This window comes from Lepus europaeus, unplaced genomic scaffold (genome assembly GCF_033115175.1).
Source record: "Lepus europaeus isolate LE1 unplaced genomic scaffold, mLepTim1.pri SCAFFOLD_76, whole genome shotgun sequence".
In the NCBI taxonomy this organism is placed as follows: Eukaryota; Metazoa; Chordata; class Mammalia; order Lagomorpha; family Leporidae; genus Lepus; species Lepus europaeus.
The window spans coordinates 329,639-473,817 of NW_026909594.1; positions in this window are offsets into that span (position 1 = coordinate 329,639).

Below are 144,179 nucleotides of genomic sequence, written 5' to 3' on the forward strand. Positions count from 1 at the left end.
AGCAATATTTTGGATTGAGTCAGCCAAAAAACAACCGGATATTTCCAGTTTCATCCAGTCATATCCGGAAAAAGTCGTTTGGAATTCATATGCAATGGACCGAGAAAAATCACAGTAAAAATGGTTTTGGAGAAAAGCAAAGTCTTTTCGTTCAGCAAGTGCATAAAACGTCATCTACAAACATAAATATCATGTTTGTTTGCCGCAATTCCTCTAGCTTTCTCCCTAGAAAATACGAATGTGCAGAGCTGGTGTCTCCATGATGAACCAATTAGTGTTTCAAGGGTACAAAATTAAATGTTCCCAGATAAAACATTCACAACAAAAAAGTCCGTGGATAATATCCAGAAAACAAAAACACAGATGCTTTCACAATATTTTGGAATGAGTTAGCCAAAACACAACCGGATATTTCTGGTTTCATCCAGTCATATCCGGACAAACTGGTGTGGAATTCGTATGAAATGGACTGAAGAAATCAGAGTAACAATGGTTTTGGAGAAAAGCAAGATCTTTTCGTTAGGCAAATGCATAAAATGTAATCTATACAAACAGAAATATCATGTTTGTTTGCCTCATTTCCTCTAGCTTTCTACCTAGAAAATTGAATATGTAGGGCTGGTGTAACCATGTGGAACCTATTACTGTATCTGAGCTAAAAATAAAATGTTCTCCGATAAAAAACATTCAATACAATAAAGTCCATTGATAATATCCAGAAAACACAAACACAGAGGCGGTAACAATATCTGGGATTGAGTTAGCCAAAATACAACCGGATATTTCCATTTTCATCCAGTCATATCCGGACAAACTGGTGTGGAATTCGTATGCATTAGACCGAGAAAATCACAGTACAAATGGCTTTGGAGAAAAGCAAAGTCTTTTCATAAGGCAAGCGCATAAAATGTCATCGATACAAACAGAAATATCATGTTTGTTTGCCTCAGTTCCTCTAGATTTCTCCCTAGAAAATACGAATGTGCAGAGCTGGTGTCCCCAATATGAACCAATTAGTGTTTCTACGGTACAAAATTAAATGTTACCTGCTAAAAACATTCCAAACAATAAAATCCATCATAATATCCAGAAAACACAAACACAGAGGCTTACACAGTGTTTCGGATTGCGTTAGCCAAAACACAACCGGATATTTCTGGTTTCATCCAGTGATATCTGGACAAAGTGGTATGGAATTCGTTTGCATTGGACCGAGAAAATCACAGTAAAAATGGTTTTGGAGAAAAGCAAATTCTTTTCGATAGGCAAGTGCATAAAATTACATGTATACAAACAGAAATATCATGTTTGTTTGCCACAGTTCATCCAGCTTTCTCCCTAGAAAATACGAATGTGTAGAGCTGGTGTCTCCATGTGGAACCAATTAGTGTTTCCAAGCACAAAATTAAATGTTCCCTGAAAAAAAACATTGAAAAATATAACGTCCATGGATAATATCATTAATACACAAACACAGAGGCTGTAGCAATATTTCGGATTCAGTTAGCCAAAACACAACCATATATTTCTGGTTTCATCCAGTCATATCCGGACAAACTGGTGTGGAATTCGTATGCAATGGACCGAGAAAATCACAGTAAAAATGGTTTTGGAGAAAAGCAAAGTCTTTTCATTACGCAAGTAGATAAAATATCATCGATACAAACAGAAATATCATGTTTGTTTGGTGCAGTTCCTCTAGCTTTCTCCCTAGAAAATACAAATACGTAGAGCTGCTGTCTCCATGTGGAACCAACTAGAGATTCCAAGCACAAAATTAAATGTTCCCTGATAAAAAACATTCAAAACAATAAATCCGTGGATAACATCAGGAATACACAAACACAGAGGCTGTCGCAATACCTGGGATTGAGTTAGCCAAAACAAAACCGAATATTTCCTGTTTCATGCAGTCATATCTGGAAAAACTGCTGTGGAATTCGTATGCAATGGACCGAGAAAATCACAGTAAAAATGGTTTTGGAGAAAAGCAAAGTCTTTTCGTTAGACAAGTGCATAAAATGTCATCTATACAAACAGAAATATCATGTTTGTTTGCCGCAGTTCCTCTAGCTTTCTCCTTAGAAAATACAAATGTGTAGAGCAGGTGTTCCCATTATGATCCAATTAGTGTTTCAACAGTACAAAATTTAATGTTCCCTGATAAAAATATTCAAAACAATAAAGTCTGTGGATAATATCAGGAATAAACTAACACAGAGGCTGTAGCAATACCTGGGATTGGGTTAGCCAAAACAAAACCGGATATTTCCGGTTTCATCCAGTCATATCCGGACAAACTGGTGTGGAATTCGTAAGCAATGGACGAAGAAAATCACAGTAAAAATGGTTTTGGAGAAAAGTAAAGTCTTTTCGTTAGGCAAGTGCATCAAATGTCATCGATACATACAGAAATATCATGTTTGTTTGCCACAGTTCCTCTAGCTTTCTCCCTGGAAAATATGAATGTGTGGAGCTGGTGTCTCCATGTGGAATGAATTAGTGTTTCTGAGCATAAAAAAAAAGTTCCCCGAAAAAAAATTTTCAAAAAATAAAGTCCGTGGATAATATCAGGAATACACAAACACAGAGGCATTAGCAATATCTGGGATTGAGTTAGCCAAAACAAAACCGGGTATTTCTGGTTTCATCCAGTCATATCCGGACAAATTGGTGTAGAATTCGTACGCAATGGAACGAGTAAATCACAGTAATAATGGTTTTGGAGAAAAGCAAAGTTTTTTCGTTAGGAAAGTGCATAAAATGTCATCAATACAAACAGAAATATCATGTTTGTTTGCCGCAGTTCCTCTAGCATTCTCCCTAGAAAATACGAATTTGTAGAGCTGGTGTCCCCTGACGAACCAATTACTTTTTCCAAGCAGAAAATTAAATGTTCCCTGATAAAAAATTCAAAAAAATAAAGTCCATGGATAATGTCAGGAATACACAAACAGAGGCTGTGGAATATTTCGGGTTGAGTTAGCCAAAACACAACCGGATATTTCCAGTTTCATCCAGTCATATCCGGATAAACTGGTGTGGAATTCGTTTGCAATGGACCGAGAAAATCACAGTAAAAATGGTTTTGGAGAAAAGCAAAGTCTTTTCTTTAGGCAAGTTCATAAAATGTCATCTAGACAAACAGAAATATCATGTATGTTTTTCGCAGTTCCTCTAGCATTCTCCCTAGAAAATACGAATGTGTGGAACTGGTGTCTCCATGTGGAACCACCTAGTATTTTCAACCACAAAATTAAATATTCCCTTATAAAAACATTCAAAAAAATAAAGTCCGTGGATAATATCAGGAATACACATACACAGAGGATGTAGCAATATTTCAGATTGATTTAGCCAAAACAGAACCGGGTGTTTCCGGTTTCATCAAGTCATATCCACACAAACTGGTGTGGAATTCATATGAAATGCACCGAGGAAATCACATAAAAAATGCTTTGGGAGAAAACCTAAGTCTTTTCGTTAGGCAAGTGCATAAAATGTCATCTATACATAAAGAAATATCATGTTTCTTTGCGGCAGTTCCTCTAGCTTTTTCCCTAGAAAATACAAATGTGTAGAGCTGGTGTCTCCATGTAGAAACAATTAGTGTATCACAGCACAAAATTAAATGTTTCCTGATAATAAACACTCAAAACAATAAAGTCTGTGGATAATATCAGGAATAAACAAATACATAGGCTGTAGCAATATCTGGGATTGAGTTAGTAAAAAAAAACCTGATATTTCCGGATTCATCCAGTCACATCTGGACAAACTGGTGTGGAATTCGTATGCAATGAACCGAGAAAATCACAGTACAAATGGTTTGGAAGAAAAACAGTATTTTTGTTAGGCAAGTGCATAAAATGTCATCTGTAGAAACAGAAATATCATGTTTGTTTGCCGCAGTTCCTCTAGCTTTCTCCTTAGAAAATACGAATGTGTAGAGCTGGTGTCTCCATGTGGAACCAATTACCTATCCAAGCTCAAAATAAAATGTTCCGCGATAAAATAACATTTAAAACAATAAAGTCCATTGATAATATCCAGAAATCTCAAACACAGAGGCTGTAGCAATATCTTTGATTTTGTTAACAAAAAAAAAAAAAGGATATTTATGGTTTCATCTAGTCATATCCAGACAAACTGGTGTGGGATTCCTATGCAATGGACTGAGAAAATCACAGTACAAATGGTTTTGGAGAAAAGCAAAGTCTTTTCATTAGGCAAGTGCATAAAATGTCATCTATACAAACAGAAATACCATGTTTGTTTGCCGCAGTTCCTCTAGCTTTCTCCCTAGAAAATACGAATGTGTAGAGCTGGTGTCCCCATGATGAACCATTAGTGCTTCAACAGTACAAAATGAAATGTTCCCTGATAAAAACATTCAAAACAATAAAGTCCATCGATAATATCCAGAAAACAAAACACAGAGGCTTTCACAATATTTCAGATTGTGTTAGCCAAAGCACAATCGGATATTTTCGGTTTCATCCAGTCATATCCGACAAACTACTGTGGGATTCCTAGGCAATGGAACGAGAGAATCACAGTAAAAATAGTTTTGGAGAAAAGCAAAGTCTTTTCGTTAGGCAAGTGCATAAAATGTCATCTATACAAACAGAATTATGAGTTTTGTTTGCCACAGTTCCTCGAGCTTTCTCCCTAGGAAATATGAATGTGGAGAGACGGTGTCTCATGTGGAAACAATTAGTGTTTCACAGCACAAAATTAAATATTCCCTAATTAAAAATATTCAAAACAATAAAATCTGTGGATAATATCAGGAATACACAAACACAGAGTCTGTAGCAATATCTAGGATTGAGTTAGCCAAAACAAAACTGAATAATTCCGCTTTCATCCAGTCATATCCGGTAAACTGGTGTGGAATTCATATGCAATGGACCGAGAAAATCACAGTAAAAATGATTTTGGAGAAAAGCAAAATCTTTTCATTAGGAAGTGCATAAAATGTCATCTATACAAACAGAAATATCATGTTTGTTTGCCGCAGTTCCTCTACCTTTCGTCCTGAAAATACGAATGTGTAGAGCTGGTGTCCCCATGATGAACCAATTAGTGCTTCTACGGTACAAAAATAAATGTTCCCTGATAAAAATACTCAAATCAATAAAGTCCATCGATAATATCCAGAAATCATAAACACAGAGGCATTCACAATATTTCGGATTGAGTTATCCAAACACAACCGGATATTTCTGGTTTCATCCAGTCATATCCATACAAACTGGTGTGGAATTCGTATGCAATGGACCGAGAAAATCACAGTAAAAATGGTTTTGGAGAAAAGAAAAGTCTTTTAACTAGGCAAATAGATAAAATGTCATCTATACAAACAGAAATATCATGTTTGTTAGCCGCAGTTCCTCTAGCTTTCTCCCTAGAAAATACGAATGTGTAGAGCTGGTGTCTATAAGTGGAACCAAAACTGTATCCAAGCTCAAAATAAATTATTCCCCGATAAAAAACATTCAAAACAATAAAGTCCATTGATAATATCCAGAAAAAAAAAAAAACACAGATGCTTTCACAATATTTGGGATTGAGTTAGCCCAAACAAACCGGATATTTCTGGTTTCATCCAGTCATATCCGGACAAACGGGTGTGGAATTCGTTTGCAGTGGGCCGAGAAAAATCACAGTTAAAATGGTGTTTGAGAAAAGCAAAGTCATTTCGTTAGGCAAGTACATAAAATGTCCTCTAGCCAAACAGAAATATCATGTTTGTTTGCCGCAGTTACTCCAGCTTTCTCCCTAGAAAATATGAATGTGTAGAGCTGGTGTTCCCATTATGAAGCAATTCGTGTTTCAATGGTACAATATTAAATGTTCCCTGACAAACATAAAAAAAAATAAGTCCATCGATAATATCCAGAAAACACAATCACAGAGGGTGTTGCAATATTTCGGATTGAGTTAGCCAAAACACAACCAGATATTTCTGGTTTCATCCAGTCATATCCAGACAAACTGGTGTGGAATTCGTATGCAATAGACTGAGAAAATCACAGTAAAAATGGTTTTGGAGAAAAGCAAAGTCTTTTTGTTAGGCAAGTTTATAAAATGTCATCTATACAAACAGAAATATCATGTTTGTTTGCCGCAGTTCCTCTAGCTTTCTCCCTAGAAAATACGAATGCGTAGAGCTGGTGTCTCCATGTGGAACCTTTTAGTGTTTCAACGGTAGAAATTTAAATATTTCCTGATAAAAAACATTCAAAAAAATAAAGTCTGTGGATAATATCAGGAATACACAAACACAGAGGCAGTAGCAAAATCTGGGATTGAGTTAGCCTAAACACAGCCAGATATTTCTCTTTTCATCCAGTCATATCCAGACAAACTGGTGTGGAATTCGCATGTAATGGACCGAGAAAATCACAGTACGAATTGTTTTGGAGAAAAGCAAAGTCTTTTTATTAGGTAAGTAGATAAAATATCATCGATACAAACAGAAATATCATGTTTGTTTGCTGCAGCTCCTCTAGCTTTCTCCGTAGAACATACGAATGTGTAGAGCTGGTGTCCCCATGTGGAATCAATTAATGTTTCCAAGTACAAAATTAAATGTTCCCTGAAAAAGAAACATTCAAAAAATTAAAGTCCATGGATAATATCAGGAATACACAAACACAGATGCTTTCACAATATTTCGGATTGAGTTATCCAAAACACACCCAGATATTTCTGGTTTCATCCAGTCATAGCTGGACAAAGTGGTGTGGAATTCGTACGCAACGGACCGAGAAAATCACAGTAAAATTGGTTTTGGAGAAAAGCAAATTCTTTTCATTAGGCAGGTAGATAAAATGTCATCTATACAAACAGAAATATCATGTTTGTTTGTCGTAGTTCCTCTAGCTTTCTCCCTAGAAAATTCGAATATGTAGAGCTGGTGTCTATAAGTGGAACCAAAACTGTATCCAAGCTCAAAATAAATTATTCCCCGATAAAAAACATTCAAAACAATAAAGTCCATTGATAATATCCAGAAAAAACAAACACAGATGCTTTCACAATATTTGGGATTGAGTTAGCCCAAACAAAACCGGATAGTTCTGGTTTATCCAGTCATATCCGGACAAACGGGTGTGGAATTCATATGCAATGGGCCGAGAAAATCACAGTTAAAATGGTGTTTGAGAAAAGCAAAGTCTTTTCGTTAGGCAAGTACATAAAATGTCATCTATAGAAACAGAAATATCATGTTTGTTTGCCGCAGTTCCTCCAGCTTTCTCCCTAGAAAATATGAATATGTAGAGCTGGTGTTCCCATTATGAAGCAATTCGTGTTTCAATGGTACAAAATTAAATGTTCCCTGACAAACATAAAAAAAGATAAGTCCATCGATAATATCCAGAAAACACAAACTCAGAGGGTGTTGCAATATTTCGGATTGAGTTAGCCAAAACACAACCAGATATTTCTGGTTTCATCCAGTCATATCCGGACAAACTGGTGTGGAATTCGTATGCAATAGACTGAGAAAATCACAGTAAAAATGGTTTTGGAGAAAAGCAAAGTCTTTTTGTTAGGCAAGTTTATAAAATGTCATCTATACAAACAGAAATATCATGTTTGTTTGCCGCAGTTCCTCTAGCTTTCTCCCTAGAAAATGCGAATGCGTAGAGCTGGTGTCTCCATGTGGAACCTTTTAGTGTTTCAACGGTAGAAATTTAAATATTTCCTGATAAAAAACATTCAAAAAAATAAAGTCTGTGGATAATAACAGGAATACACAAACACAGAGGCAGTAGCAAAATCTGGGATTGAGTTAGCCTAAACACAGCCAGATATTTCTCTTTTCTTCCAGTCATATCCAGACAAACTGGTGTGGAATTCGCATGTAATGGTTCGAGAAAATCACAGTACAAATCGTTTTGGAGAAAAGCAAAGTCTTTTCATTAGGTAAGTAGATAAAATATCATCGATACAAACAGAAATATCATGTTTGTTTGCCGCAGTTCCTCTAGCTTTCTCCGTAGAAAATACCAATGTGTAGAGCTGGTGTCCCCATGTGGAAACAATTAATGTTTCCAAGTACAAAATTAAATGTTCCCTGAAAAAGAAACATTCAAAAAATTAAAGTCCATGGATAATATCAGGAATACACAAACACAGATGCTTTCACAATATTTCGGATTGAGTTATCCAAAACACACCCAGATATTTCTGGTTTCATCCAGTCATAGCCGGACAAAGTGGTGTGGAATTCGTACGCAATGGACCGAGAAAATCACAGTAAAAATGGTTTTGGAGAAAAGCAAATTCTTTTCATTAGGCAGGTAGATAAAATGTCATCTATACAAACAGAAATATCATGTTTGTTTGTCGTAGTTTCTCTAGCTTTCTCCCTGGAAAATACGAATATGTAGAGCTTCTGTCTCAATGTGTAAACAATTAGTGTTTCCAAAACAATAAAAATGTTCCCCGAAAAAAAAATTCCAAAAAATAAAGTCCGTGGTTAATATGAGCAATACACACACGCAGAGGCTGTAGCAATATCTGGGATTGAGTTAGGAAAAACATAATGGATATTTCCGTATTCATCCAGTCATATCCAGAAAAGCTGGTGTGGAATTCATATTCAATGGACCGATTAAATAACATTAAACATTGTTTTGGAGTCAAGGAAAGTCTTTTTTTAGGAAAGTGCATAAAACTTCATCTAGAAACCAGAAATATCATGTTTGTTTGCTGCAGTTCCTCTAGCTTTCTCTCTAGAAAATACGAATGTGTAGAGCTGGTGTCCCCATGATGAACCAATTAGTGTTTCAACGGTACAAAGTTAAATGTTCCCTGATAAAAACATTCAAAACAATAAAGTCCATCGACAATATCCAGAAAAAACAAACACAGAGGCTAACACAATATTTCGGTTTGAGTTTGCCAAAACACAACTGGATATTTCTGGTTTCATCCAGTCATATCCGGACAAAGTGGTTTAGAATTCGTATGCAAGAGACCGAGAAAATCAGAAAAAAAATGGTTTTGGAGAAAAGCAAAGTCTTTTCGTTAGGCAACTGCATAAAATGTCATCTATACAAACAGAAATATCATGTTTGTTTGCCACAGTTCTGCTAGCTTTCTCCCTAGAAAATACGAATGTGTAGAGTTGGTGTTCCCAATATGAACCAATTAGTATTTCTACGGTACAAAATTGAATATTCCCTGTTAAAAACATTAAAAACAATAAAGTCCATCATAATATCCATAAAAAACAAACATAGAGGCTTTCACAGATTTCGGATTGAGTTAGCCAAAACACAACCAGATATTTCTGGTTTCATCCAGTCACATCCGGACAATGTGCTGTGGCATTCGTATGGAATGGACCAAGAAAATCACAGTGAATATGATTTTGGAGAAAAGCAAAGTCTTTTCGTTACACAAGTGCATAAAATGTCATCTATACAAACAGAAATATTACGTTTGTTTGCCGCAGTTCCTCTAGCATTCTCCGTAGAAAATACGAATGTGTAGAGCTGGTGTCTCCATGTGGAACCAATTAGTGTTTCTAAGTACAAAAATAAATGTTCCCAGAAAAAAAAAACATTCAAAAAAAGAAAGTCCATGGATAATATCAGGAATACACAAACACAGAGGCTGTAGCAATACCTAGGATTGAGTTAGCCAAAATAAAACCGGTTATTTCTGGTTTCATCCAGTCATATTCGGACAAAGTGGTGTGGAATTCGTACGCAATGGAACGAGAAAATCACAGTAAAAATGGTTTTGGATAAAAGCAAAGTCTTTTCGTTAGGCAAGTGCATAAAATGTCATCAACACAAACAGAAATATCATGTGTGTTTGCCGCATTTCCCCTAGCTTTCTCCCCAGAAAATACGAATGTGTAGAGCTGGTGTCCCCATGATGAACCAATTAGTGTTTCTACGGTACTAAAATAAACGTTCCCTGATAAAAACATTCAAAACAATAAAGTCCATGGATAATATCCCGAAAACAAAAACACAGAGGCTGTAGCAATATTTCAGATTGAGTTAGCCAAAACACAACCGGATATTTCTGGTTTCATCCAGTCATATCCAGACAATGTGGTGTGGAATTCGTATGCAATGGACTGAGAAAATCACAGTAAAAATGGTTTTGGAGAAAAGCAAAGTCTTTTCGTTAGGCAAGTGCATAAAATGTCATCTATACAAACAGAAATATCATGTTTGTTTTTCACTGTTCCTCCAGCTTTCTCCCTGGAAAACACAAATGTGTAGAGCTAGTGTCTCTATTAGGACCCACTTAGTGATTCCAAGTACAAATTAAATGTTCCCTGAAAAAAGCTTTAAAAACAATGAAGTCCAGGGATAATATCAGGAATACAGAAACAGAGAGGCTGCAGCAATATCTGTGATTGAGTTAACAAAAAAAAAAAAAGAAAACGGATATTTCCGGTTTCATCCCATCATATTCGGTAAAGTGGTGTGGAATTCGTATGCAATGGACCAAGAAAATCACAGTAAAAATGGTTTTGGAGAACAGCAAATTCTTTTTGTTAGGCAAGTGCATAAAATGTCATCGATACAAACAGAAATATCATGTTTGTGTGTTGTAGTTTCTCTAGCTTTCTCCCTAGAAAATACGAATGTGTAGAGCTGGTGTCTCTATGTGGAACCAATTAGTGTTTCCAAGCAGAAAATTAAATGTTCCCTGAAAAAAAACATTCAAAACATTAAAGTCCGTGGATAATATCCAGAAAATACAAACACAGAGGCTGTAGCAATGTTCACATTGAGTTAGCCAAAACAAAACCAGATATTTCTGGTTTCATCCAATCATATCCGGACAAAGTGGTGTGGAATTCATATGAAATGGATCGAGGAATTCACAGTATAAATGGTTTTGGAGAAAAGCAAAGTCTTTTCGTTAGGCAAGTGCATAAAATGTCATCAACACAAACAGAAATATCATGTTTGTTTGCCGCAGTTCCCCTAGCTTTCTCCCCAGTAAATACGAATGTGTAGAGCTGGTGTCCCCATGATGAACCAATTAGTGTTTCAACGGTACTAAAATAAACGCTCCCTGATAAAAACATTCAAAACAATAAAGTCCATGGATAATATCCTGAAAACACAAACACATAGGCTGTAGCAATATTTCAGATTGAGTTAGCCAAAACACAACCGGATATTTCTGGTTTCACCCAGTCATATCCAGAAAATGTGGTGTGGAATTCGTATGCAATGGACCGAGAAAATCACCGTAAAAATGGTTTTGGGGAAAAGTAAAGTCTTTTCGTTAGACAAGTGCATAAAATGTCATCGATACAAACAGAAATATCATGTTTGTTTGCCGCAGTTCCTCCAGCTTTCTCCCTAGAAAATATGAATGTGTAGAGCTGGTGTCCCCATGATGAACCAATTAGTGTTTCAACGGTACAAAATTAAATGTTCCCTGAAAAAATATATTCAAAACTTTAAAGTCCATTGATAATATGCAGAAAACACAAACACAGAGGCTGTAGCAATATCTGGGATTGAGTTAGCCAAAACAAAACCGGATATTTCCGGTTTCATCCAGTCTTACCCGGAGAAACTGGTGTGGAATTTGTATGCAATTGACCGAGAAAATCACAGTACAAATGGTTTTGGAGAAAAGCAAAGATTTTTCATAAGGCAAGTAGATAAAATATCATCGATACAAACAGAAATAATAGTTTTGTTTGCCGCAGTTCCTCTAGTTTTTATCCTAGAAAATACGAATGTGTAGTGCTGATGTTCCCAATATGAACCAATTAGTGTTTCAACGGTACAAAATGAAATGTTCCCTGATAAAAACATTCAAAACAATAATTCCATCGATAATATCCACAAAACACAAACACAGAGGCTGTAGCAATATCTGGGATTTTGTTAGAGAAAACAAAACCGGGTATTTCCGGTTTCATCCAGTCATATCTAGTCAAACTGGTGTGGAATTCGTATGCAATGGACTGCGAAAATCACAGTAAAAATGCTTTTGGAGAAAAGCAAGGTCTTTTCATTAGGCTAGTTGATAAATTATCATCAATACAAACAGAAATATCATGTTTGCTTGCCGCAGTTCCTCTAGCTATCTCCCTAGAAACTACGAATGTGTAGAGCTGGTGACTGCATTTGGAACCAATTAGATTTTCCAAATAAAAAATTAAATGTTCCCTGATAAAAAACATTCAAATCAATATGTCCATGTAGAATATCTGGAAAACACAAACACAGAGGCTATAGCAATATCTGGGATTGAGTTAGCCAAAACAAAACCGCATATTTCAGGTTTCATCCAGTCATATCCGGACAAACTGTTGTGGAATTCATATGCAATGTACCGAGAAAAATCACAGTAAAAATGGTTTTGGAGAAAAGCAAAGTCTTTTTGTTAGGCAAGTGCATTAAATGTCATCTACACAAATGTAACCATCATGTTTGCCACAGTTCCTCTAGCTTTCTCCCCAGAAAATACGAATGTGTAGAGCTTGTGTCCCCATGATGAACCAAATTATGTTTCTACGGTACTACAATAAACGTTCACTGATAAAAACATTCAAAACAATAAAGTCCATGGATAAAATCCGGAAAACACAAACACAGAGGCTGTAGCAATATTTCGCATTGACTTAGCCTAAACACAACCGGATATTTCTGGTTTCATCCAGTCATATCCGGAAAACGGGAGTGGAATTCGTATGCAATGGACCGAGATAATCAGAGTGAAAATGGATTTGCAGAAAAGCAAAGTCTTTTCGTTACATAAGTGCATAAAATGTCATCTATACAAACAGAAATATCATGTTTGTTTGCCGCTGTTCCTCTAGCATTCTCCCTAGAAAATACGAATCTGTAGAGCCGGTGTCTCAATGTGGAACCAATTAGTGTTTCCAAGCACAAAATTAAATGTTCCCTGATAAAATAAATTCAAAGCAATAAAGTCCGTAGATAATATCAGGAATACACAAACACAGAGGCTGTAGCAATATCTGTGATTGGGTTAGCCAAGCCGAAACCCGATATTTCTGGTTTCATCCAGACATATATGAACAATGGTGTCGAAATCGTATGCAATAGACCGAGAAAATCACAGGAAAAATGGTTTTGGAGAAAAGCAAAGACTTTTTGTTAGGCAACTGCATAAAGTGTCATCTACACAAACATAAATATCATGTTTGTTTGCCGTAGTTCCTCTTGCTTTCTCCGTAGAAAATATTAATGTGTAGAGTTGGTGTCTCCATGTGGAACCAATTAGTGTTTCAATGGTACAAAATTAAACGTTCCCTGATAATAAACATTCAAAACAATAAAGTCTGAGGAAAAGATCAGGAATACACAAACACAGAGTATGTAGCAATATCTGGGATTGAGTTAGACAAAACACAACCGGATATTTCTGGTTTCCTCCTGTCATATCCGGACAAACTGGTGTGGAATTCGTATGCAATGGACCGAGAAAATCGCATAAAAATTTTTTTTGAAGAAAATCAAAGTCTTTCCATTAGGCAAGTAGATAATATATCATCGATACAAACAGAAATATCATGGTTGTTTGTCGAAGTTCCTCTAGCTTTCTCCCTAGCAAATAAGAATGTGTAGAGCTGGTGTCTCCATGTGGAACCAATTAGTGTTTCCAAGAACAAAACTTAATGTTCCCTGGTAAAAAAATTCAAAGCAATAAAGTCCGTGGATAATATCAGGAATGCACAAACACAGAGGCTGTAGCAATATCTGGGATTGAGTTAGCCAAAAAAAAAACCAGCTATTTTTGGTTTCTTCCAGTCATATCCGCAGAAACTGGTGTGGAATTCATATGCAATGGGCCGAGAAAATCACAGTAAAAATGGTTTGGAGAAAATCAAAGTCTTTTCGTTAGGCAAGTGCATAAAATGTGATCTATACAAACAGAAATATCATGTTTGTTTGCCGCAGTTCCTCTAGTTTCTCCCTAGAAAATACGACTGTGTAGAGCTGGTGTCCCCAGGATGAACCAATTAGAGTTTCTATAGTACAAAATGAAATGTTCCCTGATAAAAAATTTCAAAACAGTAAAGTCCATCGATAGTATCCAGATAACACATACCCAGAAACTTTCACAATATTTTGCATTGAGTTAGCCAAAACACAACCGGATATTTCTGGTTTCATCCAGTCATATGCGGAGAAAGTCATTTGGAATTCATATGCAATGGACCGAGAAAATCACTGTAAAAATTGTTTTGGAGAAAAGCAAAGTCTTTTCATTAGGCAAGTGCATAAAATGTCATTGATACAAACAGAAATATCATGTTTATTTGCCACAGTTCCTCTAGCACTCTCCATAGAAAATACAAATGTGCACAGCTGGGGTCTCCATGTGGAACCAATTACTGTATGCAAGCTCAAAATAAAATGTTCCCCAATAAAAAACATTCAAAACAATAAAGTCCATTGATAATATCCAGAAACACAAACTGAGATGCTGTAGTAATATCTGGGATTGAGTTAGCCAAAACAAAACCGGATATTTCCGGATTCATCCAGTCATACCCAGACAAACTGGTGTGGAATTCGAATGCAATGGACCGAAAAAATCACAGTAAAAATGGTTTTGGAGTAAAGCAAAGTCTTTTCGTTAGGCAAGTGCATAAAATGTCATCTATACAAACAGAAATATAATGTTTGTTTGCCGCAGTTCCTCTAGCTTTCTCCCTAGAAAGTCCGAATGTGTAGAGCTGCTGTCTCCATGTGGAACCAATTAGTGTTCCAAGCACAAAATTAAATGTTCCCTGATAAAAACATTCAAAATAATAAAGACCATCGATAATATCAAGAACAAGCAAACACAGAGACTTTCACAATATTTCGGATTGAGTTAGCCAAAACACAATCGGATATTTCTATTTTCATCCAGTCATATCCGGACAAAGTGGTGTGGAATTCGTACGCAATTGCCCGAGAAAATCACAGTACAAATGGTTTTGGAGAACAGCAAAGCCTTTTCGTTAGGCAACTGCATAAAATGTCATCGATAGAAACAGAAATATCTTGTTTGTTTGCCGCAGTTCCTCTACCTTTCTCCGCAGAAAATGCGAATATGTAGACTGGTGTCTACATGTGGAACCAATTAGTGTTTCGAAGCACAAAACTTAATAATCCCTGATAAAAAATATTCAAAACAATAAACTCCGTGGATAATATCAGGAATACAGATACACAGAGGCTTTAGCATTATCTGGGATTGAGTTAGCCAAGACAAAACCGGATATTTCCCCTTTCATCCAGTCATATCCGGACAAACTGTTGTGGACTTCCTATGCAATGGACCGAGAAAATCACAGTAAAAATGGTTTTGGAGAAAAGCAAAGTCTTTTCGTTAGGCAAGTGCACAAAATGTCATCGATACAAACAGAAATACCATGTTTGTTTGCCGCAGTTCCTCCAGCTTTCTCCCTAGAAAGTACGAATGTGTAGAGCTGCTGTCTCCATGTGGTACCATTTAGTGATTCCAAGCACAAAATTAAATGTTGCCTTATAAGAACATTAAAAACAATAAGACCATCGATAATATCCAGAACAAACAAACACAGAGGCTTTCACAATATTTTGGTGAGTTAGCCAAAACACAATCATATATTTCTATTTTCATCCAGTCATATCCGGACAATCTGGTGTGGAATTCGTATGCAACGGACCGAGATAATCACAGTAAAAATGGTTTTGGAGAAAAGCAAAGTCTTTTCGTTAGGCAAGTGCATAAAATGTCATCTGTACAAACAGAAATATCATGTTTGTTTGCCGCAGTTCCTCTAGCTTTCTCCCTAGAAAATACGAATGTGTAGAGCTGGTGTCCCCATGATGAACCAATTAGTGTTTCTACGGTACAAAATGAAATGTTCCCTGATAACAACATTCAAAACCATAAAGTCCATCGTTAATAGCCAGAAAACACAAACACAGAGGCTTTCCCAATATTTCAGATTGAGTTAGCCAAAACACAACCGGATATTTCCCCTTTCATCCAGTCATATCCGGAGAAACTGCTGTGGAATTCGTATGAAACGGACTGAGAAAATCACAGTAAAAAAGGTTTTGGAGAAAAGCAATGTCTTTTCGTTAGGCAAGTGCATAAAATGTCATCTATACAAACAAAAATATCATGTTTGTTTGCCGCAGTTCCTCTAGCTTTCTCCCTAGAAAATACGAATGTGTAGAGCTGGTGTCCCAATGATGAACCAATTAGTGTTTCTACGGTACAAAATGAAATGTTCCCTGATAACAACATTCAAAACCATAAAGTCCATCATTAATAGCCAGAAAACACAAACACAGAGGCTTTCCCAATATTTCAGATTGAGTTAGCCAAAACACAACCGGATATTTCCCCTTTCATCCAGTCATATCCGGAGAAACTGCTGTGGAATTCGTATGAAACGGACTGAGAAAATCACAGTAAAAAAGGTTTTGGAGAAAAGCAATGTCTTTTCGTTAGGCAAGTGCATAAAATGTCATCTATACAAACAAAAATATCATGTTTGTTTGCCGCAGTTCCTCTAGCTTTCTCCCTAGAAAATACGAATGTGTAGAGCTGGTGTCCCAATGATGAACCAATTAGTGTTTCAACGTTACAAAATTAAATGTTCCCTGATGAAAACTTTCAAAACAATAAAGTCCATTGATAATATCTTGGAAACACAAACACAGAATCTTTCACAATATTTCAGATTGAGTTAGCCAAAACACAAGCGGATATTTCCGGTTTTTTCCAGTCATATCCGGACAACGTGGTGTGGAATTCGTATTCAATGGACCGAGAAAATCACAGTAAAAATGGTTTTGGAAAAAGGAAAGTCTTTTCGTTAGGCATTTGCATAAAATGTCATCGATACAAACAGAAATATCATGTTTGTTTGCCGCAGTTCCTCTAGCTTTCTCCCTAGAAAATACGCATGTGTACAGCTGCTGATCCCATGATGAACTAATTAGTGTTTCAACGTTACAAAATGAAATGTTCCCTGATAACAACATTCAAAACCATAAAGTCCATCGTTAATAGCCAGAAAGACAAACCCAGAGGCTTTCACAATATTTCGCATTGAGTTAGCCAAAACACAACCGGATATATCCGGTTTCATCCAGTCATATCCGGAGAAACTGCTGTGGAATTCGTATGAAATGGACTGAGAAAATCACAGTAAAAAAGGTTTTGGAGAAAAGCAAAGTCTTTTGGTTAGGCAAGTGCATAAAATGTCATCTGTACAAACAGAAATATCATGTTTGTTTGCCGCAGTTCCTCTAGCTTTCTCCCTAGAAAATACGAATGTGTAGACCTGGTGTCCCAATGATGAACCAATTAGTGTTTCTACGGTACAAAATGAAATGTTCCCTGATAACAACATTCAAAACCATAAAGTCCATCGTTAATAGCCAGAAAACACAAACACAGAGGCTTTCCCAATATTTCAGATTGAGTTAGCCAAAACACAACCGGATATTTCCCATTTCATCCAGTCATATCCGGAGAAACTGCTGTGGAATTCGTATGAAACGGACTGAGAAAATCACAGTAAAAAAGGTTTTGGAGAAAAGCAATGTCTTTTCGTTAGGCAAGTGCATAAAATGTCATCTATACAAACAAAAATATCATGTTTGTTTGCCGCAGTTCCTCTAGCTTTCTCCCTAGAAAATACGAATGTGTAGAGCTGGTGTCCCCATGATGAACCAATTAGTGTTTCTACGGTACAAAATGAAATGTTCCCTGATAACAACATTCAAAACCATAAAGTCCATCGTTAATAGCCAGAAAACACAAACACAGAGGCTTTCCCAATATTTCAGATTGAGTTAGCCAAAACACAACCGGATATTTCCCCTTTCATCCAGTCATATCCGGAGAAACTGCTGTGGAATTCGTATGAAACGGACTGAGAAAATCACAGTAAAAAAGGTTTTGGAGAAAAGCAATGTCTTTTCGTTAGGCAAGTGCATAAAATGTCATCTATACAAACAAAAATATCATGTTTGTTTGCCGCAGTTCCTCTAGCTTTCTCCCTAGAAAATACGAATGTGTAGAGCTGGTGTCCCAATGATGAACCAATTAGTGTTTCAACGTTACAAAATTAAATGTTCCCTGATGAAAACTTTCAAAACAATAAAGTCCATTGATAATATCTTGGAAACACAAACACAGAATCTTTCACAATATTTCAGATTGAGTTAGCCAAAACACAAGCGGATATTTCCGGTTTTTTCCAGTCATATCCGGACAACGTGGTGTGGAATTCGTATTCAATGGACCGAGAAAATCACAGTAAAAATGGTTTTGGAAAAAGGAAAGTCTTTTCGTTAGGCATTTGCATAAAATGTCATCGATACAAACAGAAATATCATGTTTGTTTGCCGCAGTTCCTCTAGCTTTCTCCCTAGAAAATACGCATGTGTACAGCTGCTGATCCCATGATGAACTAATTAGTGTTTCAACGTTACAAAATGAAATGTTCCCTGATAACAACATTCAAAACCATAAAGTCCATCGTTAATAGCCAGAAAGACAAATCCAGAGGCTTTCACAATATTTCGCATTGAGTTAGCCAAAACACAACCGGATATTTCCGGTTTCATCCAGTCATATCCGGAGAAACTGCTGTGGAATTCGTATGAAATGGACTGAGAAAATCACAGTAAAAAAGGTTTTGGAGAAAAGCAAAGTCTTTTGGTTAGGCAAGTGCGTAAAATATCATTGATACAAACAGAAATATCATGTTTGTTTGCAGCAGTTCCTCTAGCTTTCTCCCTGGAAAATTCGAATATAGAGCTGGTGTCTCCATGTGGAACCAATTAGTGTTTCCAAGCACAAATTAAATGTTCCCTGATAAAAACATTCAAAACAATAAAGTCCATCGATAATATCAGGAATACACAAACACAGAGGCTGCAGCAATATCTGGGATTTAGTAGGCCAGAAAAAAAAATGGATATTTCAGGTTTCATCCAGTCATATCCGGACAAAGTAGCCTGGAATTCGTATGCAACGGACCGAGAAAATCACAGTAAAAATGGTTTTGGAGAAAAGCAAAGTCTTTTCGTTAGGCAAGTGCATAAAATGTCATCTGTACAAACAGAAATATCATGTTTGTTTGCCGCAGTTCCTCTAGCTTTCTCCCTAGAAAATACGAATGTGTAGAGCTGGTGTCCCCATGATGAACCAATTAGTGTTTCTACGGTACAAAATGAAATGTTCCCTGATAACAACATTCAAAACCATAAAGTCCATCGTTAAAATCCAGAAAATACAAACACAGAGGCTGTAGCAATATTTAGATTGAGTTAGCCAAAACACAACTGGATATTTCCGGTTTCATCCAGTCATATCTGGAGAAACTGTTGTGGAATTCGTATGCATGGTCTGAGAAAATCAGAGTAAAAATGGTTTTGGAGAAAAGCAAAGTCTTTTCGTTAGGCAAGTGCATAAAATATCATCGATACAAACAGAAATATCATGTTATTTTGCCATAGTTCCTCTAATTTTCTCCCTAGAAAATACGAATGTGTAGAGCTGGTGTCTCTATGTGAAACCAAATAGTGATTCCAACCAAAAATTAAATGTTCCCTGATAAAAAACATTCAAAAAATAAAGTCCGTGGATTATATCAGGAATACACATACACAAAGGCTGTAGCAATATCTGGGATTGAGTTAGCCAACACAAAACCGAATATTTCCGGTTTCTTCCAGTCATATCCAGAAAAAGTGGTGTGGAATTCATATGCAATGGACCGAGAAAATCTCAGTAAAAATGGTTTGGAGAAAAGCAAATTCTTTTCCTTAGGCAAGTGCATTAAAGATCAACTATACAAACAGAAATATCATGTTTCTTTGCCACAGTTCCTCTAGCTTTCTCCCTACAAAATAGGAATATGTAGAGCTGCTGTCCCCATGATGAACCAATTACTGTATAGAGAGAAAAATAAAATGTCCCCCGATAAAAAACATTCAAAACAATAAAGACCGTTGATAATATCCAGAAAACACAAACACAGAGGCTGTAGCAATATATGGGATTGAGTTAGCCAAAACAAAACTGGATATTTCTGGGTTTAGCCCGTCATATCCGGTAAAAGTACTTTGGAATTCGAATGCAATGGACCGAAAAAATCACAGTAAAAATGGTTTTGGAGAAAAGCAAAGTCTTTTCTTTAGGAAAGTGCATAAAATGTCATCTATACACACAGAAATATCATGTTTGTGTGCCGCAGTTCCTCTAGCTGTCTCCCTAAAAAATACGAATGTGTAGAGCTGGTGTAACCATGATGAACCAATTAGTGTTTCAACGGTACAAAATTAAATGTTCCCTGAAAAAAACATTCAAAACAATAAAGTCCATCGATAATATCCAGAAAACACAAACACAGGGGCTTTCAGAATATTTTGGATTCAGTTAGCGAAAGCAGAGCCGGATATTTCTGGTTTCATCCAGTCATATCCGGACAAAGTGATTTGGAAATCATATGCAATGGACCGAGAAAATCGCAGTAAAAATGGTTTTGGAGAAAAGCAATGTCTTTTTATTTGGCAAGTGCATAAAAGGTCATCTATACAAACAGAAATATCATGTTTGTTTGCAGCAGTTCCTCAAATTTTCTCCCTAGAAAATACAAAATATAGAGCTGGTGTATCCAGGTGGAACCAATTACTGTATCCAAGCTCAAAATAAAATATTCCCCGATAAAAAACATTCAAAACAATAAAGCCCATCGATAATATCCAGAAAAAACAAACTCAGAGTCTATAGCAATATCTGGGATTGACTTAGCCAAAATAAAACTGGATATTTCTGGCTTTATCCAGTCATATCCGGACAAACTGGTGTGGAATTCGTATGCAATGGACCGAGAAAATCACAGTAAAAATGGTTTTGGAGAAAAGCAAAGTCTTTTCGTTAGGCAAGTGCAGAGAATGTCATCTAGACAAACAGAAATATCATGTTTGTTTGCCGCAATTCCTCTAGCTTTCTCCCTAGAAATTACGAATGTGCAGAGCTGGTGTTTCCATGTGGAACCAATTACTGTATCCAAGCTCAAAATAAAATGTTCCCCGATAAAAATTTTCAAAATATTAAAGTCCATTGATAATATCCAGAAAACACAAACAAAGAGGCTGTAGCAATATCTGGGATTGAGATAGCCAAAACACAACCAGATATTTCTGGTTTCATCCAGCCATATCCAGACAAGGTGGTTTGGAATTCGTATGCAATAGACCGAGAAAATCACAGTAAAAATGGGTTTGGAGAAAAGCAAAGTCTCTTCTTGAGGCAAGTGCATAAAATGTCATCCATACAAACAGAAATATCATGTTAGTTTGCCGCAGTTCCTCTAGCTTTCTCCCTAGAAAATATGAATATGTAGAGCTGGTGTCCCCATGTGTAACCAATTACTGTATCCAAGCTCAAAATAAAATGTTCCCTGATAAAAAACATCCAATACAATAAAGTCCATTGATAATATCCAGAAAACAAAAACACAGAGGCTGTAGCAATATCTAGGATAGAATTAGCAAAAACAAAACCGGATATTTCCAATTTTATCAAGTCACATCCGGACAAAGTGGTGTGGAATACGTATGCAATGGAACGAGAAAATCACAGTAAAAATATTTTTGGAGAAAAGCAAAGTCTTTTCTTTAGGAAAGTGCATAAAATGTCATCTATACACACAGAAATATCATGTTTGTGTGCCGCAGTTCCTCTAGCTGTCTCCCTAAAAAATACGAATGTGTAGAGCTGGTGTAACCATGATGAACCAATTAGTGTTTCAACGGTACAAAATTAAATGTTCCCTGATAAAAACATTCAAAACAATAAAGTCCATCGATAATATCCAGAAAACACAAACACAGGGGCTTTCAGAATATTTTGGATTCAGTTAGCGAAAGCAGAGCCGGATATTTCTGGTTTCATCCAGTCATATCCGGACAAAGTGATTTGGAAATCATATGCAATGGACCGAGAAAATCGCAGTAAAAATGGTTTTGGAGAAAAGAAATGTCTTTTTATTTGGCAAGTGCATAAAATGTCATCTATACAAACAGAAATATCATGTTTGTTTGCCGCAATTCCTCTAGCTTTCTCCCTAGAAATTATGAATTTGCAGAGCTGGTGTTTCCATGTGGAACCAATTTCTGTATCCAAGCTCAAAATAAAATGTTCCCCGATAAAAATTTTCAAAATATTAAAGTCCATTGATAATATCCAGAAAACACAAACAAAGAGGCTGTAGCAATATCTGGGATTGAGATAGCCAAAACACAACCGGATATTTCTGGTTTCATCCAGCCATATCCAGACAAGGTGGATTGGAATTCGTATGCAATAGACCGAGAAAATCACAGTAAAAATGGGTTTGGAGAAAATCAAAGTCTTTTCTTGAGGCAAGTGCATAAAATGTCATCCATACAAACAGAAATATCATGTTAGTTTGCCGCAGTTCCTCTAGCTTTCTCCCTAGAAAATATGAATTCATTCTAAAACGTAAAGTCCATTGATAATATCAGGAATACACAAACACAGAGGCTGTAGCAATATCTGGGATTGAGTTAGCCAAAACAAAACTGAATACTTCCGGTTTCATCCAGTCATATCCGGACAAAGTGGTGTGGAATTCGTATGCAATGGACCGAGAAAATCAGAGTAAAAATGTTATTGGAGAAAAGACAAATCTTTTCGTTAAGCAAGTGCATAAAATGTCATCTGCACAAACATAAATATCATGTGTGTCACAGTACCTCTAGCTTTCTCCATAGAAAATACGAATGTGTAGAGCTGGTGTCCCCATGATGAACCAATTATTGTTTCTTTGGTACAAAAATAAATGTTCCCTGATAAAAATATTCAAAACAATAAAGTCCATCGATAATATCCAGAAAACACAAACACAGAGGCTTTCACAGTATTTCGGATTGAGTTAGCTAAAACACAACGGGATATTTCTGGTTTCTTCCAGTCATATCCGGACAAAGTGGTTTGGAATTCGTATGCAATGGACGGAGAAAATCATAGTAAAAAGGGTTTTGGAGAAAAGCAAAGTCTTTTCATTAGGCAAGTAGATAAAATATCATCCATAAAAACAGAAATATCATGTTTGTTTACCACAGTTCCTCTAGCTATCTCCCTAGAAATAAGGAATGTGTAGAGCAGGTGTCTCCATGTGGAAACAATTAGTTTTTCCAAGAAAAGAATTAAATGTTCCCTGATAAAAAACATTCAAAACAATAAAGTCCATGGTTAATATCCGGAAAACACACACAGAGAGTGTATAGCAAAATTTGGGATTGAATTAGCCAAAACAAAACCGGATATTTCCGGTTTCATAAAGTCATATCCGGACAAACTGGTGTGGAATTCGTATCCAATGCAATGCACCGAAAAAATTACAGCAATATCTGGGATTCAGTTAGCAAAACACAACCAGATATTTCTGGTTTCATCCAGTCATATCCGGACAAAGTGGTTTAGAATTCGTATGCAATGGACCGAGAAAATCACAGCACAAATAGTTTTGGAGAAAAGCAAGTCTTTTCGTTAGGCAAGTGCATAAAATTTCATCGATACAAACAGAAATATCATGTTTGTTTGCCGCAGTTCCTCTAGCTTTCTCCCTAGAATTTATGAATGTGTACAGCTGGTGTCTCCACGTGGAACCAATTAGTGTTTGAAAGCACAAAATTAAATGTTCCCTGAAAAAAATTATTGAAAAATATAAAGTCCACTGATAATATCAGGAATACACAAACACTGAGGCTGTAGCAATACTTCGGATTGAGTTAGCCAAAACACAACCAGATATTTCTGATTTCATCCAGTCATATCCGGACAAATGGTGTGGAATTCGTATGCAATGGACTGAGAAAATCACAGTAAAAATGGTTTTGGAGAAAAGCAAAGTGTTTTCGTCAGTCAAGTGCATAAAATGTCATCTATACAAACAGAAATATCATGTATGTTTGCCGAAGTTCCTCTAGCTTTCTCCATATAACATAAGAATGTGTAGAGCTGGTGTTCCCATGATGAACCAATTAGTGTTTCAATGGTACGAAATTAAATGTTCCCTGATAAAAAATATTCAAAACCATAAACTCCATAGATAATATCCAGAAAACACAAACACAGAGGCTTTCACAATATTTCGGATTCAGGTAGTGAAAACAAAACCGGATATTTCTGGTTTCATCCAGTCATATCCGGACAAACTGGTGTGGAATTCGTATGCAATGGACCGAAAAAATCACAGGACAAATGCTTTGGAGAAAAGCTAAGTCTTTTCATTAGGCAAGTGCATAAAATATCATCTATACAAACAGAAATATCATGTTTGTTAGCCGCAGTTACTCTAGCTTTTTCCCTAGAAAATATGAATGTGTAGGGCTGGTGTCTCCATGTGGAACGAATTAGCGTTTCCAAGCACAAAAAAAATATGTTCCCCGATAAAAATATTCAAAATAATAAAGTCTGTGGATAATATCAGGAATACACAAACACAGAGTCTGTAGCAATATCTGTGATTGAGTTATCCAAAACACAACCGGATATTTCTGGTTTCTTCCAGTTATCTGGACAAAGTGGTGTGGAATTTGTATGAAATGGACTGAGAAAATCAAAGTAAAAATGGTTTTGGAGAAAAGCAAAGTCTTTTCTTTGGCAAGTGCATAAATTGTCATCGACACAAACAGAAATATCATGTTTGTTTGCCGCAGTTCCTCTAGCTTTCTCCCTGGAAAATACAAATCTGTAGAGCTGGTGTCTCCATGTGGAACGAATTAGTGTTTCCAAGCACAAAAAAAAATGTTCCCTGAAAAAAACATTCAAAAAAATAAAGTCCGTGGATAATGTAAGGAATACACAAACACAGAGGCTGTAGCAATATCTGGGATTGAGTTAGCCAAAACACAACCAGATATTTCTGGATTCATCCAGTCATATTCGGACAAATGGTGTGGAATTCATATGCAATACACTGAGAAAATCACAGTACAAATTGGTTTGGTGAAAAGCAAAGTCTTTGCGTTAGGCGAGTGAATAAAATGTCATCTAGACAATCTGAAATATCATGTTTGTTTGCCGCAGTTCCTTGAGCTTTCTCCCTAGAAAATACAAATATGTAGAGCTGGTGTCTCCATGTGGAACCAGTTACTGTATCCAAGCTAAAAATAAAATGTTCCCCGATAAAAGACATTCAAAACAATAAAGGCTGTGGATAATATCAGGTATACACAAACCCAGAGCCTGTAGCAATATCTGGAATTGAGTTAGCCAAAACACAACTGGATATTTCTGCTTTCAGCCAGTCATTTCCAGACAAAGTGGTGTGGAATTCGTATCAATGGACCGAGAAAATCATAGTAAAAATGGTTTTGGAGAAAAGCAAAGTCTTTTCATTAGGCAAGTGCATAAAATGTCATCTACACAAACATGAATATCATGTTAGTTTGCCGCATTTCCTCTAAGTTTCTACCTAGAAAAAATGAATGTGTAGAGCTAGTGTATCCATGTGGAACAAATTAGTGTTTCCAAGCACAAGATTAAATGTTTCCTGAGAAAAGAATTTGAAAAAAAATGAAGTCCGTAGATAATCAGGAATACACAAACACAGAGGCTGTAGCAATATCTGGGATTGAGTTAGCCAAATCACAACCGGATATTTCCAGCTTCATCCAGTCATATCCAGACAAACTGGTGTGGAATGCATATGCAATGGACCGAGAAAATCACAATAAAAATGGGTTTGGAGAAAAGCAAAGTCTTTTCATTAGCCAAATATATAAAATATCATCGATACAAACAGAAATATCATGTTTGCGGTATTTCCTCTAGCTTTCTGCTTAGAAAATATGAATGTGTAGAGCTGGTGTCCCCATGGGGAACCAATTAGTGTTTCAACGGTACAAAATTAAATGTTCCCTGATAAAAACATTCAAATCAATATGTCCATGTAGAATATCTGGAAAACACAAACACAGAGGCTGTAGCAATATCTGGGATTGAGTCATCTAAAACAAAACCGGATATTTCCGGTTTCATCCAGTTATACCCGGACAAAGTGGTTTGGAATTCGTATGCAATGCACCGAGAAAATCACAGTAAAAATGGTTTTGGAGAAAAGCAAAGTCTTTTCTTGAGGCAAGTGCATAAAATGTCATCTATACAAACAGAAATATCATGTTTCTTTGCCTCAGTTCCTCTAGCTTTCTCCCTGGAAAATACGAATATGTAGAGCTGGAGTCTCCATGTGTCACTAATTACTGTATCCAAGCTCAAAATAAAACGTTCCCCGATAAAAAACATTCAAAACAATAAAGTCTGTGGATAATATCAGGAAAGTACAAACACAGAGGCTGTAGCAATATCTGGGATTGAGTTTGCCAAAACACCACCGGATATTTCTGTTTTCATCCAGTCATATCCGCACAAACTGGTTTGGAATTCTTATGCAATGGACCGAGAAAATCGCAGTTAAAAATGGTTTTGGAGAAAGCAAAGTTTTTCTTTAGGCTAGTGCATAAAATATCATCTACACAAATAGAAATATCATCTTTGTTTGCCACAGTTCCTCTAGCTTTCTCCCTAGAAAATATGAATGTGTAGACCTGGTGTCCCCATCATTAACCAATTAGTGTTTCAATGGTAGGAAATTAAATGTTTCCTGATAAAAACGTTCAAAACAATACAATCCATCGATAATATCCAGAAAACACAAACAAGAGGCTTTCACAATATTTCGGATTGAGTTAGCCAAAACGCAACTGGATATTTCAGGTTTCATCCAGTCATATCCGGACAAACTGGTGTGGAATTCATATGTAATGGACCGAGAAAATCACACTAAAAATGGTTTTGGAGAAAAGCAAAGTCTTTTTGTTAGGCAAGTGCATAAAATGTCATATATACAAAGAGAAGTATCATGTTTTTTGGCCGCAGTTTCTCTAGCTTTCTCCCTAGAAAATATGAATGTGTAGAGCTGGTGTCCCCATGATGAACCAATTAGTGTTTCAATGGTACAAAATTAAATGTTCCCTGATTAAAACATTCAAAACAATAAAGTCCATTGATAATATCCGGAAAACACAAACACAGAGGCTTTCAAAATATTTCGGATTATGTTAGCCAAAACACAACCGGATATTTCTGGTTTCATCTAGTCATATCCTGACAAACTGGTGTTGATTTCGTATGCAATGGACTAGAAAATCACAGTAAAATGGTTTTGGAGAATAGCAAAGTCTTTTCGTTACGCAAGTGCGTAAAATGTCATCTATGCAAACAGAAATATCATGTTTGTTTGCCGCACATCCTCTAGCTTTCTCCCTAGAAAATACGAATGTGTAGTGCTTGTGTCCACCTGATGAACCAATTTGTGTTTCTATGGTACAAAAATAAATGTTCTCTGATACAAATATTGAAAACAAAAAGTCCATCGATAATATCCAGAATACACAAACACAGAGGCTGCAGCAATATCTGGGATTGAATTAGCCAAAACACAACCGGATATTTCTGGTTTCATCCATTCATATCCTGACAAACTGGTGTGCAATTCATATGCAATGGACTGAGATAATCACAGTAAAAATGGTTTTGGGGGAAAGCAAAATATTTTCGTTAGGCATGTGCATAAACTGTCTTCTATACAAACAGAAATATCATGTTTGTTTGCCGCAGTTCCTCTAGCTTTCTCCCTAGAAATTTTGAATGTGTAGAGCTGGTGTCCACATGATGAACCAATTCGTGTTTCTATGGTAGAAAAATAAATATTCTCTGCCGGCGCCGCGGCTCCCTAGGCTAATCCTCCACCTTGCGGCGCCGGCACACCAGGTTCTAGTCCCGGTCGGTGCACCGGTCCTGTCCCGGTTGCCACTCTTCCAGGCCAGCTCTCTGCTGTGGCCAGGGAGTGCAGTGGAGGATGGCCCAAGTCCTTGGGCCCTGCACCCCATGGGAGAACATGAGAAGCACCTGGCATCTGCCATCGGATCGGTGCGGGCTGCCGGCCACAGCGCGCCTACCGTGGCGGCCATTGGAGGGTGAACCAACGGCAAAGGAAGACCTTTCTCTCTGTCTCTCTCTCTCACTGTCCACTCTGCCTCTCAAAATAAATAAAAAATTAAAAAAAATAAATGTTCTCTGATACAAATATTCAAAAAAATAAAGTCCATCGATAATATCCAGAAACACAAACACAGGGGCTGTAGCAAAATTTTGGATTGAGTTAGCCAAAACACAATCGGATATTTATGGTTTCATCCAGTCATATCCGGACAAACTGGTGTGGAATTCGTATGCTATGGACCGAGAAAATCACAGTAAAAATGGTTTTGGAGAAAAGCAAAGTGTTTTCGTTAGGCAACTGCATAAAATGCCATCTATACAAACGGAAATATCATGTTTGTTTGCCGCAGATCCTCTAGCATTTCCCTAGAAAATACGAATATGTAGAGTTGGTGTCCTCATCATGAAGTAATTAGTGTTTCAACGGGACAACATTAAATCTTCCCTGATAAAAAAATTCAAAAGAATAAAGTCCATCGATAATATCCAGAAAACACAAACTCAGAGACTTTGACAATATTTCGGATTGAGTTGACCGAAACACAACCAGATATTTCTGGTTTAATCCAGTTATATCCGGACAAAGTTGTGTGGAATTCGTATGCAATGGACTGAGAAAATCACAGTAAAAATGGTTTTGGAGAAAAGCAAAGTCTTTACGTTAGGCAAGTGCATAAAATGTCATCTATACAAACAGAAATATCATGTTTGTTTGCCGCAGTTCCTCTAGCTTTTTCCCTAGAAAATACGAATGTGTAGAGCTGGTGTTTCCATGATGAAGCAGTTAGTGTTTCAACGGAACAAAATGAAATGTTCCCTGATAAAAATATTCAAAACAATAAAGACCATCGATAATATCCAGTGCCTCTGCTTTCTCCCTAGAAAATACGAATGTGTAGAGCTGGTTTATTGATGTGGAACCAATTACTGTATCCAAACTCAAAAGAAAAAATTGCTCAATAAAAAACATTCAATACAATAAAGTCCATTGATAATATCCAGAAAACACAAACACAGAGGCTGTAGCAATATCTGGGATTGAGTTAGCCAAAACACAACCTGATATTTCTGGTTTCATCCAGTCATATCCGGACAAAATCATGTGTAATTCGTACGCAGTGGGCTGAGAAAATCAGAGTACAAATGGTTTTGGAGAAAAGTGATGACTTTTCATTAGGGAAGTGCATAAAATGTCATCCATACAAAGAAATATCACGTTTGTTTGCCGCATTTCTTCTAGCTTTCTCCCTAAAAAATACGAATGTGTAGAGCTGGTGTCTCCTTGTGGAAACAATTAGTGATTCAAAGCACAAAATGAAATGTTCCCTGATAAAAAAACATTCAAAACAATAAAGTCTGTGGATAATATCAGGAATACAAAAACACAGAGGCTGTAGCTATATCTGGGATTGAGTTAGCCAAAACACAAAGGGATATTTCCGGTTTCCTCCAGTCATATCCGGAGAAACTGGTGTGGAATTCGTATGCAATGGACCGAGAAAATCACAGTACAAATGGTTTTGGAGAAAAGCAAAGTCTTTTCGTTAGGCAAGTGCATAAAATGTCATCTATACAAACAGAAATATCATGTTTCTTTGACGCAGTTCCTCTAGCTTCCTCCCTAGATAATATGAATGTGTAGAGCTGGTGTTAACATGAAGAACCAATTAATGTTTCTATGGTACAAAATGAAATGTTCCCTGATAAAAACATTCAAAACAATAAAGTCCATTGATAATATCCAGAAAACCTAAACAAAGAGGCTTTCACAATGTTTCGGATTGAGTTAGCCAAAACACAACCAAATATTTCTGGTTTCATCCAGTCATATACGCACAAACTGGTGTGGAATTCGTAAGCAATGGACCAAGAAAATCACAGTGCAAATGGTTTTGGAGAAAAGCAAAGACTTTACTTTACAAGTGCATAAAATGTCATCTAGACAAACAATAATATCATGTTTGTTTGCCGCAGTTCCTCTAGCTTTCTCCCTAGAAAATACGAATGTGTAGAGCTGGTGTCTCCTTGTGGAAACAATTAGTGATTCAAAGCACAAAATGAAATGTTCCCTGATAAAAAAAACATTCAAAACAATAAAGTCTGTGGATAATATCAGGAATAAACAAACACTGAGGCTGTAGCAATATCTGGGATTGAGTTAGCCAAAACACAAACGGATATTTCTGCTTTCATCCAGTCATATCCGGAGAAACTGGTGTGGAATTCGTATGCAGTGGACAGAGAAAATCACAGTAAAAATGGTTTTGGAGAAAAGCAAAGTCTTTTCTTGAGGCAAGTGCATAATATGTCATCTATACAAGCAGAAATATCATGTTTGTTTATAATTTCCTACACGTTTCACACTAGAAAATACAAATATGTAGAGCTGGTTTCTGCATGTGGAACCAATTACTGTACCCAAGCTCAAAATAAAATGTTCCCAGATAAAAAAACTTTCAAAACAATATAGTCCATTGTTAATATCCATAAAACAGAAACATAGAGGCTGTAGCAATGCCTGGGATTGAGTTAGCCAAACAAAACCGGATATTTCCGGTTTCATACAGTCATATCCAGACAAAATCGTGTGGAATTCGTATGCAATGGATCGAGAAAATCACAGTAAAAATGGTTTTGGAGAAAAGCAAAGTCTTTTCATTAGGCAAGTGCATAAAATGTCATCTATACAAACAGAAATATCATATTTGTTTGCCGCAGTTCCTCTAGCTATCTCCCTAGAAAATATGAATGTGTAGAGCTGGTGTCCCCGTGATGAACCAATTAGTGTTTCCAAGCTCAAAATAAAATGTTCCCTGATAAAAACATTCAAAACAATAAAGTCCATCGATAATATCCAGAAAACACAAACACAGAAGCTGTAGCAATACCTGGGATTGAGTTAGCCAAAACAAAGCCGGATATTTCCGGTTTCATGCAGTCATATCCGGACAAAATGGTGTGGAATTCGTACGCAATGGATCGAGAAAATCACAATAAAAATGGTTTTGGAGAAAAGCAAAGTCTTTTCATTAGGCAAGTGCATAAAATGTCAACTATACAAACAGAAATATTATGTTTGTTTTCCGCAGTTCCTCTAGCTTTCTATCTAGAAAATACGAATACGTAGGGCTGGTGTCTTCATGTGGAACCAATTACTGTATCCAAGCTCAAAATTAAATGCTCCCTGATAAAAAAAAAAAACTTTCAAAACAATAAAGTGCATCGATAATATCCAGAAAACTCAAACACAGAAGCTGTAGCAATATCTGGATTAGTTTAATCAAAAAAAAAAAAAAACAAACGGATATTTCAGGTGTCATCCAGTCATATCCGGACAAACTGTTGTGGAATTCGGGTGCAATGAACCGAGAAATCACAGTAAAAATGGTTTTGGAGAAAAGCAATGTCTTTTCGTTAGGCAAGTGCATAAAATGAGATCTATACAAACAGAAATATCATGTTTGTTTTCCGCAGTTCCTCTAGCTTTGTCCCTAGAAATACGAATGTTTAGAGCTGGTTTACCCTTGATGGACCAATTAGTGTTTCAATGGTACAAAATGAAATGTTCCCAGATAAAAATATTCAAAACCATAAAGTCCATCGATAATATCCAGAAAACTCAAACACAGAGGCTGTAGCAATATCTGGGATTAGTTTAATCAAAAAAAAAAAAAAAACACGGATATTTCAGGTGTCATCCAGTCATATCCGGACAAACTGTTGTGGAATTCGGGTGCAATGAACCGAGAAATCACAGTAAAAATGGTTTTGGAGAAAAGCAATGTCTTTTCGTTAGGCAAGTGCATAAAATGAGATCTATACAAACAGAAATATCATGTTTGTTTTCCGCAGTTCCTCTAGCTTTGTCCCTAGAAATACGAATGTTTAGAGCTGGTTTACCCTTGATGGACCAATTAGTGTTTCAATGGTACAAAATGAAATGTTCCCAGATAAAAATATTCAAAACCATAAAGTCCATCGATAATTAATATCCAGAAAACACAAACACAGAGGCTTTCACAATATTTTGGATTGAGATAGCCAAAACACAACCGGATATTTCTGGTTTCATCCAGTCATATCTGGACAAATTCGTGTGGAATTGTATGCAATGAGCTGAGAAAATCAGAGTACAAATGGTTTTGGAGAAAAGCAAAGTCTTTTCGTTAGGCAAGTGCATAAAATGTCATCTATACAATCAGAAATATCATGATTGTTTGCCGCAGTTCCTCCTGCTTTCTACCTAGAAACTACGAATATGTAGGACGGGTGTCTATATGTGGAACCAATTACTGTATCCAAGCTCAAAATAAAATGTTCCCCGATAAAAAAACATTCAAAACAATAAAGTCCATTGATAATATCCAGAAAACACAAATACAGAGGCTGTAGCAATATCTGGGATTGAGTTAGCCAAAACACAACCATATATTTCTGGTAACATCCAGTCATATCCGGACAAAGTGGTGTGGAATTCGTATGCAATGGACTGAGAAAATCACAGTAAAAATGGTTTTGGAGAAAAGCAAAGTCTTTTCGTTAGGCAAGTAGATAAAATATCTTCGATACAAACAGAAATATCATGTTTGTTTGCCGCAGTTCCTATAGCTTTCTCCCTGGAAAATACGAATGTGTAGTGCTGGTGTTTCCATGTGGAACGAATTAGTGTTTCCAAGCACACAAAAAAAATGTTCCCCGAAAAAAAAATTCAAAAAATTAAAATCCGTGGATAATATCAGGAATACACAAAACAGATGATGTAGCAATATCTGGGATTGAGTTAGGCAAAACAAAACCGGATATTTCCGTAATCATCCAGTCATATCTGGACAAACTGGTGTGGAATTCGTATGCAATGGACCGAGAAAATCACAGTAAAAATGGTTTTGGAGACACGCAAAATCTTTTCGTTAGGCAAGTGCATAAATGTCATCTATACAAACAATAATATCATGTTTGTTTGCCGCAGTTCCTCTAGCTTTCTCCCTAGAAAATACGAATGTGTAGAGCTGGTGTCCCCATGATGAACCAATTAGTGTTTCAACGGTACAAAATTAAATGTTCCCTGATAAAAACATTCAAAACAATAAAGTCCATCGATAATATCCAGAAAACACAGACACAGAAGCTTTCACTGTATTTCGGATTGAGTTAGCCAAAACACAACCGGATATTTCTGGTTTAATCCAGTCATATCCGGACAAAGTGGTTTAGAATTCGTATGCAATGGAGCAAGAAAAGCAGAGTAATAATGGTTGTGGAGAAAAGCAAAGTCTTTTCGTTAGGCAAGTGCATAAAACGTCATCTAGACAAACAGAAATATCATGTTTGTTAGCCGCAGTTCCACTAGCTTTCTCCCTAGAAAATACGAAAGCGTAGAGCTGTTGACCCCATGATGAACCAATTAGCATTTCTACGATACAAAATTAAATATTCCCTGAAAACAACATTCAAAACAATAAAGTCCATGGATAACATCAGGAATACACAAACACAGGGGCTGTACCAATACTTCAGCTTGAGTTAGCCCAAACAAAACCAGATATTTCTGGTTTCATCCAGTCATATCCAGACAAATGGTGTGGAATTCGTATGCAATGGACCGAGAAATCACAGTAAAAATGATTTTAAGGAAAGCAAAGTCATTTCGTTAGGCAAGTGCATAAAATGTCATTGCTACAAACAGAAATATCATGTTTGTTTGCCGCAGTTCCTCTAGCTTTCTCCATAGAACATAAGAAAGTGTAGAGCTGGTGTCTCCATGTGGAACCAATTAGTGTTTCAACGGTACGAAATTAAATGTTCCCTAATAAAACACATTCAAAACAATAAAGGCTGTGGATAATATCAGGAATGCACAAACACAGAGGCTGTAGCAATATCTGGGATTGAGTTAACCAAAACAATACCGGATATTTCCGGTTTCATCCAGTCATATCCGGACAAAGTGGTGTGGAATTCATATGCAATGGACCGAGAAAATCACAGTAAAAATTGTTTTGGGGAAAAGCAAAGTCTTTTCATTAGGCAAGTACATAAAATGTCATCTATAGAAACAGAAATATCATGTTTGTTTGCCGCAATTCCTCTAGCTTTCTCCCTAGAAAATACGAATGTGTAGATTTGGTGTTCCCCTGATGAATCAATTAGTGTTTCAACGGTACAAAATTAAATGTTCCCTGAAAAAAACATTCAAAACAATAAGTTCTTTGATAATATCCAGAAAACACAAACACGGAGCCTGTAGCAATATTTGGGATTGAGTTAGCCAAAACACAACCAGATATTTCTGGTTTCATCCAGTCATATCCGGACAAATGGTGTGGAAATCGTATGCAATGGACTGAGAAAATCACAGTAAAAATGGGTTTGGAGAAAAGCAAAGCGTTTTCGTTAGGCAAGTGTATAAAATGTCATCTAGACAAACAGAAATATCATGTTTGTTTGCCGCAGTTCCTCTAGCTTTCTCCCTAGAAATACAAATCTGTAGAGCTGGTGTCCCCATGATGAACCAATTAGTGTTTCAACGGTACAAAATGAAATGTTCCCTAAAAAAAAATTCAAAACCATAAAGTCCATCGATAACATCCAGAATACACAAACACAGAGGCTTTCACAATATTTCGGATTGAGTTAGCCAAACACAACCTGATATTTCTGGTTTCATCCAGTCATATCCGGACAAAGTGATGTGGAATTCGTACGAAATGGCCTGAGAAAATCACAGTACAAATGGTTTTGGAGAAAAGCAATGTATTTTCATTAGGCAAGTGCATAAAAAGTCATCTATACAAACAGAAATATCATGTTTGTTTGTCACAGTTCCTCTAGCTTTCTCCCTAGAAAATACGAATGTGTAGAGCTGGTGTCTCCTTGTGGAAACAATTAGTGATTAAAAGCACAAAATTAAATGTTCCCTGGTAAAAAAATTTCAAAAGAATAAAATCCGTGGGTAATCACAAATACACAAACACAGAGGCTGTAGCAATATCTGGGATGGAGTTAGGCAAAACAAAACCGGTTATTTCCGGTTTTCTCCAGTCATATCCGGAGAAACTGGTGTGGAATTCATACTCAATGGAACGAGAAAATCACAATACAAATGGTGTTGGAGAAAAGCAAAGTCTTTTCATTAGGCAAGTGCATAAAATATCATCTATACAAACAGAAACATCATGTTTCTTTGCCGCAGTTCCTCTAGCTTTTTCCCTAGAAAATATGAATGTGTTGGGCTGGTGTCTCCAAGTGGAACGAATGAACGTTTCCAAGCACAAAAAAAAATGTTCCCCGAAAAAAAAATATTCAAAATAATAAAGTCTGTGGATAATATCAGGTATACACAAACACAGAGTCTGTAGCAATATCTGTGATTGAGTTATCCAAAACACAACCGGATATTTCCGGTTTCTTCCAGTCATATCTGGACAAAGTGGTGTGGAATTCGTATGCAATGGACCGAGAAAATCAGAGTAAAAATGGTATTGAAGAAAAGCCAAGTCTTTTCGTTAGGCAAGTGCATAAAATGGCATCTGCACAAACATAAATATCATGTGTGCCACAGTACCTCTAGCTTTCTCCATACAAAATACGAATGTGTAGAGCTGGTGTCCCCATGATGAACCAATTAGTGTTTCTTCAGTACAAAAATAAATGTTCCCTGATAAAAATATTCAAAACAATAAAGTCCATCGATAATATCCAGAAAACACAAACACAGAGGCTTTCACAGTATTTCGGATTGAGTTAGCTAAAACACAACGGGATATTTCTGGTTTCTTCCAGTCATATCCGGACAAAGTGGTTTGTAATTCATATGCAATGGACCGAGAAAATCACAGTAAAAAGGGTTTTGGAGGACGGCGCCGCGGCTCACTAGGCTAATCCTCCGCCTTGCGGCGCCGGCACACCGGGTTCTAGTCCCGGTTGGGGCACCGATCCTGTCCCAGTTGCCCCTCTTCCAGGCCAGCTCTCTGCTGTGGCCAGGGAGTGCAGTGGAGGATGGCCCAAGTCCTTGGGTCCTGCACCCCATGGGAGACCAGGAGAAGCACCTGGCTCCTGCCATAGGAACAGCGCGGTGCGCCGGCCGCAGCGCGCTACCACGGCGGCCATTGGAGGGTGAACCAACGGCAAAAGGAAGACCTTTCTCTCTGTCTCTCTCACTATCCACTCTGCCTGTCAAAAAAAATTTAAAAAAAAGAAGGGTTTTGGAGAAAAGCAAAGTCTTTTCATTAGGCAAGTAGATAAAATATCATCCATAAAAACAGAAATATCATGTTTGTTTACCGCAGTTCATCTTGCTATCTCCCTAGAAATGAGGAATGTGTAGAGCAGGTGTCTCCATGTGGAAACAATTAGTTTTTCCAAGAAAAGAATTAAATGTTCCCTGATAAAAAACATTGAAAAGAATAAAGTCCATGGTTAATATCCGGAAAACACACACACAGAGTCTATAGCAAAATCTGGGATTGAATTAGCCAAAACAAAACCGGATATTTCCGGTTTCATCCAGTCATATCCGGACAAAGTGGTGTGGAATTCGTATGCAATGCAATGCACCGAAAAAATCACAGCAATATCTGGGATTGAGTTAGCCAAAACACAACAGGATATTTCTGGTTTCATCCAGCCATATCCAGACAAGGTGGTTTGGAATTCGTATGCAATAGACCGAGAAAATCACAGTAAAAATGGGTTTGGAGAAAAGCAAAGTCTTTTCTTGAGGCAAGTGCATAAAATGTCATCGATACAAACAGAAATATCATGTTAGTTTGCCGCAGTTCCTCTAGCATTCTCCCTAGAAAATATGAATATATAGAGCTGGTGTCCCCATGTGTAACCAATTACTGTATCCAAGCTCAAAATAAAATGTTCCCTGATAAAAAACATCCAATACAATAAAGTCCATTGATAATATCCAGAAAACAAAAACACAGAGGCTGTAGCAATATCTAGGATAGAATTAGCAAAAACAAAACCGGATATTTCCAATTTTATCAAGTCACATCCGGACAAAGTGGTGTGGAATACGTATGCAATGGACCGAGAAAATCACAGTAAAAATGTTTTTGGAGAAAAGCAAAGTCTTTTCATTAGGAAAGTGCATAAAATGTCATCTATACACACAGAAATATCATGTTTGTGTGCCGCAGTTCCTCTAGCTGTCTCCCTAACAAATACGAATGTGTAGAGCTGGTGTAACCATGATGAACCAATTAGTGTTTCAACGGTACAAAATTAAATGTTCCCTGATAAAAACATTCAAAACAATGAAGTCCATCGATAATATCCAGAAAACACAAACACAGGGGCTTTCACAGTATTTTGGATTCAGTTAGTGAAAGCAGAGCCGGATATTTCTGGTTTCATCCAGTCATATCCGGACAAAGTGATTTGGAAATCATATGCAATGGACCGAGAAAATCACAGTAAAAATGGTTTTGGAGAAAAGCAATGTCTTTTTATTTGGCAAGTGCATAAAATGTCATCTATACAAACAGAAATATCATGTTTGTTTGCAGCAGTTCCTCAAGCTTTCTCCCTAGAAAATAAAAAATGTAGAGCTGGTGTATCCAGGTGGAACCAATTACTGTATCCAAGCTCAAAATAAAATATTCCCCGATAAAAAACATTCAAAACAATAAAGCCCATCGATAATATCCAGAAAAAACAAACTCAGAGTCTATAGCAATATCTGGGATTGACTTAGCCAAAATAAAACTGGATATTTCTGGCTTTATCCAGTCATATCCGGACAAACTGGTGTGGAATTCGTATGCAATGGACCGAGAAAATCACGGTAAAAATGGTTTTGGAGAAAAGCAAAGTCTTTTCGTTAGGCAAGTGCAGAGAATGTCATCTAGACAAACAGAAATATCATGTTTGTTTGCCGCAGTTACTCTAGCTTTCTCCTGAGAAATTACGAATGTGCAGAGCTGGTGTTTCCATGTGGAACCAATTACTGTATCCAAGCTCAAAATAAAATGTTCCCCGATAAAAAAATTTCAAAATATTAAAGTCCATTGATAATATCAGGAATACACAAACACAGAGGCTGTAGCAATATCTGGGATTGAGTTAGCCAAAACAAAACTGAATACTTCCGGTTTCATCCAGTCATATCCGGACAAAGTGGTGTGGAATTCGTATGCAATGGACCGAGAAAATCACGGTAAAAATGGATTTGGAGAAAAGCAAAGTCTTTTCGTTAGGCAAGTGCAGAGAATGTCATCTAGACAAACAGAAATATCATGTTCGTTTGCCACAGTTCCTCTAGCTTTCTCCCGAGAAATTACGAATGTGCAGAGCTGGTGTTTCCATGTGGAACCAATTACTGTATCCAAGCTCAAAATAAAATGTTCCCCGATAAAAAAATTTCAAAATATTAAAGTCCATTGATAATATCAGGAATACACAAACACAGAGGCTGTAGCAGTATCTGGGATTGAGTTAGCCAAAACAAAACTGAATACTTCCGGTTTCATCCAGTCATATGCGGACAAAGTGGTGTGGAATTCGTATGCAATGCACCGAGAAAATCAGAGTAAAAATGTTATTGGAGAAAAGAAAAATCTTTTCGTTAAGCAAGTGCATAAAATGTCATCTGCACAAACATAAATATCATGTGTGCCACAGTACCTCTAGCTTTCTCCATAGAAAATACGAATGTGTAGAGCTGGTGTCCCCATGATGAACCAATTAGTGTTTCTTCAGTACAAAAATAAATGTTCCCTGATAAAAATATTCAAAACAATAAAGTCCATCGATAATATCCAGAAAAAACAAACACAGAGGCTTTCACAGTATTTCGGATTGAGTTAGCTAAAACACAACGGGATATTTCTGGTTTCTTCCAGTCATATCCGGACAAAGTAGTTTGGAATTCGTATGCAATGGACCGAGAAAATCACAGTAAAAAGGGTTTTGGAGAAAAGCAAAGTCTTTTCATTAGGCAAGTAGATAAAATATCATCCATAAAAACAGAAATATCATGTTTATTTACCGCAGTTCCTCTAGCTATCTCCCTAGAAGTAAGGAATGTGTAGAGCAGGTGTCTCCATGTGGAAACAATTAGTTTTTCCAAGAAAAGATTTAAATGTTCCCTGAAAAAAACATTCAAAACAATAAAGTCCATGGTTAATATCCGGAAAACACACACACAGAGTCTATAGCAAAATCTGGGATTGAATTAGCCAAAACAAAACCGGATATTTCCGGTTTCATCAAGTCATATCCGGACAAACTGGTGTGGAATTCATATGCAATGCAATGCACCGAAAAAAATCACAGCAATATCTGGGATGAGTTAGCCAAAACACAACCAGATATTTCTGGTTTCATCCAGTCATATCCGGACAAAGTGGTTTAGAATTCGTATGCAATGGGCCGAGAAAATCACAGCACAAATAGTTTTGGAGAAAAGCAAATCTTTTCGTTAGGCAAGTGCATAAAATTTCATCGATACAAACAGAAATATCATGTTTGTTTGCTGCAGTTCCTCTAGCTTTCTCCCTAGAATTTACGAATGTGTACAGCTGGTGTCTCCACGTGGAACCAATTAGTGTTTCCAAGCACAAAATTAAATGTTCCCTGAAAAAAATTATTGAAAAATATAAAGTCCACTGATAATATCAGGAATACACAAACACTGAGGCTGTAGCAATACTTCGGATTGAGTTAGCCAAAACACAACCAGATATTTCTGTTTCATCCAGTCATATCCGGACAAATGGTGTGGAATTCGTATGCAATGGACTGAGAAAATCACAGTAAAAATGGTTTTGGAGAAAAGCAATGTCTTTTTATTTGGCAAGTGCATAAAATGTCATCTATACAAACAGAAATATCATGTATGTTTGCCGAAGTTCCTCTAGCTTTCTCCATATAACATACGAATGTTTAGAGCTGGTGTTCCTATGATGAACCAATTAGTGTTCAACGGTACGAAATTAAATGTTCCCTGATAAAAAATATTCAAAACCATAAACTCCATAGATAATATCCAGAAAACACAAACACAGAGGCTTTCACAATATTTCGGATTCAGTTAGTCAAAACAAAAGCGGATATTTCCGGTTTCATCCCGTCATATCCGGAAAAAGTGGTGTGGAATTCGTATGCAATGGACCGAGAAAATCACAGGACAAATGCTTTGGAGAAAAGCTAAGTCTTTTCGTTAGGTAAGTGCATAAAATATCATCTATACAAACAGAAATATCATGTTTGTTTGTCGCAGTTACTCTAGCTTTTTCCCTACAAAATATGAATGTGTAGGGCTCGTGTCTCCATGTGGAATGAATTAGTGTTTCCAAGCACAAAAAAAAAAATATGTTCCCCGAAAAAAATATTCAAAATAATAAAGTCTGTGGATAATATCAGGAATACACAAACACAGAGTCTGTAGCAATATCTGTGATTGAATTATCCAAAACACAACCGGATATTTCTGGTTTCTTCCAGTCATATCTGGACAAAGTGGTGTGGAATTTGTATGAAATGGACTGAGAATATCAAAGTAAAAATGGTTTTGGAGAAAAGCCAAGTCTTTTCTTTGGCAAGTGCATAAATTGTCATCGACACAAACAGAAATATCATGTTTGTTTGCCGCAGTTCCTCTAGCTTTCTCCCTGGAAAATACCAATCTGTAGAGCTGGTGTCTCCATGTGGAACGAATTAGTGTTTCCAAGCACAAAAAAAAAATGTTCCCTGAAAAAAACATTCAAAAAAATAAAGTCCGTGGATAATGTAAGGAATACACAAACAAAGAGGCTGTAGCAATATCTGGGATTGAGTTAGCCAAAACACAACCAGATATTTATGGATTCATCCAGTCATATCCGGACAAATGGTGTGGAATTCGTATGCAATAGACTGAGAAAATCACAGTAAAAATTGGTTTGGAGAAAAGCAAAGTCTTTGCGTTAGGCAAGTGAATAAAATGTCATCTACACAATCTGAAATATCATGTTTGTTTGCCGCAGTTCCTCGAGCTTTCTCCCTAGAAAATACAAATATGTAGAGCTGGTGTCTCCATGTGGAACCAGTTACTGTATCCAAGCTCAAAATAAAATGTTCCCCGATAAAAGACATTCAAAACAATAAAGGCTGTGGATAATATCAGGTATACACAAACCCAGAGCCTGTAACAATATCTGGAATTGAGTTAGCCAAAACACAACCGGATATTTCTGCTTTCAGCCAGTCATTTCCAGACAAAGTGGTGTGGAATTCGTATCAATGGACCGAGAAAATCATAGTAAAAATGGTTTTGGAGAAAAGCAAAGTCTTTTCATTAGGGAAGTACATAAAATGTCATCTACACAAACATGAATATCATGTTTGTTTGCCGCATTTCCTCTAAGTTTCTAACTAGAAAAAATGAATGTGTAGAGCTAGTGTATCCATGTGGAACAAATTAGTGTTTCCAAGCACAAGATTAAATGTTTCCTGATAAAAGAATTTGAAAAAAATGAAGTCCGTAGATAATCAGGAATACACAAACACAGAGGCTGTAGCAATATCTGGGATTGAGTTAGCCAAATCACAACCGGATATTTCCAGCTTCATCCAGTCATATCCAGACAAACTGGTGTGGAATGCATATGCAATGGACCGAGAAAATCACAGTAAAAATGGTTTTGGAGAAAAGCAAAGTCTTTTCATTAGGCAAATATATAAAATATCATCGATGCAAACAGAAATATCATGTTTGTTTGTGGTATTTCCTCTAGCTTTCTGCTTAGAAAATATGAATTTGTAGAGCTGGTGTCCCCATGGGGAACCAATTAGTGTTTCAACGGTACAAAATTAAATGTTCCCTGATAAAAACATTCAAAACAATAAAGTCCATCAATAATATCTAGAAAACATAAACACAGAGGCTGTAGCAATATCTGGGATTGAGTCATCTGAAACAAAACCGGATATTTCCGGTTTCATCCAGTTATACCCGGACAAAGTGGTTTGGAATTCGTATGCAATGCACCGAGAAAATCACAGTAAAAATGGTTTTGGAGAAAAGCAAAGTCTTTTCTTGAGGCAAGTGCATAAAATGTCATCTATACAAACAGAAATATCATGTTTCTTTGCCTCAGTTCCTCTAGCTTTCTCCCTGGAAAATACGAATATGTAGAGCTGGAGTCTCCATGTGTCACTAATTACTGTATCCAAGCTCAAAATAAAACGTTCCCCGATAAAAAACATTCAAAACAATAAAGTCTGTGGATAATATCAGGAAAGTACAAACACAGAGGCTGTAGCAATATCTGGGATTGAGTTTGCCAAAACACCACCGGATATTTCTGTTTTCATCCAGTCATATCCGCACAAACTGGTTTGGAATTCTTATGCAATGGACCGAGAAAATCGCAGTTAAAAATGGTTTTGGAGAAAGCAAAGTTTTTCTTTAGGCTAGTGCATAAAATATCATCTACACAAATAGAAATATCATCTTTGTTTGCCACAGTTCCTCTAGCTTTCTCCCTAGAAAATATGAATGTGTAGACCTGGTGTCCCCATCATTAACCAATTAGTGTTTCAATGGTAGGAAATTAAATGTTTCCTGATAAAAACGTTCAAAACAATACAATCCATCGATAATATCCAGAAAACACAAACAAGAGGCTTTCACAATATTTCGGATTGAGTTAGCCAAAACGCAACTGGATATTTCAGGTTTCATCCAGTCATATCCGGACAAACTGGTGTGGAATTCGTATGCAATGGACCAAGAAAATAACACTAAAAATGGTTTTGGAGAAAAGCAAAGTCTTTTTGTTAGGCAAGTGCATAAAATGTCATATATACAAAGAGAAGTATCATGTTTTTTGGCCGCAGTTTCTCTAGCTTTCTCCCTAGAAAATATGAATGTGTAGAGCTGGTGTCCCCATGATGAACCAATTAGTGTTTCAATGGTACAAAATTAAATGTTCCCTGATTAAAACATTCAAAACAATAAAGTCCATTGATAATATCCGGAAAACACAAACACAGAGGCTTTCAAAATATTTCGGATTATGTTAGCCAAAACACAACCGGATATTTCTGGTTTCATCTAGTCATATCCTGACAAACTGGTGTTGATTTCGTATGCAATGGACTAGAAAATCACAGTAAAATGGTTTTGGAGAATAGCAAAGTCTTTTCGTTACGCAAGTGCGTAAAATGTCATCTATGCAAACAGAAATATCATGTTTGTTTGCCGCACATCCTCTAGCTTTCTCCCTAGAAAATACGAATGTGTAGTGCTTGTGTCCACCTGATGAACCAATTTGTGTTTCTATGGTACAAAAATAAATGTTCTCTGATACAAATATTGAAAACAAAAAGTCCATCGATAATATCCAGAATACACAAACACAGAGGCTGCAGCAATATCTGGGATTGAATTAGCCAAAACACAACCGGATATTTCTGGTTTCATCCATTCATATCCTGACAAACTGGTGTGCAATTCATATGCAATGGACTGAGATAATCACAGTAAAAATGGTTTTGGGGGAAAGCAAAATATTTTCGTTAGGCATGTGCATAAACTGTCTTCTATACAAACAGAAATATCATGTTTGTTTGCCGCAGTTCCTCTAGCTTTCTCCCTAGAAATTTTGAATGTGTAGAGCTGGTGTCCACATGATGAACCAATTCGTGTTTCTATGGTAGAAAAATAAATATTCTCTGCCGGCGCCGCGGCTCCCTAGGCTAATCCTCCGCCTTGCGGCGCCGGCACACCAGGTTCTAGTCCCGGTCGGTGCACCGGTCCTGTCCCGGTTGCCACTCTTCCAGGCCAGCTCTCTGCTGTGGCCAGGGAGTGCAGTGGAGGATGGCCCAAGTCCTTGGGCCCTGCACCCCATGGGAGAACATGAGAAGCACCTGGCATCTGCCATCGGATCGGTGCGGGCTGCCGGCCACAGCGCGCCTACCGTGGCGGCCATTGGAGGGTGAACCAACGGCAAAGGAAGACCTTTCTCTCTGTCTCTCTCTCTCACTGTCCACTCTGCCTCTCAAAATAAATAAAAAATTAAAAAAAAAATAAATGTTCTCTGATACAAATATTCAAAACAATAAAGTCCATCGATAATATCCAGAAACACAAACACAGGGGCTGTAGCAAAATTTTGGATTGAGTTAGCCAAAACACAATCGGGTATTTATGGTTTCATCCAGTCATATCCGGACAAACTGGTGTGGAATTCGTATGCTATGGACCGAGAAAATCACAGTAAAAATGGTTTTGGAGAAAAGCAAAGTGTTTTCGTTAGGCAACTGCATAAAATGTCATCTATACAAACGGAAATATCATGTTTGTTTTCCACAGATCCTCTAGCATTTCCCTAGAAAATACGAATATGTAGAGTTGGTGTCCTCATGATGAATTAATTAGTGTTTCAACGGGAAAACATTAAATCTTCCCTGATAAAAAAATTCAAAAGAATAAAGTCCATCGATAATATCCAGAAAACACAAACTCAGAGACTTTGACAATATTTCGGATTGAGTTAACCGAAACACAACCAGATATTTCTGGTTTAATCCAGTTATATCCGGACAAAGTTGTGTGGAATTCGTATGCAATGGACTGAGAAAATCACAGTAAAAATGGTTTTGGAGAAAAGCAAAGTCTTTACGTTAGGCAAGTGCATAAAATGTCATCTATACAAACAGAAATATCATGTTTGTTTGCCGCAGTTCCTCTAGCTTTTTCCTAGAAAATACGAATGTGTAGAGCTGGTGTTTCCATGATGAAGCAATTAGTGTTTCAACGGAACAAAATGAAATGTTCCCTGATAAAAATATTCAAAACAATAAATACCATCGATAATATAGAGTGCCTCTGCTTTCTCCCTGAAAAATACGTATGTGTAGAGCTGGTTTATTGATGTGGAACCAATTACTGTATCCAAACTCAAAAGAAAAAGTTGCTCAATAAAAAATATTCAATACAATAAAGTCCATTGATAATATCCAGAAAACACAAACACAGAGGCTGTAGCAATATCTGGGATTGAGTTAGCCAAAACACAACCTGATATTTCTGGTTTCATCCAGTCATATCCGGACAAAATCATGTGTAATTCATACGCAGTGGGCTGAGAAAATCAGAGTACAAATGATTTTGGAGAAAAGTGATGACTTTTCATTAGGGAAGTGCATAAAATGTCATCCATACAAAGAAATATCACGTTTGTTTGCCGCATTTCTTCTAGCTTTCTCCCTAAAAAATACGAATGTGTAGAGCTGGTGTCTCCTTGTGGAAACAATTAGTGATACAAAGCACAAAATGAAATGTTCCCTGATAAAAAAACATTCAAAACAATAAAGTCTGTGGATAATATCAGGAATACAAAAACACAGAGGCTGTAGCAATATCTGGGATTGAGTTAGCCAAAACACAAAGGGATATTTCCGGTTTCCTCCAGTCATATCCGGAGAAACTGGTGTGGAATTCGTATGCAGTGGACCGAGAAAATCACAGTACAAATGGTTTTGGAGAAAAGCAAAGTCTTTTCGTTAGGCAAGTGCATAAAATGTCATCTATACAAACAGAAATATCATGTTTCTTTGACGCAGTTCCTCTAGCTTCCTCCCTAGATAATATGAATGTGTAGAGCTGGTGTTAACATGAAGAACCAATTAATGTTTCTATGGTACAAAATGAAATGTTCCCTGATAAAAACATTCAAAACAATAAAGTCCATTGATAATATCCAGAAAACCTAAACAAAGAGGCTTTCACAATGTTTCGGATTGAGTTAGCCAAAACACAACCAAATATTTCTGGTTTCATCCAGTCATATACGCACAAACTGGTGTGGAATTCGTAAGCAATGGACCAAGAAAATCACAGTGCAAATGGTTTTGGAGAAAAGCAAAGACTTTACTATACAAGTGCATAAAATGTCATCTATACAAACATATATCCCGTTTATTTGCTGCAGTTCCTCTAGCTTTCTCCCTAGAAAATATGAATGTGTAGAGCTGGTGTCTCCTTGTGGAAACCATTAGTGATTCCAAGCACAAAATGAAATGTTCCCTGATAAAAAAAACATTCAAAACAATAAAGTCTGTGGATAATATCAGGAATAAACAAACACTGAGGCTGTAGCAATATCTGGGATTGAGTTAGCCAAAACACAAACGGATATTTCTGCTTTCATCCAGTCATATCCAAAGAAACTGGTGTGGAATTCGTATGCAATGGACCGAGAAAATCACAGTACAAATGGTTTTGGAGAAAAGCAAAGTCTTTTCGTTAGGCAAGTGCATAAAATGCCATCTATACAAACAGAAATATCATGTTTGTTTGCCGCAGTTCCTCTAGCTTTCTCCCTAGAAATACAAATCTGTAGAGCTGGTGTCCCCATGATGAACCAATTAGTGTTTCAACGGTACAAAATGAAATGTTCCCTAATAAAAAATTCAAATCCATAAAGTCCATCGATAACATCCAGAATACACAAACACAGAGGCTTTCACAATATTTCGGATTGAGTTAGCCAAAACACAACCGGATATTTCTGGTTTCATCCAGTCATATCCGGACAAAGTGGTGTGGAATTCGTACGCAATTGCCCGAGAAAATCACAGTACAAATGGTTTTGGAGAAAAGCAATGTCTTTTCATTAGGCAAGTGCATAAAAAGTCATCTATACAAACAGAAATATCATGTTTGTTTGTCGCAGTTCCTCTAGCTTTCTCCCTAGAAAATAAGAATGTGTAGAGCTGGTGTCCCCGTGATGAACCAATTAGTGTTTCCAAGCACAAAATTAAATATTCCCTGGTAAAAAAATTTCAAAAGAATAAAGTCCGTGGGTAATATCACAAATACACAAACACAGAGGCTGTAGCAATATCCGGGATTGAGTTAGGCAAAACAAAACCGGTTATTTCCGGTTTTCTCCAGTCATATCCGGAGAAACTGGTGTGGAATTCATATGCAATGGAACGAGAAAATCACAATACAAATGGTGTTGGAGAAAAGCAAACTCTTTTGCTTAGGCAAGTGCATAAAATATCATCTATACAAACAGAAATATCATGTTTGTTTATAATTTCCTATACCTTTCACACTAGAAAATACAAATATGTAGAGCTGGTTTCTGCATGTGGAACCAATTACTGTATCCAAGCTCAAAATAAAATGTTCCCAGATAAAAAAACTTTCAAAACAATATAGTCCATTGTTAATATCCATAAAACAGAAACATAGAGGCTGTAGCAATGCCTGGGATTGAGTTAGCCAAACAAAACCGGATATTTCCGGTTTCATACAGTCATATCCAGACAAAATCGTGTGGAATTCGTATGCAATGGATCGAGAAAATCACAGTAAAAATGGTTTTGGAGAAAAGCAAAGTCTTTTCATTAGGCAAGTGCATAAAATGTCATCTATACAAACAGAAATATCATATTTGTTTGCCGCAGTTCCTCTAGCTATCTCCCTAGAAAATATGAATGTGTAGAGCTGGTGTCCCCGTGATGAAACAATTAGTGTTAACAAGCTCAAAATAAAATGTTCCCTGATAAAAACATTCAAAACAATAAAGTCCATCGATAATATCCAGAAAACACAAACACAGAAGCTGTAGCAATACCTGGGATTGAGTTAGCCAAAACAATGCCGGATATTTCCGGTTTCATACAGTCATATCCGGACAAAATGGTGTGGAATTCGTACGCAATGGATCGAGAAAATCACAGTAAAAATGGTTTTGGAGAAAAGCAAAGTCTTTTCATTAGGCAAGTGCATAAAATGTCAACTATACAAACAGAAATATTATGTTTGTTTTCCGCAGTTCCTCTAGCTTTCTATCTAGTAAATATGAATACGTAGGGCTGGTGTCTTCATGTGGAACCAATTACTGTATCCAAGCTCAAAATTAAATGCTCCCTGATAAATAATAAAACTTTCAAAACAATAAAGTGCATCGATAATATCCAGAAAACTCAAACACAGAGGCTGTAGCAATATCTGGGATTAGTTTAATCAAAAAAAAAAAACAAACGGATATTTCAGGTGTCATCCAGTCATATACGGACAAACTGTTGTGGAATTCGGGTGCAATGAACCGAGAAATCACAGTAAAAATGGTTTTGGAGAAAAGCAATGTCTTTTCGTTAGGCAAGTGCATAAAATGAGATCTATACAAACAGAAATATCATGTTTGTTTTCCGCAGTTCCTCTAGCTTTGTCCCTAGAAATACGAATGTTTAGAGCTGGATTCCCCTTGATGGACCAATTAGTGTTTCAACGGTACAAAATGAAATGTTCCCAGATAAAAATATTCAAAACCATAAAGTACATCGATAATATCCAGAAAACACAAACACAGAGGCTTTCACAATATTTTGGATTGAGATAGCCAAAACACAACCGGATATTTCTGGTTTCATCCAGTCATATCTGGACAAATTCGTGTGGAATTGTATTCAATGAGCTGAGAAAATCAGAGTACAAATGGTTTTGGAGAAAAGCAAAGTCTTTTCGTTAGGCAAGTGCATAAAATGTCATCTATACAATCAGAAATATCATGATTGTTTGCCGCAGTTCCTCCTGCTTTCTACCTAGAAACTATGAATATGTAGGACGGGTGTCTATATGTGGAACCAATTACTGTATCCAAGCTCAAAATAAAATGTTCCCCGATAAAAAACATTCAAAACAATAAAGTCCATTGATAATATCCAGAAAACACAAACACAGAGGCTGTAGCAATATCTGGGATTGAGTTAGCCAAAACACAACCATATATTTCTGGTATCATCCAGTCATATCCGGACAAAGTGGTGTGGAATTCGTATGCAATGGACTGAGAAAATCACAGTAAAAATGGTTTTGGAGAAAAGCAAAGTCTTTTCGTTAGGCAGGTAGATAAAATATCTTCGATACAAACAGAAATATCATGTTTGTTTGCCGCAGTTCCTATAGCTTTCTCCCTGGAAAATACGAATGTGTAGTGCTGGTGTTTCCATGTGGAACGAATTAGTGTTTCCAAGCACACAAAAAAAATGTTCCCCGAAAAAAAAATTCAAAAAATTAAAATCCGTGGATAATATCAGGAATACACAAAACAGATGATGTAGCAATATCTGGGATTGAGTTAGGCAAAAAAAAAACCGGATATTTCCGTAATCATCCAGTCATATCTGGACAAACTGGTGTGGAATTCGTATGCAATGGACCGAGAAAATCACAGTAAAAATGGTTTTGGAGACACGCAAAATCTTTTCGTTAGGCAAGTGCATAAATGTCATCTATACAAACAATAATATCATGTTTGTTTGCTGCAGTTCCTCTAGCTTTCTCCCTAGAAAATACAAATGTGTAGAGCTGGTGTCCCCATGATGAACCAATTAGTGTTTCAACGGTACAAAATTAAATATTCCCTGATAAAAACATTCAAAACAATAAAGTCCATCGATAATATCCAGAAAACACAGACACAGAAGCTTTCACTGTATTTCAGATTGAGTTAGCCAAAACACAACCGGATATTTCTGGTTTAATCCCGCCATATCCGGACAAAGTGGTTTAGAATTCGTATGCAATGGAGCAAGAAAAGCAGAGTAATAATGGTTGTGGAGAAAAGCGAAGTGTTTTCGTTAGGCAAGTGCATAAAACGTCATCTAGACAAACAGAAATATCATGTTTGTTATTCGCAGTTCCACTAGCTTTCTCCCTAGAAAATACGAAAGCGTAGAGCTGGTGTCCCCATGATGAACCAATTAGCATTTCTACGGTACAAAATCAAATATTCCCTGAAAAAAAACATTCAAAACAATAAAGTCCATGGATAACATCAGGAATACACAAACACAGGGGCTGTACCAATACTTCAGCTTGAGTTAGCCCAAACAAAACCAGATATTTCTGGTTTCATCCAGTCATATCCAGACAAATGGTGTGGAATTCGTATGCAATGGACCGAGAAAATCACAGCACAAATAGTTTTGGAGAAAAGCAAAGTCATTTCGTTAGGCAAGTGCATAAAATGTCATTGCTACAAACAGAAATATCATGTTTGTTTGTCGCAGTTCCTCTAGCTTTCTCCATAGAACATAAGAAAGTGTAGAGCTGGTGTCTCCACGTGGAACCAATTAGTGTCTCAACGGTACGAAATTAAATGTTCCCTGATAAAACACATTCAAAACAATAAAGGCTGTGGATAATATCAGGAATGCACAAACACAGGGTCTGTAGCAATATTTCAAATTGAGTTATCCAAAACACAACCAGATATTTCAGGTTTCATCCAGTCATATCCGGACAAAGTGGTGTGGAATTCGTATGCAATGTATCGAGAAAATCACAGTAAAAATGGTTTTGGGGAAAAGCAAAGTCTTTTCATTGGGCAAGTACATAAAATGTCATCTATAGAAACAGAAATATCATGTTTGTTTGCCGCAATTCCTCTAGCTTTCTGCCTAGAAAATACGAATGTGTAGAGTTGGTGTTCCCCTGATGAATCAATTAGTGTTTCAACGGTACAAAATTAAACGTTCCCTGAAAAAAACATTCAAAACAATAAGTCCTTTGATAATATCCAGAAAACACAAACACGGAGGCTGTAGCAATACTTGGGATTGAGTTAGGCAAAACACAACCGGATATTTCTGGTTTCATCCAGTCATATCCGGACAAATGGTGTGGAAATTGTATGCAATGTACTGAGAAAATCACAGTAAAAATGGGTTTGGAGAAAAGCAAAGCATTTTCGTTAGGCAAGTGTATAAAATGTCATCTATACAAACAGAAATATCATGTTTGTTTGCCGCTGTTCCTCTATCTTTCTCCCTAGAAATACAAATCTGTAGAGCTGGTGTCCCCATGATGAACCAATTAGTGTTTCAACGGTACAAAATGAAATGTTCCCTAATAAAAAATTCAAAACCATAAAGTCCATCGATAACATCCAGAATACACAAACACAGAGGCTTTCACAATATTTCGGATTGAGTTAGCCAAAACACAACCTGATATTTCTGGTTTCATCCAGTCATATCCGGACAAAGTGGTGTGGAATTCGTACGCAATGGCCCGAGAAAATCACAGTACAAATGGTTTTGGAGAAAAGCAATGTCTTTTCATTAGGCTAGTGCATAAAAAGTCATCTATACAAACAGAAATATCATGTTTGTTTGTCGCAGTTCCTCTAGCTTTCTCCCTGGAAAATACGAATGTGTAGAGCTGGTGTCTCCTTGTGGAAACAATTAGTGATTAAAAGCACAAAATTAAATGTTCCCTGGTAAAAAAATTTCAAAAGAATAAAGTCCGTGGGCAATATCACAAATACACAAACACAGAGGCTGTAGCAATATCTGGGATTGAGTTAGGCAAAACAAAACCGGTTATTTCCGGTTTTCTCCAGTCATATCCGGAGAAACTGGTGTGGAATTCATATGCAATGGACCGAGAAAATCACAATACAAATGGTGTTGGAGAAAAGCAAAGTCTTTTGCTTAGGCAAGTGCATAAAATGTCATCTAGACAAACAGAAATATCATGTTTGTTAGCCGCAGTTCCACTAGTTTCTCCCTAGAAAATACGAAAGCGTAGAGCTGGTGTCCCCATGATGAACCAATTAATGTTTCTATGGTACAAAATCAAATATTCCCTGAAAAAAACATTCAAAACAATAAAGTCCGTGGATAACATCATGAATACACAAACACAGGCGCTGTACCAATACTTCAGCTTGAGTTAGCCAAAACAAAACCAGATATTTCTGGTTTCATCCAGTCATATCCAGACAAATGGTGTGGAATGCATATGCAATGGACCGAGAAATCACAGTAAAAATGGTTTTGGAGGAAAGCAAAGTCATTTCGTTAGGCAAGTGCATAAAATGTCATTGCTACAAACAGAAATATCATGTTTGTTTGCCGCAGTTCCTCTAGCTTTCTCCATAGAACATAAGAAAGTGTAGAGCTGGTGTCTCCATGTGGAACCAATTAGTGTTTCAACGGTACGAAATTAAATGTTCCCTGATAAAACACATTCAAAACAATAAAGGCTGTGGATAATATCAGGAATGCACAAACACAGAGGCTGTAGCAATATCTGGGATTGAGTTAACCAAAACAAAACCGGATATTTCCGGTTTCATCCAGTCATATCCGGACAAAGTGGTGTGGAATTCGTATGCAATGGACCGAGAAAATCACAGTAAAAATGGTTTTGGGGAAAAGCAAAGTCTTTTCATTAGGCAAGTGCATAAAATGTCATCTATAGAAACAGAAATATCATGTTTGTTTGCCGCAATTCCTCTGTGTAATGCAGGTGTCTCCATGTGGAACGAATTAGTGTTTCGAAGCACAAAAAAAATGTTCCCCGAAAAAAAAAATTCAAAAAAATAAACTCCGTGGATAATGTCAGGAATACACAAAACAGAGGCTGTAGCAATATCTGGGATTGAGTTAGCCAAAACACAACCGGATATTTACGTAAAGATCCAGACATTTCCGGACAAACTGGTGTGGAATTCGTATGCAATGGACCGAGAAAATCACAGTAAAAACGGTTTTGGAGACAAGCAAAATCTTTTCGTTAGCCAAGTGCATAAAATGTCATCTATACAAACAGAAATATCATGTTTGTTTGCCGCAATTCCTCTAGCTTTCTCCCAAGAAAATACGAATGTGTAGAGCTGGTGTCTCCATGTGGAAACAATTAGTGTTTCCAAGCACAAAATTAAATGTTCCCTGAAAAAAAATCATTCAAAACAATAAAGTCTGTGGATAATATCAGGAATACACAAACACAGAGGCGGTACCAATAGCTGGGACCGAGTTAGCCAAAACACAACTGGATATTTCTGGTTTAATCCAGTCATATCCGGAGAAAGTGGTGTGGAATTCGTAATCAATGGAACGAGGAAATTACAGTAAAAATGGTTTTGGAAAAAAACAAAGTCTTTTCGTAAGGCAAGAGAATAAAATGTCATCTATACAAACAGAAATATCATGTTTGTGTGCCACAGTTCCTCTAGGTTTCTCCGTAGAAAATACGAATGTGGAGAACTGGTGTCTCCATGTGGAACCAATTACTGTATACAAGCTCAAAATAAAATGTTCCCCAATAAAAAACATTCAAAACAATAAAGTCTGTGGATAATATCCTGAAAAAACCACAGAGGCTGTAAAATATCTCGGATTGAGTTAGCCAAAACAAAACCGGATATTTCCGGTTTCATCCAGTCATATCCGGACAAAGTGGTGTGGAATTCGAATGCCATGGACCTTGAAATTCAGAGAAAAAATGGTTTTGGAGAAAAGCAAAGTTTTTTCATTAGGAAAGTGCAAAAAATGTCAACAATACATAAATTAATATCATGTTTGTTTGCTGCAGTTCCTCTAGCTTTCTCCCTGGAAAATACGAATATGTAGAGCTGGTGTTCCCATTATGAAGCAAATAGTTTTTCCACGGTACAAAATCAAATGTTCCATGATAAAAACCTTCAAAACAATAAGTACCTCGATAATATCCAGAAAACAGAAACACACAGGCTTTCATAATATTTTGTATTGAGTTAGCCAAAACACAACCGGATATTTCTGGTTTCATCCAGTCATATCCGGACAAACTGGTGAGGAAATCGTATGCAATGGACCGAGAAAATCACAGTAAAAATGGTTTTGGAGAAAAGCATAGTCTTTTCGTTAGGGAAGTGCATAATATGTCATCTATACAAATAGAAATATCATGTTTCAGTGCCGCAGTTCCTCTATCTTTCTCCCAAGAAAATACGAATGTGTGGAGCTCGTGTCTCCATGTGGAACGAATTAGTGTTTCCAAGCACAAAATTATATGTTCCCTTATAAAAACATTCAAAACAATAAATTCCATGGATAATATCCAGAAAACACAAACACAGAGGCTGTAGCAATATCTGGGATTGAGTTAGCCAAAACACAATCGGATATTTCTGGTTTCATCCAGTCATATCCGGGCAAAGTGGTGAGGAAATCGTATGCAATGGACCGAGAAAATCACAGTACAAATGGTTTTGGAGAAAAGCAATGTCTTTTCGTTAGGCAAGTGCATAAAATGTCATCTATACAAAAAGAAATATGATGTTTCAGTGCCGCAGTTCCTCTAGCTTTCTCCGCAGAAAATACGAATATGTAGAGCTGGTGTCTCCATGTGGAACGAATTAGTGTTTCTATGGTACAAAACTAAATATTCCCCGATAAATCCATTCAAAACAATCAAGTCTGTGGATAATATCAGGAATACACAAACACAGAGGAGGTAACAATATCTGGGATTGAGTTAGCCAAAACAAAATCGGATATATCTGGATTCATCCAATCATGTCGGGACAAAGTGGTATGGAATTCATATGCAATGGAACGAAAAAATCACAGTAAAGATGGTTTAGGAGAAAAGCAAAGTCTTTACATTAGACAAGTGCATAAAATGTCATCTATACAAACAGAAATATCATGTTTGTTTGCCGCAGTTCCTCTAGCTTTCTCCCTAGAAAATACGAATGCGTAGAGCTGGAGTTCCCATGATGAAGCAATTAGTGTTTCAACGGTACAAAATGAAATGTTGGCTGATAAAAACATTGAAAACAATAAAGACCATCGATAATATCCAGAAAAAACAAACACAGAGGCTTTCACAATATTTCGGATTGATTTCGCCAAAACACAACCGGATATTTCTGGTTTCATCCAGTGATATTCGGACAAACTGGTGTGGAGTTCGTATGCAATGGACCGAGAAAATCCTAGTAAAAACAGTTTTGGAGAAAAGCAAAATCTTTTCGATAGGCAAGTGCATAAAATGTCATCTAGACAAACAGAAATATCATGTTTGTTTGCCTCAGTTCCTCCAGCTTTCTCCATAGAAAATACGAATGTATAGAGCTTGTGTCTCCATGTGGAACCAATTACTGGATCCAAGCTCAAAATAAAGTGTTCCCCGATAAAAAAACATTCAAAACAATAAAGTCCGTTGATAATATCTGGAAAAAAAAACACAGAGGGTTTCATAATATTTGGGATTGAGTTAGCCAAAACACAACCGGATATTTCTGGTTTCATCCAGTCATATCCGGACAAATTGGTTTGGAATTCCTATGCAATGGACCAAGAAAATCACAGTAAATATGGTTTTGGAGAAAAGCAAAGTCTTTACGTTAGGCAAGTGCATAAAATGTCATCTAGACAAACAGAAATATCATGTTTGTATGCCGCAGTTCCTCTAGCATTCTGCCTAGAAAATAAGATTGTGTAGAGCTGGTGTTTCCATGTGGAACCAATTACTGTATCCAAGCTGAAAATAAAATGTTCCCCGATAAAAAACATTCAAAACAATAAAATCCGTTGATAATATCCAGAAAACACAAACACAGAGGCTGTAGCAATATCTAGGATAGAATTAGCAAAAACACCACCGGGTATTTCTGGTTTCATCCAGTCATATCCGGAAAAACAGGTGTGGAATTCGTATGCAATGGACCGAGAAAATCACAGTAAAAATGATTTTGGAGAAAAGCAAATTCTTTTCATTAGGAAATTGCATAAAATGGCATCTATACATACAGAAATATCATGTTTTTTTGCTGCAGTTCCTCTAGCTTACTCCCTAGAAAATACAAATATGTAGAGCTGGTGTTCCCATGATGAACAAATTAGTGTTTCTGCGGTAAAAAATTAAATGTTCCCTGATGAAAACATTGAAAACAATAAGTCCCTCTATAATATCCAGAAAACACAAACACAGAGGCTTTCATAAAATTTCGGATTCAGTTAGCCAAAACAAAACCGAATATTTCTGGTTTCATCCAGTCATATCCGCACAAAAGGTGTGGAATTCGTAAGCAATGGACTGAGAAAATCAGAGTACAAATGGTTTTGGAGAAAAGCAAAGTCTTTTCGTTAGGCAAGTGCATAAAATATCATCTATACAAACAGAAATATCATGTTTGTTTGCCGCATTTCCTCTAGCTTTCTCCCTAGAAAATATGAATGTGTAGAGCTGGTGTCACCATGATGAACCAATTAGTGTTTCAACGGTACAAAATGAAATGTTCCCTAAGAAAAACATTCAAAACAATAAACTCCATCGACAATATCCAGAAAACACAAACACAGAGGTTTTCACAATATTTCGGTTTGAGTTAGCCAAAAAAAAAAAAAGCGGATATTTTTGGTTTCATCCATTCACATCTGGACAAAATGGTATGGAATTCGTATGCAATGGACTGAGAAAATCAGAGTACAAATAATTTTGGAGAAAAGCAAAGTCTTTTCGTTAGGCAAGTGCATAAAATATCATCGAAACAAAGAGAAATATCATATTTGTTTGCCGCAGTTCCTCTAGCTTTTCCGTAGAAAATACGAATGTGTAGATGTGGTGTCCCCGTAATGAACCAATTAGTGTTTCCAAGATCAAAATAAAATGTTCCCTGATTAAAACATTCAAAACAATAAAGTCCATGGATAATACCCAGAAAACACAAACACAGAGGCTATAGCAATATCTGGGATTGAGATAGCAAAAAAAACAGGATATTTCCGGTTTCATCCAGTAATACCTGGACAGAGTGGTGGGGAATTCGTACTCAATGGACCGAGAAAATAACAGTACAAATGGTTTTGGAGAAAAGCAAAGTCTTTTCGTTAGGCAAGTGCATAAAATGTCATTTAGACAAACAGAAATATCATGTTTGTGTGCCGCAGTTCCTCTAGCTATCTCCCTATAAAATATGAATATGTTGAGCTGGTGTCTCCACATGGAACCAATTAGTGTTTCAACGGTACAAAATGAAATGTTCCCTGATAAAAACATTCAAAACAAAATAGTCCGTGGATAATATCCAGAAAACAGAAACACAGAGGCAGTAGCAATATTTCCGATTGAGTTAGCCAAAACACAACCGGATATTTCTGGTTTAATCCAGTCATATCTGGAAAACGTGGTGTGGAATTTGTATGCAATGGACCGAGAAAATCACAGTAAATATGGTTTTGGAGAAAAGCAAAGTCTTTTCGTTAGGCAACTGCAGAAAATGTCATCGTTACAAAGAGAAATATCATGTTTGTTTGCCACAGTTCCTCTAGGTTTTCCGTAGAAAATACAAATGTGTAGAGCTGGTGTCACCATGATGAACCAATTAGTGTTTCAAAGTTAAAAATTAAATATTCCCTGAAAAGAAACATTGAAAATAATAAAGTCTGTGGATAATATCAGGAAAACACAAAAACAGAGGCTGTATCAATATTTCGGATTGAGTTAGCAAAAACACAGCCAGATATTTCTGGTTTCATCAAGTTATATCCAGACAAAGTGATGTGGAACTCGTATGCAATGGACCGAGAAAATCACAGTAAAAATGATTTTGGAGAAAAGCAAAGTCTTTTCATTAGGCAAGTGCATAAAATGTCATCGATACAAAGAGAAATATCATGTTTGTTTACCGCAGTTCCTCTAGCTTTTCCATAGAAAATTCGAATGTGTAGATCTGGTGTCTCCATGTGGAAAGAATTAGTGTTTCCAAGCACAAAATTAAATGTTCCCTGAAAAAAAAACATTCAAAACAATAAAGTCTGTGGATAATATCAGGAATACACAAACACAAAGGCTGTAGCCATATCTGGAGTTGAGTTAGCCAAAAAAAAAAAAAAAAAAAAACAAAACGGAGATTTCCGTTTTCATCCATTCAATCCGGACAAAGTGGTATGGAATTCGTATGCAATGGACCAAGAAAATCACAGTAAAAATGGTTTCGGAGAAAAGCAAAGTCTTTTCGTAAGGCAAGTGCATAAAATGTCATTGATACAAACAGAAATATCTTGTTTGTTTCCCGCAGTTCCTCTAGCTTTTTCCTTATAAAATACAAATGTGTAGAGCTGGTGTCTCCATGAGGAACCAATTAGTGTTTCCAAGCACAAAATAAAATGTTCCCCGATAAAAAACATTCAAAACAATAATGTCAATTGATAATATCAGGAATACAGAAACACAGAGGTGGTAACAATATCTGGGATTGAGTTAGCCAAAACAAAACCGGGGATTTCCGGTTTCATCCAGTCATATCCGGACAAAGTGGTGTGGAATTCGTATGCAATGGACCAAGAAAATCACAGTAAAAATGGTTTTGGAGAAAAGCAAAGTCTTTTCCTTAGGCGAGTATATAAAATGTCATCTAGACAAACAGAAATATCATGTTTGTTTGCCACAGTTCCTCTAGCTTTCTCCCTAGAAAATACAAATATGTAGAGCTGGTGTCTCCTTGTGGAACCAATTAGAGTTTCCAAGCACAAAATGAAATGTTCCTTGATAAAAAACATTCAAAACAATAAAGTCCGTTGATAATATCAGGAATACAGAAATACAGAGACGGGAACAATATCTGGGATTGAGTTAGCCAAAAAAAAAACCGGAGATTTCCGGTTTCATCCAGTCATATCCGTACTAAGTGATGTGGAATTCGTATGCAATGGACCGAGAAAATCACAGTAAAAATTGTTCTGGAGAAAAGCAAAGTGATTTCGTTAGGCAAGTGCATAAAATGTCATCTATACAAACAGAAATATCATGTATGTTTGCCTCAGTTCCTCTAGCTTTCTCCCAAGAAAATACAAATTTTAGAGCTGTTGTCTCCTTGTGGAACCAATTAGAGTTTCCAAGCACAAAATGAAATGTTCCTTGAGAAAAAAACATTCAAAACAATGAAGTCCGTGGATAATATCAGGAATACACAAACAAAGAGGCTGTAGCAATATCTGGGATTGAGTTAGCGAAAACAAAACCGGATATTTCCGGTTTCATCCAGTCATATCCGGACAAACTAGTGTGGAATTCGTATGCAATGGACCGAGGTAATCACACTCAAAATGGTTTTGGAGAAAAGCAAAGTCTTTTCTTTGGGTAAGTGCATTAAATGTCATCTATAAAAACAGAAATATCATGTTTGTTTGCCTCAGTTCCTCTAGCTTTCTCCATAGAAAATACGAATGTGCAGAGCTGGTGTCTCCATGTTGAACTAATTATTGTATCCAAGCTCAAAATAAAATGTTCCCCGATAAAAAACTTTCTAAACAATAAAGTCCGTCGATAATACCCAGAAAACCTAAACAAAGAGGCTGTAGCAATATCTGGGATTCAGTCAGCCAAAACAAAACTGGATATTTCCGGTCATCCAGTCATATCTGGACAAATTGGTGTGGAATTCGTATGCAATGGACCGAGAAAACCACAGTAAAAGCTTTTGGAGAAAAGCAAAGTCTTTTCATTAGGCAAGTAGACAAAATGTCATCTGTACAAACAGAAATATCATGTTTGTTTGCTGCAGTTCCTCTAGCTTTCTCCCTAGAAAATACGAATATGTAGAGCTGGTGTCTCCATGTGGAACCAATTAGTTTTTCGCAGCACAAAATAAAATGTTACCTGATAAAAAAACATTCAACACAATAAAGTCCATGGAAAATATCAGGAATACACAAACACAGAAGCTGTAGCAATATCTGGGATTGAGTTAGCCAAATCAAAACTGGATGTGTCCGGTTTCATCCAGTCATATCCGGACAAAGTGTTGTGGAATTGGTATGCAATGGACCAAGAAAATCACATAAAAATGGTTTTGGAGAATAGGAAAGTCTTTTCGTTAGGCAAGTGCATAAAATGTCATCTAGACAAAAAGAAATATCATGTTTTTTTGACACAGTTCCTCTAGCTTTCTCCCTAGAAAATACGAATGTGTAGAGCTGGTGTCCCCATGATGAACCAATTAGTGTTTCTACAGTAAAAATTAAATATCCCCTGATGAAAACATTCAAAACCATAAAGTCCATCGATAATATCCAGAAAACACAAACACAGAGGCTGTAGCAATATCTGGGATTGAGTTAGCCAAAACAAAACCGGTTATTTCCGGTTTCATCCCGTCGTATCCGGACAAACTGGTGTGGAATTCCTATGCAATGGACCGAGAAAATCACAGTTAACATGGTTTTGGAGAAAAGCAAAGTCTTTTCATTTGACAAGTGCATAAATGTCATCTATACAAACAGAAATATCATGTTTGTTTGCCTCAGTTCATCTAGCTTTCTCCGTAGAAAATACAAATGTGTAGAGCTGGTGTCTCCATGTGGAACCAATTAGAGTTTCCAACCACAAAATTAAATGTTCCCTGAGAAAAAACATTCAAAACAATAAAGTCCGTGGATAATATCAGGAATACACAAACACAGAAGCTGTAACAATATCTGGGATTGAGTTAGCCAAAACACAACAGGATATTTCTGGTTTCATCCAGTCATATCTGGTCAAAGTGGTGTGGAATTCCTATGCAATGGAACAAGAACATCACCGTAAATATGGTTTTGGAGGAAAGCAATGTCTATTCGTTAGGAAAGTGCATAAAATGTCATGTGTACAAACAGAAATATCATGTTTGTTTGCCGCAGTTCCTCTAGCTTTCTCTGTAGAAAATACGAATGTGTAGATCTGGTGTCTCCATTTGGAACCAATTAGGGTTGCCAAGCACTAAATTAAATATTCCCTAATAAAAACATTCAAAACAATAAAGTCAGTTGGTAATATCAGGAATACACAAACACAGAGGCAGTAACAATATCTGGCATTGAGTTAACCAAAACACAACCGGATATTTCTGGTTTCATCCAGTCATATCCGCACAAACTTGTGTGGAATTCGTATGCAATGGACCGAGAAAATCACTGTGAAAATGGTTTTGAAGAAAAGCAAAGTCTTTTCATTAGGAAAGTGCATAAAATGTCATCAATAAAAACAGAAATATAATGTTTGTTTGTCGCAATTCTTCTAGCTTTCTCCCTAGAAAATACGAATGATTAGAGCTGGTGTCTCCATGTGGAACCAAATAGTGTTTCCAAGCACAAAATTAAAAGTTCCCTGATAAAAACATTCAAAACAATAAAGTCCATGGATGATATCAGGAATACACAAACACAGAGGCTGTAGCAATATTTCGGATTGAGATAGCCAAAACACAACCAGATATTTCTGGTTTCATCCAGTCATAACCCGACAAAGTGGTGTGGAATTCGTACGCAATGGCCCGAGAAAATCACAGTACAAATGGTTTTGGAGAAAAGCAAAGTCTTTTCGTTAGGCAAGTGCATAAAATGTCAACTTTTCAATGAGAAATATCATGTTTTTTTGCTGCAGTTCCTCTAGCTTTCTCCCTAGAAAATATGAATGTGTAGAGCTGGTGTCTCCATGTGGAACCAATTAGTGTTTCCAAGCACAAAATTAAATGTTCCCTGATAAAAAAAAATTCAAAACAATAAAGTCCGTGGATGATATCAGGAATACACAAACACAGAGGCTGTAGCAATATCTGGGATTGAGTTAGCCAAAACAAAACCGGATATTTCCGATTTCATCCAGTCATATCCGGACAAACTGGTGTGGAATTCGTATGCAATGGCCCGAGAAAAACACAGTAAAAATGATTTTGGAGAAAAGCAAAGTCTTTTCGTTAGGCAAGTGCATAAAATGTCATCTATACAAACAGAAATATCATGTTTGTTTGCCGCAATTCCTCTAGCTTTCTCCCAAGAAAATACGAATGTGTAGAGCTGGTGTCTCCATGTGGAAACAATTAGTGTTTCCAAGCACAAAATTAAATGTTCCCTGACAAAAAACTTTGAAAAAAATAAAGTCTGTGGATAATATCAGGAATACACAAACATAGAGGCTGTCGCAATATCTTGGATTGAGTTAGCCATAACAAAACTGGATATTTCCGGTTTCATCTAGTCATATCCAGACAAACTGTTGTGGAAATCCTATGACATGGACTGAGAAAAACACAGTAAAAATGGTTTTGGAGAAAAGCAAAGTCTTTTCGTTGGGCAAGTGTATAAAATGTCATCTATTCAAACAGAAATATCATGTTTCTTTGCCGCAGTTCCTCTAGCTTTCTCCCAAGAAAATACGAATGTGTAGAGCTGGTGTCCCCATGATGAACCAGTTAGTGTTTCTATGGTACAAAATTAAATGTTCCCTGATAAAAACATTCCAAACAATAAACTCCATTGATAATATCCAGAAAACACAAACATAGATGCTGTAGCAATATCTCGGTTTGAGTTAGCGAAAACACAACCGGATATTTCTGATTTCATCCAATCATATACGGACAAAGTCGTGTGGAATTCGTTTGCAATGGAACGAGAAAATCACAATAAAAATGGTTTTGGAGAAAAGCAACATATTTTCGTTAGGCAAGTGCATAAAATGTCATCTAGACAAACAGAAATATCATGCTTCTTTGCCGCAGTTCCTCTAGCTTTCTCCCTAGAAAATACGAATGTGTCGAGATGGTGTCTCCATGTGGAACCAATTAGTGTTTCCAAGCACAAAATTAAATGTTCCCTGACAAAAAACTTTGAAAAAAGTAAAGTCCGTGGATAATACCAAAAATACACAACCACAGAGGCTGTTGCAATATCTGGGATTGAGTTAGCCAACACAAAACCGGATATTTCCGGTTTCATGCAGTCATATCCGGACAAACTGTTGTGTAATTCCTATGCAATGGACCGAGAAAATCAAAGTAAACATGGTTTTGGAGAAAAGCAAAGTCGTTTCATTAGGCAAGTGCATGAAATGTCATCTACACAAACATAAATATCATGTATGTTTGCCCCAGTTCTTCTAGCTTTCTCCCAAGAAAATACGAATATGTAGAGCTGGTGTCCCCATGATGAACCTATTAGTGTTTCTACGGTACAAAATTAAATGTTCCCTGCTAAAAACATTCAAAACAATAAAGTCCATTGATAATATCCAGAAAACACAAACACAGAGGTTGTTAGCAATATTTCAGATTTAGTAAGCCAAAACACACCCGGATATTTCTGATTTCAGTCAGCATATCCGGAGAAAGTCGTGTGGAATTCATATGAAATGGACCGAGAAAATCACAGTAAAAAATCGTTTTGGAGAAAAGCAAAGTCATTTCGTTAGGCAAGTGCATAAAATGTCATCAATACAAACAGAAATATCCTGTTTGTTTGCCGCAGTTCCTCTAGCTTTCTCCTTAGAAAATACAAATATGTAGAGCTGGTGTCTCCATGTGGAACCAATTAGTGTTTCCAAGCACAAAATTAAATGTTCCCTGATAGAAAACATTCAAAACAATAAAGTCCGTGGATGATATCAGGAATACACAAACACAGAGGCTGTAGCAATATCTGGGATTGAGTTAGCCAAAACAAAACCGGTTATTTCCGGTTTCATCCCGTCGTATCCGGACAAACTGGTGTGGAATTCCTATGCAATGGACCGAGAAAATCACAGTTAACATGGTTTTGGAGAAAAGCAAAGTCTTTTCGTTTGACAAGTGCATAAAATGTCATCTATACAAACAGAAATATCATGTTTGTTTGCCTCAGTTCATCTAGCTTTCTCCGTAGAAAATACAAATGTGTAGAGCTGGTGTTTCCATGAAGAACCAATTAGTGTTTCCCAGCACAAAATTAAATTTTCCCTGATAAAAACATTCAAAACAATAAAGTCCATCGATAATATCTGGAAAACACAAACACAGAGGCTGTCGCAACATGTGGGATTGAGTTAGCCAAAACACAGGCTGATATTTCTGGTTTCATAGTCGTATCCTGACAAAGTGGGGTGGAACTCGTATGCAATTGACACAGACAATCACAGTAAAAATGGTAGTGGAGAAAAGCAAAGTGTTTCCATTTAGCAAGTGCATAAAATGTCATCTATACAAACAGAAATATCATGTTTGTTTGCCGCAGTTCATCTAGCTTTCTCCCTAGAAAATACGAATATATAGAGCTGGTGTATCCATGTGGAACCAATTAGTGTTTCCAAGCACAAAATTCAATGTTCCCTGATAAAAAACATTTAAATCAATAGTGTCCGTGGATAATATCCAGAAAATACAAACACAGAGGCTGTCGCAAAATGTTGGATTGAGGTAGGCAAAACACAACTGGATATTTCTGGTTTCATCCAGTCATATATGGACATAGTGGTGTGGAATTCGTATGCAATGGACACAGACAATCACAGTAAAAATGGTATTGGAGAAAAGCAAAGTGTTTCTGTTAGGCAAGTGCATAAAATGTCACCTATACCAACAGAAATATCATGTTTGTTTGCCGCAGTTCCTCTTGATTTCTAACTAGAAAATACGAATGTGTAGAGTCAGTGTCTCCATGTGGAACCAATTAATGTTTCCAAGCACAAAATTAAATGTCCCCTTATAAAAAACACTTAAAATAATAAAGTTCCTTGATAATATCCAGAAAACTCAAACACAGAGGCTGTCGCAATATGTGGGATTCAGTTAGCCAAAACACAACCGGATATTTCTGGTTTCATCCTATCATATCCTGACAAAGTTGTGTGGAATTCATATGCAATGGACTGGGAACATCACAGTAAAAATGGGTTTGAAGAAAAGCAAAGTTTTTCGTTATGCACGTGCATAAAATGTCACCTATCCAAACAGAAATATCAGGTTTGCTTGCTGTAGTTCCTCTAGCTTTCTCCCTAGACAATACGAGTGTGTAGAGCTGGTGTCTCCATGTGGAACCAATTAGTGTTTCCAAGCACAAAATTAAATGTTCCCTTATAAAAAACTTTTAAAACAATAAAGTCCGTCGATAATATCCAGAAAATACAAACACAGAAGCTGTCGCAACATGTGGGATTTTGTTAGCCAAAACACAATCGGATATTTCTGGTTTCATCCAGTCATATCCTGACAAAGTGATGTGGAATTTTTATGCAATCAACCGGGAACATCACAGTAAAAATGTTTTTGAAGAAAAGCAAAGTATTTCCGTTAGGCAAATGCATAAAATGTCACCTATACAAACAGAAATATCATGTTGTTTGCTGCAGTTCCTCCTGCTTTGCCCCTACAAAATACGAATGTGTATAGCTGGTGTCTCCATGTGGAACCAAATAGTGTTTCCAAGCAGAAAATTAAATGTTCCTTGATAATAAACATTCAATAAAATAAAGTCCTTCGAAAAAATCCAGAAAACCCCATCCCAGTGGCTCTCGCAAAATGTGGGATTGAGTTAGCCAAAACACAACTGGGTATTTCTGGTTTCATCCAGTCATATCCGGACAAAGTGGTGTGGAATTTGTATACAATGGACACAAAGACAATCACAGTAAAAATGGTTTTGGAGAAAAGCAAAGTCTTTTTGTTAGGCAAGTGCATAAAATGTCATCTACACAAACAGAAATATCATCTTTGTTAGCAGCAGTTCCTCTAGCTTTCTCCTTATAAAATACGAATATGTAGAGCTGGTGCCTCAATGTGGAAACAATTAGTGTTTCCAAACACAAATATAATGTTCCGATATAAAAAACATTCAAAACAATAAAGTCCGTCGATAATATCCAGAAAACACAAACACAGAGTCTGTCGCAATATGTGGGATTGAGTTATCCAAAACACAACAGGATATTTCTGGTTTCATCCAGTCATATCTGGTCAAAGTGGTGTGGAATTCCTATGCAATGGACCGGGAACATCACCGTAAATATGGTTTTGGAGGAAAGCAATGTCTATTCGTTAGGAAAGTGCATAAAATGTCATGTGTACAAACAGAAATATCATGTTTGTTTGCCGCAGTTCCTCTAGCTTTCTCCCTAGAAAATACGAATGTGCGGAGCTGGTGTCTCCATGTGGAAACAATTAGTGTTTCCAACCACAAAATTGAATGTTCCCTGATAAAAAACTTTCAAAACAATAAAGTCCGTCGATAATATCCAGAAAACACAAACTCAGATGCTTACAAAATATTTGCTATTCAGTTAACCAAAACACAGCCAGATATTTCTGGTCTCATCCACTTATATCTCTGCAAGTGGTCTGGAATTTGTATGCAATGGATCGAGAAAATAACAGTAAAAATGGTTTTGGAGAAAAGCAATATCTTTTCATTAGGCAAGTGCATAAAATGACATCTAAACAAACAGAAATATCATGTATGTTTGCATCAGTTCCTCTAGCTTTCTCACTAGAAAATACGAATGTGTAGAGCAGGTTTCTCCATTTGGAGACAATTAGTGTTTCCCAGCACAAAATTAAATGACCCCTGATAAAAACATTCAAAAAAATAACGTCCATCGATAATATCCAGAAATCACAAACACAGAGTCTATAGCAAAATCTGGGATTGAGTTAGCCAAAACACAACCAGATATTTCTGGTTTCATCCATACATATCCAAACAAAATGGTTTGGAATTCGTACGAAATGGACCAAGAAAATCATAGTAACAATGGTTTTGGAAAAAAGCAAACTCATTTCGTTAGTCAAGTGCATCAAATGCCATGTACACAAACAGAAATATCATGTTTATTTGACCCAGTTCCTCTAGATTTTCCCTAGAAAACACGAATGTTTACAGCTGGAGTCTCCATGTGGAAACAATTAGTGTTTCCCAGCATAAAAATAATGTTCACTGATAAAAAACATTCAAAACAATAAAGGCCATCGATGATATCCAGAAAACACAAACTGAAATACTTTCACAATATCTGGGATTGAGTTAGCCAAAACACAACCGGATATTTCTGGTTCCATCCACTCATATCCCCACAATGTCATGTGGAATTTGTATGCAATGGACCGAGATAATCACAGGAAAATTGGTTTTGGAGAAAAGCAAAGTCTTTTCATTAGGCAAGTGCATAAAATGTCATTTATACAAACAGAAATACCATGTTTGTTTGCCGCAATTTCTCTAGCTTTCTAACTAGAATATACAAATGTGTAGAGTTTGTGTCTCCATGTTGAACCAATTAGTGTTTCCCAGCACAAAGTTAAATGTTCCCTGATAAAAAACAATCAAAACAATAAAGTCCCTCTATAATATCCAGAAATGACAAGATCAGAGGCTTTCACAATATTTCAGATTGAGTTAGCCAAAACACAACCGGATATTTCTGGTTTCATCCAGTCATATCCAAGCAAAGTGGTGTGGCATTCGTATGAAATGGACCGAAAAAAATCACAGCACAAACATTTTTGGAGAAAAGCAAAGTCCTTTCTTTAGGCAAGTGCATAAAGTATCAACTATACAATCAGAAATATCATGTTTGTTTGCCGCAGATCCCCTAGCTTTCTCCCTAGAAAATACGAATGTATAGAGCTGGTGTCTCCATGTGGAACCAACTATTGTTTACCAGCAGAAAATTAAATGTTCCCTGATTAAAAACATTCCAAACAATAAATTCCATCGATAATACCCCGAAAACACAAACACAGAGACTTTCGCAATATCTCAAATTGAGTTAGGAAAACACAACCGGATATTTCTGGTTTCATCCAGTCATATCCGGACAAAGTGGTGTGACATTCATATAAAATGGACATAGACAATCACAGGAAAAATGGTTTTGGAGAATAGCAAAGTCTTTTCCTTAGGCAAGTGCATAAAAAGCCATCTATACAAACAGAAATACCATGTTTGTTTGCAGCAGTTGCTCTAGGTTTATCCCTAAAAAATACGAATGGGTAGAGCTGGTGTCTCCATGTGGAACCAAATTGTGTTTCCCAGCACTAAATTAAATATTCCCCCAAAAAAACATTCAAAACAATAAAGTCCATCGATAATATCCAGAAAACACAAACACAGAGGCTGTCTCAATATCTGGGATGGGGTTAGCCAAAACATAAAGGAATCTTTCTGGTTTCATCCAGTCACATCCGGACAAAGTTGTGTGGCATTCGTATGCAAGGACTGAGAAAATCACAGTAAAATGGTTTTGGAGAAAAGGAAAGTCTTTTCCTTAGGCAAGTGCATAAATTGTCATGTATACAAACAGAAATATCATGTTTCTTTGCCGCATATCCTCTAGCTTTCTCCATAGAAAATATGAGTGTGTAGATCTGGTGTCTGCACATGGAACCAATTAGTGTTTCCAAGCACAAAAATAAATGTTCCCTTATAAAATACATTCAACACCATAAAGTCCGTTCATAATATCTGGAATACACAAAGAAAAAGGCTGTAGCTATATGTGAAATGGAGTTAGCCAAAACACATCCGGATATTTCTGATTTCATCCAGTCTTATCCGGGCAAAGGGGTGTGGCATTCATATGCAATGGAGCAAGAAAATAAAAATACAAATGGTTTTGGAGTAAAGCAAAGTCTTTTCCTTAGGCAAGTGCATAAAAAGCCATCTATACAAACAGAAATACCATATTTGTTTGCCAAAGTTGCTCTAGGTTTATCTCTAAAAAATACGAATGAGTAGAGCTGGTGTCTCCATGTGGAACCAATTAGTGTTTCCCAGCACTAAATTAAATATTCCCTGAAAAAATATTCAAAAATATAAAATCCATGGATAATATCTGGAAAACAGAAACACAGAGGCTGTCACAATATCTGGGATGGGGTTAGCCAAAACACAAAGGAATCATTCTGGTTTCATCCAGTCATATCCGGACAAAGTTGTGTGGCGTTCGTATGCAAGGACTGAGAAAAATCGCAGTGAAATGGTTTTGGAGAAAAGGAATGTCTTTTCCTTAGGCACGTGCATAAATTGTCATGTATACAAACAGAAATATCATGTTTCTTTGCCACATATCCTCTAGCTTTCTCCATAGAAAATACGAATGTATAGATCTGGTGTCTGCACATGGAACCAATTAGTTTTTCCAAGCACAAAAATAAATGTTCCCTTATAAAATACATTCAGCACCATAAATTCCGTTCATAATATCCGGAATACACAAAGAAAGAGGCTGTAGCTATATGTGGGATGGAGTTAGCCAAAACATATCCAGATATTTCTGATTTCAACCAGTCTTATCCGGGCAAAGGGGTGTAGCATTCATATGCAATGGAGCAAGAAAATAAAAATACAAATGGTTTTGGAGAAAAGCAAAGTCTTTTCGTTAGGCAAGTGCATAAAATATCATCTATACAAACAGAAATATCATGTTTGTTTGCCGCAGTTCTTCTAGCTTTCTCCCTAGAAAATAGGAATGTGTAGAGGTGGTGTCTGCATTTGAAACCATTTTGTTTTTCCAAGCACAAAATTAATTGTTCCCTGATAAAAAAACATTCAAAACAATAAAGTCCATGGATAACCTCCAGAAAACAGAAACACAGAGGCTGTCACAATATCTACGATTGAGTTAGCCTAAACACAACCGGATATTTCTGGGTTCATCCAGTCATATCCAGACAAATTGGTTTAGAATTCATAAGCAATAGACCGAAAAATCATAGTAAATACGGTTTTGGAGAAAAGCAAAGTCTTTTCATTAGGCAAGTGCAGAAAATGTGATCTATACAAACAGAAATATCATGTTTCTTTGGACAGTTCCTCTAGCTTTCTCCCTAGAAATCACAAATGTGTAGAGCTTGTATCTCCATGTGGAACCAATTAGTGTTTCAAGCAAAAAATTAAATGTTCACTGATAAAAAACATTCAAAACTATAAATACCATCGATAATATCCAGAAAACAGAAACACAGAGACTGCCACAATATCTGGGATTGAGTTAGACAAAACACAACCGGATATTTCTGGTTTCATCCATGCATATCCGGACAAAGTGGTATTGAATTCATATACAATGGATCGAGAAAATCACAGTAAAAATTGTTTTTCAGAAAAGCAAAGTCTTTTCTTAGGCAAGTGCATAAAATATCATCTATGCAAACAGATATATCATGATTGTTTGCGGCAGTTCCTCTAGCTTTCTCCCTAGAAAAGACGAATGTGTAGTGCTGGTGACTCCATGTGGAACCAATTAGAGTTTCCGAGCAGAAAATTAAATGTTCCCTTGTAAAAAATATTCAAAACAATAAATTCCGTCTATAATATCCAGAAAAACAAACACAGACGCTTTCACAATATTTCCGATTCAGTTAGCCGAAACATAACCGGATATTTTGGTTTAATTCAGTCATATCTGGAGAAAGTCGTGTGCAATTCGCATGCGATGTACCAATAAAATCAGAGTAAAAATGGTTTTGGAGAAAAGCAAAGTCTTTTCGTTAGGCAAGTGTATAAAATGTCATCTATTCAAACAGAAATATCATGTTTGTTTGCCATAGTTCCTCTAGATTTCTCCCTGGAAAATACGAATTTGCAGAGCTGGTGTCTCCATGTGGAACCAATTAGTGTTTCTATGGTATAAAATTAAATGTTCCCTGATAAAAACATTCAAAACAATAAAGTCTGTCGAACATATCCGGAAAATATTATCACAGAGCCTGTAGCAATATCTGGGATTGTGTTAGCCAAAAACACAACCGGATATTTCTGGTTTCATCCAGGCATTTCCGGACAAAATTTTGTGGAATTCATATGCAATGGACCGAGAAAATCACAGTAAAAATCGTTTTGGAGTAAAGCAAAGAGTTTTCGTTAGGCAAGTGCTTAAAATGTCATCTATACAAACAGAAATATCATGTGTGTTTGCCACAGTTCCTCTAGCTTTCTCCCTAGAATATATGAATGTGTAGAGCTGGTGTCTCCATGTGGAACCAATTAGTGTTTCTATGGTACAAAATTAAGCGTTCCCTTATAAAAACATTCAAAACAATAAAGTCCATTAATAATATCCAGAAAACACAAACACAGATGCTGTTTCGATATCTGGGATTGAGTTAGCCAAAACTCAACCGGATATTTCTAGATTGATCCTGTCATATCTGGACAAAATGGTGTGGAATTCATATACAATGGACCGAAAAATCACAGTAAAAACGGTTTTGGAGAAAAGCAAATTCTTTTCTTTAGACAAGTGCATAAAATGTCATCTTACAAACAGTAATATCATGTTTGTTGCTGCATTTCCTCTAGCTTTCTCACTAGAAAATAAGAATGTGTAGAGCTGGTGTCTCAATGTGGAATCAACAAGTGTTTCCCAGCACAAAATTACATGTTCTCTGATAAACAACATTCAAAATAAGAAAGTCCATCAATAATATCCAGAAAACAAAAAACACAGAGGCTTTCACATTATTTCGGATTGAGTTAGTAAAACACAACTGGATATTTCTGGTTTCATCCACTCATACCCGGACAAAGTGGCATGGAATTCATGTGCAATGGACTGATAAAATCAGAGTAAAAATGGTTTGGAGAAAAGCAAAGTCTATTCCTTGGGGCAGTGCATAAAATGTCATGTATACAAACAGAAATATCATGTTTGTTTGCCGCAGATCCACTAGTTTTCCCCTAGAAAATACGAATGTGTAGAGCTGTTGTCTCCATTTGGAGTCAACTAGTGTTTCTACGGTACAAAATTAAATTTTCCCTGATAAAAACATTCAAAACAATAAAGTCCATCGATAATATCTGGAAAACTTTAACACAGAACCTGTAGCAATAACTGGGATTGAGTTAGCCAAAACACAACCGGATATTTCTAGTTTCTTCCAGTCATATCCGGACAAAGTGGTGTGGAATTCGTATGCAATGGACCAAGAAAATCACAGTAAAAATGGTTTTGGAGAAAAGCAAAGTCTTTTCCTTCGGCAAGGGCATAATATGTCATCTATACAAACAGAAATGTCAAGTTTGTTTGCCGCACTTCCTCTAGCTTCCTCCCTAGAAAATATCAATGTGTAGAGCTGGTGTCTCCATGTGGAACCAATTAGTGTTTCCCAACACAAAATTAAATGTTCCCTGTTAAAAACATTCAAAATAATAAAGTCCCTCGATAATATACAGAAAACACAAACACAGAGTGGTGTGGAATTCGTATGCAATGGACCGATAAAATCACAGTACAAATGGTTTTGCATAAAAGCAAAGTCTTTTCATTAGGCAAGTAGAAAAATATCATCGATACAAACAGAAATATCATGTTTGTTTGCCGCAGTTCCTCTAGCTTTCTCCCTAGAAAATGCGAATGTGTAGTGTTGGTGTCTCCATGTGGAACCAATTAGTGTTTCCAAGCACAAAATTAAATGTTCCCTGAAAAAAAACATTCAAATAATAAAGTCCGTGGGTAATATCAGGAATACACAAACACAGAGGCTGTAGCAATATCTGGGATTGAGTTAGCCAACACAAAACCAGATATTTCCGGTTTCATCCAGTTATATCCGGATAAACTGGTGTGGAATTCGTATGCAATGGACGGACAAAATCACAGTAAAAATGATTTTGGAGAAAAGCAAAGTGTTTTCGTTAGGCAAGTGCATTAAATGTCATCTTCACAAACATAAACATCATATTTGCCATAGTTCCTCTAGCATTCTCCCCGGAAAATACGAATGTGTAGAGCTGGTGTCCCCATGATAAACCAATTAATGTTTCTACGGTACTAAAATAAATGTTCCCTGATAAAAACAATAAAGTCTGTTGATAATATCCGGAAAACACAAACACAGAGGCTGTAGCAATATTTCAGATTTAGTTAGCCAAAACAAAATCGGATATTTCTGGTTTCATCCAGTCATATCCGGACAAAGTGGTGTGGAATTCCTATGCAATGGACCGAGAAAACCACAGTAAAAATGATTTTGGAGAAAAGCAAAGTCTTTTCGTTAGGCAAGTGCATAAAATGTCATCTATACACCCAGAAATATCATGTTTGTTTGCCGCAGTTCCTCTAGATTTGTCCCTAGAAAATACAAATGTGTAGAGCTGGTGTTCCCATGATGAACCAATTAGTGTTTCTACGGTATAAAATTAAATATTCCCTGATAAAAATATTCAAAATAATAAAGTCCATCGATAATTTTCGGAAAACACGAACACATAGGCTGTAGCAATATCTGGGATTGAGTTAGTGTAAACACAACCGGATATGTCTGATTTCATCCAGTCATATCCGGACAAACTCCTGCCTAATTCGTATTCAATGGACCGTGAAAATCACAGTAAAAAATGTTTTGGAAAACAGCAAAGTATTTGCATTAGGCAAGTAGATATAAAATATCATTGATATAAACAGAAATATCATGTTTGTTTACTGCATTTCCTCTAGCTATCTCCCTAGAAATCATGAATATATAGAGCTGCTGTCTCCATGTGGAACCAATTAGTTTTTCGCAGCACAAAATTTAATGTTCCCTGATAAAAAACATTCAAAACAATAAAGTCCGTGGATAATATAAGGAATACACAAACACAGGGTTTGTAGCAATATTTCGGACTGAGTTAGCGAAAACACAACCGGATATTTCCGGTTTTATCCAGTCATATCCAGACAATGTGGTGTGGAATTCGTATGCAATGCTGCTTAGAAAATCACAATAAAAATGATTTTGGAGAAAAGCAAAGTCTTTTCGTTAGGCAAGTGCTTAAAATGTCATCTATACAAACAGAGTTATCATGTTTGTTTGCCGCAGTTCCTCGAGCTTTCACCCTAGAAATACGAATGTGTAGAGCTGGTGTCCCCAGAATGCACCAATTAGTGTTTCTACGGTACGAAATGAAATGTTCCCTGATAAAAAACATTCAAAACAATAAAGTCAATTGATAATATCCAGAAAACACAAACAGAGGCTGTAGCAATATCTGGGATTGAGTTAGCCAAAACAAAACCGGATATCTCCGGTTTCATCCAGTCATATTCGGACAAACTGGTGGATAATATCCAGAAAACACAAACACAGAGGCTTTTACAATATTTCTGATTGAGTAAGCCAAAACACAACTGGATATTTCTGGTTTCATCTAGTCATAGCCGTAGAAACTGGTGTGGAACTCGGATGCAATCGACCGAGAAAATCACAGTAAAAATGATTTTGGAGAAAAGCAAAGTATTTTCGTAGGTGAAGTGCATTAAATGTCATATACACAACAGAAATATCATGTTTGTATGCCACAGTTCCTCTAGCTTTCTCCCCAGAAAATACGAATGTGTAGAGCTGGTGTCCACTTGATGAACCATTTAGTGTTTCAATGGTACTAAAAAAAAGTTCCCTGATAAAAACATTCAAAACAATAAAGTCCATGGATAATATCCGGAAAACACAAACAGAGAGGCTGTAGCAATATTTCGGATTGAGGTAGCCAAAACACAACTGGATATGTCTGGTTTCATCCAGTCATATCCAGACAATGTGGTGTCGAATTTGTATGAAATGTACCGAGAAAATTACAGTAAAAATGGTTTTGGAGAAAAGCAAAGTCTTTTCATTAGGCAAGTGCATAAAATGTCATCTTTACAAACAGAAATATCATGTTTCTTTGACGCAGTTCCTCTAGATTTCTCCCTAGAAAACATGAATGTGTAGAGCTTGTGTCTCCATGATGAACCAATAATTGACTCAACGGTATAAAATTAAATGTTCCCTGATAAAAACATTCAAAACAATAAATTCCATCGATAATATCCAGAAAACACAAACACGGAGGCTTTCACATTATTTCGGATTGAGTTTGCCAAAACACAACCGGATATGTCTGTTTTTAATCCAGTCATATCCGGAGAAACTGGTGTGGAATTCGTATGCAATGGACCGAGAAAATCACAGTAAAAATGGTTTTGGAGAAAAGCAAAGTCTTTTCGTTAGGCAAGTGCATAAAATGTCATCAATACAAACAGAAATATCATGTTTGTTTGCCGCAGTTCTTCTAGCTTTCTCCGTAAAAAAATACGAATGTGTACAGCTGGTGTGTCAATGTGGAACCAATTAGTGTTTCCAAGCACAAAATTAAATGTCCCCTGAAAAACAAAACATTGAAAAAAATAAAGTCTTGGACAATATCAGGAATACACATAAACAGAATCTGTAGCAATATTTCGAATTGATTAGCAAAAACACAACCAGATATTTCTGGTTTCATCCAGTAATATCTGAACAAAGTGGTGTGGAATTCGTATGAAATGGGCCGAGAAAATCACAGTACAAATGGTTTTGGAGAAAAGCAAAGTCTTTTCGTTAGGCAAGTGCATAAAATGTCATCTATACAAACAGAAATATCATGTTTGTTTGCCGCAGTTCCTCTAGCTTTCTCCCTAGAAAATACGAATGTGTAGAGCTGGTGTCCCCATGATGAGCCAATTAGTGTTTCTATGGTACAAAATAAAATGTTCTCCGATAAAAACATTCAAAACAATAAAGTCCATTGATAATATCCAGAAAACAGAAACACAGAGGCTTTCACAATATTTTGGATTGAGTTAGCCAAAACACAACCGGATATTTCTGGTTTCATCCAGTCATATCCGGACAAAGTGGTGTGGAATTCGTACGCAATGCATCCAGAAAATCACATTAAAAATGGATTTGGAGAAAAGCAAAGTCTTTTCGTTAGGCAAGTGCATAAAATGTCATCTATACAAACAGAAATATCATGTATGTTTTCCGCAGTTCCTAGCTTTCTCCCTAGAAAATACGAATATGTGGAGCTTGTGTCCCAATGATGAACCAATTAGTTTTTCCAAGCACAAAATTAAATGTTCCCTGAAAAAAACATTCAAAAAAATAAAGCCCGTGGATAATATCAGGAAGACACAAACACAGAGGCTTTCACAATATTTCGGATTGAGTTAGCCAAAACACAACCAGATATTTCTGGTTTCATCCAGTCATATCCCAACAGAGTAGTGTGGAATTCGTATGCAATGGACCGAGAAAATCACAGTAAAAATGGTTTTGGAGAACAGCAAAGTCTTTTCTTTAGGCAAGTGCATAAAATGTTATCGAAACAAACAGAAATATCCTGTTTCTTTGCCGTAGTTCCTCTAGCTTTCTCCCTAGAAAATACGAATGTATAGAGCTGATGTTTCCATGATGAACCAATTAGTGTTTCAACGGTACAAAATGAAATGTACCCTGATAAAAACATTCAAAACAATAAGTCAATCGATAATATCCAGAAAACACAAACACAGAGGCTGTAGCAATATCTGGATTTGAGTTAGCCAAAACAAAACCGGATATTTCCAGTTTCATCCAGTCATATCCTGACAAAGTGGTTTGGAATTCATATGCAATGGACCGAGAAAATCACAGTACAAATGGTTTTGGAGAAAAGCAATGTCTTTTCGTTAGGCAAGTGCATAAAATGAAATCTAGACAAACAGAAATATCATGTTTGTTTACCGCAGTTCCTCTAGCATTCTCCCTAGAAAATACGAATGTGTAGAGCTGCTGTCTCCATGTGGAACCAATTAGTGTTTCCAAGCACAAAATTAAACGTTCAATGAAAAAAAAAAAACATTGAAAAATATAAAGTCCACGGATAATATTAGGAATACACAAACACAGAGGCTGTAGCAATATTTCGGATTGAGTTAGCACAAACACCACCAGATATTTCTGGTTTCATCCAGTCATAAATGGACAAAATGGTTTGGAATTCATATGCAATGGACCAAGAAAATCACAGTAAAAATGGTTTTGGAGAAAAGCAAAGTCTTTTCGTTAGGCAAGTGCATAAAATGTCATCGATAGAAACAGAAATATCATGTTTGTTTCCCGCAGTTCCTACCTTTCTCCCTAGAAAATACGAATGTGTAGAGCTGGTGTCCCCATGTGGAACCAATTAGTATTTCCAAGAACAAAATTAAATCTTCCCTGATTAAAACATTCAAAACAATAAAGTCCGTGGATAATATGAGGAATACACAAACACAGAGGCTGTAGCAATATTTCGGATTGAGTTAGCCAAAACACAACCAGACATTTCTGGTTTCATCCAGTCATATCCGGACAAAGTGGTGTGGAATCGCATGCAATGGAATGAGATAATCACAGTAAAAATGGTTTTGTAGAAAAGCAAAGTCTTTTCGTTAGGCAAGTGCATAAAATGTCATCTATACAAACAGAAATATCATGTTTGTTTGCTGAAGTTCCTCTAGCTTTCTCCCATGAAAATAGGAATGTGTAGAGCTTGTGTCTCCATGTGGAAACAATTAGTGTTTCCAAGCAAAAAATAATGTTCCCTGATAAAAACAAACATTCAAAACAATAAAGTCTGTGTATAATATCAGGAATACACAAACACAGAGGCGGTAACAATATCTGGGATTTAGTTAGCCAAAACAAAACCGGATATTTCCGGTTTCATCCAGTCATCTCTGGACAAATTGGTGTGGAATTCGTATGCAATGGACTGAGAAAATCAGGTAGAAGAGGTTTTGGAGAAAAGCAAAGTCTTTTCGTTAGGCAAGTGCATAAAATGCCATCTAGAGAAACAGAAATATCATGTTTGTTTGCCGCAGTTCCTCTAGCTTTCTCCCTCAAAAATACGAATTTGTAGAGCAGGTGTCCCCATGATGAAGCAATTGCTGTTTCTACGGTACAAAATGAAATGTTCCCTGAGTAAGCATTCAAAACAATAAAGTCCATCGATAATATCTAGTAACCCAACCACAGAGGCTTTCACAATATTTTCGATTAAGTTAGCCAAAACTCAAGTGGATATTTCTGGTTTCATCCAGTATATCCGGAAATGTCCTCTGGAATTCGTATGCAATTGACTGAGAAAATCACAGTAAAAATTGTTTTGGAGAAAAGCAAAGCCTTTTCGTTAGGCAAGTGCATAAAATGTCATCTATACAATCAGAAATATCATGTTTGTTTGCCGCACTTCCTCTAGCTTTCTTCCTAGAAAATAGGAATGTGTAGAGCTGGTGTCTCCATGTGAAACCAATTACTGTATCACACATCAAAACAAAATGTTCTCCGATAAAAAACATTCAAAAAATAAAGTCCATTGATAATATCCAGAAAAAACACAGAGGCTGTAGCAATATTTTGGATTGAGTGAGCCAAAAGGAACCCAGATATTTCCGGTTTCATCCAGTCATATCTGTACAAACTGGTGTGGAATTCGTATGCAATGGACTGAGAAAATCACAGTAAAAATGATTTTGGAGAAAGGCAAAGTCTTTTCGTTAGTCAAGTGCATAAAATGTCATCTATACAAACAGAAATATCATGTTTGCTTGCCGCAGTTCTTCTAGCTTTCTCCCTATGAAATTACGAATGTGTAGAGCTGCTGTCTCCATGTGGAACCAATTAGTGTTTCCAAGATCAAAATAAAATGTTCCCTGATAAAAAACATTCAAAACAATAAAATCAGTGGATAATATCAGGAATAAACAAACACAGAGGCTGTAGCAATATCTGGGATTGAGTTAGACAAAATAAAACCGGATATTTCCGGTTTCATCCTGTCATATCCGGTAAACTGGTGTGGAATTCATATGCAATGGACAGAGAAAATCACAGTAACAATGGTTTAGGGGAAAAGCAAAGTCTTTTCGTTAGGCAAGTACTTAAAATGTCATGAATAGAAACAAAAATATCATGTTTCTTTGCCCCAGTTCCTCTAGCTTTCTCCCTAGAAAATACGAATGTGTAGAGCTGGTGTCCCCATGATGAACCAATTAGTGTTTCAACGGTACAAAATAAAATGTTCCCTGATAAAAACATTCAAAACAATAAAGTACATCGATAATATCCAGAAAACACCAACACAGACGCTGTAGCAATATTTCGGATTCAGCTAAGAAAAACACAACCAGATATTTCCGGTTTTATCCAGTCATATACGGACAAAGTGGTGTGGAATTCATATGCAATGAACCGAGAAAATCACAGTAAAAATGGTTTTGGTGCAAGCAAAGTTTTTTCATTAGGCAAGTTCATAAAATGTTATCTACACAAACAGAAATATCATGTTTGCCGCAGTTCTTCTAGCTTTCTCCCTAGAAAATACGAATACATAGAGCTCGTGTCTCCATGTGGAACCAATTACTGTATGCAAGCTCAAAATAAAATGGTCCCCAATAAAAAACATTCAAAACAATAAAGTCCGTTGATAATCTCCAGAAAACACAAACACAGAGGCTTTCACAATATTTCGGATTGAGTTAGCCAATACAAAACCATATACTTCCGTTTTCATCCAGTCATATACGGACAAACTGGTGTGGAATTCGTATACAATGGGCTGAGAAAACCACAGTAAAAATGGTTTTGGAGAAAAGCAAAGTCTTTTCATTAGGCAAGTGCATAAAATATCATCGATAAAAACAGAAATATCATGTTTGTTTGCCACAGTTCCTCTAGTTCTCTCCCTAGAAAATAGGAATGTGTAGAGCTGGTGTCTCCATGTGAAACCAATCAGTGAGTCCAACCAAAAATTAAATGTTCCCTGATAAAAAACTTTCAAAAAATAAAGTCCGTGGATTATATCAGGAATACACATACACAAAGCCTGTAACAATATCTGGGATTGATCTGGTTTCATCCAGTAATATCCGGACAAACTGGTGTGGAATTTTTATGCAATGGACTGAGAAAATCATAGTAAAAATGGTTTTGGAGAAAAGCTAAGTGTTTTCATTAGGTAACTGCATAAAACGTCATCTATACAAAAAGAAATATCATGTTTGTTTGTCGCATTTTCTCTAGCTTTCTCCCTAGAAAATAAGAATGTGTAGAGCTGGTGTCCCCATGATGAACGAATTGGTGTTTCTAAGGTACAAAATTAAATATGCCCTGATGAAAACATTAAAAACAATAAAGTCCATCGATAATATATAGGAAACACAAACACAGAAAGTTTCACAATATTTGTAGATTGAGTTAGCAAAAAAAAAAAAAACAGATATTTCCGGTTTCATCCAGTGTTGTCCGGACATTCTGGTGTGGAATTCATATGCAGTGGACTGATAAAACCAATTATAAATGGGTTTTGAGGAAAGCAAAGTCTTTTCGTTAGGCAAGTGCATAAAATATCATCGATACAAACAGAAATATCATGTTTGTTTGCCGCAGTTCCTCTAGCTTTCTCCCTAGAAAATACGAATGTGTAGAGCTGATCTCTCCATGTGGAACCAATTCGTGTTTCCAAGCTCAAAATAAAATGTTGCCTAATAAAACAAAATCAAAACAATAAGGTCTGTGGATGATTCAGGTATACACAAACCCAGAGGCTGTAGCAATATGTGGGATTGAGTAAAACAAAACACAACCGGATATTTCTGGTTTCATCCAGTCATATCCGGACAAACTGGTGTGGATTTCGTATGCAACAGATCGAGAAAATCACAGTAAAAATGGTTTTGGAGATAAGCAAAATCTTTTGCTTCTACCAGTGCATAAAATGTCATCTATACAAACAGAAATATCATGTTTCTTTGCCGCTATTCCTCTAGCATTCTCCCTAGAAAATACGAATGTGTAGAGCTGGTGTCTCCATGTGGAACCAATTAGTGTTTCTATGGTTCAAAATCTTATGTTCCCTGATAAAAACATTCAAAACAATTAAGTTCGCTGATAATATCCGGAAAGCACAAACACAGAATCTTTCAAAATATTTCGCATTGAGTTAGCCAAAACACAACCGGATATTTCCGGTTTCATCCTGTCATATCCGGACAACGTGGTGTGGAATTCGTATGCAATGGACCGAGAAAATCACAGTAAAAATGGTTTTGGAGGAAAGCAAAGTCTTTTCGTTAGTCAAGTGCATAAAATGTCATCAATACAAACAGAAATGTCATGTTTGTTTGCCGCAGTTCCTCTAGATTTCTCCCTAGAAAATACGAATGCGTAGAGCTGGTGTCTCCATGTGGACCCAATTAGTGTTTCTACGATACAAAATTAAATATTCCCTGAAAAAAACATTCAAAACTGTAAAGTCCATCGATAATATCCCGAAAACACAAACACAGATGCTTTCAATAATTTCGGATTGAGTTAGCCGAAACAGAACCGGATATTTCTGGGTTCATTTAGGCATATGCAGAAAAAGTGGTGTGGAGTTTGTATGAAATGGACCGAAAAATCAGAGTATAAATGGTTTTGGAGAAAAGCATAGACTTTTCGTTAGGCAAGTGCATAAAATGTCATCTATACAAACAGAAATATCATGTTTGTTTGCTGGATTTCCTATGGCTTTCTCCCAAGAAAATACGAATGCGTAGAGCTGGTGTCTCCATGTGGAACCAATTACTGTTTCCCAGCACAAATTTAAATGTTAACTGAAAAAAAACATTCAAAACATAAATCCTTGGATAATATCGAAAACAGAAACACAGAGCATGTAGCAATATCTGGGATTGAGTTAGCCAAAACACAACCGGATATTTCAAGTTTCATCCAGTCATATCCGGACAAAGTGGTGTGGAATTCATATGCAATGGACTTAGAAAATCAAAGTAAAAATGGTTTTGGAAAAAAAGCAAAGTATTTTCGTTAGGAAAGTGCATAAAATGTCATCAATAGAAACAGAAATGTGATGTTTGTTTGCTGCAGTTCCTCTAGCTTTCTCCCTCAAAAATACGAATTTGTAGAGCTGGTGTCCCCATGATGAAGCAATTAGTGTTTCTACGGTACAAAATGAAATGTTCCCTGAGTAAGCATTCAAAACAATAAAGTCCATCGATAATATCTAGAAACATGCAAAACCATAAAGTCCCTCGATAACATCTGGAAATCACAAACACAGAGGCTGCAGCAAAATCTGGGATTGAGTTAGCCAAAACACAACAGGATATTTCTGGTTTCATGCAGTCATATCCAGACAAATTTTTTTGGAATTCGTTTGCAATGCACCGAGAAAATCACAATAAAAATTTTTTTGGAGAAAACAAAGACTTTTCGTTAGGCAAGTGCTTAAAATGTCATGAATAGAAACAGAAATATCATGTTTGTTTGCCAGAGTTCCTCTAGCTTTCTCCCTAGAAAATACGAATGTGTAGAGCTGGTGTCTCCATGTGGAGTCAACTAGTGTTTCCCAGCACAAAATTAAATGTTCCCCGATAAAAAACATTCAAAAGAATAAAGTCCATCGGTAATATCCAGAAAACACAAACACAGAGGCTGTAGCAATAACTGGGATTAAGTTAGCCAAAACAGAACCGGATATTTCTGGTGTCATCCAATCATCTCGGGACAAAGTGGTGTGGAATTCGTATGCAATGGGCCAAGAAAATCACAGTAAAAATGGTTTTGGAGAAAAGCAAAGTCTTTTCCTTCAGCCAGTGCATAAAATGCCATGTATACAAACAGAAATATCATCTTTGTTTGCTGCAGATTCTCTGGCTTTCTCCCTAGAAAACACGAATGTGTAGAGCTGGTGTCTCCATGTGGAGTCAACTAGTGTTTCCCAGCACAAAACTAAATGTTCTCTGATAAAAAACTTTCAAAATAATAAAGTCTGTGGATAATATCTGGAAAACATAAACAGAGAGCCTGTAGCAATATCTGGGATATAGTTAGCAAAACACAACGGGATATTGATGGTTTCCTCCAGGCATATCTGGACAAAGTGGTGTGGAATGCAATGGACCAAGAGAATCACAGTAAAAATGGTTTTGGAATAAAGCAAAGTCTTTGAGTTTGGCAAGTGCATGAAATGTCATCTATACAAACAGTAATATCATGTTTGTTTTCCGCAGTTCCTACAGCTTTCTCCCTAGAAAATATGAATGTGTAGAGCTGGTGTCTCCATGTGGAACCAATTAGTGTTTCTACGGTACAAAATTAATATTTTGGATTGAGTTAGCCAAAACACAACCGCATATTTCTGGTTTCATCCAGTCATATCCGGACAAACTGGTGTGGAATTTGTATGCAATGGACCGAGAAAATCACATTAAAAATGGTTTTGGAGAAAACCAAAGTGTTTTCATTAGGCAAGTGCATAAAATGTCATCAATACAAACAGAAATATCATGTTTGTTTGCCGCAGTTTCTCTACGTTTCTCCCTAGAAAATACGAATGTGTAGAGCCTGTGTCTCCATGTAGAACCAATTAGTGTTTCCCAGCAAATAATTTAATATTCCCTGATAAAAAAACAGTCAAAACAATAAAGTACATCGATAATATCCAGAAAACACAAACACAGATGCTTTCAGAATACGTCAGATGGAGTTAGCCAAAACACAACCGGATATATCTCGTTAATCCAGTCATATCCGGACAAGGTGTTGTGGAATTCGTATGAAATGGACTGATAAAATCAGAGTAAAAATGGTTTCGGAGAAAAGCAAAGTATTTTCTTTAGGCAAGTGTATAAATTGTCATCTATTCAAACAGAAATGTCATGATTTTTTGCCGCAGTCTCATCTAGCTTTCACCCTAGAAAATATGAATGTGTAGAGCTGGTGTCTCCATGTGGAACCAATTAGTGTTTCTACGGTACAAAATTATATGGTCCATGATAAAAGCATTCAAAACAATAAAGTCCATCGATAATATCCAGAAAACACAAACACAGTGGGTTTCACAATATTTCAGATTGAGTTAGCCAAAACACAACCGGATATTTCTGGTTTCATACAATCATATCTGGAGAAGGTGGTGTGGAATTCGTATGCAATGGACCGAGTAAATAACAGTAAAATATTTTTAGAGAAAAGCAAAATTTTTTTCCTTCAGCCAGTGCATAAAATGTCATCTATACAAATAGAAATATCATGTTTGTTTGCTGTAGTTCCTCTAGTATTCTACCTAGAAAATAGGAATGTGTAGAGCTGGTGTCCCCATGATGAACCAATTACTGTTTCTACCGTACAAAATTAAATGTTCCCTGATAAAAACATTCAAAACAATAAAGTCCATCGATAATATCCAGAAAACACAAACACAGAGGCTTTCACAATATTTCGAATTGAGTTAGGCAAAATACAACCGGATATTTCAGGTTTCATCCATTCATATCCTGAGAAAGTGGTGTGGAATTCGTATGGAATGGAATGAGAAAATCACAGTAAAATGCTTTTGGAGGAAAGCAAAGTCTTTTCCTTCAGGCATTGCATAAAATGTCATGTATATAAACAGAAATATCATGTTTGTTTGCTACAGTTCCTCTAGCTTTCTCCCTAGAAATTACGAATGTGTAGAGCAGGTGACTCCATGTGGAGACAACTAGTGTTTCCCAGCACAAAATTAAATGTTCCCTCATAAAAAAATATTCAAAATAATAAAGTCCATTGATAACATCCGGAAATCACAAACACAGACGCTGTAGCAATATCTTGAATTGAGTTAGCCAAAACACAGCTGGATATTTCTGGTTTCATCCAGTCATACCCGGACAAAGTGGCATGGAATTCCTATGCTATGGACTGATAAAATCAGAGTAAAAGTGGTTTTGGAGAAAAGCATAGTCTTTTCGTTAGGCAAGTGCATAAAATGTCATGTATACAAACAGATATATCATGTTTGTTTGCCGCAGTTCCCCTAGCTTTCTCCCTAGAAAATACGAATGTGTAGAGCTGGTGTTCCCATCATGAACCAATTAGTGTTTCTATAGTACAATATTAAATGTTCCCTGATAAAAGCATTCAAAACAATAAAGTACATCGATAATATCCAGAATACAGAAAGAGAGAGGCTTTCACAATATTTCGGATTGTGTTAGCCAAAAGACAACCGGATATTTCTGGTTTCATACAATCATATCCGTACAACGTGCTGTGGAATTCGGATGTAATGGACCGAGTAAATCACAGTAAAATGATTTTAGAGAAAAGCAAAGTCTTTTCCTTCAGCAAGTGCATAAAATGTCATCTATACAAACAGAAATATCATGATTGTTTGCCGCAGTTCATCTAGCTTTCTCCCTAGAAAATACAAATGTGTAGAGCTGGTTTTCCAATTGGAGTTAGGTAGTGTTTCTACAGTATAATATCAAATGTTCCATAATAAAAAAAAAAATCAAAACAAATAGTCTGTTGATAATATCCGGAAAACACAACCACAGATGCTGTAGCAATATCTCAATTTGAGTTAGAAAAAAAAAGGGTATTTCCGGTTTCATCCAGTCATATCCACACAAACTGGTATGGAATTCATATGCAATGGACCGAGAGAAATCACAGTGAAATGGTTTTGGTGAAAAGCAAAGTCTATTCGTTTTTCAAGTGCATAAAATGTCATCTATACAAAGAGAAATATCATGTTTGTTTGCTGCAGTTCCTCTAGTTTTCTCCCTAGAATATATGAATGTGTAGAGCTGGTGTCTCCATGTGGAACCAATTAGTGTTTGTATGGTAGAAAATTAAAGGTTCCCTGATAAAAAAAATTCAAATCAATAAAGTCCATCGTTAATATCCAGAAAACACAAACACAGAAGCTGTGGCCATATCTGGGATTGTGTTAGCCAAAAAACAACCGGATATTTCTGGTTTCATCCAGTCATATCTGGACAAAGTAGTCTGAAATTCGAATGCAATGGACCCGAAAAATCACAGTAAAAATGGTTTTGGAGAAAAGCAAAGTCTTTTCCTTTAGCCAGTGCATAAAATGTCATCTGTACAAACAGAAATATGATGTGTTTTTGCCGCAGTTCCTCTAGATTTCTGCCTAGAAAAGACGAAAGTGTAAAGCTTGTGTCTCCATGTGGAACCAAATAGTGTTTCCAAGCACAAAAGTAAATCTTCCCTGATAAAAAACATTCAAAACAATAAACTCCATCAATAATATCTAGAAAACACAAACACAGAGGCTGTAGCAATATCTGGGATTGAGTTAGCCAAAACACAACCGGATATTTCCAGTTTCATCCAGTCATATCCGGAAAAAGTTGTTTGGAATTCATATGCAATGGAATGAGAAAATCACAGTAAAAATGGTTTTGGAGGAAGGGAAAGTCTTTTCGTAGGCAAGTGTACAAAATGCCATCTATTCAAACATATATATCATGTTTCTTTGCCGCAGTTCCACTAGTTTTCCCCTAGAAATTATGAATGTGTAGAGCTGGTGTCTCCATGTGGAGTCAACTAGTGTTTCTACGGTACAAAATTAAATGTTCCCTGATAACAAAATTTCAAAACAATGAAGTCTGTCGAGAATATACGGAAAACTTTAACACAGAGGCTGTAGCAGTATCTTAGATTGAGTTAGCCAAAACACAACCGGATATTTCTGGTTTCATCAAGTCATATCTTGAAAAAGTGGTGTGGAATTCGTATGCATTGGACTTAGAAAATCACAGTACAAATGGTTTTGGAGAAAAGCAAAGTCTTTTCGTTAAGCAAATGCTTAAAATATCATCTATACAAACAGATATATCATTTTTGTTTGCCGCAGTTCCTCTAGATTTCTTCCCAGAAAATACCAATGTGTAGAGCTGGTGTCTCCATGTGGAATCAACAAGTGCTTCCCTGCACAAAATTAAATGTTCTCTGATAAAAAAACATTCAAAACAATAAAGTCCGTCTATAATATCCGGAAAAAACATAGCAATGGCAATAGCAATATCTGGGATTGAGAGAGCCACAACACAACCGGATATTTCTGGTTTCATCCTGTCATATCTGGACAAAGTGGTGTTTAATTCGTATGCAATGGACCGAGAAAATCCCAGTAAAAATGATTTTGGAGAAAAGCAAAGTCTTTTGTTAGGCAAGAGTATAAAATATCATCTATTCAAACAGAAATATCATGTTTGTTTGCCACAGTTCCTCTAGCTTTGTCACTAGAAAATATGAATGTGTAGAGCTGGTGCCTCCATGTGGAATCAACTAGTGTTTCTAAGCACAAAATTAAATGTTCCCTGATAAAAAACATTCAAAACAATAAAGTCAATCGATAATATCTAGAAAACACAAACACGGAGGCTGTAGCAATATCTGGGATTGAGTTAGCCAAAACACAACCGGATATTTCCAGTTTCATCCAGTCATATCCGGACAAAGTCGTTTGGAATTCATATGCAATGGAACGAGAATATCACAGTAAAAATGATTTTGGAGGAAAGGAAAGTCTTTTCTTAGGCAAGTGTACAAAATGTCATCTATTCAAACATAAATATCATGCTTCTTTGCCGCAGTTCCACTAGTTTTCCCCTAGAAATTATGCATGTGTAAAGCTGTTGTCTCCATGTGGAGTCAACTAGTGTTTTTATGGTACAAAATTCAATATTCCCTGATAACAAAATTTCAAAATAATGAAGTCTGTTGAGAATATCCGGAAAACTTTAACACAGAGGCTGTAGCAATATCTGGGACTGAGTTAGCCAAAACATAACCGGATATTTCTGGTTTCATCAAGTCACATCTTGAAAAAGTGGTGTGAAATTCGTATGCATTGGACTTAGAAAATCACAGTACAAATGGTTTTGGAGAAAAGCAAAGTCTTTTCCTTCGGCAAGTGCTTAAAATGTCATCTATACAAACAGAAATATCATGTTTGTTTGTCAGAGTTCCTCTAGCATTCTCCCTAGAAAATACGAATGTGTAGAGCTGGTGTCTCCATATGGAGTCAACTAGTGTTTCCCAGAAAAAAATTAAATGTTCCCTGAAAAAAAAAACATTCAAAAGAATAAAGTCCATCGATAATATCCTGCAAACACAAACACAGAGGCCGTAGCAATATTTGGGATTGAGTTAGCCATAACACAAGAGGATATTTCTGGTTTCATGCAGGCATTTCCATTCAACCTGTTATGGAACTGGTAGGCAATGGACTCAGATAATCACAGTCAAACTCGTTTTGGAGAATAGCAATATTTTCTGAGGAAAGTGCATAAAATGTCATCTACACCAACACAAATATCATGTTTGTTTGCAGCAATTGCTGTAGTTTTCTACAAGAAAACACAAATGAATGAGTGTGAGTCTACATGTGGAACTAATTAGTGCTTCCCAGCACCCAAGAAAATATTCCCTGCTTAAATTCATTCAAAACCATACAGTCCATGGATAATATCAAAAAACACAAAGCAGAGCCTGTAGCAAGATCTAGGATTGAGTTAGCCATAACACAAGAGGATATTTTTTTTTTCTCATCCAGGCATATCCAGACAAAGTGCTTTGGAACTGGTATGCAATGGACTCAGATAATCACAGTCAAACTGGTTTTGGAGAATAGCAAAGTATTTTCTTAGGCAAGTGCATAAAATGTCAGTTATGCAAACACAAATATCATGTTTGTTTGCAGCATTTGCTGTAGTTTTCTGCCTAGACAGCACGAATGTGTTGAGTTTGTGTCTCCAGGTGGAAATTATTAGTGTTTACCAGCACCAAAGAAAATATTCCCTGCTTAAATTCATTCAAAACCATAAAGTCCATTGATAATATCAAAAAACACAAAGCAGAGCCTGTAGCAAGATCTGGGATTGAGTTTGCCATAACACATGATGATATTTCTGGTTTCATCCATTCATTTCCAGACAAAGTGTTGTGGAACTGGTATGCAATGGACTCAGAAAATCACCAGCAAACTGGTTTTGGAGAAAAGCAAACTCTTTTTCTTGGCCAAGTGCCTAAAAAGTCATGTTTACCAATATAAATATCCTGATTGTTTGCAATGATAGCTCTAGCTTTCTGCGTAGAAAACACAAATGTGAACATGTTTGGCCTGCATATGAAACCAATAAGCATTTCCAGCACAAAACAAAATTTCCTCTACTGAAATTCATTCTAAAACGTAAAGTCCATTGATAATATCCAAAAAACACAAACACAAAAGTTGTAGCAAAATCTGGGATTCAGTTAGCCATAACACAAGAGGATATTTCTGGTTTCATCCATGCATATCCAGACAAAGTGCTGTGGAACTGGTATGCAATGGACTCAGATAATCACAGTCAAACTGGTTTTGGAGAATAGCAAAGTATTTTCTTAGGCAAGTGCATACAATGTCATCTACACCAACACAAATATCATGTTTCTTTGCAGCAATTGCTGTAGTTTTCTGCCTAGAGAGCACGAATGTGTTGAGTTTGTGTATGCATGTGGAACTAATTAGTGCTTCCCAGCACCCAAGAAAATATTCCCTGCTTAAAATCATTCAAAACCATACAGTCCATGGATAATATCAAAAAACACAAACACAAAGGTTGTAGCAAGATCTCGGATTGAGTTAGCCATAACACAAGATGATATTTCTGGTTGCATCCAGTCATATCCGGACAAAGTGCTGTGGAACTGGTATGCAATGGACTCAGAAAATCACCCGCAAACTGGTTTTGGAGAAAAGCAAACTCTTTTTCTTGGCCAATTCCCTAAAAAGTCATGTTTACGAATATAAATATCCTGTTTGTTTGCAATGATAGCTCTAGCTTTCTGTGTAGAAAACACAAATGTGAACACGTTGGGCCTGCATATGGAATAACTTAGCATTTCCAGCACAAAACAGAATTTCTTCTACAGAAATTCATTCTAAAATGTAAAGTCCATTGATAATATCCAGAAAACACAAACACAAAGGCTGTAGCAAGATCTGGTAGTGAGTTAGCCATAACACAAGATGATATTTCTGGTTTCATCCAGTCATTTCCATTCAAACTGTTGTGGAACTGGTATGCAATGGACTCAGAAAATCACGCTGAAACTGGTTTTGGAGAAAAGCAAACTCTTTTTCTTGGCCAATTGTATAAAAAGTCATGTTTGCAAATATCAATACCTGTTTGTTTGCAACGATTGCTCTAGCTTTCTGCGTAGAAAACACAAATGTGAACACGTTGGGCCTGCATATGGAATCACTTAGCATTTCCAGCACAAAACAGAATTTCTTCTACAGAAATTCATTCTAAAATGTGAAGTCCATTGATAATATCCAGAAAACACAAACACAGAGGTTGTAGCAAGATCTGGGATTGAGTTAGCCACAACACAAGAGGATATTTCTATTCTCATCCAGGCATATCCGGACAAAGTTCTGTGGAACTGGTATGCAATGGACTCAGAAAAACACCCTCAAAGTAGTTTTGTAGCATTGCAAAGTAATTTCTTAGGCAAGTGCTTAAAATGTCATCTACACCAACACAAATATCATGTTTCTTTGCAGCAATTGCTGTAGTTTTCTGCCTAGACAGCACGAATGTGTTGAGTTTGTGTCTCCATGTGGAACTAATTAGAGTTTCCCAGCATCAAATAAATTATTCCCTGCTTAAATTCATTCAAAACCATAAAGTCCATTGATAATATCAAAAAACACAAAGCAGAGCCTGTAGCAAGATCTGGGAATGAGTTAGCCATAACACAAGAGGATATTTCTGATCTCATCCAGGCATATCCAGACAAAGTGCTGTGGAACTGGTATGCAATGGACTCAGATAATCACAGTCAAACTGGTTTTGGAGAATAGCAAAGTATTTTCTTAGGCAAGTGCACAAAATGTCATCTACACCAACACAAATATCATGTATCTTTGCAGCAATTGCTGTAGATTTCTGCCTAGACAGCACAAATGTGTTGAGTTTGTTTCTCCAGGTGGAACTAATTAGTGCTTCCCAGCCCCAAAGAAAATATTCCCTGCTTAAATTCATTCAAAACCATAAAGTCCATTGATAATATCAAAAAACACAAAGCAGAGCCTGTAGCAAGATCTGGGATTGAGTTTGCCATGACACAAGTTGATATTTCTGGTTTCATCCAGTCATATCCGGACAAATTGTTGTGGAACTGGTATGCAATGGACTCAGAAAATCACCCGCAAACTGGTTTTGGAGAAAAGCAAACTCTTTTTCTTGGCCAATTCCCTAAAAAGTCATGTTTACGAATATAAATATCCTGTTTGTTTGCAATGATAGCTCTAGCTTTCTGTATAGAAAACACAAATGTGAACATATTTGGCCTGCATATGAAACCAATTAGCATTTCCAGCACAAAACAAAATTTCCTCTACTGAAATTCATTCTAAAACGTAAAGTCCATTGATAATATCCAGAAAACACAAACACAAAGTTTGTAGCAAGATCTGGGATTCAGTTAGCCATAACACAAGAGGATATTTCTGGTCTCATCCAGGCATATCCGGACAAAGTGCTGTGGAACTTGTATGCAATGGACTCAGAAAATCACCTTCTAAGTAGTTTTGTAGCATAGCAAAGTAATTTTTTGGCAAGTTCTTAAAATGTCATCTACACCAACACAAATATCATGTTTCTTTGCAGCAATTGCTGTAGTTTTCTGCCTAGACAGCACGAATGTGTTGAGTTTGTGTCTCCATGTGGAACTAATTTGTGCTTCCCAGCACCAAAGAAAATATTCCCTGCTTAAATTCATTCAAATCCATAAAGTCCATTGATAATATCAAAAAACAAAAAGCAGAGCCTGTAGCAAGATCTGGGATTGAGTTAGCCATAACACAAGAGGATATTTTTGTTCTCATCCAGGCATATCCAGACAAAGTGCTGTGGAACTGGTATGCAATGGACTCAGATAATCACAGTCAAACAGGTTTTGGAGAATACCAAATTATTTTCTTAGGCAAGTGCATAAAATGTCATCTACACAAACACAAATATCATGTTTGTTTGCAGCAATTGCTGTAGTTTTCTGCCTAGACAACACGAATGTGTTGAGTTTGTGTCTACAGGTGGAACTAATTAGTGTTTCCCAGCACCAAAGAAAATATTTCCTGCTTAAATTCATTCAAACCCATAAAGTCCATTGATAATATCAAAAAACATGGCCGGCGCTGTGGCTCAACAGGCTAATCCTCCGCCTAGTGGCGCCAGCACACCGGGTTCTATTCCCGGTCGGCGCACCGATCCTGTCCCGGTTGCCCCTCTTCCAGGCCAGCTCTCTGCTGTGGCCAGGGAGTGCAGTGGAGGATGGCCCAAGTGTTTGGGCTCTGCAACCCATGGGAGACCAGGATAAGCACCTGGCTCCCGCCATCAGAACAGCGCGGTGCTCAGGCCACAGCGCGCTACCGCGGCGGCCATTGGAGTTAGCCATAACACAGAGGATATTTTTGGTTTCATCCAGTCATATCCAGACAAAGCGGTGTGGAATTCGTATGCAATGGATCGAGTAAATCACAGTAAAAATGGTTTTGGAGAAAAGCAAATCTTTTCATTAGCCAAGTGTATAAAATGTCATCTATTCAAACAGAAATATGATGTTTGTTTGCCGCAGTTCCTCTAGATTTCTCCCTAGAAAATACAAATGTGCAGAGCTGGTGTCTCCATGTGGAACCAATTAGTATTTATACGGTACAAAATGAAATGTTCCCTGATAAAAACACTCAAAACAATAAAGTCCATCGATAATATCCAGAAAACACAAACACAGAGGCTTTCACAGTATTTTGGATTGAGTTAGCCAAAATACAACCTGATATTTCCGGTTTCATCCAGGAATATCCGGACAAAGTGGTGTGGAATTCGTATGCAATGGACCGAGAACATCATAGTAAAAATGGTTTTGGAGAAAAGCAAAGTCTTTTCGTTAGGCAAGTGCTTTAAATGTCATCGATATAAAGAGAAATATCATGTTTGTTTGCTGCAGTTCCTCTAGTTTCTCCCTAGAAAATATGAATGTGTAGAGCTGGTGTCTCCATGTGGAGGCAACTACTGTTTCCCAGCACAAAATTAAATGTTCTCTGATAAAAATCATTCAAAACAATAAAGCCTGTCGATAATATCCAGAAAACATTATCACAGAGCCTGTAGCAATATCTGGGATTGAGTTAGCCAAAACACAACTGGATAATTCTGGTTTCATCCAGACAGAGCCGGACAATGTGGTGTGGAATTCGTATATACTGGAACGAGACAATCACAGAATAAATGGTTTTGAAAAAAAGCAAAGTCTTTTCGTTAGGAAAATGTATAAAATTTCATCTATTCAAAGAGAAATATCATGTTTGTTTGCCGCAGTTCCTCTAGCTTCTCCCTAGAAAATATGAATTTGCAGAGCTGGTGTCTCCATGTGGAACCAATTTGTGTTTGTATGGTACAAAAATAAATGTTCCCTGATAAAAACATACAAAAAAAATAAAGTCATCGATAATATCCAGAAAACACAAACACAGAAGCTGTAGCAATATCTGGAATTGAGTTAGCCAAAACACAACTGGATATTTCTGGTTTCATTCAGGCATATCAGACAAAGTGATATTGAATTCATATAAAATGGATTGAAACAATCACTGTAAAAATGGTTTTGGAGAAAAGCAAAGTCTTTTCATTAGGCAAGTGCATAAAATGTCATCTATACACACAGAAATATCAAGTTTGTTTGCCGGAGTTCCTCTAGCTTTCTGCCTAGAAAATACGAATGTATAGATCTTCTGTCTCCATGTGGAGTAACTAGTGTTTCTACGGTACAAAATTAAATGTTCCCTGATAAAAACATTCAAAACAATAAAGTACATCGATAATCCTGAAAACACAAACACAGAGTCTTTCACAATATTTCGGGTTGAGTTAGCGAAAACACAACCGGATATTTCTGGTTTCATCCAGTGATATCCGGACAAAGTGGTGTGGGATTCGTATGCAATGGACCAAAAAAATCACATCACAAATGGTTTTGGAGAAAAGCATAGTCTTTTCGTTAGGCAAGTGCATAAAATGTCATCTAGACAAATAGAAATATCATGTTTGTTTGCCGTAGTTCCTCTAGCTTTCTCCATAGGAAATACGAATGTGTAGAGCTGTTGTATCCACTTGGAGTCAACTAATGTTTCCCAGCACAAAATTAAATGTTCTGTAATAAAAAAACATTCAAAATAATAAAGTCCGTTGTTAATATCTGGAAATCACAAACACAGAGGCAGTAGCAATTCCTGGGATTGAGTTAGCCAAAACACAACCGGATATTTCTGGTTTCATCAAGTCATATCTGGAAAAAGGGGTGTGGAATTCTTATGCAATGGACTGAGTAAATGACAATAAAAATGGATATGGAGGAAACCAAAGTCTTTTCTTTAGGGAAGTGCATAAAATGTCATCTACACAAACAGAAATATCATGTTTCTTTGCAGCAGTTAATTTAGATTATTTCCTTGAAAATACGAAAATACAGAGCTTGTGTCTCCATGTGGAGTAACTAGTGTTTCTAAGGTACAAAATTAAATGTTCCCTGATAAAAATATTCAAAACAATTAGGTCCATCGATAATATCCTGAAAACACAAACACAGATGTTTTCACAATAATTCAGATTGAGTTAGGCAAAACACAACCGGATATTTTTGGTTTCATCCAGTCTTATCCGGACAAAGTGGTGTGGAATTCGTATGAAATGGACGGAGAAAATCACAGTAAAAATGGTTTTGGAGAAAAACAAAGTCTTTTCGTTAGGCAAGCGTATAAAATGTCATCTATTGAAACCGAAATACCATGTATTTTTGGCGCAGTTCCTCTAGCTTTCTCCCTAGAAAATACGAATGTGTAGAGCTGGTGTCTCCATGTGGAGTGAAGTAGTGTTCCCCAGGACAAAATTAAATGTTCCCTGATAAAAAACATTCAAAACAATAAAGTCCGTTGATAATATCCAGAAAACACAAACACAGAAGCTGTAGCAATATTTGGGATTTAGTTAGCCAAAACACAACCGGATATTTCTGGTTCATCCGATCTTATCCGGAGAAAGTGGTGTGGAATTCGTATGAAATGGACCGAGAAAGTCACAGGACAAATAGTTTTGGAGAAAAGCAAAGTCTTTTCCTTAGGCAAGCGTATAAAATGTCATCTATTCAAACCGAAATATCATGTTTTTTGGCGCAGTCCTTTAGCTTTCTCCCTTGAACATACGAATATGTAGAGCTGTTGTCTCCAGGTGGAGTCAACTAGTGTTTCCCAGCACAAAATTCAATTTACCTGATAAAAAACATTCAAAACAATAATGTCCGTTGAAAATATCCAGAAAACACAAACACAGAGGCTTAGCAATATATGGGATTGAGTTATGCGAAACAAAACCGGGTATTTCCGGTTTCATGCAGTCATATTCGGACAAAGTGGTGTGGAATTCGTATGCAATGGACCGAGAAAATCACAGTACAAATGGTTTTGGAGAAAAGCAAAGTCTTTTCATAAGGCAAGTAGAAAAAATATCATCGAAACAAACAGAAATATCATGTTTGTTTGCCGCAGTTCCTCTAGCATTCTCCCTAGAAAATACGAATGTGTAGAGCTGGTGTCCCCATGATGTACCAATTAGTGTTTCTACGGTACAAAATTAAATGTTCCCAGGTAAAAGCATTCAAAACAATAAAGTCCATCATAATATCCATGAAACACAAACACAGAGGCTTTCACAGTATTTAGGATAGAGTTAGCCAAAACAAAACCGGATATTTCTGGTTTCATCCATTCATATCAGAACAAAGAGGTGTGGAATTCGTATGCAACGGACCGAGAAAATCACAGTAAAAATGGTATTGGAGAAAAGCAAAGTCTTTTCGTTAGGCAAGTACAAAAAATGTCATCTAGACAAACAGAAATATCATGTTTGTTTGCCGCAGTTCCTCTAGCTTTCTCCCTAGAAAATACGAATGTGTAGAGCTGGTGTCCCCATGATGAACCAATTAGTGTTTGTATGGTACAAAATTAAATATTCCCTTCTAAAAATATTCAAAACAATAAAGTCCATCATAATGTCCAGAAAACACAAACACAGAGGCCTCCACAGTATTTCGGATTGAGTTAGCCAAAATAAAACCAGATATTTCTGTTTTCATCCAGTCATATGAGGACAAAGTGTTGTAGAATTCATATGCCATGGACCGAGAAAATCACAGTAAAAATGGTTTTGGAGAAAAGCAAAGTGTTTTTGTTAGGCAAGTGCATAAAATCTCATCTATACAAACAGAAATATCATGTTTGTTTGCCGCAGTTCCTCAGGCTTTCTCCCTAGAAAATCGAATGTGTAGAGCTGGTGTTCCCATGATGAACCAATTAGTGTTTCAACGGTACAAAAGTAAATGTTCCCTGATAAAAATATTCAAAACAATAACGTCCATCAAGAAAATCCAGATAACACAAACACAGATGATTCACAATATTTAGCATTGAGTTAGCCAAAACACAACCGGATATTTCTGGTTTCTTCCAGTCATATCCGGACAAAGTGGTGTGGAATTCGCATGCAATGGACCGAGAAAATCAGAGCATAATTGGTTTTGGAGAAAAGCAAAGTCTTTTCGTTAGGCAAGTGCATAAAATGTCATCTCTACAAACAGAAATATCATGTTTGTTTGCCGCAGTTCCTCGAGCTTTCTCGCTAAAAAATCCGAATGTGTAGAGCTGGTGTCCCCATGAAAAACCAATTAGTGGTTCAACGGTACAAAATGAAATGTTCCCTGAAATAAACATTCAAAACCATAAAGTCCATCAATAATATCCAGAAAACACAAACACAGAGGCTGTAGCAATATTTCGGATTGAGTTAGCCAAAACACAACCGGATATTCTGTTTCCATCCAGTCATATCAGGACAAAGTGTTGTGGAATATGTATGCAATGGTTCGAGAAAATCACAGTACAAATACTTTTGGAGAAAAGCAAAGTCTTTTCGTTAGGCAAGTACAGAAAATGTCATCGATACAAACAGAAATATCATGTTTCTTGGCCGAGGTTCCTCTAACTTTCTCCCTAGCAAATGCGAATGTGCAGAGCTGGTGTCTCCATGCGGAACCAACTAGTGTTTCCAAGCTCAAAATTAAATGTTCCCTGATAAAAAACATTCAAAACAATAAAGTCCGTGGATAATATCAGGAATACACAAACACAGAGGAGGTAACAATATCTGGGATTGAGTTAGCCAAAACACAACCGGATATTTCTGGTTTCATCCAGTCATATCCGGAGAAACTGGTGTGGAATTCGTATGCAATGGACTGAGAAAATCACAGTTAAAATGGTGTTGGAGAAAAGCAAATTCTTTTCGTTAGGCAAGTACATAAAATGTCATCGATACAAACAGAATTGTCATGTTTGTTTGCCGCAGTTCCTCCAACTTTCTCCCTAGAAAATACGAATGTGTGGAGCTGGTGTTCCAATTATGAACCAACTAGTGTTTCAACGGTACAAAATTAAATGTTCCCTGATAAAACATAAAAAAAAGTCCATCGATAATATCCAGAAAACACAAACACAGAGGGTGTAGCAATATTTCGGATTGAGTTAGCCAAAACATAGCCAGATATTTCTGGTTCCATCCAGACATATCGGGACAAAGTGGTGTGGAATTCGTATGCTACAGACTGAAAAAATCACAGTAAAAATTGTTTTGGAGAAAAGCGAAGGCTTTTCATTAGGCAAGTGCATAAAATGTCATCGATACAAACAGAAATATCATGTTTCTTGGCCGAGGTTCCTCTAACTTTCTCCCTAGCAAATGCGAATGTGCAGAGCTGGTGTCTCCATGTTAAACCAATAAGTGATTCCAAGCACAAAATTAAATGTTCCTGGAAAAAAAACTTTCAAAACAATAAAGTCCGTGGATAATATCAGGAATACACAAACACAGAGTCTGTAGCAATATCTGGGATTGAGTTACCCCAAACAACCGGATATCTCCGCTTTCCTCCAGTCATATCCGGACAAACTGGTGTGGAATTCATATGCAATGGACCGAGAAAATCACAGAACAATGGTTTGGATAAAGCAAAGTCTTTTCCTTAGGGAAGTGCAGAATATGTCATCTATACAAACAGAAATATCATGTTTGTTTGCCACAGTTCCTCTAGCTTTCTCCCTAGAAAATACGAATACGTAGAGCTGTTGTGTCCCTGTGGAACCATTTACTGTATCCAAGCACAAAATAAAATGTTCCCCGATAAAAAACATTCAAAACAATAAAGCCCTTGGATAATATCAGGAATACACAAACACAGAGGCTGCAGCAATATCTGGGATTGAGTTAGCCGAAACACAATCGGATATTTCCGGTTTCATCCAGTCATATCCGTACATACTGGTATGGATTTCGTATGCAGTGTGTCGAGAAAATCAGAGTAAAAATGATTTTGGAGAAAAGCAAAGTCTTTTCGTTAGGCAAGTGCATAAAATGTCATCTACACAAACAGAAATATCATCTTTGGTTGGCGCAGTTCTTCTAGCTTTCTCCCTAGAAAGTACGAATGTGTAGAGCTGCATAAAATGTCATCAGTACAAATATAAGTTGGCTGTAGATGTTTGGATTGATTTCTGGTTTTTCTATTCTGTTCCATTGGTCTATCCATCTGTTTCTGTGCCAGTACCATGCTGTTTTGATAACGACTGCCCTGTAGTATGCCCTGAAATCAGGTATTGTGATGCCTCTGGCTTTGTTTTTATTGTACAGGATTGCTTTGGCTATTCGAGGTCTTCTGTGTCTCCATATGAATTTCAGCATCATTTTTTCCAGATCTGAGAAGAATGTCTTGGTATCTTGATTGGTATTGCATTGAATGTATAAATTGCTTTTGGGAGAATAGACATTTTGATGATATTGATTCTTCCAATCCATGAGCATGGAAGATTTCTCCATTTTTTGGTATCCTCTTCTATTTCTTTCTGTAAGGTTTTGTAGTTTTCATCGTAGAGATCTTTAGCGTCTTTGGTTAAGTTTATTCCAAGGTATTTGATTGTTTTTGTAGCTATTGTGAATGGGATTGATTTTAGAAGTTCTTCCTCAGCCGTGGCATTGCCTGTGTATACAAAGGCTGTTGATTTTTGTGGATTGATTTTATATCCTGCTACTTTGCCAAACTCTTCAATGAGTTCCAGCAGTTTCTTAGTAGAGTTCTTTGGGTCCCCTAAATAAAGAATCATATCATCTGCAAAGAGGGATAGTTTGAGTTCTTCCTTCCCGATTTGTATCCCTTTAATTTCTTTTTCTTGCCTAATAGCTCTAGCTAAAACTTCCAGAACTATATTGAATAGCAGTGGTGAGAAAGGGCATCCCTGTCTGGTACCAGATTTCAGTGGAAATGCTTCCAACTTTTCCCCATTCAATAGGATGTTGGCCGTGGGTTTTTCATATATTGCTTTGATTGTATTGAGGAATGTTCCTTCCATACCCAGTTTGCTTAGAGTTTTCATCATGAAAGGGTGTTGTATTTTATCAAATGCTTTCTCTGCGTCTATTGAGAGAATCATATGGTTTTTCTTCTGCAGCCTGTTAATGTAGTGTATTACGTTGATTGTTTTGCGAATGTTGAACCATCCCTGCATACCGGGAATGAATCCCACTTGGTCTGGGTGGATGATCTTTCTGATGTGTTGTTGCATTCTATTGGCCAGAATTTTATTGAGTATTTTTGCATCTATGTTCATCAGGGATATTGGTCTGTAATTCTCTTTCAATGTTGCATCTCTTTCTGGCTTAGGAATTAAGGTGATGCTGGCTTCATAGAAAGAATTTGGGAGGATTCCCTCTTTTTCGATTGCTCTGAATAGTTTGAGAAGAATTGGAGTTAGTTCTTCTCTAAATGTCTGGTAGAACTCAGCAGTGAATCCATCTGGCCCTGGGCTTTTCTTTGTAGGGAGGGCCTTTATTACTGTTTCAATTTCTGTGTCAGTTATGGGTCTGTTTAGGTTTTCTATGTCTTCCTGGCTCAATTTAGGTAGGTTGTATGTGTCCAAGAATCTGTCCATTTCTGATAGATTTCCCTGTTTGCTGGCATACAAGTCCCTGTAGTAATTTCTGATGATTCTTTTTATTTCTGCGGTGTCTGTTGTTACGTTTCCCTTTTCATCTCTGATCCTATTGATTTGGGTCTTTTCTCTTCTTCTTTTAGTGAGTTGGGCCAATGGGGTGTCAATTTTGTTTATTTTTTCAAAAAACCAGCTCCTCGTTTGGCTGATTTTTTGTAATATTTTTTTGGATTCAATCCTGTTGATTTCTTCTTTGATTTTAATTATTTCTCTTCTCCTACTGGGTTTGGGTTTGGTTTGCTGCAGATTTTCTAGATCCTTGAGATGAGTTGAAAGCTCATCTATTTGGTGCCTCTCCAATTTCTTGATGTAGGCACCTATTGATATAAACTTTCCTCTTAACACTGCTTTTGTTGTATCCCAGAGGTTTTGGTATGTTGTGTTGTTATCCTCATTTACTTCCAGAAAATTTTTGATTTCTCTTTTAATTTCTTCTATGACCCATTGTTCATTCAGGAGCATGTTGTTCAATCTCCATGTGTTTGCATGTGCTCTGGGGATTCCCGAGTTGCTAATTTCCAATTTCATTCCTTTGTGGTCTGAGAAGCTGCATGGTATGATTCTAAATCTTTTGAATTTGCTGAGACTTGCTTTATGGCCTAGTATGTGGTCAATCCTAGAGAAGGTTCCATATACTGCTGAGAAGAATGTAAAGTCCTTAGATGTAGGATGAAATGTTCTGTAGATATCTGTTAGATCCATTTGGGCTATAGTGTCATTTAAATCTGCTGTCTCCTTGTTGATCTTCTCTCCTGATGATCTGTCTATCTCTGAGAGTGGAGTATTGAAGTCCCCCAGTACTATTGTATTGGGGTCTAAGTCTCCCTTTAAGTCCCTTAACAAGTCTTTTAAATAAGCTGGTGCCCTGTAATTGGGTGCATATACATTGATAATCATTGTATCTTTCTGTTGAATGGATCCCTTAATCATTATATAGTGCCCCTCTTTGTCTCTCCTAACAGTTTTTGTGGTAAAGTTTATGTTGTCCGATATTAAGATGGCTACGCCCGCTCTTTTTCATTTCTGTTGGCATGGTATATCTTTTTCCAGCCTTTCACTTTCAGCCTATATGGATCATTGTTGGATAGATGGGTTTCTTGTAAGCAGCAAAAAGATGGGTTTTGTTCCTTAACCCAATCAGCCAATCGGTGTCTTTTAATTGGACAGTTCAAGCCATTAACATTCAATGTGACTATTGAGAAGGAGTAACTTTGCCCTGCCATTTGCCAAAGATACTTTCTAATATATGGTTTGAGATTCCTGTGATCTTTTGGTGTGAGGTTTCCTTCCTTTACCTTCTTTCATATTGGTGACCGTGTTTCTGTGTTTCTGTATGTAACACAACTTTAAGCATCTTTTGCAGGGCTGCACGAGTGGTGACAAATTCTTTCAATTTCTGTTTGCTGTGAAAGGTCTTTATTTCACCTTCATTCACAAATGAGAGCTTTGCATGACATAATATTCTGGGTTGGCAGTTTTTCTATCTTAGTACCTGGGCTATGTCTCGCCATTCTCTCCTAGCTTGTAGGGTTTCTGAAGAGAAGTCAGCTGTGAGTCTAATTGGAGATCCTCTGAGAGTCATCCTGCATTTCTCTCTTGCACATTTTAGGATCTTTTCTTTATGTTTCACTGTGGTGAGTTTGATTACGACGTGTCGTGGTGAGGATCTCTTTTGGTCATGTTTATTAGGGGTTCTATGAGCTTCCTGTACTATGATGTCTCTGTCCTTCTCCAAACCTGGGAAATTTTCTGCTAGTATCTCACTAAAAAGGCCTTCTAATCCTTTCTCCCTCTCCATGCCTTCAGGAACTCCTAGGACCCGAATGTTCAGCTTTTTAATGGTATCCTGTAGATTCCGACAATATTTTTTAGATTTCTAATTTCCTCTTCTTTTCTTTGGTTTGCCTGTTTCCTTTCTTGTTCTCTGTCTTCTAATTCCGATATTCTCTCTTCTGCTTCACCCATTCTGAACGGGGCCATCAAAGAAGGAGGTACCTTTCTCCAAAGGGAGGAGAGAACTTCCACTTTGACTATGACCCTATCGGAATAAGATTAAAGTCAGCAAACTCTAAAGGCTTCCATATCCATGGCAACTCATGACTAGAGCCTAGGGAGATTACTGACGCCATGAACAGGAGTGTCAAATTGTTAAATCAGCAACAGGAGTCACTGTGTACTTACACCCCATGTGGGATCTGTCCTTAATGTGTTGTCTAATGTGAATTGATGCTATAACTAGTACTGAAACAGTACTTTTATACTTTGTGTTTCTGTGTGGGTACAAACTGATGAGGTCTTCACTAATTATATACTGAATTGATCTTCTGTATATAAAGAGATTTGGAAATGAAAAAAAAAACCTGGTGTTAAATTGGAAATGCCATAGAAAATTTATTAATTTTTATAAAAAAACTATTATGTAGTATCTCTGATTTAATGTGCTGTACATTGTTATTTAATGCTATAATTAGTACTCCAATGGTAGTTTTTTCACTTTGTGTTGCTATATGGGCAAACTGTTGAAATCTTTACCTAATATGTACTAAACTGATCTTCTGTATATAAAGAGAATTGAAAATGAATCTTTATGTGAATGGAAGGGGAAAGGGAGGGGTGGGGGGAGGGTTGCGGGTAGGAGGGAAGTTATGGGAGGGGGGAAGCCATTGTAATGAATAAGGAGTACTTTGGAAATTTACATTCATTAAATAAAAAAGTCATCGATATAAAGAGAAATATCATGTTTGTTTGCCGCAGTTCCTCTAGCTTTCTCCCTAGAAAATATGAATCTGTAGAGCTGGTGTCTCCACGTGGAACTAATTAGTGTTTCCAAGCTCAAAATAAACTGTTCCCTGATAAAAATCATTCAAAACAATAAAGTCCGTGGATAATATCAGGAATACACAAACCCAGAGGCTGTAGCAATATCTGGGATTGAGTTAGCCAAAACAGAACCGGATATTTCTAGTTTCATCCAGCCATATCTGGACAAACTCCTGTGGAATACCTATGCAATGGACCGAGAATATCACAGGAAAAATGGTTCGGATAAAAGGAAAGTCTTTTCGTTAGGCCACTACATAAAATGTCATCTACAGAAACATAAATATCATGTTTCTTTGCCGCAGTTCCTCTTCTTTCTCCCTAGAAAATACGAATGTGTAGAGGTGGTGTCTCCATGTAGAACCAATTACTGTATCCAAGCTCTAATTAAAATGTTCCCTGATAAAAAAAATTCCAAACAATAAAGCCCGTGGATAATATCAGGAATAAACAAACACAGAAGCTTTAGCAATATTTCGGATTGAGTTAGCCAAAACACAACCAGATATTTCTAGTTTCATCCAGGCATATCCAGACAAAGTGCTGTGGAACTGGTATGCAATGGACCAAGAAAATCAGAGTAAAACTGGTTTTGGAGAATAGCAAAGTATTTTCTTAGGCAAGTGCATAAAATGTCATCTACACCAACACAAATATCATGTTTCTTTGCAGCAATTGCTGTAGTTTTCTACCAAGAAAACACAAATGAATAAGTTTGAGTCTCCATGTGGAACTAATTAGAGTTTCCCAAAATCAAAGAAAATATTCCCTGCTTAAATTCATTCAAAACCATAAAGTCCATTGATAATATCAAAAAACACAAAGCAGAGCCTGTAGCAAGATCTGGGATTGAGTTAGCCATAACACAAGAGGATATTTCTGGTTTCATCCAGGCATATCCAGACAAAGTGCTGTGGAACTGGTATGCAATGGACTCAGATAATCACAGTCAAACTGGTTTTGGAGAATAGCAAACTATTTTCTTAGGCAAGTGCATAAAATGTCATCTACACAAACACAAGTATCATGTTTGTTTGCAGCAATTGCTGTAGTTTTCTGCCTAGACAGCATGAATGTGTTGAGTTTGTGTCTCCAGGTGGAACTAATTAGTGCTTCCCAGCACCAAAGAAAATATTCCCTGCTTCAATTCATTCAAAACCATAAAGTCCATTGATAATATCAAAAAACACAAAGCAGAGCCTGTAGCAAGATCTGGGATTGAGTTAGCCATAACACAAGATGATATTTCTGGTTTCATCCAGGCATATCCAGACAAAGTGTTGTGGAGCTGGTTTGCAATGGACTCAGAAAATCACCCGCAAACTGGTTTTGGAGAAAAGTAAACTCTTTTTCTTGGCCAAGTGTGTAAAAAGTCATGTTTGCAAATATCAATATCCTGTTTGTTTGCAATGATAGCTCTAGCTTTCTGTGTAGAAAACACAAATGTGAACACGTTGGGCCTGCATATGGAATCACTTAGCATTTCCAGCACAAAACAAAATTTCCTCTACTGAAATTCATTCTAAAATGTAAAGTCCATTGATAATATCCAGAAAACACAAACACAAAGGTTGTAGCAAGATCTGGGATTGAGTTAGCCATAACACAAGAGGATATTTCTGGTTTCATCCAGGCATATCTGGACAAAGTGCTGTGGAACTGGTATGCAATGGACTCAGATAATCACAGTCAAACTGGTTTTGGAGACTAGCAAATTATTTTCTTAGGCAAGTGCATAAAATGTCATCTACACAAACACAAATATCATGTTTGTTTGCAGCAATTGCTGTAGTTTTCTGCCTAGACAGCACGAATGTGTTGAGTTTGTGTCTCCATGAGGAACGAATTAGTGCTTCCCAGCATCAAAGAAAATATTCCCTGCTTAAATTCATTCAAAACCATAAAGTCCATTGATAATATCAAAAAACAAAAAACAGATCCTGTAGCAATATCTGGGATTGAGTTAGCCATAACACAAGAGGATATTTCTGATCACATCCAGGCATATCTGACAAAGTGCTGTGGAACTGGTATGCAATGGACTCAGATAATCACAGTTAAACTGGTTTTGGAGACTAGCAAAGTATTTTCTTAGGCAAGTGCATTAAATGTCAACTACACAAACACAAATATCATGTTTGTTTGCAGCAATTGCTGTAGTTTTCTGCCTAGACAGCACGAATGTGTTGAGTTTGTGTCTCCAGGTGGAACTAATTAGTGCTTCCCAGCACCAAAGAAAATATTCCCTGCTTAAATTCATTCAAAACCATAAAATCCATTGATAATATCAAAAAACACAAAGTAGAGCCTGTAGCAAGATCTGGGATTGAGTTAGCCATAACACATGATGATATTTCTGGTTTCATCCAGGCATATCCAGACAAAGTGCTGTGGAACTGGTATGCAATGGACTCAGAAAATCATCCACAAACTGGTTTTGGAGAAAAGCAAACTCTTTTTCTTGGCCAATTCCCTAAAAAGTCATGTTTACGAATATAAATATCCTGTTTGTTTGCAATGATAGCTCTAGCTTTCTGCGTAGAAAACACAAATGTGAACATATTTGGCCTGCATATGAAACCAATTAGCATTTCCAGCACAAAACAAAATTTCCTCTACTGAAATTCATTCTAAAACGTAAAGTCCATTGATAATATCCAGAAAACACAAACACAAAGGTTGTAGCAAAATCTGGGATTCAGTTACCCATAACAGAAGAGGATATTTCTGGTTTCATCCAGGCATATCCAGACAAAGTGCTGTGGAACTGGTATGCAATGGACTCACATAATCACAGTCAAACTGGTTTTGGAGAATAGCAAAGTATTTTCTTAGGCAAGTGCATAAAATGTCATCTACACCAACACAAATATCATGTTTGTTTGCAGCAATTGCTGTAGTTTTTTGCCTAGAAAGCACGAATGTGTTGAGTTTGTGTCTCCATGTGGAACTAATTAGTGCTTCCCAGCACCCAAGAAAATATTCCCTGCTTAAATTCATTCAAAACCATAAAGTCCATTGATAATATCAAAAAACACAAAGCAGAGCCTGTAGCAAGGTCTGGGATTGAGTTAGCCATAACGCAGAGGATATTTGTGGTTTCATCCAATCATATCCAGACAAAGCGGTGTGGAATTCGTATGCAATGGATCGAGTAAATCACAGCAAAAATGGTTTTGGAGAAAAGCAAATCTTTTCATTAGCCAAGTGTATAAAATGTCATCTATTCAAACAGAAATATCATGTTTGTTTGCCGCAGTTCTTCTAGATTTCTCCCTAAAAAATATGAATGTGCAGAGCTGGTGTATCCATGTGGACTATTTAGTATTTATACGGTACAAAATGAAATGTTCCCTGATGAAAACACTCAAAATAATAAAGTCCATCGATAATATCCAGAAAACACAAATACAGATGCTTTCACAGTATTTTGGATTGAGTTAGCCAAAACACAACCAGATATTTCTGGTTTCATCCAGGCATATCCGGACAAACTGGTGTGGAATTCGTATGCAATGGACCGAGAACATCATAGTAAAAATGGTTTTGGAGAGAAACAAAGTCTTTTCATTAGGCAAGTGCTTTAAATGTCATCTATACAAACAGAAATATCATGTTTGTTTGCAGCAGTTACTCTAGTTTCTCCCTAGAAAATACGAATGTGTAGAGCTGGTGTCTACATGTGGAGTTAACTACTGTTTCCCAGCACAAAATTAAATGTTCTCTGATAAAAAACATTCAAAACAATAAAGCCTGTCGATAATATCCAGGAAACATTATCACAGAGCCTGTAGCAATATCTGGGATTGAGTTAGCCAAAACACAACCAGATAATTCTGGTTTCATCCAGGCAGAGCCGGACAAAGTGGTGTGGAATTCGTATATATTGGAACGAGACAATCACAGTATAAATGGTTTTGAAAAAAAGCAAAGTGTTTTTGTTAGGAAAATGTATAAAATTTCATCTATTCAAACAGAAATATCATGTTTGTTTGCCGCAGTTCCTCTAGCTTTTCACTAGAAAATATGAATTTGCAGAGCTGGTGTCTCCATGTGGAACCAATTTGTGTTTGTATGGTACAAAATTAAATGATCCCTGATAAAAACATACAAAAAAATAAAGTCATTGATAATACCCAGAAAACACAAACACAGAAGCTGTAGCAATATCTGGGATTGAGTTAGCTAAAACACAACTGGATATTTCTGGTTTCTCTCAGGCATATCAGACAAAGTGGTATTGAATTCATATAAAATGGATTGAGACAATCACTGTGAAAATGGTTTTGGAGAAAAGGAAAGTCTTTTCATTAGGCAAGTGCATAAAATGTCATCTAAACACACAGAAATATCAAGTTTGTTTGCCGGAGTTCCTCTAGCTTTCTCCCTAGAAAATACGAATGTGTATATCTTCTGTCTCCATGTGGAGTAACTAGTGTTTCTACGGTACAAAATTAAATGTTCCCTGATAAAAACACTCAAAACAATAAAGTCCATCGATAATATCCAGAAAACACAAACACAGATGCTTTCACAGTATTTTGGATTGAGTTAGCCAAAACTCAACCGGATATTTCTGGTTTCATCCAGTCATATCCGGAAAAAGTGGTGTGGAATTCGTATGCAATGGACCAAAAAAATCACATCACAAATGGTCTTGGAGAAAAGCATAGTCTTTTCATTAGGCAAGTGCATAAAATGTCATCTAGACAAACAGAAATATCATGTTTGTTTACCGCAGTTCCTCTACCTTTCTCCCTAGAAAATACAAATATATAGAGTTGCTGTCTCCATGTAGAATCAATTAGATTTTCCAAGCACAAAATTAAATGTTCCCTGATAAAAAAAAATTCAAAACAATAAAGTCCGTTTGTAATATCCAGAAAACACAAACACAGAGGCTGTAGCAATATCTGGGATAGAGTTAGCCAAAGTACAACCAGATATTTCTGGTTTCATCCAGTCATATCCGTACAAACTGGTGTGGAATTCGTATGCAATGGACCTAGAAAATCATCGTAAAAATGGTTTTGGAGAAAAGCAAAGTCTTTTCGTCAGGGAAGTGCATAAAATGTCATCTACACACACAGAAATATCATGTTTTTTGCCACAGTTCCTCTAGCTTTCTACCTAGAAAATACGAATGTGTAGAGCTGGAGTCCCCATGATGAACCAATTAGTGTTTCTACAGTACAAAATTAAATGTTCCCGGATAAAAGCATTCAAAACAATAAAGTCCATCATAATATCCATAAAACACAAACACAGAGGCTTTCACAGTATTTCGGATTAAGTTAGCCAAAACAAAACCGGATATTTCTGGTTTCATCCAGTCATATCCGGACAAAGTGGTGTGGAATTCATATGCAATGGACCGAGAAAATCACAGTAAACATGGTTTTGGAGAAAAGCAAAGTCTTTTCATTAGGCAAGTGCATAATATGTCATCTAGACAAACAGAAATATCATGTTTGTTTGCCGTAGTTCCTCTAGCTGTCTCCCTAGAAAACATGAATGTGTAGAGCTGGTGTCTCCATATGGAAACAATTAGTCTTTCAACGGTAAAAATTAAATGTTCCCTGATAAAAAACATTCAAAACAATAAAGTCTGTGGATAATATCCAGAAAACACAAACACAGAGTTTGTAGCAATATATGGGATAGAGTTAGCCAAAACAAAACCGGATATTTCCTGTTTCATCCAGTCATATCCGGACAAACTGCTTAGAATACGTATGCAACGGACCGAGAAAATTACTGTAAAAAAGGTTTTGGAGAGAAGCAAAGTCTTTTCGTTAGGCAAGTACAAAAAATGTCATCTAGACAAACAGAAATATCATGTTTGTTTGCCGCAGTTCCTCTAGCTTTCTCCCTATAAAATACGAATATGTAAAGCTGGTGTCCCCATGATTAACCAATTAGTGTTTGTATGGTACAAAATTAAATATTCCCTTCTAAAAACATTCAAAACAATAAAGTCCATCATAATTTCCAGAAAACACAAACACAGAGGCTTTCACAGCATTTGGGTTTGAGTTAGCCAAAATACAACCAGATATTTCTGTTTTCATCCAGTTATATGAGGACAAAGTGGTGTGGAATTCATATGCTTTGGACCGAGAAAATCACAGTTAAAATGGTTTTGGAGAAAAACAAAGTGTTTTCGTTAGGTAAGTGCATAAAATGTCATCTATACAAACAGAAATATCATGTATGTTTGCTGCAGTTCCTCTAGCTTTCTCCCTAGAAAATACGAATGTGTAGAGCTGGTGTCTCCATGTGGAAACAATTAGTCTTTCAACGGTACAAATTAAATGTTCCCTGATAAAAAACATTCAAAACAATAAAGTCTGTGGATAATATCACGAACACAGAGGCTGTAGCCATATCTGGGATTGAGTTAGCCAAAACAAAACCAGATATTTCTGGTTTCATCCAGTCATATCCGGACAAAGTTGTCTGGATTTCGTATGCAATGTACCGAGAACAAACAGGACAAATGGTTTGGAGAAAAGCGAAGTCTTTTCGTTAGTCAAGTGCATAAAATATCATCTAGACAAACAGAAATATCATGTTGGTTTACCGCGGTTCCTCTAGCTTTCTCACTAGGAAATACGAATGTGTAGAGCTGGTGTCTCTATGTGGAACCTATAAGTGTTTCCAAGCACAAAATTAAATGTTCTCTGAAAAAAACATTCAAAAAAAATATAAAGTCCATGGATAATATCAAGAATACACAAACACAGAGGCTATAGCAATATTTCGGATTGAGTTATCCAAAACACAACCAGATACTCCTGGTTTCTTCCAGTCATATCCGGACAAAGTGGTTTGGAATTCATATGCAATGGAACGAGAAAATCACAGTAAAAATAGTTTTGGATAAAAGTGAAGTCTTTTCGTTAGGGAAGTGCATATAATGTCATCTATACAAAAAGAAATATCATGTTTGTTTGCCTCAGTTCTTCTAGCTTTCTCCCTAGAAAATACGAATGTGCAGAGCTGGTGTCTCCTTTTGGAACCAATTAGTGTTACCAAGTACAAAAATAAATGTTTGCTGAAAAAAAAAACATTCAAAAAAATGAAGTCCGTGGATAATATAAGGAATACACAAAGACAGAGGCTGTAGCAATATTTCGGATTGAGTTAGCGAAAACATAACCAGATATTTCTGGTTTCATCCAGTCACATCCAGACAAACTGGTGTGGAATTCGTATGCAATGGACCGAGAAAATCACAGTAAATAAGGTTTTGGAGAAAAGCAAAGTCTTTTTGTTAGGCAAGTGCATGAAATGTCATCTACACAAACATAAATATGTTGTTTGTTTGCCGCAGTTACTCTAGTTTTCTCACTAGAAAATACGAATGTGTGGAACTGGTGTCTCCATGTGTAACCAATTAATGATTTAAGCACAAATTAAATGTTCCCTGATAAGCATTCAAACAATAAAGTCTGTGGATTATATCAGGAATACACAAACACAGAGGCTGTAGCAATACTTTGGATAGAGTTAGCCAAAACACAACCGGATATTTCTGGTTTCATCCAGTCATATCCGGACAAACTGGTGTGGAATTCGTATGCAATGGACCGAGAAAATCACAGTTAAAATGGTGTTGGAGAAAAGCAAATTCTTTTCATTAGGCAAGTGCATAAAATGTCATCTATACAAACAGAAATATCATGTTCGTTTGCTGCAGTTCCTCCAGCTTTCACACTAGCAAATAAGAATGTGAAGAGCTGTTGTCTCCATGTGGAAACAATTAGTGTTTCCAAGCAAAAATTAAATGTTCCTTAATAAAAAACATACAAAACAATAAAGTCCATCGATAATATCCGGAAAACACAAACACAGATGCTTTCACAATATTTGGGATTGAGTTAGCCAAAACACAGCCAGATATTTCTGGTTTCATCCAGTCATATCCGGACAAAGTGATTTGGAAATCATATGCAATGGACTGAGAAAATCGCAGTAAAAATGGTTTTGGAGAAAAGCAAAGTCTTTTCATTAGGCAAGTGTATAAAATGTCATCGATACAAACATGAATGTCATTTTTTTGGCCGCAGTTCCTCTAGCTTTCTCCCTAGAAAATACGAATGTGTAGAGCTGGTGTCTCCATGTGGAACCAATTAGTGTTTCAACGGTACAAAATTAAATGTTCCCTGATAAAAAACATTCAAAAAAATAAAGTCTGTGGATAATATCAGGAATACACAAACACATAGGTTGTAGCAATATCTGGGATTGAGTCAGCCAAAAGAAAACCGAATATTTCCGGTTTCATCTAGTCATATCCGGACAAACTGGTATGGAATTCGTATGCAATCAACCTAAGAAAATCACAGTAAAAATGGTTTTGGGGAAAAGCAAAGTCTTTTCGTTAGGCAAGTGCATAAAATGTCATCTAGACAGGAATTCGTATGCAATCAACAGAGAAAATGTCATCTAGACAAAAAGAAATATCATGTTTGTCTGCCGCAGTTACTCAGGCTTTCTATTTGAAAATACGTACGTGTAGAGCTGGTGTCGCCATGATGAACCAATTAGTGTTTCTACGGTACAAAAATAAATGTTCCCTGATAAAAATACTCAAAACAATAAAGTCCATCGATAATATCCAGAAAACACAAACACAGAGGCTGACGCAATAATTCGGATTGAGTTAGCCAAAACACAACCGCATATTTCTGGTTTCATCCAGTCATATGCGGACAAACTGGTGTGGAATTCGTGTCCAATGGAGCGAGAAAATCACAGTACAAATGGTTTTGGAGAAAAGCAAAGTCTTTTCGTTAGGCAATTGCATAAAATGTCATCGATACAAACAGAAATATCATGTTTTGTTGTTGCGGTTCCTCTAGCTTTCTCCCTAGAAATACGAATATGTAGAGCTAGTGTCTCTATGTGTAAACAATTAATGTATCTAAGCTCAAAATAAATTATTCCCCGATAAAAAACATTCAAAACAATAAAGTCCATCGATAATATCCAGAAAACACAAACACAGAGGGTTTCACAATATTTCAGATTGAGTTAGCCAAAAGAAAAGCGGATATTTCTTTTTTCATCCAGTCTTATCCGGACAAAGTGGTGTAGAATTCGTATGCAATGGACCCTGAAATTCACAGTAAAAATGGTTTTGGAGAAAAAGCAAACTCTTTTCGTTAGGCAAGTGCATAAAATGTCATCGATACAAACAGAAATATCATGTTTGTTTGCCGCAGTTCCTCTAGAATCCTCCCTAGAAAATACGAATGTGTAAAGCTGGTGTCTCCATATAGAACCAATTAGTGTTTCATAGGAGAAATTAAATATTCCCTGATAAAAAACATTCATAACAATAAAGTCCATGGATAAATCAGGATACACAAACACAGAGGCTGTAGAAATATTTAGGATTGAGTTAGGCATAAAAAACCAGATATTTCCGGTTTCATCCAGTCATATGAGGACAAAGTAGTGTGGAATTCGTATGCAATGACTGAGAAAATTACAGTAAAAAAGGATTTGGAGAAAAGCAAAGTCTTTTCGTTAGGCAAGTACATAAAATGTCATCGATACAAACATAAATGTCAGGTTTGTTTGCAGCAGTTCCTCTAGCTTTCTCCCTAGAAAATACGAATATGTAGAGCTGGTGTTCCCATGATGAACCAATTAGTGTTTCTACGGTACAAAATTAAATATTCCCTGATAAAATCATTCAAAAAATGAGTCCCTCGATAATATCCAGAAAACACAAACACAGAGGCTGTAACAACATTTCGGATTGAGTTAGCCAAAACACAACCGGATATTTCTGGTTTCATCCAGTCATATCCGGAGAAAGTGGTGTGGAATTCGTATGCAATGGACTGAGAAAATCACAGTAAAAACACTTTTGGAGAAAGCAAAGTCTTTTCATTAGGCAAGTGCATAAATTGTCATCTATACAATCAGAAATATCATGTTTGTTTGCTATAGTTCCTCTAGCTTTCTCCCTAGAAAATATGAATGTAGAGCTGGTGTCTCCATGTGGAACCAATTAGTGTTTCCAAGCACAAAATTAAATGTTCCCTGAAAAAAAAAAACATTGAAAAAAATAAAGTCTGTGGATAATATCAAGAATACGCAAACACAGAGGCTTAGCAATATTTCGGATTCAGTTAGCCAAAGCACAACCGGATATTTCTGGTTTCATCCAGTCATATGCAGACAAAGTAGCCTGGAATTCGTATGCAACGGACCGAGAAAATCACAGTAGAAATGGTTTTGGAGAAAAGCAAAGTCCTTTCGTTAGGCAAGTGCATAAAATGTCATCTACACAAACAGAAATATCATGTTTGTTTGCCGCAGTTCCTCTAGCTTTCTCCTAGAAAATACGAATGTGTAGAGGTGTTGTCTCTATGTGGAACCAATTACTGTATCCAAGATCAAAATAAAATGTTCCCCGATAAAAAACATTCAAAATAATAAAGTCCGTTGATAATATCCAGAAAAAAACAAACACAGAGGCTGTAGCAATATCTGGGATTGAGTTAGCCAAAAGAAAACCGGATATTTCCAGTTTCATCCAGTCATATCTGGACAAACTGGTGTGGAATTCATATGCAATGGACCGAGAAAATCACAGTAAAAATGGTTTTGGAGAAAAACAAAGTCTTTACTTTAGGTAAGTGCATAAAATGTCATCTATAGAAACAGAAATATCATGATTGTTTGCCGCAGATCATCTAGCTTTCTCCCTAGCAAATACGAATGTGCAGAGCTGGTTTATCCATGTGGAACTCATTACTGTATCCAAGCTCAAAGTAAAATGTTCCCCGATAAAAGCATTCAAAACAATAACGTCTGTTGATAATATCCAGAAAACACCAACACAGAGGCTGTAGCAATATCTGGGATTGAGTTAGCCAAAAGAAAACCGGATATTTCAGGTTTCATCCAGTCATATCCGGACAAACTGGGGTGGAATTCGTATGTAATGGACCGTGAAAATCACAGTAAATATGGTTTTGGAGAAAAGCAAAGTCTTTTCGTTAGGCGAGTGCAGAAAATGTCAACCATACAAAAAGGAATATCATGTTTGGTTGCTGCAGTTCCTCTAGCTTTCTCCCTAGAAAATACGAATATGTAGAGCTGGTGTTCCCATGATGAACCAATTAGTGTTTCTACGGTACAAAATTAAATATTCCCTGATAAAATCATTCAAAAAATAAGTCCCTCGATAATATCCAGAAAACACAAACACAGAGGCTGTAACAACATTTCGGATTGAGTTAGCCAAAACACAACCGGATATTTCTGGTTTCATCCAGTCATATCCGGAGAAAGTGGTGTGGAATTCGTATGCAATGGACTGAGATAATCACAGTAAAAATGGTTTTGGAGAGAAACAAAGTCTTTACTTTAGGCAAGTGCATAAAATCTCATCTATACAAACAGAAATATCATGTTTGTTTGCCACAGTTCCTCTAGCTTTCTCCGTAGAAAATACGAATGTGTAGAGCTGGTGTCCCCGTGATGAACCAATTAGTGGTTCAACGGTACAAAATGAAATGTTCCCTGAAAAAAAACATTCAAAACTATAAAGTCCATCGATAATATCCAGAAAACACAAACACAGAGGCTTTCACAATATTTCAGATTGAGTTAGCCAAAACACAACCGGATATTCTGTTTCCATCCAGTCATATCCGGACAAAGTTCTGTGGAATTCATATGCAATGGTTCGAGAAAATCACAATAAAAATACTTTTGGAGAAAGAAAAGTCTTTTCGTTAGGCAAGTACAGAAAATGTCATTGATACAAACAGAAATATCATGTTTGTTTGCTGCAGTTCCTCTAGCTTTCTCCCTAGAAAATCCGAATGTGTAGAGCTAGTGTCTCCATTTGGAACCACTTAGTGATTCCAAGCACAAATTAAATGTTCCCTGATAAAACACATTCAAAACAATAAAGTCTGGGGATAATATCAGGAATACACAAACACAGAGGCTGTAGCAATAGCTGGGATTGAGTTAGCCAAAAAAAAATTGGATATTTCCGGTTTCATCCAGTCATATCCGGACAAAGTGGTGTGGATTTCGTATGCAATGGACCAATAAAATCACAGCAAATATGGTTTTGGAGAAAAGCAAATTCTTTCGTTAGGCAAGTGCATAAAAATGTCATCGATGCAAACAGAAATATGATGTTTCATACTGTCATATCCGGACATACTGGTGTGGAATTCGTATACAACGGACCGAGAAAATCACAGTAAAAATGGTTTTGGAGAAAAGAAAAGTCTTTTCATTAGGTAAGTAGATAAAATGTCATCTAAACAAACAGAAATATCATGTTTGTTTGTCGCATTTCCTCTAGCTTCCTCCCTAGCAAATACGAATGTGTTGAGCTGGTCTCACCTCGTAGAACCAATTAGTGTTTCCAAAAAGGAAATTAAATGTTCCCTGATAAAAAAAAAATTCAAAGCAATAAATTCCGTGGTTAATGTCAGGAATACACAATCACAGAGGCTGTAGCAATATCTGGGATTGGGTTAGCCAAACCAAAACCCGATATTTCCGGTCTCATCCAGTCATATCCGGACAAACTGGTGTGGAATTCGTATGCAATTGACCGAGAAAATCACAGTAAAAATTCTTTGGAGAAAAGCAGAGTCTTTTCATTAGGGTAGTGCATAAAATGTCATCTATACAAACAGAAATATCATGTTTGTTTGCCGCAGTTCCTCTAGCTTTCTCCCTAGAAAATATGAATGTGTAGAGCTGGTGTCTCATTGTGGAACAAATCAGTGTTTCAACGGTACAAAATGAAATGTTCCCTGATAAAAAAAATTCAAAACAATAAATTCCATGGATAATATCCAGAAAACACAAACACAGAGGCTTACATAATATTTCAGATTGAGTTATCCAAAACACAACCGGATATTTCTTGTTTCATGCAGTCACATCCGGACAAAGGTGTGTGGAATTCAGATGCAATGGGCTGAGAAAATCAGAGTAAAAATGGTTTTGGAGAAAAAGCAAAGTCTTTCGTTAGGCAAGTGCATAAAATGTCATGTATACAAACAGAAATATCATGTTTATTTGCCGCACACACTCCAGCTTTCTCCCTAGATAACCCAAATGTGTAGAGCTGGTGTCTCCATGTGGAACCAACTAGTGTTTCCAAGCACAAAATTAAATGTTCCCTAAAAAAAAAAAATTCAAAACAATAAAGTCTGTGGATAATATCAGGAATACACAAACACAGAGGCTGTAGCAATATCTGGGATTGAGTTAGCCAAAACAAAACCAGATATTTCTGGTTTCATCCAGTCATATCCGGACAAACTGGTGTGGAATTCGTATGCAATGGACTGAGATAATCACAGTTAAAATGGTGTTGGAGAAAAGCAAAGTCTTTTCGTTAGGCAAGTACATAAAATGTCATCGATACAAAGAGAAATATCATGTTTGTTTGCCGCAGTTCCTCCAGCTTTCTCCCTAGAAAATACGAATGTGTCGAGCTGGTGTTCCAATTATGAACCAACTAGTGTTTCAACGGTACAAAATTAAATGTTCCCTGATAAAACATAAAAAAAGTCCATTGATAATATCCAGAAAACACAAACACAGAGGGTGTAGCAATATTTCGGATTGAGTTAGCCAAAACAGAGCCAGATATTTCTGGTTCCATCCAGTCATATCCGGACAAAGTGGTGTGGAATTCGTATGCTACGGACAGAGAAAATCACAGTAAAAATGGTTTTGGGGAAAAGCAAAGTCTTTTCGTAAGGCAAGTGCATAAAATTTCATCGAGACAAACAGAAATATTATGTTTGTTTTCCGCAGGTACAGTAGTTTTCTCCCTAGATAATACGAATGTGCAAAGCTGGTGTCTCCATGTGGAACCAATTACTGTATCCAAGCTCCTAATAAAATGTTCCCTGGTAAAAAAACATTCAAAACAATAAAGTCCATTGATAGTATCCAGTGAACACAAACAAAGACTCCGTAGCAATATCTGGGATTGAGTTAGCCAAAATAAAACCGGATATTTCCGGTTTCATCCAGTCATATCCGGACAAACTGCTGTGGAATTCGTATGCAATGGACCAAGAAAATCGCAGTAAAAATGGTGTTGGAGAAAAGCAAAGTCATTACGTTAGGCAAGTGCAAAAAATGTCATGTGTACAAACAGAAAAGCACACTCTTTTTTTTGGCCAAGTGCCTAAAAAGTTATGTTCACGAATATAATATCCTGTGTTTGCAATGACAGCTCTAGCTTTCTGCGTAGAAAACACAAATGTGAACACGTTTGGCCTGCATATGAAACCAATAGGCATTTCCAGCACAAACAAAATTTCCTCTACTGAAATTAATTATAAAACATAAAGTCCATTGATAATATCAAGAAAAAACAAACACAAAGTTTGTAGCAAGATCTGGGATTGAGTTAGCCATAACACAAGAGGATATTTCTGGTTTCATCCAGGCATATCCAAAGTGCTGTGGAACTGGTATGCAATGGACTCAGATAATCACAGTCAAACTGGTTTTGCAGAATAGCAAAGTATTTTATTAGGCAAGTGCATAAAATGTCATCAACACAAACACAAATATCATGTTTCTTTGCAGCAATTGCTGTAGTTTTCTGCCTAGACAGCACGAATGTGTTGAGTTTGTGTCTCCATGTGGAACTAATTAGTGCTTCCCAGCACCAAAGAAAATATTCCCTGCTTAAATTCATTCAAAGCCATAAAGTCCATAAAGTCCATATCAAAAAACACAAAGCAGAGCCTGTAGCAAGATCTGGCTTTGAGTTAGCCATAACACAGTGGATATTTGTGGTTTCATCCAGTCATATCTAGACAAACTGCTGTGGAATTCGTATGCAATGGAAAGAAAAAATCACAGTAAAAATGGTTTTGGAGAAAAACAAAGTCTTTTCATTAGGCAAGTGCATAAAATGTCATCTATACAAACAGAAATATCATGTTTGTTTGCCGCAGTTCCTCTAGCTTTCTCCCTAGAAAATACAAATATGAAGAGCTGGTGTCTCCATGTGGAACCAATTAGTGTTTCCAAGCACAAATTAAATGTCCCCCTATAAAAAACATTCATAACAATAAAGTCCGTGGATAATATCAGGAATACACAAACACAGAGTCTGTAGCAATACCTGGGATTGAGTTAGCCAGAAAAAAACAGATATTTCCGGTTTCATCCAGTCATATACGGACAAAGTAGCATGGAATTCATATGGAATGGACCGAGAAAATCACAGTAAAAATGGTTTTGGAGAAAAGCAAAGTCTTTTCGTTAGGCAAGTGCATAAAGTGTCATCCAAACAAACAGAAATATCATGTTTGTTTGCCGCAGGACATCTAGCTTTCTCCCTAGAAAATACGAATGTGTAGAGCTGGTGTCTCCATGTGGAACCAATTAGTGTTTCCAAGCACAAATTAAATGTCCCACGATAAAAAACATTCAGAACAATAAATTCCATGGAAGATATCCAGAAAACAAAAACACAGAAGCTTTCACAATATTTCGGATTGAGTTAGCCAAAACACAAGTGGATATTTCCGGTTTCATCTAGTCATATCCGGACAAACTGGTGTGGAATTCGTATGCAGTGGCCCGAGAAAATCACAGTAAAAATGGTTTTGGAGAAAAGCAAAGTCTTTTCGTTAGGCAAGTGCATAAAATGTCATCTGTACAAACAGAAATCTCATGTTTGTTAGCCGCAGTTCCTCTAGCTTTCTCCCTAGAAAATACGAATGTGTAGAGTTGGTGTCTCCATTTGGAACCACTTAGTGATTCCAAGCACAGAATTAAATGTTCCGTAATAAAAAACATTCAAAACAATAAATTCTGTGGATAGTATCAGGAATACACAAACACAGACTCCATAGCAATATCTGGGATTGAGTTAGCCAAAACAAAACCGGATATTTCCGGTTTCATCCAGTCATATCCGGACAAACTGCTGTGGAATTCGTATGCAATGGACCGAGAAAATCGCAGTAAAAATGGTTTTGGAGAAAAGTCTTTTCGTTAGGCAAATGCATAAAATGTCATCTATACAAACAGAAATATCATGTTTGTTTGCCGCAGTTCCTCTAGCTTTCTCCCTAGAAAATACGAATATGAAGAGCTGGTGTCTCCATGTGGAACCAATTAGTGTTTCCAAGCACAAATTAAATGTCCCCCGATAAAAAACATTCAAAACAATAAAGTCCGTGGATAATATCAGGAATACACAAACAGAGTCTGTAGCAATACCTGTGATTGAGTTAGCCAGAAAAAAACAGATATTTCCGGTTTCATCCAGTCATATACGGACAAAGTAGCATGGAATTCATATGGAATGGACCGAGAAAATCACAGTAAAAATGGTTTTGGAGAAAAGCAAAGTCTTTTCATTAGGCAAGTGCATAAAATGTCATCCAAACAAACAGAAATATCATGTTTGTTTGCCGCGGGACCTCTAGCTTTCTCCCTAGAAAATACGAATGTGTAGAGCTAGTGTCTCCGTGTGGAACCAATTAGTGTTTCCAAGCACAAATTAAATGTCCCACGATAAAAAACATTCAAAACAATAAATTCCATGGATAATATCCAGAAAACACAAACACAGACGCTTTCACAATATTTCAGATTGAGTTAGCCAAAACACAAGCGGATATTTCCTGTTTCATCTAGTCATATCCGGACAAACTGGTGCGGAATTCGTATGCAATGGACCGAGAAAATCACAGTAAAAATGGTTTTGGAGAAAAGCAAAGTCTTTTCGTTAGGCAAGTGCATAAAATGTCATCTGTACAAACAGAAATATCATGTTTGTTTGCCGCAGTTCCTCTAGCTTTCTCCCTATAAAATAAGAATGTGTAGAGCTGGTGTCTCCATGTGGAACCCATTAGTGATTCCAAGCACAAAACGAAATATTCCCTGATAAAAAACATTCAAAGCAATAAAGTCCGTGGATAATACCAGGAATACACAAGCACAGAGGCTGTAGTAATATCTGGGATTGAGATAGGAAAAACAAAATCCGATGTTTCAAGTTTCATGCAGTCATATCCGGGGAATCTGTTGTGGAATTCGTATGCACTGTACCGAGAAAATCACATAAAAATGGTTTTGGAGAAAAGCAAAGTGTTTTCGTTAGGCAAGTGCATAAAATGTCATCTATACAAACAGAAATATCATGTTTGTTTGCCGCAGTTCCTCTAGCTTTCTCGCTAGAAAATACGAATGTGTAGAGCTGGTGATCCCATGATGAACTAATTAGTGTTTCAACGTTACAAAATGAAATGTTCCCTGATAAAAACATTCAGAACCATAAAGTACATCTTTAATATCCAAAAAACACAAACACAGAGGCTTTCACAACATTTCAGATTGAGTTAGGCAAAACAGAACCGGATATTTCCAGTTTCATCCAGTCATATCAGGAGAAACTGCTGTGGAGTTCGTATGCAATGGACTGAGAAAATCACAGTAAAAATGGTTTTGGAGAAAAGCAAAGTCGTTTCGTTAGGCAAGTGCATGAAATATCATTGATACAAACAGAAATATCATGTTTGTTTGCAGCAGTTCCTCTAGCTTTCTCCCTAGAAAATACGAATATAGAGCTGTTGTCTCCATGTAGAACGAATTACTGTATCCAAGCTCAAAATAAAATGTCCCCCGATAAAAAACATTCAAAACAATAAAGTACATTGATAATATCCAGAAAATACAAACACAGAGGTTGTAGCTATATTCGGATTGAGTTAGCCAAAACAAAACCGGATATTTCTTGTTTCATCCGGTCATATCCGGACAAAGTGGTGTGGAGTTTGTATGCAATGGATCGAGAAAATCACAGTATAAAAGGTTTTGGAGAATAGCAAAGTCTTTTCGTTAGGCAAGTGCATAAAATGTCATCCAAACAAACAGAAATATCATGTTTGTTTGCTGCAGTTCCTCTAGCTTTCTCCTTAGAAAATACGAATGTGTAGAGCTGGTGTCACCATGTGGAACCAATTACTCTATCCAAGTTCAAAATAAAATGTTCCGCGATAAAATAACATTTAAAACAATAAAGTCCATTGATAATATCCAGAAATCTCAAACACAGAGGCTGTAGCAATATCTTTGATTTTGTTAGCCAAAAAAAAAAAAAAGGATATTTCCGGTTTCATCTAGTCATATCCGGACAAACTGGTGTGGGATTCCTATGCAATGGACTGAGAAAATCACAGTACAAATCGTTTTGTAGAAAAGCAAAGTCTTTTCGTTAGGCAAGTGCATAAAATGTCATCTATACAAACATAAATACCATGTTTGTTTGCCGCAGTTTCTCTAGCTTTCTCCCTAGAAAATACGAATGTGTACAGCTGGTGTCCCCATGATGAACCATTAGTGCATCAACAGTACAAATTGAAATGTTCCCTGATAAAAACATTCAAAACAATAAAGTCCATCGATAATATCCAGAAAACAAAAACACAGAGGCTTTCACAATATTTCAGATTGAGTTAGCCAAAGCAAAATCGGATATTTTCGGTTTCATCCAGTCATATCAAACAAACTCCTGTGGGATTCCTAGGCAATGGAACGAGAGAATCACAGTAAAAATGGTTTTGGAGAAAAGCAAAGTGTTTTCGTTAGGCAAGTGCATAAAATGTCATCTATACAAACAGAATTATGAGTTTTGTTTGCCACAGTTCCTCGAGCTTTCTCCCTAGGAAATATGAATGTGGACAGCCGGTGTTTCATGTGGAAAAAATTAGTGTTTCGCAGCACAAAATTAAATGTTCCCTAATAAAACTATTCAAAACAATAAAATCTGTGGATAATATCAGGAATACACAAACACAGAGTCTGTAGCCATATCTAGGATTGACTTAGCCGAAACAAAACCGAATAATTCCGCTTTCATCCAGTCATATCCGGTAAACTGGTGTGGAATTCATATGCAATGGACCGAGAAAATCACAGTAAAAATGGTTTTGGAGAAAAGCAAAGTCTTTTCATTAGGAAGTGCATAAAATGTCATCTATACAAACAGAAATATCATGTTTGATTGCGCAGTTCCTCTACCTTTCTTCCTGAAAATACTAATGTGTAGAGCTGGTGTCCCCATGATGAACCAATTAGTGCTTCTACAGTACAAAAATAAATGTTCCCTGAATAAAATACTCAAATCAATAAAGTCCATCGATAATATCGAGAAATCATAAACACAGAGGCTTTCACAATATTTCAGATTGAGTTAGCCAAACACAACCGGATATTTCTGGTTTCATCCAGTCATATCCGGACAAACTGGTGTGGAATTCGTATGCAATGGACCGAGAAAATCACAGTAAAAATGGTTTTGGAGAAAAGAAAAGTCTTTTCTTTAGGCAAGTGCATAAAACGTCATCTATACAAACAGAAATATCATGTTTGTTAGCCACAGTTCCTCTAGCTTTCTCCCTAGAAAATACGAATGTGTAGAGCTGGTGGAACCAAAACTGTATCCAAGCTCAAAATAAATTATTCAACGATAAAAAACATTCAAAACAATAAAGTCCATTGATAATATCCAGAAAAAACAAACACAGATGCTTTCACAATATTTGGGATTGAGTTAGCCCAAACAAAACCGGATATTTCTGGTTTCATCCAGTCATATCCGGACACAGGGGTGTGGAATTCATATGCAATGGGCCGAGAAAATCACAGTTAAAATGGTGTTTGAGAAAAGCAAAGTCTTTTCGTTAGGCAAGTACATAAAATGTCATCTATACAAAGAGAAATATCATGTTTGTTTGCCGCAGTTCCTCCAGCTTTCTCCGTAGAAAATATGAATGTGTAGAGCTGGTGTTCCCATTATGAAGCAATTCGTGTTTCAATGGTACAAAATTAAATGTTCCCTGACAAACATAAAAAAAATAAGTCCATCGATAATATCCAGAAAACACAATCACAGAGGGTGTTGCAATATTTCGGATTGAGTTAGCCAAAACACAACCGGATATTTCTGGTTTCATCCAGTCACATCCGGACAAACTGGTGTGGAATTCGTATGCAACAGACTCAGAGAATCACAGTAAAAATGGTTTTGGAGAAAAGCAAAGTCTTTTCATTAGGCAAGTGTATAAAATGTCATCTATACAAACAGAAATATCATGTTTGTTTGCCGCAGTTCCTCTAGCTTTCTCCCTAGAAAATACGAATGCGTAGAGCTGGTGTCTCCATGTGGAACCTTTTAGTGTCTCAACGGTACAAATTTAAATATTTCCTGATAAAAAACATTCAAAAAAATAAAGTCTGTGGATAATATCAGGAATACACAAACACAGAGGCAGTAGCAAAATCTGGGATTGAGTTAGCCTAAACACAGCCAGATATTTCTCTATTCATCCAGTCATATCCAGACAAACTGGTGTGGAATTCGCATGTAATGGACCGAGAAAATCACAGTACAAATCATTTTGGAGAAAAGCAAAGTCTTTTCATTAGGTAAGTAGATAAAATATCATCGATACAAACAGAAATATCATGTTTGTTTGCCGCAGTTCCTCTAGATTTCTCCGTAGAAAATTCGAATGTGTAGAGCTGGTGTCCCCATGTGGAAACAATTAATGTTTCCAAGTACAAAATTAAATGTTCCCTGAAAAAGAAACATTCAAAAAATTGAAGTCCGTGGATAATATCAGGAATACACAAACACAGATGCTTTCACAATATTTCGGATTGAGTTATCCAAAACACACCCAGATATTTCTGGTTTCATCCAGTCATAGCCGGACAAACTTGTGTGGAATTCATACGCAATGGACCGAGAAAATCACAGTAAAAATGGTTTTGGAGAAAAGCAAATTCTTTTAATTAGGCAGGTAGATAAAATGTCATCTATACAAACAGAAATATCATGTTTGTTTGTCGTAGTTCCTCTAGCTTTCTCTCTGGAAAATACAAATATGTAGAGCTTCTGTCTCCATGTTTAAACAATTCGTGTTTCCAAAAACAATAAAAATGTTCCCCGAAAAAAAAAATTCCAAAAAATAAAGTCCGTGGTTAATATGAGGAATACACATACACAGAGGCTGTAGCAATATCTGGGATTGAGTTAGCCAAAACATAATGGATATTTCCGTATTTATCCAGTCATATGCAGAAAAGCTGGTGTGGAATTCCTATTCAATGGACCGAGAAAATAACATTAAACATTGTTTTGGAGTCAAGGAAAGTCTTTTTGTTAGGAGAGTGCATAAAATTTCATCGATACAACCAGAACTATCATGTTTGTTTGCTGCAGTTCCTCTAGCTTTCTCCCTAGAAAATACAAATGTGTAGAGCTGGTGTCCCCAAGATGAACCAATTAGTGTTTCAACGGTACAAAGTTAAATGTTCCCTGATAAAAACATTCAAAACAATAAAGTCCATCGATAATATCCAGAAAAAACAAACACAGAGGCTAACACAATATTTTGGTTTGAGTTAGCCAAAACACAACTGGATATTTCTGGTTTCATCCAGTCATATCCGGACAAAGTGGTTTAGAATTCGTATGCAATAGACCGAGAAAATCAGAATAAAAATGGTTTTGGAGAAAAGCAAAGTCTTTTCGTTAGGCAAGTGCATAAAATATCTTCGATACAAACAGAAATATCATGTTTGTTTGTCGCAGTTCCTCTAGCTTTCTCCCTAGAAAATACGAATGTGTAGAGCTGGTGTCTCCATGTGGAACCCATTAGTGTTTCTAAGTACAAAAATAAATGTTCCCAGAAAAAAAAAACATTCAAAAAAATAAAGTCCGTGGATAATATCAGGAATACACAAACACAGAGGCTGTCGCAATACCTGGGATTGAGTTAGCCAAAACAAAACAGGGTATTTCTGGTTTCATCCAGTCATATCCAGACAAACTGGTGTGGAATTCGTATGCAATAGACCAAGAAAATCACAGTAAATATGGTTTAGGAGAAAAGCAATGTCTTTTAGTTAGGCAACTACATAAAATGTCATCTATACAAACAGAAATATCATGTTTGTTTGCCGCAGTTCCTCGAGCTTTCTCCCTAGAAAATACGAATGTGTAGAGCTGGTGTTCTATGTGGAACCAATTACTGAATCCAAGCTCAAAATAAAATGTTCCCCTATAAAAACATTCCAAAAAATAAAGTCTGTGGATAATATCCAGAAAACACAAACACAGAGGCTGTAGCAATCTGGGATTGAGTTAGCCAAAATAAAACCGGGTATTTCTGGTTTCATCCAGTCATATGCGGACAAAGTGGTGTGGAATTCGTACGCAATGGAACGAGAACATCACAGTAAAAATGGTTTTGGAGAAAAGCAAAGTCTTTTCGTTAGGCAAGTGCATAAAATGTCATCAACACAAACAGAAATATCATGTGTGTTTGCCACAGTTCCCCTAGCTTTCTCCCCAGAAAATACGAATGTGTAGAGCTGGTGTCCCCATGATGAACCAATTAGTGTTTCTACGGTACTAAAATAAACATTTCCTGATAAAAACTTTCAAATCAATAAAGTCCATGGATAATATCCCGAAAACACAAACACAGAGGCTGTAGCAATATTTCAGATTGAGTTAGCCAAAACACAACCGGATATTTCTGGTTTCATCCAGTCATATCCAGAGAATGTGGTGTGGAATTCGTATGCAATGGACCGAGAAAATCACAGTAAATATGGTTTTGGAGAAAAGAAAAGTCTTTTCATTAGGCAAGTGCATAAAAAGTCATCTATACAAACAGAAATATCATGTTTGTTTGCCGCAGTTCCTCTAGCTTTCTCCCTAGAAAATACGAATGTGTAGAGCTGGTGTCCCCATGATGAACCAATTCGTGTTTCAACAGTACAAAATGAAATGTTCCCTGAGAAAAACATTCAAAACAATAAAGTCTGGGGGGCAGAGCCAAGATGGCAGATAGTGAGGACGTGCGCCTTAGCTTGGGAAAATAAAATTTCATAAAAGTGGAATTACTGTAGCCTCAGGAAAAGACTGAAGAAAAAAACTGCAGAGGAAACGCTTCCAGATCTAGTGGATGTGAAACAGAGGACTTACAGGGAGCCCACCGCATGGAAGACCAACTGAGACGAGCTGAGCGGCGGGAGAGGAGCCAGAGCCACAGAATCTCGCTAGCACGGGAACCCGAGGAGGGTAAGACAAAGACCTCAGAAACCCAAGACATTGGGGGAGGGGGGAACAGAGGCCTCTCCCTTCACTCACCAAGCAAAGCAAAGAGCACTGCGATTTTACATATGTAAAGCGCAGCCAAACTCAGTAACTTTAGCGAAACTGGAGTACACTTTGAGGGCTGCATAAACTCTTTGTGTGGTCCCAGGTGTAGATCAAACAAATACTCACAGAGGCCATATTTCAACTACCCTCAACTCCACTCCCAACTGAGTCAAAAAAAAAGAGAGAGAGAGAGAGAGAGCGAGAGAGAGAGCGAGCCAGCAAGGAGCAAGTGAGTGAGCAATCTGGGAGAGTCACTCTTTATACAACCTTAAACCTAAAAAATCAAGCATAGCTCTCTGGCCACACCCATCACAGCCCCTAAGGATTCAACAAAGCAGACAGCTCACTTAGAGGCATAGTATAACGAGAAAAAAAAAAAAAACACCACAGCAAAAAGAAAAAAAAAACACCATAAATTATCACCAACATGCCAAACAACAAACATAGAAGCCGAGGTAACAAGAGCAAGGAAGACACTATGACGCCCCCAAGCGAACAAGACACGCCAATGCAAGATTATGAAGATGAAGAGATAGAGGAAATGCAAGAAGCAGATCTCAAAAAAATGATAAGAACATTAAGAAGTTCTCAAAAACAAATTCTTGAACTACAGAAATCCTTAATGGACAAGATAGAAAATCTATCCCATGAAAATGAAATATTAAGGAGGAATCAAAATGAAATGAAACAACTAGTAGAACAGGAAACTGAGACAGTGACCAAAAACCACAATGAAATGAAGAACGTAATAGATCAAATGGCAAACACATTAGAGAGCCTTAAAAACAGAATGGGTGAAGCAGAAGAGAGAATATCGGAATTAGAAGACAGAGAACAGGAAAGGAAACAGGCAAATCAAAGAAAAGAAGAAGAAATCAGAAATCTAAAAAATACTGTCAGGAATCTACAGGATACTATTAAAAAAACCAACATTCGGGTTCTAGGAGTTCCTGAAGGCATGGAAAGGGAGAAAGGATTAGAAGGCCTTTTTAGTGAGATACTAGCAGAAAATTTCCCAGGTTTAGAGAAGGACAGAGACATCCTAGTACAGGAAGCTCATAGAACCCCTAATAAACATGATCAAAAGAGATCCTCACCACGACACGTCGTAATCAAACTCAACACAGTGAAACACAAAGAAAAGATCCTAAAATGCGCAAGAGAGAAACGCAGGGTTACTCTCAGAGGATCTCCAATTAGACTCACAGCTGACTTCTCTTCAGAAACCCTACAAGCCAGGAGAGAATGGTGAGACATAGCCCAGGTACTAAGAGAGAAAAACTGCCAGCCCAGAATATTATATCATGCAAAGCTCTCATTTGTGAATGAAGGTGAAATAAAGACCTTTCACAGCAAACAGAAATTGAAAGAATTTGTCACCACTCGTCCAGCCCTGCAAAAGATGCTTAAAGATGTGTTACATACAGAAACACAGAATCACGGTCACCAATATGAAAGAAGGTAAAGGAAGGAAACCTCACAGCAAAAGACCACAAGAATCTCAAACCAGATATTAGAAAATATCTTTGGCAAATGGCAGGGCAAAGTTACTCCTTCACAATAGTCACATTGAATGTTAATGGCTTGAATTGTCCAATTAAAAGACACCGATTCGCTGATTGGGTTAAGGAACAAAACCCATCTTTTTGCTGCTTACAAAAAACTCATCTTTCCAACAATGATCCATACAGACTGAAAGTGAAAGGCTGGAAAAAGATATACCATGCCAACAGAAATGAAAAAAGAGTGGGCGTAGCCATCTTAATATCGGACAACATAAACTTTACCACAAAAACTGTCAGGAGAGACAAAGAGGGGCACTATTTAATGATTAAGGGATCCATTCAACAGGAAGATATAACAATTATCAATGTATATGCACCTAATCACAGGGCACCAGCTTATTTAAAAGACTTGTTAAGGGACTTAAAGGGAGACTTAGACCCCAATACAATAGTACTGGGGGACTTCAATACTCCACTCTCAGAGATAGACAGATCAACAGGACAGAAGATCAACAAGGAGACAGCAGAATTAAATGACAGTATAGCCCAAATGGATCTAACAGATATCTATAGAACATTTCATCCTACATCTAAGGACTTTACATTCTTCTCAGCAGTATATGGAACCTTCTCTAGGATTGACCACATACTAGGCCATAAAGCAAGTCTCAGCAAATTCAAAAGAATTAGAATCATACCATGCAGCTTCTCAGACCACAAAGGAATGAAATTGGAAATTAGCAACTCGGGAATCCCCAGAGCACGTGCAAACGCATGGACATAGAACAACATGCTCCTGAATGAACAATGGGCCATAGAAGAAATTAAAAGAGAAATAAAAAATTTTCTGGAAGTAAATTTTCTGGAAGTAAATGACTGGTTTCATCCAGTCATATACGGACAATGGTGTGGAAATCGTATGCAATAGACCGAGAAAATCACAGGAAAAATGGTTTTGGAGAAAAGCAAAGAGTTTTCATTTGGCAACTGCATAAAATGTCATCTACACAAACATAAATATCATGTTTGTTTGCCGTAGTTCCTCTAGCTTTCTCCGTAGAAAATATTAATGTGTAGAGTTGGTGTCTCCAAGTGGAAGCAATTAGTGTTTCAATGGTACAAAATTAAACGTTCCCTGATAATAAACATTAAAAACAATAAAGTCTGAGGAAAAGATCAGGAATACACAAACGCAGAGGCTGTAGCAATATCTGGGATAGAGTTATCCAAAACAAAACCGGATATTTCCGGTTTCATCCAGTCATATACGGACAAAGTGGTGTGGAATTCGTATGCAATGGACCGAGAAAATCACATAAAAATTTTTTTAGAAGAAAATCAAAGTCTTTTCTTTAGGCAAGTGCATAAAATGTCATCGATACAAACAGAAATATCATGTTTGTTTGTCGAAGTTCCTCTAGCTTTCTCCCTAGCAAATAAGAATGTGTAGAGCTGGTGTCTCCATGTGGAACCAATTAGTGTTTCCAAGCACAAAATTTAATGTTCCCTGGTAAAAAAATTCAAAGCAATAAAGTCCGTGGATAATATCAGGAATACACAAACACAGAGGCTGTAGCAATATCTGGGATTGAGTTAGCCAAAACAAAACCAGATATTTTTGGTTTCTTCCAGTCATTTCCGCAGAAACTGGTGTGGAATTCGTATGCAATGGTCCGAGAAAATCACAGTAAAAATGGTTTGGAGAAAAGCAAAGTCTTTTCGTTAGGCAAGTGCATAAAATGTCATCTAGACAAACAGAAATATCATGTTTGTTTGCCGCAGTTCCTCTAGTTTCTCCCTAGAAAATACGAATGTGCACAGCTGGTGTCCCCAGGATGAACCAATTAGAGTTTCTATGGTACAAAACGAAATGTTCCCTCATAAAAAATTTCAGAACTGTAAAGTTCATCGATAGTATCCAGAAAGCACAAACCCAGAAACTTTCACAATATTTTGAATTGAGTTAGCCAAAACACAACCGGATATTTCCGGTTTCATCCAGTCATATGTGGAGAAAGTCCTTTGGAATTCATATGCAATGGACCGAGAAAATCACTGTAAAAATTGCTTTGGAGAAAAGCAAAGTCTTTTCGTTAGGCAAGTGCATAAAATGTCATCAATACAAAAAGAAACATCATGCTTGTTTGCCGCAGTTCCTCTAGCACTCTCCCTAGAAAATACGAATGTGCACAGCTGGTGTCTCCATGTGTAACCAATTACTGTATTCAAGCTCAAAATAAAATGTTCCCCAATAAAAAACATTCAAAACAATAAAGTCCATTGATAATATCCAGAAAACAAAAACTGAGATGCTGTAGTAATATCTGAGATTGAGTTAGCCAAAACAAAACCGGATATTTCCGGATTCATCAAGTCATACCCGGACAAACTGGTGTGGACTTCGAATGGAATGGACCGAAAAATCACAGTAAAAATGGTTTTGGAGTAAAGCAAAGTCTTTTCGTTAGGCAAGTGCATAAAATGTCATCGATACAAACAGAAATATCATGTTTGTTTGCCGCAGTTCCTCTAGCTTTCTCCCTAGAAAGTCCGAATGTGTAGAGCTGCTGTCTCCATGTGGAACCAATTAGTGTTCCAAGCACAAAAGTAAATGTTCCCTGATAAAAACATTAAAAACAATAAAGACCATCGATAATATCAAGAACAAGCAAACACAGAGACTTTCACAATATTTCGGATTGAGTTAGCCAAAACACATTCGGATATTTCTATTTTCATCCAGTCATATCCGGACAAACTGGTGTGGAATTCATATGCAATGGTCTGAAATAATCAGAGTAAAAATGATTTTGGAGAAAAGCAAAGTCTTTTCGTTAGGCAACTGCATAAAATGCCCTCGATACAAACAGAAATATCATGTTTGTTTGCTGCAGTTCCTCTACTTTCTCCGTAGAAAATGCGAATATGTAGAGCTGGTGTCTCCATGTGGAACCAATTAGTGTTTCGAAGCACAAATCCCTGATAAATACATATTATCAAAACAATAAACTCCGTGGATAATATCAGGAATACAGATACACAGAGGCTTTAGCATTATTTGGGATTGAGTTAGCCAAAACAAAACCGGATATTTCCGGTTTCATCCAGTCATATCCGGACAAACTGGTGTGGAATTCGTATGCAATGCAATGCACTGAAAAAATCACAGCAATATTGGGATTGAGTTAGCCAAAACACAACCGGGTATTTCTGGTTTCATCCAGTCATATCCAGACAAGGTGGTTTGGAATTCATATGCAATAGACCAAGAAAATCAGAGTAAAAATGGGTTTGGAGAAAAGCAAAGTCTTTTCTTGAGGCAAGTGCATAAAATGTCATCAATACAAAAAGAAACATCATGTTTGTTTGCCGCAGTTCCTCTAGCACTCTCCCTAGAAAATACGAATGTGCACAGCTGGTGTCTCCATGTGTAACCAATTACTGTATCCAAGCTCAAAATAAAATGTTCCCTGATAAAAAACATCCAATACAATAAAGTCCATTGATAATATCCAGAAAACAAAAACACAGAGGCTGTAGCAATATCTAGGATAGAATTAGCAAAAACAAAACCGGATATTTCCAATTTTATCAAGTCAAATCCGGACAAAGTGGTGTGGAATACGTATGCAATGGACCGAGAAAATCACAGTAAAAATATTTTTGGAGAAAAGCAAAGTCTTTTCATTAGGAAAGTGCATAAAATGTCATCTATACACACAGAAATATCGTGTTTGTGTGCCGCAGTTCCTCTAGCTGTCTCCCTAACAAATACGAATGTGTAGAGCTGGTGTAACCATGATGAACCAATTAGTGTTTCAACGGTACAAAATTAAATGTTCCCTGATAAAAACATTCAAAACAATAAAGTCCATCGATAATATCCAGAAAACACAAACACAGGGGCTTTCACAATATTTTGGATTCAGTTAGCGAAAGCAGAGCTGGATATTTCTGGTTTCATCCAGTCATATCCGGACAAAGTGATTTGGAAATCATATGCAATGGACCGAGAAAATCGCAGTAAAAATGGTTTTGGAGAAAAGCAATGTCTATTCGTTAGGCAAGTGCATAAAATGTCATCTATACAAAAAGAAATATCATGTTTGTATGCAGCAGTTCCTCAAGCTTTCTCCCTAGAAAATACAAACTGTAGAGCTGGTGTTTCCATGTGGAACCAATTACTGTATCCAAGCTCAAAATAAAATGTTCCCCGAAAAAATTTCAAAATATTAAAGTCCATTGATAATATCCGGAAAACAGAAACAAAGAGGCTGTAGCAATATCTGGGATTGAGTTAGCCAAAACAATACCGAATACTTCCGGTTTCATCCAGTCATATCCGGACAAAGTGGTGTGGAATTCGTATGCAATGGACCGAGAAAATCAGAGTAAAAATGGTATTGGAGAAAAGCCAAGTCTTTTCGTTAACCAAGTGCATAAAATGTCATCTGCACAAACATAAATATCATGTGTGCCACAGTACCTCTAGCTTTCTCCATATAAAATACGAATGTGTAGAGCTGGTGTCCCCATGATGAACCAATTAGTGTTTCTTTGGTACAAAAATAAATGTTCCGTGATAAAAATATTCAAATCAATAAAGTCCATTGATAATATCCAGAAAACACAAACACAGGGGTTTTCACAGTATTTCGGATTGATTTAGCTAAAACACAACGGGATATTTCTGGTTTCTTCCAGTCATATCCGGACAAAGTGGTTTGGAATTTGTATGCAATGGACCGAGAAAATCACAGTAAAAACGGTTTTGGAGAAAAGCAAAGTCTTTTCATTTGGCAAGTAGATAAAATATCATCCATAAAAACAGAAATATCATCTTTGTTTACCGCAGTTCCTCTAGCTATCTCCCTAGAAATAAGGAATGTGTAGAGCAGGTGTCTCCATGTGGAAACAATTAGTTTTTCCAAGAAAAGAATTAAATGTTCCCTGATAAAAAACATTGAAAACAATAAAGTCCATGGTTAATATCCGGAAAACACACACACAGAGTCTATAGCAAAATCTGGGATGAATTAGCCAAAACGAAACCGGATATTTCCGGTTTCATCAAGTCATATCCGGACAAACTGGTGTGGAATTCGTATGCAATGCAATGCACCGAAAAAATCACAGAAATATCTGGGATTGAGTTAGCCAAAACACAACCAGATATTTCTGGTTTCATCCAGTCATATCCGGACAAAGTGGTTTAGAAATCGTATGCAATGGACTGAGAAAATCATAGCACAAATAGTTTTGGAGAAAGCAACTCTTTTCGTTAGGGCATAAAATTTCATCGATACAAACAGAAATATCATGTTTATTTGCCGCAGTTCCTCTAGCTATCTCCCTAGAAATTACGAATGTGTAGAGCTGGTGTCTCCACGTGGAACCAATTAGTGTTTCCAAGCACAAAATTAAATATTCCCTGAAAAAATTATTGAAAAATATAAAGTCCACTGATAATATCAGGAATACACAAACACTGAGGCTGTAGCAATACTTCGGATTGAGTTAGCCAAAACACAACCAGATATTTTTGGTTTCATCCAGTCATATCCGGACAAATGGTGTGGAATTCGTATGCAATGGAATGAGAAAATCACAGTAAAAAATGGTTTTGGAGAAAAGCAAAGTGTTTTCGTCAGTCAAGTGCATAAAATGTCATCTATACAAACAGAAATATCATGTATGTTTGCCGAAGTTCCTCTAGCTTTCTCCATATAACATACGAATGTGTAGAGCTGGTGTTCCCATGATGAACCAATTAGTGTTTCAACGGTACAAAATTAAATGTTCCCTGATAAAAAATATTCAAAACCATAAACTCCATAGATAATATCCAGAAAACACAAACACAGAGGCTTTCACAATATTTCGGATTGAGTTAGCAAAAACACAACCGGATATTTCCGGTTTCATCCAGTCATATCCGGACAAACTGGTGTGGAATTCGTATGCAATGGACCGAGAAAATCACAGGACAAATGCTTTGGAGAAAATCAGTCTTTTCGTTAGGCAAGTGCATAAAATGTCATCGATACAAACAGAAATATCATGTTTGTTTGCCGCAGTTCCTCTAGCTTTCTCCCTGGAAAATACCAATCTGTAGAGCTGGTGTCTCCATGTGGAACGAATTAGTGTTTCCAAGCACAAAAAAAAAATGTTCCCTGAAAAAACATTCAAAAAATAAAGTCCGTGGATAATGTAAGTAATACACAAACACAGAGGCTGTAGCAATATCTGGGATTGAGTTAGCCAAAACAAAACCAGATATTTCTGGATTCATCCAGTCATATCCGGACAAATGCTGTGGAATTCGTATGCAATCGACTGAGAAAATCACAGTAAAAATTGGTTTGGAGAAATGCAAAGTCTTTGCGTTAGGCAAGTGCATAAAATGTCATCTAGACAATCTGAAATATCATGTTTGTTTGCCGCAGTTCCTCGAGCTTTCTCCCTAGAAAATACAAATATGTAGAGCTGGTGTCTCCATGTGGAACCAGTTACTGTATGCAAGCTCAAAATAAAATATTCCCCGATAAAAGACATTCAAAACAATAAAGTCTGTGGATATCATCTAGAAAAAACAAACAATCAGGCTGTAGCAATATCTGGGATTGAGTTATCCAAAACACAACCGGATATTTCCGGATGCATCCAGTCAAATCTAGACAAACTGGTGTGGCTTTTGTATGCAATGGACTGTGAAAATCACAGTAAAAATGGTTTTGGGGAAAAGTAAAGTCTTTACGTTAGGCAAGTGCATAAAATGTCATCTATACAAACAGAAATATCATGTTTGTTTGCCGCAGTTCCTCTAGCTTTCTCCCGACAAAATAGGAATGTGTAGAGCTGGTGTTCCCATGATGAACCAATTAGTGTTTCAACGGTACAAAATTAAATGTTCCCTGATAAAAACTTTCAAAACAGTAAGTCCGTTGATAATATCCAGAAAACACAAACACAGAGTCTGTAGCAATATTTCGGATTGAGTTAGCCAAAACACAACCGGATATTTCTGTTTTCACCCAGTCATATCCGGATAAAATTGTGTGGAATTCGTATGCAGTTGACCGAGAAAATCACAGTAAAATGGTTTTGTAGAAAATCAAAGTGTTTTCGTTAGGCAAGTGCATAAAATGTCATCGATACAAACAGAAATATCATAAATGTTTGTCGCAGTTCCTCTAGCGTTCTCCCAAGAAAATACGAATGTGTAGAGCTGGTGTCTCCATGTGAAAACAATTAGTGTTTCCAAGCAAAAAATTAAATGTTCCCTGAAAAAAAAAACATTCAAAAAAATGAAGTCCGTGGATAATATCAGGAATGCACAAACACAGAGGCTGTACCAATATTTCGGATTGAGTTAGTGAAAACATAACCAGATATTTCTGGTTTCATCCAGTCACATCCGGACAAACTGGTGTGGAATTCGTATGCAATGTACCGAGAAAATCACAGTAAAATGGTTTTGGAGAAAAGGAAACTCTTCTCATTAGGCAAGTAGATAAAATATCATCGATACATACAGAAATATCCTGTTGCTTTGACAGAGTTCCTCTAGCACTCTCCATAAAAAATACGAATATGTAGATCTTGTGTCTCCATGTGGAACCAATTACTGTATCCAAGCTGAAAATAAAATATCCCCTGACAAAAAATACTCAAAACAATAAAGCCCATCGATAATATCCAGAAAAAACAAACTCAGAGTCTATAGCAATATCTGGGATTGACTTAGCCAAAATAAAACTGGATATTTTTGGCTTTATCCAGTCATATCCGGACAAACTGGTGTGGAATTCGTATGCAATGGACCGAGAAAATCACAGTAAAAATGGTTTTGGAGAAAAGCAAAGTCTTTTCGTTAGGCAAGTGCATGAAATGTCATCTACACAAACATAAATATCATGTTTGTTTGCCGCAGTTCCTCTAGCATTCTCCATAGAACATACGAATTTGTAGAGCTGGTGTCTCCATGTGGAAACAATTAGTGTTTGGCAGCACAAAATCAAATGTTCCCTGATAAAAAACATTCAAAACAATAAACTCTGGGAATAATATCAGGTATACACAAACACAGAGGCTGTAGCAATAACTGGGATTGAGTTAGCTAAAACAAAACCGGATATTTCCGTTTTCATCCATTCATATCCGGACAAACTTGTGTGGAATTCTTATGCAATGGACTGAGAAAATCACAGAAAAAATGGTTTTGGGGAAAAGTAAAGTCTTTACGTTAGGCAAGTTCATAAAATATCATCTATACAAACAGAAATATCATGTTTCTTTGCCGCAATTCTTCTAGCTTTCTCCCTACAAAATACGAATGTGTAGAGCTGCTGTTCCCATGATGAACCAATTAGTGTTTTAACGGTACAAAATTAAATGTTCCCTAAAAAAAAGTTCAAAACAATAAGTCCGTTGATAATATCCAGAACACACAAACACAGACCCTGTAGCAATATTTCGGATTGAGTTAGCCAAAACACAACTGGATATTTCTGGTTTCATCCAATCATATCCGGATAAAGTTGTGTAGAATTCGTAAGCAGCGTACCGAGAAAATCACAGTAAAAATGCTTTTGTAGAAAATCAAAGTGTTTTCCTTAGGCAAGTGCATAAAATGTCATCGATACAAACATCAATATCATGTTTCTTTGCCGCATTTCCTCTAGCTTTCTCCCTCGAAAATATGAATGTGTAGAGCTGGTGTCCCCATGATGAACCAATTAATTTTTTTTCCAATACAAAATGAAATGTTCCCTGATAAAAATATTCAAAACAATATACTCCATCGATAATATCCGGAAAACATAAACCCAGAGTCTGTAGCAATATCTGGTTTTGAGTTAGCCAAAACAAAACCGAATATTTCTGGTTTCATCCAGTTATATCTGGACAAAGTGGTTTGGAATATGTATGCAATGGAACGAGAAAATCACAGTAAAAATGGTTTTGGAGAAAAGCAAAGTCTTTTCATTAGGCAAGTGCATAAAATGTCATCTACACAAACATGAATATCATGTTTGTTTGCCGCAGTTCCTCTAGCTTTCTTCCTAGAAAATACGAATATGTACAGCTGGAGTCTCCATATGGAACCAATTACTGTATCCAAGCTCAAAATAAAACGTTCCCCGATAAAAAACATTCAAAACAATAAAGTCCATTGATAATATTTAGAAAAACAAACACAGAGGCTGTAGCAATATCTGGGATTGAGTTAGCCAAAACACAACCGGATATTTCTGGTTTCTTCCAGTCATATCCGGACAAAGTGGTGTGGGAATCGTTTGAAATGACTGAGAAAATCACATTAAAAATGGTTTTGGAGAAAAGCAAAATCTTTTCGTTAGGCAAGTGCATAAAATGTCATCTATACAAACAGAAATATCATGTTTGTTTGCCGCAGTTCCTCTAGCTTTCTCCCTAGAAAATACGAATATGTACAGCTGGAGTCTCTATGTGGAACCAATTACTCTATCCAAGCTCAAAATAAAACTTTCCCCAATAAAAAACATTCAAAACAATAAAGTCCATTGATAATATCCAGAAAACACAAACACAGAGGCTGTAGCAATATCAAGGATTGAGTTGGCCAAAACACAAACGGATATTTCTGGTTTCATCCAGTCATACACGGAGAAAGTGGTTTCGAATTCGTATGTAATGGACAGAGGAAATCACACTAAAAATGGTCTTCGAGAAAAGCAACCTATTTTCATTAGGCAAGTGCATAAAATGTCATGGATACAAACAGAAATATCATGTTTGTTTGCCGCAGTTCCTCTAGCTTTCTCCCTAGAAAATACGCATATGTAGAGCTTGTGTCTCCATGTGGAACCAATTACTATGACCAAGTTCAAAATAAAATATTCCCTGATAAAAAACATTTAAAACAGTAAAGTCCGTGGATAATATCAGGAATACACAAACACAGAGGCTGTAGCAATATCTGGGATTGAGTTAGCCAAAACAAAACTGGACATTTCCAGTTTAATTCAGTCATATCCGAACAAACTGGTGTGGAATTCGTATGCAATGGAACGAGAAAATCACAGTAAAAATGGTTTTGGAGATAAACAATGTCTTTTCGTTAGGCAAGTACATAAAATGTCATCTATACAAACAGAAATATCATGTTTGTTTGCCACCGTTCCTCTAGGTTTCTCCAAATAAAATACGAATGTGTAGAGCTCTTGTATCCATGATGAACCAATTAGAGCACAAAGTTATATCCTGACAAAGTGTTTTGGAATTCATATGCAATGGACCAAGAAAATCAGAGTAAAAATTGTTTTGAGAAAAGCAACGCCTTTTCGTTAGGCAAGTGCATAAAATGTCATCTATACAAACAGAAATATCATGTTTGTTTGCCGCAGTTCCTCTAGCTTTCTCCAAATAAAATACGAATGTGTAGAGTTGGTGTCTAACTGTGGAAACAATTAGTTTTTCGCAGCACAAAATTAAATGTTCCCTGATAAAAAACATTCAAAAAAATAAAGTCTGTGGATAATATCAGGAATACACAAACCCAGAGCCTGTAACAATATCTGGAATTCAGTTAGCCAAAACACAACCGGATATTTCTGGTTTCAGCCAGTCATTTCCAGACAAAGTGGTGTGGAATTCGTATCAATGGACCGTGAATATCACAGTAAAAATGCTTTTGGAGAAAAGCAAAGTCTTTTCATTAGGCAAGTGCATAAAATGTCATCTACACAAACATGGATATCATGTTTGTTTGCCGCATTTCCTCTAAGTTTCTACCTAGCAAAAACTAATGTGTAGAGCTAGTGTCTCCATGTGGAATAAATTAGTGTTTCCAAGCACAAGATTAAATGTTCCCTAAAAAAAGAATTTGAAAAAAATGAAGTCCGTAGATAATCAGGAATACACAAACACAGAGGCTGTAGCAATATCTGGGATTGAGTTAGCCAAATCACAACCGGATATTTTCAGCTTCATCCAGTCATATCCAGACAAACTGGTGTGGAATTCATATGCAATGGACGGAGAAAACCACAGTAAAAATGGTTTTGGAGAAAAGCAAAGTCTTTTTATTAGGCAAATATATAAAATATCATCGATACAAACAGAAATATCATGTTTGTTTGCGGTAGTTACTCTAGCTTTCTGCTTAGAAAATATGAATGTGTAGAGCTGGTGTCCCCATGGGGAACCAATTAGTGTTTCAACGGTACAAAATTAAATGTTCCCTGATAAAAACATTCAAAACAATAAAGTCCATCAATAATATCTAGAAAACATAAACACAGAGGCTGTAGCAATATCTGGGATTGAGTTATCTAAAACAAAACCGGATATTTCCGGTTTCATCCAGTCATATCCGGACAAAGTGGTTTGGAATTCGTATGCAATGGACCGAGAAAATCACAGTAAAATGGTTTTGGAGTAAAGCAAAGCCTTTTCATTAGGCAAGTGCATAAAATGTCATCTATACAAACAGAAATATCATGTTTCTTTGCCGCAGTTCCTCTAGCTTTCTCCCTGGAAAATACGAATATGTAGAGCTGGAGTCTCCATGTGTCACTTATTACTGTATCCAAGCTCAAAATAAAACGTTCCCCGATAAAAAACCTTCAAAACAATAAAGTCTGTGGTTAATATCAGGAAAGTATAAACACAGAGTCTGTAGCAATATCTGGGATTGAGTTAGCCAAAACACCACCGGATATTTCTGTTTTCATCAAGTCATATCCGCACAAACTTGTTTGGAATTCTTATGCAATGGACCGAGAAAATCACAGTAAAAATGGTTTTGGAGAAAGCAAAGTCTTTCCTTTAGGCTAGTGCATAAATTATCATCTATACAAATAGAAATATCATCTTTGTTTGCCACAGTTCCTCTAGCTTTCTCCCTAGAAAATACGAATGTGTAGACCTGGTGTCCCCATGATGAACCAATTAGTGTTTCAACAGTAGGAAATTAAATGTTTCCTGACAAAAACGTTCAAAACAATACAATCCATCGATAATATCCAGAAAACACAAACAAGAGGCTTTCACAATATTTCGGATTGAGTTAGCCAAAACGCAACCGGATATTTCAGGTTTCATCCAGTCATATCCGGACAAACTGGTGTGGAATTTGTATGCAATGGACCGAGAAAATCACCCTAAATTGGTTTGGAGAGAAGCAGTCTTTTCATTAGGCAAGTGCACAAATTGTCATATATACAAATAGAAGTATCATGTTTTTTGGCCACAGTTCCGCTAGCTTTCTCCCTAGAAAATATGAATGTGTAGAGCTGGTGTCCCCATGATGAACCAATTTGTGTTTCAATGGTACAAAATTAAATGTTCCCTGATTAAAACATTCAAAACAATAAAGTCCATTGATAATATCCAGAAAACACAAACACAAAGGCTTTCAAAATATTTCGGATTATGTTAGCCAAAACACAACCGGATATTTCTGGTTTCATCTAGTCATATCCTGACAAACTGGTGTGGATTTCGTATGCAATGTACCGAGTAAATCACAGTAAATTTGTTTTGGAGAATAGCAAAGCTTTTTCGTTACGCAAGTGCGTAAAATGTCATCTATGCAAACAGAAATATCATGTTTGTTTGCCGCACATCCTCTAACTTTCTCCCTAGAAAATACGAATGTGTAGTGCTTGTGTCCACATGATGAACCAATTTGTGTTTCTATGGTACAAAAATAAATGTTCTCTGATACAAATATTGAAAACAAAAAGTCCATCGATAATATCCAGAATACACAAACACAGAGGCTTTCACAATATTTTGGATTGAATTAGCCAAAACACAACCGGATATTTCTGGTTTCATCTAGTCATATCCTGACAAACTGGTGTGCAATTCGTATGCAATGGACCGAGATAATCACAGTAAAAATATTTTTGGGGGAAAGCAAAGTCTTTTCGTTAGGCATGTGCATAAACTGTCATCTATACAAACAGAAATATCATGTTTGTTTGCCGCAGTTCCTCTAGCTTTCTCCCTAGAAATTTTGAATGTGTAGAGCTGGTGTCCACATGATGAACCAATTCGTGTTTCTATGGTAGAAAAATAAATATTCTCTGCCGGCGCCGCGGCTCCCTAGGCTAATCCTCCGCCTTGCGGCGCCGGCACACCAGGTTCTAGTCCCGGTCGGTGCACCAGTCCTGTCCCGGTTGCCACTCTTCCAGGCCAGCTCTCTGCTGTGGCCAGGGAGTGCAGTGGAGGATGGCCCAAGTCCTTGGGCCCTGCACCCCATGGGAGACCATGAGAAGCACCTGGCATCTGCCATCGGATCGGTGCGGGCTGCCGGCCACAGCGCGCCTACCGCGGCGGCCATTGGAGGGTGAACCAATGGCAGAGGAAGACCTTTCTCTCTGTCTCTCTCTCTCACTGTCCACTCTGCCTGGCGGGAGCCAGCTGGGCGGCGGAAGCGGAGCCGTGTGCGGCGGGAGCCAGCCGGGCGGCGGAAGCGGAGCCGTGTGCGGCGGGAGCCAGCCGGGCGGCGGAAGCGGAGCCGTGTGCGGCGGGAGCCAGCCGGGCGGCGGAAGCGGAGCCGTGTGCGGCGGGAGCCAGCCGGGCGGCAGAAGCGGAGCCGTGTGCGGCGGGAGCCATGTGCGGCGGGAGCCATGTGCGGCGGGAGCCGTGCCACAGAATCTCGCCAGCACGGGAACCAACGGAGGAGGGTAAGACCTCAGAAACCCAAGACATTGAGGGGGGAGGGAAACAGAGGCCTCACCCTTCACTCAACAAGAAAAACAAAGAGCACTGCAATTTTACATATCTAAAGCGCAGCCAAACTCAGTAACTTTAGCAAAACTGGAGAACACATTGAGGGCTGAATAAACTCTTGGTGTGGTCCCAGAGGTAGATCAAACGAATACTCACAGAGGCCAGATTTCAACTACCCTCAACTCCACTCCCAACTGAGTAAAAAAAAAAAAAAAACACCATAAATTATTTCCAACATGCCAAACAATAAACATAGAAGCCGAGGTAACAAAAGCAAGGAAGACACTATGACGCCCCCAAATGAGAAAGACACGCGAAAGCAAGATTATGAAGATGAAGAGATAGAGGAAATGCAAGAAGCAGATCTCAAAAAAGTGATAGGAACATTAAGAAATTCACAAAAACAAATTCTTGAACTACAGAAATCCTTAATGGACAAGATAGAAAATATCTCCCGTGAAAATGAAATATTAAGGAGAAATCAAAATGAAATGAAAAAACTAGTAGAACATAAAACTGAGATAATGACAAAAAACCTCAATGAAATGAAGAACTCAATAGATCAAATGGCAAACATACTAGAGAGCCTTAAAAACAGAATGGGTGAAGCAGAAGAGAGAATATCGGAATTAGAAGACAGAGAACAGGAAAGAAAACAGTCAAATCAAAGAAAAGAAGAAGAAATCAGAAATCTAAAAAACACTGTCAGGAATCTACAGGATACTATTAAAAAACCCAACATTCGGGTTCTAGGAGTTCCTGAAGGCATGGAAAGGGAGAAAGGATTAGAAGGCCTTTTTAGTGAGATACTAGCAGAAAATTTCCCAGGTTTGGAGAAGGACAGAGACATCCTAGTACAGGAAGCTCATAGAACCCCTAATAAACATGACCAAAAGAGATCCTCACCACGACACGTCGTAATCAAATTTACCACAGTGAAACACAAAGAAAAGATCCTAAAATGTGCAAGAGAGAAACGCCAGATTACTCTCAGAGGATCTCCAATTAGACTTACAGCTGACTTCTCATCAGAAACCCTACAAGCCAGGAGAGAATGGCAAGATATAGCCCAGGTACTAAGAGAGAAAAACTGCCAACCCAGAATATTATATCCTGCAAAGCTCTCATTTGTGAATGAAGGTGAAATAAAGACCTTTCACAGCAAACAGAAACTGAAAGAATTTGTCACCACTCGTCCAGCCCTGCAAAAGATGCTTAAAGATGTATTACATACAGAAACACAGAAACACGGTAGCCAATATGAAGGAAGGTAAAGGAAGGAAACCTCACAACAAAAGAACACAGGAATCTCAAACCAGATATCAGAAAATATCTTTGGCAAATGGCAGGGCAAAGTTACTCCTTCTCAATAGTAACATTGAATGTTAATGGCTTGAACTGTCCAGTTAAAAGACACCGATTGGCGGATTGGGTTAAGGAACAAAACCCATCTTTTTGCTGCTTACAAGAAACTCATCTTTCCAACAATGATCCATACAGACTGAAAGTGAAAGGCTGGAAAAAGATATACCATGCCAACAGAAATGAAAAAAGAGCAGGCGTAGCCATCTTAATATCGGACAACATAAACTTTACCATAAAAACTGTCAGGAGAGACAAAGAGGGACACTATTTAATGATTAAGGGATCCATTCAACAGGAAGATATAACAACTATGAATGTATATGCACCTAATCACAGGGCACCAGCTTATTTAAAAGACTTGTTAAGGGACTTAAAGGGAGACTTAGACCCCAATACAATAGTACTGGGGGACTTCAATACTCCACTCTCAGAGATAGACAGATCATCAGGACAGAAGATCAACAAGGATACAGCAGATTTAAATGACACTATAGCTCAAATGGATCTAACAGATATCTACAGAACATTTCATCCTACATCTAAGGACTTTACATTCTTCTCAGCAGTATATGGAACCTTCTCTAGGATTGACCACATACTAGGCCATAAAGCAAGTCTCAGCAAATTCAAAAGAATTAGAATCATACCATGCAGCTTCTCAGACCACAAAGGAATCAAATTGGATATTAGCAACTCGGGAATCCCCAGAGCACGTGCAAACACATGGAGATTGAACAAGATGCTCCTGAATGAACAATGGGTCATAGAAGAAATTAAAAGAGAAATCAAAAATTTTCTGGAAGTAAATGAGGATAACAACACAACATACCAAAACCTCTGGGATACAACAAAAGCAGTGTTAAGAGGAAAGTTTATATCAATAGGTGCCTACATCAAGAAATTGGAGAGGCACCAAATAGATGAGCTTTCAACTCATCTCAAGGATCTAGAAAATCTGCAGCAAACCAAACCCAAACCCAGTAGAAGAAGGGAAATAATTAAAATCAAAGAAGAAATCAACAGGATTGAATCCAAAAAAACATTACAAAAAATCAGCCAAACGAGGAGCTGGTTTTTTGAAAAAATAAACAAAATTGACACCCCATTGGCCCAACTCACTAAAAAAAGAAGAGAAAAGACCCAAATCAATAGGATCAGAGATGAAAAAGGAAACATAACAACAGACACCACAGAAATAAAAATAATCATCAGAAATTACTACAAGGACTTGTATGCCAGCAAACAGGGAAATCTATCAGAAATGGACAGATTCTTGGACACATACAACCTACCTAAATTGAGCCAGGAAGACATAGGAAACCTAAACAGACCCATAACTGACACAGAAATTGAAACAGTAATAAAGGCCCTCCCAACAAAGAACCAGATGGATTCACCGCTGAGTTCTACCAGACATTTAGAGAAGAACTAACTCCAATGCTTCTCAAACTATTCAGAGCAATCGAAAAAGAAGGAATTCTCCCAAATTCTTTCTATGAAGCCAGCATCACCTTAATTCCTAAGCCGGAAAAAGATACAGCATTGAAAGAGAATTACAAACCAATATCCCTGATGAACATAGATGCAAAAATCCTCAATAAAATTCTGGCCAATAGACGCAGAGAAAGCATTTGATAAAATACAACACCCTTTCATGATGAAAACTCTAAGCAAACTGGGTATGGAAGGAACATTCCTCAATACAATCAAAGCAATATATGAAAAACCCACGGCCAACATCCTATTGAATGGGGAAAAGTTGGAAGCATTTCCGCTGAGATCTGGTACCAGACAGGGATGCCCACTCTCACCACTGCTATTCAATATAGTTCTGGAAGTTTTAGCTAGAGCTATTAGGCAAGAAAAAGAAATTAAAGGGATACAAATCGGGAAGGAAGAACTCAAACTATCCCTCTTTGCAGATGATATGATTCTTTATTTAGGGGACCCAAAGATCTCTACTAAGAGACTATTGGAACTCATCGAAGAGTTTGGCAAAGTAGCAGGATATAAAATCAATCCACAAAAATCAACAGCCTTTGTATACACAGGCAATGCCACGACTGAGGAAGAACTTCTAAAATCAATCCCATTCACAATAGCCACAAAAACAATCAAATACCTTGGAATAAACTTAACCAAGGATGTTAAAGAACTCTATGATGAAAACTACAAAACCTTACAGAAAGAAATAGAAG